The following is a 120,278-nucleotide window of genomic DNA, read 5'->3' as shown; positions in this document are numbered from 1 at the left end:
TAGCAGGGAAAAACAAAAACCAAAAAATGACGGCTCTGAATTTTCCTGGGGACTTAGCAGGGGGGTAGTGTGACGATGGTCTTTGGGGCTTAGCAGAGGTGTCTCAAGTGGGGACATAGACTTGGGGAATTCCAGGAAAGGGAGTGACAGACTCCTGGAAAAGAGTGTGGAGTAGGAAGCGTGGGGGCTGTGGATCACAAGGGTTAAAGCAGGCGGAAAGAAGGAAAGAGAAGAGGAGACCAAGGAGGGCCTGTTATCACCAAGTAACTACAGAGGGAAAGAGCAACTCCAGAAGGAAATGGTTAATCGTGTCAAGTGCCACAGAAGAGGCCAAATACAGAGTGAACATTGTCGTTAGGAGTAATCCATGCTTTCTGCAGCTCCAGGATTGAAGGTAGTGACATGGGCAGATACCTGATTCATTCTCTTTCATAAGAATAAGCATGTTCTGAAGAAGCAGAAGCGACCAAAATAAGCAACTCTTTAGAGGACCTGGGGGTAGGTGTCAGCGAAGTGCTCCTTTTAACGAATTGGCTTTTAATACAGGGGAATGGGCGTCTGGGTGGCTCGGTCAGTTAAGCGTCCACCTCGGGCTCAGGTCATGATCTCACGGTTCGTGGGTTCGAGTCCCGCATTGGGCTCTGTGCTGACAGCTCAGAGCCTGGAGCCTGCTTCGGATTTGGTGTCTCCCTCTCTCTCTCTCTGCCCTTCCCCTGCTCATGCTCTGTCTCCCTCTGTCTCAAAAATAAATATAAACAGTTAAAAAATTAAAAAAACAAAAAACACAGGGGAAAAAATAAGCATGTCTCTTCTCCACCACTCTGATTTTCTTGGGTAGCCTAAATCTACTCTCCTGGCTTTAACTATTATGCATGTGTTAATGACCTGAAGTCTTTATATTCAGCCCTGACTTCTTTCCTGAACTTCAGATTTATATCCCCTCGGAGGCCCCCCAATCTCAGCATGTTCACACTCATTGTTCACACTCAGCATGTGTCACTCACTGGCTTCTCCCTTATTGGCAATTCTCCTGTTGCACCTTCTGTATTTTGGTTTTTTAAAAACAAAACAAAAACAAAAACAAAAGATCTCACATATTTATTACTGAACCAACCTACTTGTCCAGAAGCATAGCAAGAGAGGAAAATCATTTCCCCGATAAAACATGTCTATTGTTCAGGTGGTGGCGGTGTTTACAGTGTGATAGGGTACGAGCATGAGCCCTCCTGCGGTATGAATACATGTGCCATCTCCTGTGTGATCCCTCACAGACCCAGCTTGGTTCTTCTCCATCCAGGGCTTCCTCCTGGAGTTGCACCTGATTTCATTACCACTTTTCATCCAAATCCCCTGGGGAATGGGACCATTCTGCTTTTGTTTCTTGGCCAGGAATTGCTTGATCCTCAAAGTCCTGTGAGAAGACACGACCAGGAACAATCAACCGCACATACCATGATGGCAGAGAAAAGTGTGCCTTCTGTATTTTGGATCGTAATCACTTAGAACTGGGGATTTAGAGGCACCTGGGTGGCTCAGTCTGTTGAGTGTCCGACGCTTGATCTCGGCTCAGGTCATGATCTCACAGTTTGTGGGATGGAGCCTTGCGTCAGGCTCTGTGCTGACACTGTGGAGCCTGCTTGGGATTCTCTCTCTCTCTCTCTCTCTCTGCCCCTCTCTCTCTGCCAAAATAAATACACAATTTTTAAAAAGAACCAGGAATCTACCCTAGATCCCCCTTCTCTCCCATCCCTCTTTCTCTTAGCACCTCATCCAGTCAATCATCAAGTCTTATCAATTTTATCTCCAAGAGACTATTACTAGATACGTTTCGCTCTGTGCCTACAACCACTGCTTCGGGTGAGGTCCTGAGGATTTCTCACTTGAACTATCTCAGTGGCTTCCTGATGGGTTTCCGTTTCTCCAACTTAACCCCCTAGGTCAATTAATGTCCATCCGGGAAGAAAAGAAAAGAGTAGCTCTTGGCTTTTAAGCAGAGATGATGTGACAGGGCAAAGGGAAAAGCTGAGACAGGAAATGATGGATGATGAAGAACCTGGAGATGAGCAAAGGCAGAAGCAGGGCTCCTAGGACCGGAGGTGGTACTGTCCGAACTGAGAAACCAAGGATTGGCAGCAGGAGACAGAGCCGTGGCAGTGCAGGTTGGAGAGAGTCGGAGCCTGGACGATGTACAGCTGCCTCAACAAATCCCACAACAGGCAACAGTGGGGGTAGGGATACATGAATGCCCTGACTTCTCTTCTCCAGACTTCCAATCTCTACCTCTCCCTTCCATTGACCAAACCTACCTGGAACTCATGATGCATGGAAGCCTGCGGAATGTGGTTACCTGCATAAAGAGTAGAGCAGGTGAAGGGGAAGCCTAAGTGATTTACATAAAATGTAAATCCAACCTCGCTACCCCTTCTTAAATTTTTTTTCCATCACACGCAAAAACAAACAAACAAACAAAAAGCAGTTAAGGGCCCCCCGAGCCTTGTCCTCACCAAATCCCCATGACCTCATCTCTGGAAACCCAAACTACTTATATATCTTTGCACACACCATGCTGCGTCATGCCTTTCTGCTTTTGCTGATACTGTTTCCTCAGCAAGTCAACATGTGTCAACATACCTATCACACACACACACACACACACACACCTGTGCATGGGATTTTTATTGGGATTATAACTGAATCTACTAGTCAATTTTTAGAGAATTGACATCTTCTTAATTTTTTTTTATTATTTATTTTTGAGAGAGAGAGAGAGCAAGAGAGAGCAAGCACAAGCTGGGGAGAGGCAGAGAGAAGGAGACACAGAAGCCGAAGCAGGCTCCAGGCTCTGAGATGTCAGCACAGAACTCGGGGACTCGAACCCACGAACTGTGAGATCATAACTGAGCCAAATTCGGACGCTTAACCGACTGAGCCACCCCAGTGCCCCTTGACGTCTTCTTAATATTCAACTTTTCCGATGATGAACAAGATGTAGCCCTTCATTCATTAAGACCTTTCACTAATATTTTATAGTTTTCCATGTAGAACTCTTGTACGTTATTTATTGGCACCCAGTGTGGGCCATGATCCAATTGAGTAGGGCTGAGGGAAGCAATGTAAAAACTGAAATATTAGGGAACTGAGATTAATTGGAATTGAAATACTAAAGTTTATATGGGAGCTGGAACACCACCTTTCCATGGCCAGAGGCATATCCAGGCTCCTCATCGTGTAGGAATGGCCTTCGAAGTGAAGTGTGTTTGTCTAGCTCCTAATGTAGGCAATAGAGCTGGAGAGAGGGCAGTGACTCAGCTGTGTTTGAGTCACCACAACATAAACAGTGGAGTTAGGTGCAGCAAGATGGCTTTGCAGAGCAGTAAAATTCCTAATGTCCTTGGCTTCCCGAGGCTCTTTCCCACTGCTTCCCCTGTCAACTGCAACTCTAAATGGGTATCAGCACCCCGAGGATTTGCTCCAGCAGAAGATGACAATATGGCTACGCCAAAGAGCAGTGAACAAACATGAGCAGTCTAGAGCCCCGGGCAAAGAAAGGCTGATGGAGGCGTCCACGCCAGCCTGTACTTTGCTGTGCCCGCCCACTGACCCTAGTGAAGGGGTCCTTATGCTGCTCAACGGTCCATGCTCTTCATCTACCAGTCTGCTTTCAGTTCATGGGCCCCGTTGAGGCTCATTCTTACTCACTAACTATTATGGATGGAACACTCTTTGGACTCCGAGACTCTGAGTGTGGGCAAGTGGAAGAGGTTGTATCTGCCGGAGAAATGAAATAGTGATTAATAGCATTTGTCATAGTCCTATGAGATTAATCCTCATTAATTTAAAGAGCCTCATTTATAACTATGAGCAAAAAGTAAAAAATTTTAAATTACCAAAATAATTAAAGATTCAAAAGCTAACCACTCTAAGAAAATGGCCCCCATGAAAATAGGGCACCTGAAGAAAATAATAATAAGAGGTCCTTAAACATTAGAATTCATATTCTCCATGAGATTCGAGGGAATATTGCATCGATTAAAAACAAAATAACAAGACATTATGAAAGAGGAGAAATTGGAAAGGAGAAGAGAATTTTGGCTATTAACAGAGCTTGTGATTATCATATACAAACATTTTCAGAAAAGAGAGAAGGAAGAATGCTTATGAACTCATTCTATGGGGCAAGTATTTCCCTGATTCCAAAACAGATGAAGACATGACAAGAAAAGAAAACCTCAGAATATTCGTTATTCCTCTATAACAAAAACAAAATCCTCAACAAAATATTGGCATTCTAAATCCAGTAACATATTAAAAAAATATTAGATACCATAATTCTGTAGGATTCTTCCCAGGAATTCAAGGATGGTTTAACATCCCAAAATCAAGCATTTGAGGGTGACCTTAATCTGTGTGTTGCAGGGCACCACAAATGTCTACCACACTCTTGGGTACGCATTCTCAGAGTTACCAGAAAATGTGCTTCACTAAAATGAGTGACTATACTAGGGCAGAGAAAGTTATGGAACATGGGAACAAACTATGGAAAAAAGAAAAGGAAAATAAAGAAGAATTACTGTCTACAAGCTCACAAAACAGCATGCCTAGAGAATAACCCATCCAGACGAAGAATTAAGATGTATTTTGAATACAATGCCGGTGACAATTTTAGGTCTATTTGAATATTTCACTTCTTTTGACTTGTTGGTAAATCGAATTTTGAAAAAGTTTGTCCATCTCGTCTAAATTTTCTACTTTGTCAGCATAAAGTTGTTAATACCATGCTCTTGTGATTTTTAAGAGCTGGCATAAACACACAATGATGGGTGCCTTTTCATTCCCGAAATCCATTATTTGTGCCTCCTGTCTCCTTCATGGTCACTCATCAGGGATTGATCAAATTAACCAGAACAAACATTTGACTGTGTTCATCTTCTCTATAAAATTTTTGCTATTTTGTTATTTTACGTTGTCAATTTGTTTTCCTGGCTTTTATTGTATTTGAGCGTAATTTGTTCTTTTTCTAATGTCTTGAGGTAGATGCTTGGCTCATTTGTTTCTTTGCCACAGCTCCTAATATATTGTTGAAACTATGTAGTTACATACAGCTAAACCTATACAGTTAAACCTATAAATTTTCCCCTAACCATTGTATTAGTTGCACTCTACAAAAGTGTGTGTGTGTGTGTGTGTGGTATATATAATATATATATATTTGCTATATATATATTTTGTATATATATTCATTATATATATATTTGTTATATATATTTTCTTGGGCATATATATGGACATATATATTGTATATACATATTATTGTTCAGTTCAAAATATTTTCTAGTTTCCATTGGGACTCCCATAACCCATGGGTTATTTAGAAATATACTGCTTTAGGGGCGCCTGGGTGGCGCAGTCGGTTAAGCGTCCGACTTCAGCCAGGTCACGATCTCGCGGTCCGTGAGTTCGAGCCCCGCGTCGGGCTCTGGGCTGATGGCTTGGAGCCTGGAGCCTGTTTCCGATTCTGTGTCTCCCTCTCTCTCTGACCCTCCCCCGTTCATGCTCTGTCTCTCTCTGTCCCAAAAAATAAATGAAAAACGTTGAAAAAAAAAAAAATTAAAAAAAAGAAATATACTGCTTTAGAGATATGTAGGTATACATATATATGAGAAATTTTATAATAATTCATGATTTCCCATTTAATTCCAGAGAACATACTCTAAATGATTTCAATTGTTTGTTGAGACTTGATTTATGACAAAGTATATAGTCAGTTTGGTAAATCATTGTGTGTGCTTTAAAAGAATGATTTATAGGGGTGCCTAGGTGGCTCAGTCTGTTGAGCGTCCAACGTGGGCTCAGGTCATGATCTCATGGTTCACGGGTTCAAGCCCCGCGACCGGCTCCGTGCTGACAGCTCAGAGCCTGGAGACTGCTTCGGATTCTGTGTCTCCTCTCTCTGACCCCTCCCCTGCTTGCACTCTGTCCCTCTCTCTGTCTCTCAAAAATAAATAAATGTTAAAAAATAATAACAAATAAATAAATAATTGATATGCACATTTAAGATTCGGTGTTCTATAAATGTCCAGTGATTAAATCTGATAATCATGGAGTAGGTTTTATTCTATTGTGAAGAAAGTTGAGGAAAAGGAGTTGGGGGGAGGAAGGATAAGAAGGAAAAAAAAAGAAAAGAAAAAGCAGAGCAGCTCTTACTTCTTTGTAGCACTAGGTGGCGCTAGAACACTGCTGCCAATACCGTAAAATACAGTACACTGCCATTATTCTAAAAAGACAAAGACTTTTTTTTTTTTTTTTTTTAATTTTGAGAGAGAGAGAGAGAGAATGAGCTTGGGAGGGGAAGACAGAGAGGGAAACAGAGAATCCCCAGCAGGCTCCATGCTATTAGCACAGAGCCCAATGTGGGGCTTGAACTCAGGAACCGTGGGATCATGACCTGAGCTGAAGTCAGATGCTTAACCGACTGAGCCATCCAGGCGCCCCTAAAGAGGCAAAGACTTTAAACAAAAGGTGGATTCAGTAATCCAGAAATCCACCAAAATTACAGTTCTACTTTTCAACCTGTTTAGTTCGTTCATGTCTTGTGAAAGTCAGTGCGTACTGTGCGTGTGTTTTGTGAGTGAATATGACATATTTATTAAACTATTTTTTCTTGAACTTCTGTGCAAATTAGTGGCCCCGACGAACAGAAGAGAAACACTGAAACTCAAGGTGTACTCTCAATTACTTAAAGACATTTTCAGAGATAAAGGAGGATTTTTCTTGGACATTAAAATGACACATCAGGCCCCTACCCCAAAATGACCAAGAACAAAAAACCTGACATTAACAGGGATCTTAAGGCAGTCGACATCTGCATTCCCAGAGTAAGGACTTTGGTCAACTCACTCTCCCACAAAACTGATGAAAATAGAGGCACAAGCAACATCAATCATTTCAGAACCCTGGAAATTAACCAAAGCCATGGACTGAACAGCAAATCCTCTGTCCACGAGAAACTATTGAACTTAGGTAAGACAGTGGGGTCTGTGACATTTTAACAGAGGCCCTTGCCATCCTTCCTGCATCCCAGGCCCAGTGACCTGCAGGTATAAACAAGAGTGTCTTTTAGGCTGACGTGAGAGGACACCAGACAATAACTCGAATCCACACAGAAAAATAAAGGACGCCAGCAAAACTAACTACACAGATAAATATAAAAACATTATAAACATGCTTTTGTTTATAATTTCTTCACGCTCACATCTATTTTCAAAGGCAACTATATAAAGCAAGAATTACCGGGGCGCCTGGGTGGCTCAGTCGGTTAAGCAACCGACTTCAGCTCAGGTCACGATCTCACGGCCCGTGAGTTCGAGCCCCACGTCGGGTTCTGTGCTGACTGCTCAGAGCCTGGAGCCTGTTTCAGATTCTGTGTCTCCCTCTCTCTCTGCCCCTCCCCCGTTCGTGTTCTCTCTCTCTCTGTCTCAAAAATAAATAAACGTTAAAAAAAAATAAAGCAAGAATTACAAAACTGTGATGCAGAGCTTATCATACTATAAAGATGAAATGTGCATGAAAAGAACAGCATAAAAGAAGTGGGAGGGAACAGAGTTATATGGGAGCCAAGGTCTTAAATAATATTGTAATGAAATTAATATTCATCGGACTTAAATTGTTTTAAGTGGTGATTTTAATCTCTACTATAACCACTAAGAAACTAAAATTTAAAGTTACAGTAAAAGAAAGTATAAGGGAATTAAAACGGCATACTAGAAAATATCTACTTAGCAATAAAGGAGGCAGTAATGGAGGAATAGAGACACAAAAAAGACAGAACATATAAAAACAAATAACAAAATGGCAGATGTAAGTCCTACCTTCTCAGTGATTACACTAAACACAAATCAATTAAGCCTGAAATCAAAAGGCAGATTGGCAGAATGGATTAAAAAGAATTAATCAAATGATATGTTGTTACGGAACACACCCCTGATTCAAAGATACAAATAGGTGGTGGGGCGCCTGAGTGACTCAGTTGGTTAATTGTCCAACTCTTGGTTTCAGCTCAGGTCATGATCTCACAGTCCGTGATATGGAGACCCATTAACAGTGCAGAGCCTGCTTGGGATTTTCTCTGTCCCTCTCTGTCTGCCTCTTTCCCATCATGCTTGCACTCTCTCTTTCTCTCTCTCTCTCTCTCTCTCTCAAAATAAATAAATAAACTTTTAAAAAAAGGTACAGGGGCACCTGGGTGGCTCAGGTGGTTAAGCATCTGATTTCAGCTCAGGTCACAATCCCACAGTTCATGAGTTTGAGCCCTGCATCGAGCTCTGTACTGACAGCTCAGAGCCTGAAGCCTGCTTCAGATTCTGTGTCTGCCTCTCTCTCTCTCTTTACCCCTCCCCCACGCTCTGTCTGTCTGTCTCTCTCTCTCAAAAATAAATAAACATAAAAAAATTTTTTTAAGGTACAAATAGGTGTAAAATAAGAACTGAAAAAGACACAAATGCAAACAAAGAGAGTCTGAGTGACCATACTAATATCAAACAAAATAGACTTTGAGACAACAGCTGTTACTAAGAAAAAGAACATTTATAATGATAAAGGATTAATTTATTAAGATTTAACAAATATGAACATATATGCACCTAACAAGAGAGCCGCATAACAGGAAATAAAGACTGACAGAATTAAAGAGAGAAATAGGCAATTCAATAAGTACAGTAATGTACTTTCAGTAATGGAAAGAATAACTACACAGAAGATCAACAAGTAAACATAAGTCTTGACTTCTGGATATGTTGTGGATATATCCAGTGGCGACTTCCATCCAGAATTTGCTTTGGATGTCCAGATTCATGATACCTCACAAACACCAAGAAGGTATGAAAATTTTATTACTTCTCTAATTAGGCTTTCTGCAGAAAACCTTAGGTCTCCCCAAGCAAATCTGTAAAGGGCTCAAGAGAGTGGAGAAAGGAGGGGTGCCTAGGTGACTAGTTGGTTAAGTGTCCAACTCTAGATTTCAGCTCACGACCTCACAGTTTGTAAGTTCGAGCTCCACATCGAGCTCTGCCCTGGCAGTGTGGTGCCTACTTGGGATTCTCTCTCTCTCTCTCTCTCTCTCTCTCTCTCTCTGCCCCTCCCCTGCTTGCTCTCTCTCTCTCTCTCTCTCTCTCTAAGTAAATAAATTAAAAAGAGAGAGTGGAGAAAGGAGATTGCTTTTGGGTTTTTTGTGAGGAAGGAGTGGGACCAGGGTGAGAGGCCCCACATATAGGCACAGGTTTGCATGGTTTGAATCTCCTACTGGTTCCAAAGAAAGGATGCCTAGCCTTTCTTTACAGATTACCTGAATGTAGGAAAAAGAGACAGTGAAGGTAAAGCCCAAAGGCTGTGAGCAGTCAGTAACAACTGCTGGTGAGGACGTGGAGGAATTGTAGCACTCATACTCTCCTGGCGGGAATTCAAAATGGTGCAGCTGCTTTGGAAAACAGTCTGGCAATTCCTCAGTATTAAACATTAAATACCATACAACCCATCTCTTCCACTCCTAGGCTTATACTGAAGATGAATGAAAACATATATCCACGTAAAAACTTGTACATGAATGTTCACAGCAGGATTATTCCTAATAACCAACAAAATGGAAACAAACCAAATGCTGACTAACAGATGAATGGATAGACTCAATGTGATATGTCCACACAATATTATTTGGCAATAAAAAAGAATGAAGTACTGATACATGTCACAACATTGATGAACTTTGACACAGTGTTGTTATACAAAGTGAAAGAAGCCGATCACCGCATGTTGTACGAGCCCAGATCCAATGATACGAAATGTGCTGAATGAGCACATCTATATAGAGACAGTGAATTAGTGGTTGCTGGGGGCTGTGGGTATGAGATCAGGTAATGGGAACTGAACGTTAATAGGTACAGGGTTTCTTTTCAGGGAGACTAAATGTTCTAAAATTAGATAGTGGTGTTATTTGCACAACTTGTGAACATAGTAAACACCTCTGAACTGTGCACTTTCAATGGGTGAACAGAATGGTATGTGAGTTACACTCAACAAACAGATTATTTATTTTTTATTTTTTTAACCTTTTATTTATTTTTGAGAGACAGAGAGAACATGAGCAGGGGAGGGCCAGAGAGAGAGGAAGACACAGAATCCAAAGCAGGCTCCAGGCTCTGAGTAGTCAGCATAGAGCCTGACGCAGGGCTCAAACCCACAATGACCTGGGCTGAAGTCAGACGCTTAACCAACTGAGCCACCCAAGTGCCCCTATACTCAATAAAGCAGAATAAAAAGAAACACATAAAACCAAACCAAAATATATGCCACCTTTACACTATAGTGAAGGGTTAGTTTAGATTCTGAGGATTCATTTTCCTTTGGGGTGTTTACCAATGCTGGCAAAAGTTAACTTGCACTGAGGACGCTGTGATGGTAAAGGGCACCCAGAGGGCTTCTGGGATGTGGAAATGTTCTGTATCTTTAACTGGGTCATGACTGCAAGGGTGTTTGCTTTACAGTAATTCATTAGGCTGTGTATATATGTTTTATGAATTGCTCTCTCTGAGTGCTCTATCTTAAAATAGTAATCTTTAAAAAGAGATAGGTTCTAGTAAAGTTATAAACTTCAAAGATGAGGAATCTTTGGGTAACCTAACCAAAAAAAAAAAACCAAAAACTCAAAACAAAACAACAACAAAAAAAAGTCACCTATTAAGGGAAAATATTAGATTAGCCTCAGATTTTTCTTCAGAATCATATAATGTGAAAAGTTGATGACATCATGGTTACAAAGTTCTTTGGAAAAGATCAGTGTAAGTTTTTGCTACTATTATGGTAGAGCTCAGAATTTTATAACAGATAGTAATGGTTTCCACTCAATAGTCTCCTTGGGCCAGGCACTATTATTAGCATTTTATATGCATTAATTCATTTAGTCTACAAAATAACTCTTCAAGGTAGAAGCTACAATTATTCGCCCTTTTATAAATGAGAAAATAGGGGCATCTGGGTGGCTCAGTAGGTTAAGCATCCGACTTCAGCTCAGGTCATGATCTCACAGTCCGTGAGTTCAAGCCCCGTGTCAGGCTCTGTGCTGACAGGTCGGAGCCTGGAGCCTGTTTCAGATTCTGTGTCTCCCTCTCTCTCTGCCCCTCCCCTGCTCATGTTCTGTCTCTCTCTGTCTCAAAAAAAAAAAAAAAAAATTATAAGTGAGAAAATAAGCATAAATAGCATAACTGATACTTATCAACCATGTACCCCATTTATATAGAATATATCATCATTTCAGACATTCACAGGGCATTTACAAAATCTGGTCATATATTCATAAAAGAAAATATCAATAAGAAGAGGAACAATACAAATAATATTTTCTGATCAGAATTTAATAAAAGTAGAAACTAACAACCCATCTAGGAAAAAAAAAAAAAAAAACAAAACACAACCCCTATCATCTAGAAATTCCAAAAGTGATTTCTTAAAATCCTGTTGGTTCAAAAAAAGAGGTAAAGGTCACCACAATAGAATACCTAGAAAATAATAAAAACATGGCCTATCAGGACCAACAGTTACAAAAACAGGTAGGGTTGGGGGCGCTTGGGTGGCTCAGTCGGTTGAATGTCTGTCTGACTCTTGATTTTGGCTCAGGTCATGATCCCCGGGTCGTGGGATCGAGCCCCGCATCAGGCTCTGTGCTGAGCACAGAGCCTGCTTAAGATTCTCTCTGTCTCTTCCTCTGCCCCCTCTCCCTCTCACGTGTGTGTGCGCGCTCTCTCTCTCTCTCAAAAAGTAAAAAATAAAAAAAGTACTATTCAAAGAAAATTTTACAGCTCTAAATAATTATGCTACTAAAAGTGTTTACAGGAGCCCCACTGGTAGCCTATGATCAATGGCTACTGTCCTCCTTCTGAAACAGTCAATGTTACACATAGATTAATTCTTACTGAATTAATTTATAATTCTCACTTCATATTTAAGACACAAAGATAAGTCATTTAACATACACAGACCCCCTAAAAATCAACACCAAAAGGCCAACCAGAAATGGGTAAAGAAAAAAGAACTCATAGTTCACAGAAAGGGTAATTCAAATGACTCAAACATCTGAAAAGATGTTCAGTCTCAATCACAATAAGAAATACAGTTAAAAACCATGGAAAACAAATGGTCCCCATCAGCTTCCCTTGCTTTTGGCAAAGAGCAAAGTTCCATTTTGCACTGCGTTGAGGAGGGTGTGGGGAACCCCATTGCTGGTGGCAATGCAAGGGGGTACAATCTCTAGGAAGGACCATTTAGCCAAATCTATCAAAACAGCTAGTGAACACCCTTTTGTTCAGCGAGCCACTCCTGGAAACTTATCTTATTTGTATGCTGGCACTCCTGCGAATGGCAAATGTACAAGGATAGTCCCTGCAGCACTTTTCGTGACAATAGAAAATTGGAAGCCACCTAAATTTCCATCAAAGGACATCATTAAGGTACAGTATACAGTGAGGACTATGTAGCCGTTAGGGAGAACGAAGCAACTTTCAAAGTTCTGCTACGACATGATCTCTAAGATATATTAAGTGCAGGGGTGCTTGGGTGTCTCAGCCAGTTTAGCATCCGACTTGGGCTCAGGTCACGATCTCCCGGTTTGTGAGTTCAAGCTCCATATCTGGCTCTGTGTTGACAGCTCAGAACCTGGAGCCTGTTTCAGATTCTGTGTCTCCCTTCCTCTCTGCCTCTCCCCTATTCACGCTGTCTCTCCTCTCTCTCTCTCAAAAATAAATAAACATTAAAAAAATTTTAAGATATATTAAGTGAAAATAGATATAAAATAGTGCATAAATAAATGTATATGTGTATGAATCTATCCCTGGAGAGGTACAAATTTAACCCTTAGGCAAAGAAATGGATGGCTAGGGGTTGGAGGGCATGTAGGAGAGAAATTTTGCTTTTCAAAGTATCCTTTCATGTACATGATTTTTAAAAAACACATATGCAGAGCACCTGGGTGGTTCAGTCGGTTAAGCGTCCAACATCAGCTCAGGTCATGATCTCAGGGTTCATGAGTTCGAGGCCCCCTAGGGCTCTGTGGTGACAGCTTGGAGCCTCCTTCGGGTTCTATGTCTCCCTCTCTCTCTGCCCCTCCCTGCTCACGTTCTGTCCCCCTCTCTCAAAAATAAGTAAACATTAAAAAACTTTTAAAAATTAAAAATAAAAAAATATGTATGCAAAAAATAATTAGAACACACACAGAAGATTTCTAGGATCCTAAATATGGAAAATGTGAAAAGATAGAGGTGTCTAATCAAAAGAACAATAAACTGCTAAAAGGATATTAATGTCACTTGAAAAACCAGGCTTGGAATCCATCTAAGAAGGGGAAAAAAACAAAAAACAAAAAAACAAGGTTTCTCATACAAAGGTTAATATTAGGGAGAACCAGTATCCAGGACAAGTAGAAGCTGAGACTCAGATTTTACCTGTTGAATAATAGCATAATTTGTCAGTATTTTTTCAAGACGCTTAATTTCAAATGTTTGAAAGGCTGAGGTTTCTTTTCTTTTCTTTTCTTTTTTTTTTTTTTTTAAGGGCATTCTTACTGTTATTCTAGAAAACCAGTTTGCCCAAGAGCATGATCAGATAAGAAAACACCCTTGAAAGAGACACTTACTGGAAGTATTCCCTCACTGAACCCTCAACTAGAAGAGATTAGAAAGACTTCAAATAATCCGGTGATTAAGTAGCAACCACAAAACAATACTTTGCATTGATCTGGCACAAGACCGTCTTCAAAGTCTTTTATATTCATCAGGTCCTTCAGGCTAACAGCACCAACCCAGTAAGGTAACACTAACGCCCTTAAAATCAGGAAGTCCACATCATGACGCAGATGCTGTGGCTTTAGGCCCTGGAAATTTTTGCAGACAATAAAACTAACATTGAGGCATGAGAAAGAGCAGCAACAAGAAGGGATTAAACCGGAGTAGTTACAACTGGTAGGTTCCACACTTGCGTTTACAGCAAGGGAAGGTCAGCTGGGTTAATATAAGAGTTCTGAAGAAATTTCTGCAGAGATTTTTTTTTTTTAATGTTTTTATTTATTTTTGAGATGGAGAGAGCCAGAGCATGAGCAGGGGAGGGGCAGAGAGAGAGACACACACAGAATCCGAAGCAGGCTCCAGGCTCTGGGCTGTCAGCACAGAGCCCGACACAGGGCTCGAACTCGCAGACCGTGAGACCATGACCTGAGCTGAACATGACCTGAGCTGAAGTCCGACGCTTAACCGACTAAGCCACCCAGGCGCCCCTGCAGAGGTTTTAAAAGACTGAGAGTAAGTCTTCACTTCATGAGAGGAATCTAAACTACATAGTTCAGTACTGAATTAGGCTATGCTTAAGCATTAATTAGAAAGAAACGCTTGGATTTATTTAGTGTTTTTCTTCGAAGAATTTCAAAAGAGTTGCTTAGTTTAGTTACTCCATTAATTCTCATGGTATTCATCAAACTTTTTTTTTTCTAATTTTTTAACGCTTATTTATTTTTGAGAGGCGGCTGGGGTGGCAGGAGAGGGGGAGACAATCCAAAGCAGGCTCCAAGCTCTGAGCTGTCAGCACAGAGCCCCATGTGGGGCTTGAAGTCACAAAGGGTGAGATCGTGACCTGAGCCGGGGTCGGAGGCTTAACCGACTGACCCACCCAGGCGTCCCTATATTCATCAAACTCTTAACAGTCTTCTGATTTTATATATAGATTTTAAAAATTGGCGAGTGCAAAAGCAGCTCAAGGTCACTACCAGGATCAGTAGTGTCTGTAGGCTTTTGTTGTGTATCCCAAGCTGGTTTAGGTAGTTTACACACCAAAAGTAGATCTGATAAGCAGGAAACCATCATTTTCAAAATGAGTAAGATAAAAGAGGCTAAGTTTGTTCAGAGTAGAAAAGTCAACTCACAAAAGCAGACCCATGAGTCCAAGAATCAGACATTCTGATCAAGAACATGAACTTACTGTATGTTCTGTAATGTATGTACATAACAAGCTGCTGGCACATAATAAAAAGTAAACAGCAAAAATAAACCTATTATTCTATGGTTTTTTTCACTAGGATCTTTCACTTAGATCTTAGTGAAAGATCTTTTTCTAAAAAAATCATCTCTGTTCTTTGTGTCCCCTGTTTAATATTTCTAGCAGGTTATGAAGAATCAGCCATTATATTTGAAAAGAGTCCAGTAAACCACAAATGAGACGAATTTTGGTGGGACAAAATGTACAAAAATGGTTACTCAGGCTGGAATGGAAACCTTCCTATCTCAGGCCCAAGGTCACGAGCTTTGTAGCTTTACCTCAGAAGAGATATCTCTGAGGGTTTAAAAAAGACCTTGGCTGTGTGAAACGACTCGGATTTTTACATTGTTGTATTACTCAGTGAAGTCGTTCATTGTCCATTTGAACAGCCCCAACCGTAATCTGTAACTTTAAGCACGGACAGGCAAGGCTCCAGTCTTGTCCAGTGATTAAAGTGCCAGAAATTCTAAGACATCACGATTACTCTAAAGCTGAAAGCCTGCTGAAACTTTGAGAATGTTTAGGAACCTGACACACAGACTGAAAGCTTCAGTCCAAAGCTTCAACACTGACCATACAGGCCAATAAATGTTACCTCGTTATGGTTTGCTGTGTCATCATCATCACCAAATTGCTATTATTACTCGTTTAACCCCGCATCTTTAAACTCACGGACAGGAAGCCAGAGAGCCAGATGCGAGAGAAAAATGCTAATTTACCATCTCAGCACATTCACAAAGTACTTCATGCTCCTTTTTACTCACACTACATTCATTTGTGGTTGCTCAATGACAATTTTGAAGCCATGAACTGGGCCTTCATGAGAGCGTGAAAGTCAAAGTGTACTGTGAACTCCCTTGTAGTATATGTTCAACTGATCTGTCTTCAGATAATTGGTGTCCAACTCCTTGATCCCTTCCAAGTTTTGTTCGATCTCACCTTCTCAACAACAAGGCCACCCTGACCTCCCTACTGAATACAGCATGCACCTACTCATTGTGGCTTTGCCCCATTCCCGATCCATATTTTCCTGTGCTCTTTTTTTATGTTATACTGGAGTTATCAAATCCTAATAGACTATGTAATTTATTTATTCTATTTCCCGTCTACTGATGCTAAAATATAAGCTTCATCATGACAGAGAACTTTGTCCTGTTCATTTTTATATCCCAAGTACCTTGATTACTTCCTGACACTCAAAAAAAAAAAAAACAAAAATAGGTATTGAACGATGAGGCTATTCACTCTCTGTATTCTCTCCTGTCTTTAGCTGCAACTTATTTGTACCGTTACTTGGTTTAACTGTAGCATAATTCATGATAGATGAATAAGAAATCTGACGATACCAGAATAAAATTACAATAATTTGTCACATACATGCATAATTTGGTTTGCTCAAAAAGCCCTATGTTTTGAGATGTGACAGGCCCAAGAGCCTTGGCAATGACCATTCCAAATTTTAACTCCGACCACCTTGTGCAAAACGTTTATCTTTTGTTGGCAGATGAAATTGATTTTTGGCATAGGAAAATAAACCAGATGCACACTGGTGAAACACCACACAAAAGATCTCCGAAATGTAATCCACGTAAGTCACAACAGCTGGCATTGGCAAAATTCCAGGATATCAATCAAAACGCTTTCTGTCTTAAAAAGACTGGCGCACTACCAGATACGAGCAATTAAACTGCACTGTTAATCGTCTTCCTAATGTTCTTTATTTCACATCTAGAAGTAGAAAGTTCTGAGAAAAGAGAACCAAAAATGCTGGGAGACTTTTTTTTAATCCCAAATATTTTTCCATTTTTAAAAGAATTCACACACATAGTTCTTGAGGGAACATATTTTCCTTACCCCTCTTTCCCACCTCTCCAGGGTGTCTCACCTCTGGTCATGCGCAGACACCACGGCCCATCTTTAACGTTTTTTCTAATCTGTCTTCCTTTCGCTGCTCTTCCCAAGAAAACACCCTTTCCTGTGTCTGGAAACCTGGGAGAGCTGGTCACCTTGCAAACAACCTCGCCTCTCACTGATCCCCACCATCTTTCAACTGTTCTGCCACACCATACATTCCACAGATTTGGCCCTCTCTCAATATGGCTGTTTCCTCGTATCTGTTAGCCTTGACTCTAAGATCCTCGATGGCAAAAGGGCCTCTAAATGTACTTTCACCACCATCCTTCTTCAGCCTTCAAGGTTTTCAGCACAGACTACATCTCAGATCTACTGAAGCTGAATTTTAAATGTCAGCAACCTTCTCTACATCGATTCCTCTTGGGTCATGGCTACCAAGTGGGTAGATTAGGCACCCCCCTCCCAAGAAAGGGATGATATTTTCTGCTATTTGCTACTGAAGTTCCTTCAAATGGGAAACTGGAAGTCAAAGCAGATAGGAGAGTCAACATTACTCTCTCTGCTTTTTGTCTTCAAGTCTAAGTCAAAGCCCATGAGAAAAAGCCAGATTTTCTGGTTTAATGTGAGGGTTTTCTGTTTGTTTGTTTGTTCCGTTTTGTAGACTTATTGACTTTACTGCCATGTTGCTGAAATGTCCTAGCTTCATCTGTACCAGCCAGCACTATACCAGGATATCGAGCAAAGGGTCTTATGCCCCTATTTGAATAAAAGCCTAATCAGCAGAACTGATTTTTTAAAAAAAATCCTCCCATTAATTTAGGACAATTCTAAACTTTTCAAATCTCAGGACCCCTTTACATGCTTACAAGTTATGAAGACCTCAAAGAGGTTCTTTGTATCTTTCTGTATATATTTGGTGTATTTGTGTTCTAACTGTCAGTAATGTCTATAGTGGAATTAAAACTAAGAAAATTGTAAAATATGCATTTATAGCTTTATTTTAAAATAACAACATGAAACCCATCACAGGGTAACATGTAACATATTTTTATGAAAAAAAAATATTAATGTTTTTCCCCAAACTAAAACGTATAAATAAGTTGACTGGCATTGTTTCAGGTTTTTGTAGATCTTTTTTCTACCTGGCTAAATAGGAGATCGCCAAATTCTCTTATGTGCTTCTTCATTCAGCTTGTTGCAAAATATTGTGCTGGTTGAAACATATGCAGAAATTCCAGTCTCATACAGATGAGTGATTGGAAGAAACAGAAGTATTTTTTTAACTTTTGATTTTGAGATAATTATAGATTTGCACACAATTGTAAGAAATAATATGGAGAAAGCCTGTGTGCCTCTCTCCCAATTTCCCTAGCATAACTATAGTATATCACAACAAGGACATCAACACTGATACATTCCAGCGAACTTATTTGGGTCTCAGGTTTTACATGCATTCATCTGTGTGTGTGTGTGTGTGTGTGTGTGTGTGTGTGTGTGTGTGTGTGTAGTTCTGTGCCATTTTTTCACATGTGCACAATTGTGTGACCAGCATCCCAGTTCAGATACGCAATAGTTCCATCACACAGGTCTCCCACACTAATCTCTCTCTCCATCTCCCTAACTCCTAAACACTGCTAATCTTTCCTGAGACAGAAGTATTTTTCATAGCCTTTACAGGGAAATCATGGACATTCTCTAATACTATCCCCAAACTGGACAAGTGGTGGTCTTTTAAAGACAAGTTACAATGTGGAATCTGAAATCATTATGGAATGCTCTTTTTTCCATTTATGGTTTTGTGATATCAAAAAGATATTGGTCTTTGGGAAAATACTGGCTCACTGAGCTAAGCAGGTCTTTCAAATGATGGCTTATTTCATTGTACAATACCAAGAAATCACATTTCTTAATATTACTACCAACCCTATCAGAAAACGCTTTACGTGTCTGGGAAGTTATGGAGCTAAGGAAAACAGCTACAAGTTTTGCAAAATCCTGATTTTTCTTGCAAGCTCCAATTTTATCATTGGCAACACATCCCTTCAGTGGTTTTTCCATGAGATAATAGTCCTGCTGTGTTCCTTTTCTAGAAAATGTCTTCCAAATATTCAAATCTGAATAACTACAATTTGTTTATCACTCATTCTTTCAAATAAAAATGGTATCGATGAAAAAAAGTGATCAAAGGATCACTGAAGTGCTTTTTCTTAAACGGTCATCATATTTGGGTATGCAGCACAATTATTTATATATATTTCCCATTATGTCACAGAGAATGTTAAAGACCTATACTCAAAAGTGAAGATTTAATACAATTACTAGTTTTTACTGTTTTATCAAGGGCATTTCAAAGTGAACCTGGCATTTTTTTTTTCTTTTACTACAAGTGTGTGTCATTGAAGAACACAGTCACTACTTGTGCAATTTGGTGTCACTGCCTTGATTCGCTGCACTAACCATCAGTGCAAATGTCAACACAGTGAAAAAGGCAAATATTTTGGTATAATCATGAAAATAATTTTGACCTTGTGGACCCCCTGAAACAGTCTCAGGGATCTCTTGGGGCCCACAGACCACACTTTGAGAACAGCTGACCTAAGATAAAAGGGGTAGTGATAATTAATTAGAGGAAGATTCTCCAAAGAGAAGATGATTCTTGAGGGTTGATTCTCCTTCCCAAATCAACCGCAGACTAATACAACTTTTCAAGAGAACAATTCCATAAAGCCATTCTCTGGTTTCCCTAACACTAATGTGTTGCCCTCTTTGTCTGATTCCTTTTAATTTTTTCCCTTGGTTCTTCTTTTTATCAGCTTCCATTTACATGTATTTGTCACCAAAGTTCTGTCTTAGCACTCTGCTCTTGAGTTATGATGGTCTTCCTGGTAGAATGTGCTGGGCTAGACAGAGCGGGGGATGGTTATAGCACACATCTCTAGGTAGTGCTATTTCCCCAACTAAAGATTTGGGGGGGGGGGGCAGTAAGAAAAAAGACACAAAAGTAACAAGTGATGAATTTTAGGATCAGCCAGTCCAGGCAGACACCATCAGGACAGTTTGCTGCTCAGAGGTCCGAGATGGGGAAAAGATCCCAGGGGATCACATGGCTGGTGGTTCAAGGAGGTCTACAGGAAGACTCTGGATTGTGGTATTGAGACTTATAATCACTCAGTACTCCTGTTAGTATCAAGTGTGTGAGTCAAGAGAGATCTCCAGTTTAGCCAAGTTAGAAGGCTTCACAGACTGATCCGTCTGGAACTGGAGAGGAGGGGGGAGTCCTGGCAGGTAGCAGAGTCCCTGAAGGTTACGAGGAGCCTGCCAGGGTAAATGAAACTGTCACACTGCTCCGACAGGCACACACGGGGTCCCCCTGCTCCCTACATGGCCTAGAATAGTTCCCTACAGTGTGAGACATCACCTTAGAGAATTACTTCCAAAATTCAATTCCGTGCACCTCTGATCTCCTTTCTGAGTTTCTCATTCTCTGACATTCCAGCTGTAAAACTCAGTACCCCCAAACCATCCCAAATTTAAGAAGTCAAAGAATAACCATCTCCTAAAACCATTTCCTAGGTCATTTGACATCATTACCTTTCACCTACTTCCTTAAGTTAGAAACCTGGGTGGAGTTATCTTGAACACTTCCCACAAGCCCTCATCCACAATTCTAAAATCTGAGAAGCTCCAAAAACCAAAACCAACTTTGTCAGGAGGCATTAGAAGTCATTTGGCAACAAAACTTGACATGAAATGACATGAGGCTCTTTTGGGCTTTATTTATCTCACTTGGTGAGTTTTTTGTTTTTTGTTTTTTACATTTTGGGGCAGAAATATCCATGTGTTTGATTTTGCAGTGCTGTCCCATCCCGAATTGAAAGAGTTAGTATTCAAATATGTACTATATTGTTAAGATTCTAAACCCTGGCACTAAAATTCTAAATCCCCAAATTCTAAATCCTGGCACTTTTCTGGACCCCTGAGTTTGGGATGAGGTCCTGGGGGCCTGTAATTGGTGATGAAGCACTTTTGATTCTTCTCTGCATATTGTGTCTGGCACTGGGCTGTTTCTTTCCTGATGCCAGGGCCGTGGGTTCCAGCCCCCCCTGCCCAATTCTCCCTTTTCCTGTCTCAGTGGTCTCTCTCTTTGTTCTCTTGCTTCTCACCTCGCCCTAGTCACACCTATTGCTTCCATGTTTGCTAATCTCATCTTTACACAGTTTCAATATAATCACATCACGGCTCTGTCCTGAAACATCAGGGCTCCCCAGCACCCCCAGCCATGTATTCCCAACCTCGGTCATTCCAGTACAACTTTCTTGATATCTGCTATATCCATGTGCCAACTGTACTATTTTAATTATGTTTCCTTTTGAGTTGACTTTTTATGTGTGTGTGCTTAATTTGTTTGGGTGAGAATCTTAATTTCAGTGCTGCAAATGGAAAACCCATGATGCTAGTCGTATATAGAAGACAATCATAAATGTGAGTACTCAAAAACCAAAACGATTAGAAACTATGTTTGTCAAAGGGACCAGAGACTGGCTTGCTCTCTTTTTTTAAAAAGGGATATTAGGGGCACCTGGATGGCTCAGTCGGTTAAGCGTCCGACTTCGGCTCAGGTCACGATCTCGCAGTCCGTGAGTTCGAGCCCCGCGTCGGGCTCTGGGCTGATGGCTCAGAGCCTGGAGCCTGCTTCCGATTCTGTGTCTCCCTCTCTCTCTGTCCCTCCCCCGTTCATGCTCTGTCTCTCTCTGTCTCAAAAATAAATAAAATGTTAAAAAAGAAATTAAAAAAAAATAAATAAAAAGGGCTATTAATAATAAGAGGACTATTACTATTATTGGGCACTTACTATGTGCTAAGCACCTTCCACACCTTTACATCCATTATCTCCTTCAGTCTCCCCAACCATCCTATGAGGTAGGAACTATTTGTTATTATTCTCATTTTACAGATAAGGAAACTGAGCTGCAGAGAAGTAAAGTGACTGTGTTCAAAGTCACACAGCCAGTAACAGTATAATTGAAAAGACCATGACTTTCTCATTATATATATAGCGATATTATGCCCTATCCTCCTAAAACCCAAATCGTCTCTTCATTTGCTGGTGGTAAAGGACGCAGACTTCAGGCTGGCCTACAACAGGACCCTCTCGTTCCTTTAGAATTTTTATAATTGGGCTTTCTTCTTTCTAGTCTCATCGCTTGCCATAGTAACCTCTTGACCTCTAGCAGCGCCCTGAGCGTAGTATTTATTTGTTCTCTCTTGTTTATGTGGACATGGCCTGAGATGTCCTTGTTCCTCTTTGCTATTAATCCCAGCCATAGTCGGCTCAAATAACACACCACAAGGCATTCCCCAGTGACTCCAGGCAACAGGAAGTGCTTCTTCACCTTGAGCCCAGGACAACTGGTTTATTCTTCTCTTGTGGAGCTTTCTTTATTCCCTTATCATTCTCTAGAGAAGGGGCTTTGTAACTTCCAATCTTTAGCATAGGGCCTTAGACAGAGTAAGTGCTCGTTAATCATTAAATGAGAAATATTGACACCTGGAAGGTTTCTTCCCACATCTCCATCAATAGGGACAGGAGACCCACGTCTGTCTAGGCCTGTCACCATCAGGACAGAAACTGTAAAAGGGGGGTAGAACAGGGGTGGGGTGGGGTGCGAGGGTAATGGGGCAGAGAAGGGAGTCTGTGAGTCTGGGCAGGGAGAGAAGGCGGGCTATGTCTCACAGTGGCAGACCATTTCATGAGAACTCGTCATTTTATTCCTTTCCACAGCCCTTCTGACCCAGTAAACTCTCGAAGATGATTTTCTTAAATAATGAAAAAATTACAGAGAAAAAAGTATGTTCATACAGGAAAATCTCAAAGTTCCTCCTTATCGCTAGCCTTGACATGCTCCCTGCCCTCAGACATAAAAGCTTCACTTTCCATCTCTTATGAGCTTATCCTTCCCTGCACAGAGCGAACGGATAAGGGTGGAGGCCCTGCTTCCCAGAACGTTTCTGTACAGAGTTCGTCCCGAGCGAAGCGCCAGTAAACACCTGTGAATGAACAGTCAGCACAGCAGTGAAGGCTGGAGCTCTGGGCACAGACTCCCTCGCTCTATTCGCCTTTTCTGGGAATATGTCTGGCCAACGCTTCCTAAACCCGAAACTGTGGGTTCACAGGGGACAGGGGGTTCTTTCCCACTCGAGGGACCAGTAAAGAAAGGCAAACGCGGGATTGATTATCTGTCAAGAAGAATGAGCTTCGGGGCCTCTACAACCTGCAGCTCACTGCGCGGGGGATCCGTAATCTGGTTAGTTCTGGGCTGGGCGGTGGATTTCCAATGCTCGCAGTCCGGGAACTGATATGGAAAGGCTGATACGGATTTGTTCTGCGACCTGTTCTGAGATGCACCGACTCTCCCAGAACTGCGACCTAGTCCCTCGCGTCACGCCCCAGCGCCCCGGATCCTCCTCAGCCGCTGCACTGCTTTTTGGAGAATTGTGGCCCCCCCGAAGCCTTACCCTTGGCTTGACTTTTCTGGAAAACCTCGTGCACCCACTGCCGGCTCCGCCTCCCGGGCCAAGTGGGCGCGGCGCACCCAAGCCCCTGAGCGTCAGCGGCGGGGGCGGCCCCGGACCCGGGGTCTGGGCGGGCCGCGAGGGGGCGTGGCGGGCCAGCGCGGTGGGCGGGTCCCGGCGGGGCGGGGCGGGGCGGGCCCGGAGGGGCGGGCCCAGGCCGCGGCTAGGCCCAGCCTGCCACAGGCCCGCCGCAGGCCCAGCGCGCCACCATGGTGCGACAGCGCCCGCCACCGCGGGGACCGCTGCAGCAGCACAGGCGACCCAGGCGGGACGGGGACCGACGCCGGGGCCTACGGGTGGTGGGCCCGTGAACCCCCGCGTCCCGACACCCCCTCCTTGCCGGACCATGCGCGCCCCCAGCCGCCCCGGAGGCTGAGCCCGTCGCCCCGCTCCGCCGTCGCCCTGCCGGCCGCCCCCCATGGCCTTGCCGGGCTCCGAGGGCGCGGCTGACAGGCCGGTGTCCCCGGCCCGGGGCGCCCCCGCCGGCTCCGCGTCGTCGTCGTCCGCCTCCTCCGGCGGCTCGGCCTCCGCCCCGGCCGCGGCGGGAGCGGGGCTGTGGGCCGCTCTGTACGACTACGAGGCGCGCGGCGAGGACGAGCTGAGCCTGCGGCGCGGCCAGCTGGTGGAGGTGCTGTCCCAGGACGCCTCCGTGTCGGGCGACGAGGGCTGGTGGGCCGGCCAGGTGCAGCGGCGCCTGGGCATCTTCCCCGCCAACTACGTGGCGCCGTGCCGCCCGGCCGCCAGCTCCGCGCCGCCGCCGCCGCCGCCGCGGCCCGGCTCGCCGGTGCACATCGACTTCGAGCGGCTGGAGCTCAAGGAGCTCATCGGCGCCGGCGGCTTCGGGCAGGTGTACCGCGCCACCTGGCAGGGCCAGGAGGTGGCGGTGAAGGCGGCGCGGCGCGACCCGGAGCAGGACGCGGCGGCGGCGGCCGAGAGCGTGCGGCGGGAGGCGAGGCTCTTCGCCATGCTGCGGCACCCCAACATCATCGAGCTGCGCGGCGTGTGCCTGCAGCAGCCGCACCTCTGCCTGGTGCTCGAGTTCGCCCGCGGCGGAGCGCTCAACCGCGCGCTGGCCGCCGCCAACGCCGCCCCGGACCCGCGCGCGCCTGGTGCGCGCCGCGCGCGCCGCATCCCCCCGCACGTGCTGGTCAACTGGGCTGTGCAGATCGCGCGGGGCATGCTCTACCTGCACGAGGAGGCCGTCGTGTCCATCCTGCACCGGGACCTCAAGTCCAGCAACAGTAAGTGGGCCGGGGAGGTGGTGGGCGGGGAGGGGGGCGGGAGACGCAGCCTGGCTCCGCGGAGCCCACCGCGCGTGCCAGCCCTGGGCGGGCCCCCGGGCGTAGAACCAGGTGGAAGGAGGCTCCAGCAGCACCTCTTGAGCAGGCCTTTCGGGGCCCAGAGATCCCGCTAGACCTTGGTTACTTGCTTTGGGGCAGGTGACGCACTCACCTTGACTTCGTTTTGTTGCTTTTGGATGCCTTTTTTAAAAAGGCAGCTCTGTCTTGCTTGATGACTAAACAGTTGTTAAATAGCTGGATCTCCTGGAAACCCCACGGTGCCGTTTGGCCTTGAGGTACAATAAGTGGCTCATTTTATGGAACTGCAAACCGGGGCCTCATAACCTGGGGAACCCATGGCCCTCCTTGTCGGCTTCATCAAACTCCTCCTTTCCTTCCGCTTTACGAGTGCTGAATTGAAGTCGCTCTTTACTACTTTGAATATGGCTTCGTGTCCTTTGACAATTTCCAAAGAGTTTCATTCAGACGTCTCTGCACAGAAAGTGGGATTTTATCATTGGTTTGGTAGCTTGAGTGTTGATGACAGGTCTCCAGAAAATAAACACCGGTTTGTGCCATCATGCACGTTTAGGCTACCAGCAAGCGCGTTGTCCTTGCACACGTACTTGAAATCTTGGAAGACCTGGCCTGTGTCCTTTACTTTGTTTATAAATCAAGATGGATTTTTCTAGCTGTCCATAGAGAACTGACAAATGGGCTAACCCCGAATCCTGTGAAATTTCACCTTATAAAACTGGGAATGGGATCGCTGTTGAAACTTGGTTCTTCAGCATTGAAGATCCCTTCATATTCTTAGGATGGGATGAAATCTTGTGAAAGATTAAAGATGCAGCCAGAACTGGCATTGGCCTACCGCAGCCGCCTGTCTTTCAACCTGGTAAAACCTGCTGGGACAGGCGCTAACCCAAACGGAAACATTGTCCTTCCCCAAGTGTGCAGAAAAAAGAGTGACGGCAAGAAATGATGTATTTGTTTCATGTGTGTGTGGATTCTTTTTCCTATTCAGAATTCTTCCGCACTGAAAGTTATTTGAAAATGACGAATATCCGACTTTCATTATGGGAATCAGACTATTTAAAGTGTTGGTACCTGCAGGCAAGCATTGGATAGTTTGTTTTAGTTTTTTTTTTTTTTTTTTTTTTAGGACTCCTGCCAACCCCTGATACAAATTATAGTCTTATAGTTTGCAACTACTCAAGTGTCAGAAGCAAATTCAAACAAGATATGGCATAGAAAAATGGCAGTGGTCTTGTGTTCTGAGTTTGGACAGAGGTCACATGGAGGACCTAGGATTATTTACTTTTGGACTACATGTTACAGTAAAGACAGCACAATTTTCAATGTACTTACTTTTGTAAATGCTTCAAACCTGACAGCGTTCACTACCAGTTGGTGCTTATTTCCTGGAATATGCTTTCCTTGAAGGATAGATAGGTCTAACCTGCTGCCACAGAACAAGGTGTGTGTGCACAGTCTGTGGGTTCCATAAGTTCTCTCCTCGGTGATGTCCTGCAAGTCCTTATCTGCTGGTTATTTTCTGCAAAACCTGGTGTTTTAAGGACAGCAAAAAAGAACATCATTGCTTGCTCTGCCTGGGCATTTGCTGCAGTTCTGTGATACACGTGGAACCTGCCATTCTACAGGCTTACTTACCCTGTTGAAGGGCGTCAGTTACCAACGCAGGCAAACAGTTTGGGTTAGGTTGATCCTTAGATCAAAAAAGTAAAGGGCCAGTAACTATTACTTTGCATTATGCTTAGTTTGTCTTGTCTTGTTGGATGGTGATAATGCTTGAGGTCTTCATGAATCTGTTCGTAAAGGTAGAGTACATTTGCTAGTATTTGTCAAAGCATAGATGGGGAGAATAATCCATGTTTTTATATGAATTAAAATCTTTCATAGAGCTAATACTATTCAGTAGTAAAAAGAAATAGCATGACCCTGGAATAATAACATGGTTAAGTGGTTTTTAATGACAGCAGGAAACTTGAACAGCGGCACATAGACTCCTGCACAGGAGTGGATGTGTCATTTGGACGTGGTTATATGCTGCAACTTAGTTTTTGAAAGCGTTTTCACTCTCAGAATAAATTGCCAAACTTCCTGGAGCATTTTAATTTCTGTAACTGTCAGGCAAGGCTGTCTTTGCTTTAAATTGTTGTACTTTGAAAAAGATGTGATTGGCTTGGTCGTTAGCCTAGCCAAGTACTTGTTACAGTAGGACCATTGCTATAGTTTTTAAATTACTATAATGTGGATATTTTTAATAGGTCCCAAAATGTGCAAATCACAGTGCCTAGCACATTGCCTTATCCTCACTTTCTGGTCTTATTTATTCAATGAATAAATGCAGATACTTTGGGAATTCTCTTGTGATCTGTGAAGCCATAACTTTTTTTTTTTTTTTAAGTTTATTTACTTTGAAAGAGAAAGAGAGAGCATGAGCACAAGCAGGGTAGGGGAAGAGAGAGAGAGAGAGAGAGAAAGAGAGAGAGAGAGAATCCCAAGTAGGCTCTGCACTATCAGCATGGAGCCCAGTGCGGGGCTCGAACTCACAAATCACGAGATCATGACTTGAGCCAAAACCAAGAGTTTAACTGACTGAGCCACCCAGGCACCCCTGAAGCCATAACTTCTTGTTCAGACGTTTGAGTGTTCTCAAACGTGAAATTCTATTACAGTGTGTTTTGTTTGAATTTATTGGTTATTTGCTAATGGTGGTAGTGAGTTAATGATAATGTAAACAAGGTTTTAAAAATCAATATTGAATTTTATCTTCATTCTGGAGCCTACAAAGAGCCAGTGTAAAACTACCTGGAACCAAGTTAGTTGAAATTATTGTTTAAAACAAATGTTTAAATTTGTCATAGGAAGATATGGCTTTTGTTTGGTATTTTTTCTTTCCTCTTTTCTCATTGGTCTTTTTAAGTTTTATCATATATTTGAGGTGGGGTTTATGTTGAAATCATAGCTGTGTTGTGTTAGAATCAACTACTTTGTTCCTTTTCTAACAGCCAAAGATTGAAAGTTGAGCCAAATTTAGCACGTTTTAAGCATCATTTATGTTGTTAAAACGTACTAGGCCCTGTCACTCCTGGGGTGCAAAGCGTGTAGAAAATGCCTTGCCAAGTCTGTATGCAACAACTAGAGAACAGTATGAGGCAACATGGGGTTCCTATGAACTTGGCCAGTTTTCCACCCATGCAGAGAAGGGAGAAAAATCATTGAGCGTTTATTCAGTAAACCTTGAGCCCTCCCCCTCCCCTTCCCCAGTCACTACTGGGCCCTAGGGACACAGTGGCAAACCCGATGACAATATCCCTGCTGGCACAGGACGCAGCCTAGCGAGAAAGAAAGACGGTAGCCATGCAGTGGCAAATGTGAGTGAGTACGGTCAAGAGGATTAAGCATGGTGATAGCAGGCAGTGATGGGGCGGAGGGGGAGGGTGTCACTCAGACAGGTGGTCCAGGGAAGCCACTCTGAGGAGTGACACAGACGTGGGTGAGGAGGAAGCATGAGTCAAGCAAAGATCCAGGCAAAGGGAGATTGAAGCAGCCCTGAGCCTCCCTTCCCAGGGAGAGGGGGGAAGACCAGAAGGCTGAGGCCGAGGGTCGAGCAGGGGGAGGCACGGTGGGGCTTGTGGCTGTGACCCATTGGGGGGGGTCCGCTCTGAGTGCTGATTGTCTGGAGCCTGGAAGCATTCTGTGCAGAGGAATGGTGGGATCGGATGGTGTGTTTACAGGATGACTCTCGCTGCTGTGGAGAACGGACTTGAAATTGGCCTACGCGGAGGCTGTGGAGGTTGCTCCTGCCAAAGAAGGCATTGGTTTCACCCAATGGAAGTCGTTTTCAGGGAAGTTACCAAGGAGGAGTGGAGACAAACTAGTACAGTACGCGAATTACTGAGGATTGCTTGAATTATTGGGATTGAGTCTGTGTTTTGTTTATTCTGGCGTGATTCAGGATCGAAGACAAGATTACGTGGCATAATTTATGTCTGTCGGTTCGTTTTTTAATACTGCTTACCGAGTTGTGGTGGTGGTGCTCTTAGCAGAAAACAAATATCTCGTGAGAAACTGAGCCACAGATTTTGGTAGCTACTTGCTTTTATACTTTTCATTTCAGCGATTTTTTTTATCCTGATCTTTTTTTTTTTTTTTTTTTTTTTTGCCTTCTGGGGAATCATTATTACATATATTATCTACAGTGGCATTTACAATCAATAAGTGGACATACTTAGATTTATTACCAAGTGCAACTTAGAGCTCTCCCTAAAACAAACTACAAAAGGAATTTTTTTCTTTTCTTTCTTTTTTTTTTAGTTTTTCTTAGTATGGTGTAAATAAAGGAACTATTTGAGAAAATTATAGGAACTGTCATCTCCAGGTAAGGTGCTTAAATAGCTCATCAGAGTGATTTGGAGGAGCTATTAATTACGCTATTATCAGTTAAAAGACACGCATCTTCTTCCTTCTCTCGTCTGTTCTTTTATTCCAGGCGTGTAGCTTCATGCCACAGCCTCCTTCTACTCCAAGGGGCGCAGGAAGATGAGTACAGATACCCCAATGGTGGCAAGGGCTAATCTCATTCTGAAACAAACAAAAAAAAACCAGGTAAAGGATATATTTTTAGAACAATAGCAATGATGAAGGGTCCCCACATCTTCCCCTACCATTTTCACACTTGCGTATTAAAAATAACTAGGCCATGGGGCGCCTGGGTGGCTCAGTCGGTTGAGCATCCGACTCCGGCTCACGTCATGATCTCACAATTCGTGAGTTCGAGCCCCATGTCTCTGTGCTGTCAGCAACGAGCCTGGAGCCTGCTTTTGGATTCTGTGTCTCCCTCTCTCTGCCCCTTCCCCGCTCATGCTGTCTTTCTTTGTCTCTCAAAAATGAATAAACGTTAAAAAAAATTTTTTTTTTAATAAAAAAAATAACTAGGCCAGCACTCATTTTTTTATAGCTGTTAGGGTTGGGGGGGGGGGGGCTGTCAGGTATTTGGTTCTGGATCATGCAGGCTGACTCCACTCTATGCATCTGATCAGATCATGCTTGTAGTCGTTGTCAAGTGGATCAAAGCCTAGTGAAGGAAAGAAGAGAAGGGAAGACCACTCCATCCATTTCAGAAGGTGTCTGAAAGCCCTGTTTGCACTCAAGGGTTGAACTTCTCCAGGACAGCGTAGCTACTGGCGGGAGCATTGCCTTCCACCTCTGTCAGACCTGGGTTCGATTATCAGTGTTGTCATTTAGGAGCCGTGTGACCTTGGGCAAGTTGTATAACCTCATTGAGCCTGAATTTCTAGATTTCTGATACGGTCTGCTGAATTCCTCTCTTGGATGCAGACAGAGTCCTGGAGAGGAAATCTGTTTGATGTTTCTTTTACTCATCAAAGGCGTTTGTGGAAAAACTGGCATGAAAACAAAGGACGTTTTTAGGGAACCAAGGGTAGTCAGGTGCAGCTAGAATGAAGGGCAGTCAAGGAGTTTCGTGGGAAGGAAACAGGCATTCAGCACGTGGCCAGCAGTGAGTGAGGGCCTTGAACGCCATACTAACATGTATAGACTAACAAGAGGCAGCCATTAAAGGTTTTCAGGAAGAACGTGGTCTGGTCGGCTGAAAGGTTAACATTTGTACGGAAAAAAGAAACACGAGCCTGGGATAATTTGCTTTATGACTGTCCTATCCTAGCTTATCAGCAGGGCAGTAAAAATTAAAATACTTAGACACTGGTTTGACGTAAATTGTTTATCATTTATGACGAGCCTGGTTTTTATAATCACTGTTTATTTGGTGAGTTAGTTGAGAGCATTTTCTGTCTCTGATTCACTAGAGTTAGGAAATAGTGACCAGATTTACCATGCCAGGCTGATGATTTTCATTCCAAGTGTCAGTGACTGTCCCCAAACCCTCCCCAGCCTTGAGGAGCTCCCAAAAGGTGAAACACCTCAGTAAGGAATGTCAGGGGGCAGAGCAAGGGTTCTTACACAGGCTGGCAAAACTGTGCTGGTTTTATTTGGGAGCCTGAAGCAGATTTTTACAGTTGACCTCCAATCAGTATGAATTTAGTTATTTTTAAAAATTCATCTTGGGGTGCCTGGGTGGCTCAGTCATTTGGGTGTCTGACTTCAGCTCAAGTCATGATCTCGCGGTCAGTGAGACTGTGCTAACAGCTCAGAGCCTGGAGCCTGCTTCAGATTCTGCGTCTCCCTCTGTCTCTCTGCTCCTCCCCCACTCGTGCTGTCTCTCTCTGTCTCTCAAAAATGAATAAATGTTAAAAAAAAATTTTTTTTTAAATTCATCTCTCTTGGGGCGCCTGGGTGGCTTAGTCAGTTAAGCGTCCGACTTCAGCTCAGGTCATGATCTCCTGATCCGTGGGTTCGAGCCCCACATCAGGCTCTGTGCTGCAGCCTGGAGCCTGCTTCAGATTCTGTGTCTTCCTTCCTCTCTGCCCTTCTCCCACTTATGCTCTCTCAAAAATGAATAAATGTTAAAAAATTTTTAAATCATCTCTCTCAAATGCTGCTTCATCTCAAGTGCTTTAACTAAGCAATGGCCCTGGGGCATCTCAGTGGCTCAGTTGGTTAGGCGTCTGACTTCAGCTCAAGTCGTGATCTCAGAGTTCGTGAGTTTGAGCCCCACGTCGGGCTCTGTGCTGAAGCTCAGAGCCTAGAGCCTGCTTCAGATTCTGTGTCTCCCTGTCTCTCTGCCCCTCCCCCGCTGATTCTCTCCCTCTCTCTCTCTCTCTCTCTGTCAAAAATGAATAAACGTTAAAAAAAAACAAAACAAAAAAACCACCTAAGCAATGGCCGTAATAGGAACGATGGCTCACACTTATCTAATGCATCCAAAGCACTGGCACTGCCCAAACCTGATTCTCATTTATGCCTCACAGCAACCTTTTGACTGTCCCCATTTTACAGATGAAGAAACTGAAGCCAGGGTTTACTTGCCTTTGTCAAGGTCCCTTGTTGAATCCAGAGCCTCTGATCCCAGAACTTGAGCATTTATCTTCTCCATCTACTGCCTGGATGAACAGTTCTCAAATGTTTATCATCAGGACCCCAAAGAGCTGTTGTTTACGTGGGTTGTAGCTACTGATATTTACCAAGTTAGAAACCTGAAATGATACACTTAAAAATATTTAATAATAGGGGCGCTTGGGTGGCTCAGTCGGTTAGGTGTCCAACTCCGGCTCAGGTCATGATCTCATGGCTCGCGAGTTCGGGTCCCATGTTGGGCTCCGTGCTGACAGCTCGGAGCCTGCAGCCTGCTTTGGATTCTGTGTCTCCCTCTGCTTCTGCCTCTCCCTCTCCCCTGCTTGTGTTCTGTCTCTCTGTCTCTCAAAAATAAACATTAAATTTAAAAAAAATATTTAATAATAGAAGAATAGCAGACCCATTACATTTTAATAAAGCATTTTTAATGCGGGGGAGGGACCTCTTATTTTCCAAGACAAACTGAGAAAGGAGAGAGCGGCATTGTTTTACGCTTTGGAAGCCACTTTGTGGCTTCTGCAATCTCTTGCCACCGTGAGGATGCCCAGGGACCCCTGGGCCATACTTTGAGACCCTCTAGGCCAGACGATCGGTTCTGTTGGTAACGAATGGCACTCTGGAGCAGCTGTTCGTACGCCAAATGTGGTATCGGAAGCTCCTCGTGAGCTTTTAAAAAGTAAAATCCCTGGTCTCGTTTTTGGATATTCTGATTTAGTTGACTGTAGTCGGGAACAAGCAATGAATTTTCTTCTACCATTTTATTTCAAACATCTTGAAATACGCAATTGAAGGAACTTTAAGCGAGCATTTATACACTTTCCTGCTATTAATGTTTTACTAACTTGCTTTAACACAAATTTAACTCTGTCCATTCATTAATCAATCTGGGCTTTCGATGCAGCAATATGTTTTTTAAAAGGCTTCCGGATGATTTCAATGCAGCACCAAGTTCGGAAATTGTTCAAAGGGACAGATTTGTGGGTTCCTTCTTGGTGGTTTTCTGGGTTGATCTATAAATTCTTCCATGAATACACACTACATCTCAAATCCAGTTCACTGTCTGATGAAATTGGATGGTTGGTCATAGAGGACACCGGGTGAGAGTCTGGGTGGCTTCTTCTGGGCTTGTGTCTCTGGGGAAAGGAATATCTTTAAGCATTTGGCCTTTGACGTTGGGTGACAAATAGTGTCCCTGTGGTGTCGGAGGTCTGCACCCTGACTCCACAGCTCACCAACTGTGGGCTCACGGGCACTGACTTCCTGAATAGGGTGATGTGAGGATAAAGCGAGATAGTGTACTCCTGGGGTCGGCGCCCTTTTCCTGTGAAGCCCCAGACAGTAAATATTTAAGGTCTCTGTTGCAGTTGGTCAACTCTGCTGTTGTAGCTGAAAGCATCCACAGACAGTATGTAAACAAATGAGTGTGGCTGTGTTCCAATAAAACTTTATTTACAAAGTAGACATTGGGCTGTCTACATGGGCTGGACTTGGCCCATGGGGTGTAGTTTGCTGACTCCTGGCATGTGTCAAAGCGTTGAGGAAGTAAGCTGTAAGACACAGTCTAAGTGTAAGCTGGCGAGGAGACTCGTTTTTGTATGTTACTTAGAAATACTTTGAGTGCTTTAAATACTTCCCAAAGTTGTTGTGCGTGAACTCCTTGATGCCTAAAAGTTTTCTACAACCTTAACATCATTATTAGTCATTCTGCGGTGTAGAGTATCGTGTAGTCATGTATTTATTCATCTTGGTTGGGGGGAGGGTCTTTTTGATTTGGCTAATTTGCTTGATTGGGACGAGCCAGCAGCAGGAGGACACAGTCTGGAGCTTTGTTCTCTGTACAGGTGCTGCCATGTGCGTGCTGTGGCAGCTCTGCTTGCAACTTGGGTTGATAAGTTGAGGGTCAAGGAAGAGGCACGAAGAACTGTGTTGCTATTGTAACCGTTTCACCACCGGGTTTCATTCCTAGTCCAGTTCTCTAAGCTATTGGCCAAAGACCAAATCACGTGCCATCTGGGGGAGAGTCTTGACCGCACGTAGGAATGTTTGAGTTCTTCCTGGCGTAAGGTGATTTGAAGGAGCGCATTGGGTTTCTGCTTTTCTGCAAACGTTGAATCCAATAGTATGAGATATGTGACTTTCTGTTCACTAATATGTCAGTGTAGCATATGGTGGAAGAATTCCTCCCTCCGTTTGCTTTGTCACCTACTTTGTGAAAAGACCAAGGTGACACAAATACTGAGCTCGATTTTCACACGATGAAATGTAGGAAGTTTTCTCATTCAAACTGAGTATCGTATGTGTCCAGGAAAGGGGCTGTACGGTGGCTTTTGGATTGGGCGCCAGAGCAATGAGAAACTCTATTTTCGCTGACCACATCTGCATCTTCTTTATAGAAGTCCATCTTGTATTCAGTAAGCTAATGCACTCTTTTATGCAGCAGTTATTTATTGGTTGTGGACTCTATGCCAGGAACTTTCCGAGAGGCTCTTGGTGTTCAATAGTGAGCAAAGCAGGAACGCATTCCTCCACTCCTGGAACTTCCATTCCAGTAAAACAACGCAGATGTTAAATAATAAATCATAAAAGATGTAGCATGCTGGAGAGTTGATAAACCTCAGTTTGAAGAGGGTGAATCTGTTGAGGTGAGAGGTTGAAGTTTTAGGTTGGATGGGTAAGGAAGGCCTTCCAGAAAAGGTGGGTTATCGGGAAAACCTGAAAAAGTGAGGAAACGGGCCATCTGGAAAAGAATACTCTCACAGAGGGAACAGAGCCTGCAAAATCCCTAAAGCAGGAGGCCAGTGTGGCAGGAGAGGACTGGAGCAGAACAGTAGGTCGTGAGGGGGTGGAGACAGGGTCGTGTAGGTCTCCCAAGACCTTTGACTTTACTATGACCCTGGAGGGTTTCTAACTGAGAACTGGGATCTGACTCACCTTGTAACAGGACCTCACTGGCTGCAGCTTTGAGAACAGATCGAAGGGAAACCAGGGCAGAGGTAAATACTTGGGAGTCATCTGCATGGAAATGGTATTTAAAGCCCTGAGGTGGGCTGAAATTATCTGGGGAGTGAGTAGATAGAAGGACCACAGATCCAAGACCCTAGTCCTGGAGGTCTGCGGTAATTAGAGATCGGGGAGATGAGCAGGAACCAGAAAAAGGAGCGGCTGGCAAAGAAAGGGAGCCCCAGGGAGCGGGGGATGCGCCGGAGGTCAGCGAAGAACACGTTTCAGAGGAGGACGATCAACCGTGTCAAATGCTGCAGACGGATAGGAATTCAAATAACCGTCCTGTTGTAATTCTCTGTAGAACAGTCTTCCTTTCCTAACACTGTTCCAGGAGTGTGGAGGTTGACTTGGTTTTCTGCGGTAGCAGCTGACCTCACGTGAGAAAGCTTGTAACAGTTCATCTCCCTCACATTCATTTTCCCCCCTTACACTAGGTAGCCGTTCATTTAACAAATACCTACCGAGCATATAAAAATGCCAGTTGCTGTGTGTGCAGCATAAGTAAGTAAGTAAGTAAGTAAATAAATAAATAAATAAATAAGGTGAACCAGGTGTAAATCCTACTCTCCAGTCACTTATAATATCATCAGAGAGAGGAGAGGGACAAGTACGAGAAGACCTTAAGTGTAACGAGAGCGGCACTAGAAAGTAGAAACTTCTAGCTGAGGTCTTGCAGGAAGAACCCAAAGGCCGTTATTTACTGACTCCTGTGCGATCTGAGCAGGAGAGTGAGGGAGTTGTGCTTTTTTTTTTCTTTCTTTTTTTTTAGAGAAGGGAATTGGAGATTCCAAAAGGGTTATAGACTTGGAAGTGGTCTGCCAGTGGAAGGCAGTGCTGGTGCCCTGATGCTTATGCAAAAAGTGGGGTGCCTGCCCCGTGTGGTTTTTATGGAGGGGAGGAGGGGAGGGCATTCCGTACAGCAGGTGCTAGGGTGCTGTGCTGTGTTTTCCAGAGGTGGGCACCAGTGCCCAGAATTGTTAGGATGCGGGGTTCATTTTAGAGGGCACCAGAAGAACTGGAAAGGTCATTTCGGATGAGGTCCAGAGGGGGCTTGAAGGCCAGGGGGAGATTTTAGATTTGCCTCAGCAGATCTAGGAGTGGCCGAGTGGTGTGTGTGTTGGGGGACGCGACAAGGTGCCAGTGGGGGAATAGATGGAAAGAAATGTGTGCAGATGTGGTCCTACTTGGTAAGCTTAGAAAGTCATCACTTAATCCCTCATAGACGGTTGGTTTCGGACTTGAGATTCTCAGTCACCTTCCCTAGGCTGACAGAAACAACGTGTATTAATGCTATATTCTTTCACGCTTTGCTTTTGTCAACCTGTTCTCTTTCTTAGGACTTTTGTTTTGATTCTACATTTCTAGTTAAAGATTAATTGAGACTACCCCATTTGGCTCAAATGGAATTTGGACACAGCAATCCCATAAGTGGTGAGAGAACAGAATGGATACAGTGTAATTGCTTTTAAAAAAATATACATTATATGCGATAATTCCGAAAATAGCAATGTGAAACTTCAAAGGAGCCGGAAAAAATCAAGTGCCTCATGGTCGAATAAGTAGAGTAAGTACAAGGTTGTAAAGGCTGATTGTTCACGAACAGGGCTAACAAGGGTCAAAAATCTTCACTCAAGTCTCACAAAAGGGGGCTCAAACGCTCGTCGCTAGGTTACTAACAAGAATTTGCCATTTCTGGGGCCAAAATGTATTCGCCTGGTCCGTACATTCTTCTGGTGGCTGGCTGGTGTGCTCCAGACCCTTCCCGGGGCATGGCAGGAAGCAGAAGCTGGCCGCCGACCTTGAGGCCTTAGGCTGAAACCTGGCCAGGTGCCCGAGTCCACCTGTCGGGACACTGGCTATTTTTGGTTTCGGTCACTTTGCCCAAAAGATAAGGAATTTCAGGAATTCTGCTGCACACCTCTGAAACAGAATCCAGAACAATGGGCCTTTCATGGAAGTCTAAACGTTTGACATTCAGAATGTTATTTTAACTTGTTTTCTGTTCAGAGTGTGGAGGCACTTAGCTCCCGTGGAGACTTTGGACTGGAGGGCGGGTGGGGGGAGGTGCCCTCAAACCTTCACTACAGAGGCTGCTCAGGGCACATTCAGCCCTGACATTTACTTAGAACGCAATCAGTTTTAAATTCTTACTTTTTTTGACATTTTATTTAATTTTGAGAGAGAGAGACAGACAGAGCACAACTCGGGGAGGGGCAGAGAGAGAGGGAGACAGAGAATCCGAAGCAGGCTCCAGGCTCCGAGCTGTCAGCACAGAGCCCGACAAGGGGCTCGAACCCACGAACCACGAGATCATGACCTGAGTGGAAGTTGGAAGCTTAACTGACTGAGCCACCCAGTGGCCCCTAAATATTTTGTTTTTGGTTCTCACTGTTCTGTTTTCAGTTATTCTCAAGGGTTGCCAAGCCTTCCCTGGGGTCTGGGAAGGTACAATCATCTTTATGCCCGTTTTCATCAGTGCTCCCTTGTGCCTTCCAATGTGGATGTTTGTAAAAGTGAAGACGTGTGTGAAAATGTCTTAGAAGCCAATGTTTTATAGAACTGCAAGCCATTTTGATTATTAATTTGGGGTCTTTTTGGTGCTAAGAATAACCATTGTTTAAAAGTGAAATTAGTGGTATTAGAAGCAGAAAAATGAAATACTGCTGATAAAGTAACTGACTAACTTGGTTTTTGGTTTGTTTCTGTGGTTGAAGTATTTAGGGTTTTAAGGGATCCGATATTTATTTTTCTTGATATTCGTGGGGAATAAGGACTGAGAAGGAAATATACCCTAAGCTGATGTGGGAGGAAGGAAAATTAAAAAACCCATCTCTAAAGCAGTCTACAAAATGAAATTTCTGGTTGTTTTGCCCCCTTCTTACAACCGGTAGCTTTCTCAGTAGAAGCTTTTGCAGAAGACTGGGGAAGTAGCCCACAGACAGAACCTGAGATCTGGCCCTGTGTTGTAGGCGCGTGCTCTTGGATAACATTTCTAGACTGTACACTCGGGATAATGATTCCCACTCCCTAGAATAGTGTAGAGATGAACTGACTCTACATAGGAGAGGCTCTGTAAATGGTAGGCAATTGTCTTCGTATTTGCACTGGTGATAATTATCATTAATATCAGCTAGTCCATTGAGCATTCAATGTAGAGGGTACTTTGTTAGGTGACATTGGGGGATACAAGGGAAATCTATAAAATTCATTTCCTAGGATTAAGTAGCTTTGCACGTAAGTTAGGGCCATAAGTCTCAGGTGAAAAGATAATGGACAGAAGAACATGATATGTGGATAATGGATGATTGGAAAGATGAAATAGTCATTATCTTGTAGGATGCTCTAGAAGGTTTTCCTCCGGAAGCTGGACCTTGAGAATAGGTACAGTCTAGATGGACAGAAGGAATAAGAGGCTATTCCAAACAGAAGGGAGTCTCTCCCCCACCCTTCCATCCTTCACTATATAGTACAACATCGAATTTAAAAGTAGGGAAAATGGTAGAATTTTGGTCTTGCTGCTCACCGTCAGGTCATGATCTCATGATTCATGAGTTAGAGCCCCGCACCGGGCTCTCTGCTGTCAGCGCGGAGCCCACTTGGGATCCTCTGTTCCCCCCCCCCCCCCCGCCCCCCAGCCCCGCCCCGCCCCTCCCCCCTCACACCTGCGCGTGCGCGCTCTCTCTCTCTCTCTCTCTCTCTCTCTCCCCCCTCCTCTCTCTCAAAAATAAAAGCCCTTAAAAAAAAATAAATCTAGTGTTGGCTCTCTCCATTTGCATGAACTCTTTGACTTTTAGGACTGTTTAATTTTGTAAACATTTGATGATATGCAGATAAAATGCAAATCCACTGCAAAGTGAAATTTCAAGTCTTGAAAAAGAGTCGAGGTTCCCTGAAGTCCATGAAGGTGATTTTACTAAAAACATTTTCAAACCCATTGATAAAGGCTGTGTGTGTGTGTGTGTGTGTGTGTGTGTGTGTGTGTGTGTGTGATCTTTACAATATGTTCCAGTGGTCTTAGCATCTGACGTTCTCATCTCTTGCTTATTGCGACCTTATGGTGTACCTACTGCCCCCATTCCCATGACAGGCAAAGAAACAAAAGTGCAGAATCCAAAGCAAGCAGTCTGGTCCTAGAGTGTGCACGTTCTTCCTCGCTGCGCCAGACCGCCTCCACCGAGATCAGTTGATAATTAGCCACTGATAGGAAATCAGAAAGAAAAGAATGGTCACCTGAATGGAGAGAGATTTCTAAAGGATAAAGGAAGCTCTTGTGAAAAATTGATAAAAGCTGTCATCTGAGCTATGTGGTTAGTAGTCAGGAGTGTGTTTCCCTGGGTCAGACTGCTGGAGCTTTGCTGCTCCTTTAGCCACCTGACAGATTACCCAACACCTGTGTCTCAGCCTCCTTATCTATAAAGTACGGATAATAAATAGATTCTACCCATTGCACTGCGGGTGTGGATTTTATGATTAAAATACCTGTTGGGGCGCCTGGGTGGCGCAGTCGGTTAAGCGTCCGACTTCAGCCAGGTCACGATCTCGCGGTCTGTGAGTTCGAGCCCCGCGTCGGGCTCTGGGCTGATGGCTCGGAGCCTGGAGCCTGTTTCCAATTCTGTGTGTCTCCCTCTCTCTCTGCCCCTCCCCCGTTCATGCTCTGTCTCTCTCTGTCCCAAAAATAAATAAAAAAATGTTGAAAAAAAAAAAAAAAAAAAAATTAAAAAAAAAAAAAAATAAAATACCTGTAAATGAATCTGACGAATAGAAGGTACTTGGTAGACGTTCGTTGTTCTTGTAACTGTTTGGGAAAATGGTCCTCTTTATGATCATGTTCTACAAATCAAAAAAGAAGAATGTCTTATGCTGGTCTCCGGTGTTGTTTGGATAGTTGATTCTAAAAGACCTCCATACATACTTTATGGATAAAGGGATATCCCTTTATCCCTTTAAGAGTTAGCACATGGTTGCAACAATGTTACACAAATGTCCTTTTTAAAAAAAAAAAAAGATGAAATGGAATTATTTTCATTTTGGTTTTCAAGGTAAAACCTGAGTAACAATCCCCCCCCCCACCATGCCCTGTTTACTCTGAAATTTGATTACTGTTTAAATGGATTCGTTCTGTTGCTTTGTTGTTGTTTTTTTTTTTTAACACTAATTATCCTCTGATAAGGCCCATCTCTTGGGATTTTTGTGAGGCTTGAATGAAGTAATGGATGTGTGCAAGCTGTATGGGAAAACTCAGCACTTGTTAGGGACTCTCTTATTTGTTGTTACTTCTGTTAGGTGGGAAGGGCACCTGCAAAGGGCAACTATAACAATGTGCGTGTTTTGTTCATCTGTAAACGTGAAGCACCTGCCTTGAAGAAGACCAGACGCGGTGTAGATAACATGAGTATGAATGTGAATTCATTCACAGACAGAGCTCACAGACAGAGCGTGTCTGTCCCCCTCTTCCTCTTCTCCCTCCCAACTTTCTCTCTGTCTCTCACTCCCTCTCTTTTCTTTCACTCCCTAAGTCACACACTCACTCTCTCAGAGCTAGTAGTCTAAGTGGAGAAGTCAGAGGTGGAAACAAATATTTCTAGTACCCTGTGTTTTATAAGGGCCGTAATAGAAACACAAGGTTCGTGTGAGTAAGGGTGGGGGAGTAATTTTCTTTTGCTTAGAGGTATTTGGAAGGTTCCGCCAAGAGGACACTGTGGGGGCTGGATGAGGAGTGTAAGTGGAGGAAACACATACAGAGGAAGATGATGTCGTCTGAAAGGTAGGTTGCTGTGCAGAGGTGGAGCTCTGGTGGCCCACATGTTGGAGTGTGGACATTATCTCTGAGGCATCGGGAATCACGGGAGTTGGTTTTTGGTTTTTGCTTTTTGTGTAATGCAGGTTTACCACCCTGTAACTTACATACAGTAAAACTCACCCTCTGAAGGAGTTCAGTTTGCTGAGTTTTGACAAATGTGTGTAATCCTGTAACAACGACCACCCCCACCACCAAGATTGAGAATTGGCATGACCCCAAAAAGTTCTCTTGTGGAGCTTAGCAGTGAAGCCTATGCCATCAGCCTCCGCAGGCACGGATCTGATTTCTGTCCCTTTTCCAGAATACGAATGGAATCATAGTATGTCACCTTTCATGTCCAACTGCTTTCACTTGGTGTGACGGTTTTGAGATTCATCCACGTTGTTGCCTATATTGGGAGTTTGTGTGCAGAAGGTTTAAAAATAAAGGAATGCTATAACACTTTAGGAAGGTGAATCTGCTGGTAGATGCATTATCCTGGCCAGGTAGGACGATTGTAATTCTGTGGCAGGGGAATTGGAGAAGGTGGGGGGTGGAGGGGGTGCTTTGGAAAAAGACCAGTGGAGCTACAAGGCAGATTGCAGGTTTTTAAGGAATGAGATAAGTTAGCAAAAACAGTAGGTTTAAACTCTTCCCCTTGTAGCAGATGGGAAGGAGGAACCGGGTAAGCAGCTACATTAGTGTCGCGTGGAAAACCTCAGGAACGTTTCTGCATGGGTATAGGCAGAGGGAAATCAAGCAGGGGGAGAGAAGAAGCCCAGGTTCTTCAAAGGGCAGGGTGTGCGGGGTGCAGGTGGGGAGAGACTGAGCAGCATGTTTGTTTCAGCTACTGTTACAGGAGAGCTCAGGGGCCGACTCTGGCAGTGACCTCAGCTCCTGGAAGTTGCTCTGTACATTCTGTATGTTGACAGGAGGCTGAGGGCTAGGAAAAGCAGCATCTGCATAATATTTACCTCAAGCTTTTACTTTTTGCTCTATTTTGAGCTTCAGTAAAGCAACACAGTTCATCAAGTATCTTTAGGAGTTAAAAACCTGTAAGCATTTTGCAAATTTACTATAAGATAGTGTTTGCTAGTAACGATTTAGGGTGACAGTCCATCTGTTTGCTGTGTTTTTTAATACATTCAGTAGATGGGGCACCTGGGTGGCTCAGTCAGTTGAGCGTCCGACTTCGGCTTATGTCATGATCTCGCAGTCCGTGAGTTTGAAACCCGGCTCAGGCTCTGTGCTGACAGCTCGGAGCCTGGAGCCTGCTTCAAATTCTGTGTCTCCCTCTCTCTCTGCCATCCCCCCCCCCCCCCCCCGACTCATGCTGTGTGTCAAAAATAAATAAAAACATTAAAAAAATTTTTAAAACATTCAGTAGAGGCTCTGCCTTTAGATCAGGACCTACCTTCTAGGAAGAAAACAGTGTATTCTTTTCTTAAGGGGGGTGGTTGGGGGGGGGGCGGAACTCTCACAGACTTCTGATCCTGTGATACCTCAGTAAATGTTTCTTGCCCCTAGAAATCATTTACTTTCTCATAAAAGGAAACATTCATAAAGAGTGCTAAGCTGTGTTGTGCCTGTGGATTAAAAAAATAAACAACTTGTCACTGCAGGCACTAATGAGCCAGTAAAGGTTATGACATAGGTGATGGAAGTAAGGCAAGGTGGCAAAATACAAGCCCATTTCTCACTTATCTTCCGACTGCGGTGAAGGTTGTATCTTCAATACCAAAGAAACATTGGGATCAGAAAATTAGAAGAATGTGAAAATACTCCACCTTTGATTCTTTTGATTCTTTTTTTTTTTTTCTTTTTTTTTAAGTTTTGCTGCTCGAGAAGATAGAGCATGACAACATCTGCAATAAAACGTTGAAGATCACAGACTTCGGGTTAGCGAGAGAATGGCACAGGACTACCAAAATGAGCGCCGCGGGCACTTACGCTTGGATGGCCCCGGAAGTCATCAAGTCCTCCTTGTTTTCTAAGGGAAGTGACATCTGGAGGTGAGCACCAGGTCTTGCGCGATCGCAGACGTCTGCAGAAACTGGTTGGTATGCTTCCTTTAAATGAGTCCCAAAGTATTCGGCACCTGAGCATAACAGAGAACACAGGCCTTTTTTGAAGATTTCATGGTTTGGGTCAAGATGTACAACAGAACAGGTAACTTGAGGTTTTTTATCGTCATGACTTCATAACTTGGTAGGAGAACCTTCTCGTTAAATCCGAGGTTTGATTAAAACTGATTATAACTTGAACTAATAGTAATGCCTAGATTTTGTAAGGCTCGTCAGTAAAGAATAGTATATTGTTACTTTTTTTTTAAGTAAAATTTTGATTTCTCATGATTTACAGACAAGAGTAGCATGGAAGGAGTTTGAGAAAATAATCGAGATCTGCTCCTTCATTTTATAGATTGCATCATCTAAAGATTAAAGCTTCAGTTTGAGGATGGAGGGCTGGACCAGATAGGATCCCAGGTTAGTTAGATTCTCCATTCAGCTATGTCTGATTGGGGCATGAAGACATTATCAGTAATAGAACAACAAAGAAAAATCAGTATGTTTAATAGCTACGATGCCCAAGAGCTAACTTGCCTTTATTTAAAGGGCATCTTCTGTAGCTAGCATTAAAATTCTAGATTTTTTACTGTTTTGTAGCGGTTGTTTTAGATATAATTTGCATGTCACACAGTCTGCCCATTTAAACTGTACAGTTCAGTGGCTTTTAGTATATTAATAGAATTGTATATCCATCACCACAGTCAATTTTGAGAACATTTTCATAATCCGAAAAAGAAATCCTACGCAGCGCAACCATCACTCCCCACACCCATCCCTCCCAGCCCCAGGCAACTGCTATTCTACGTTTTGTAGCTTCAGATTTGCATATTCTGGGTATTTCCTATAGGTGCAGTCATACAACCCGTGGTCCTTTGTGACTGGCTTTTTTGGTTAGCCTCATGTTTTCAAGGTTCAAGTTGGAGAATGAGTCAGGATATCCTTCTTTATTGCCAAGTAATGTTCCATTGGGCGGATTGCCACATTTCATTTGTCCGTTAATCAGTTGATGGGCTTGAGTTGTTTCCGCTCTTTGGCGATTCCAAATAAGGCTGCTATAAACATTTGAGTTGTTTCCGCTCTTTGGCGATTCTGAATAAGGCTGCTATGAACATTCATGGACAAGTTGTTGTGAGGACATAGGTTTTCAATTCTCTTGGGTCTGTACCTAGGCAGGAAGCCGCTGCACCATGTGGTAATTCCGTGTGTGGTCATCATTCGAGGAGCTCCCAGACCACTTCCCAAACCACCTATTTGCACCCACGATCAGTGTATCCGGCTCTCGACAGCCCCACATCCTCACCAACACTTGTTGCGCTCGGACTTTTTGACTCCAGCCATCCTTGTAGTTTGCAAAGTGACTAAAACTCCAGTTTTTTTACACAAGAAAAAACTCAGGCCGAGAGAAGGGTCACTTGCTAAGAGTTTGTATCTGTTTGGTAGCAAGACCGCGAGTAGAACTCAGATCCGACTTCCAAATTGGGGATCAACAAGAGTTGTTTTCCCCCTGTCATCACTGGATGCTGCAGAAATTCCTCTCTCTGATTCACACATCCGTTAGTGGCAGAGCGTCTGTTGGTAGAAGTTCCAAGAAAATTTCTTTCAAGCTTATCCTCTGCATTTTCAGTATGACCTAACTGTTCTACTTATGGCCTTTCAGAAATTTATCAACTGCATTGGGGTTCCAGAGTGTCTTAGGACCGTTTTTGGAAAACACAAGTGTTTGAGTCTCATCCCTTACTTAAGAAATTAGACTCTCTGCTGGTGGAGTCTGAGCAGACGTTTCCCTACAAAACATTAAATGTGCTTTTCTTGATTGACCCACGGTAGTTTTTTGGCCATACGATAATACCAAAATACTTCAGGGAAACAGGTGATTCTTGTGGGAGATTGTACTTCAAGACTCTAGAAACTGATACATACACCAAGGACCAATTTTATATTCAAAGTAACATTACTTAAGACTATAACCCTTCCATTTTGTGTGCTTCTTTTACAAACTGTGTGATTACAAGCTGTATAAATGCTGGACTATCTGTATAAATGCTTTATAGCAACTTTTCACCTATTGTAAACAGAGAAGAATCAAGAGATAAGCAAAAGAAAAGGAAAAAAATCTAAAGCTAGCCAAAATAGGGCTCCTTGAGCCCATATACTTCTTGGACACATCTTCTCTCAAAATCTGCTTATATCTAACTCTGTTTTACATGTTCAATGATCTGATTTTCAATAAAAGCAGCTAGCTAGAAGGGGGAGAGGGATGCTAAGCTGGTAAAAGTTGGCAGCTGAAAACAAAGTAGGTGATAGGAAGAAAAACATGAAGTGCTACGGAAAGGACTAGAAACTGCTGACCTCTAGAGCCACCTAGTTGTGGAACCAAACATCCCCACACACCTGCAGAACGCATTAATACATCAAGCATACTCTGAGTCCTTGGATGTCAGGATGCTGAGGGGTGGGAAGGCCCCCTCTCTGAATTTCGCATTCCTTTGCCTTAGAATCTCCTTTTATAATATTCCCGTAAAAATAATTTCATTCAGGGGTGCCTGGGTGGCTCTGTCGGTTAGGCGTCCGACTTCGGCTCAGGTCATGATCTCATGGTCCGGTCCATGAGTTTGAGCCCCACATCCGGCTCTGTGCTGACGGCCCGGAGCCTGGAGCCTGCTTCAGACTCTGTGTCTCCCTCTCTCTCTGCACCTCCCCCACTCGTACTTTGTCTCTCTCTCTCTCTGTCTCTCAAAAATAAATAAATACTAAAAAAAAATTTTAAAAATGATTTCATTCAAGAGACATGACTTAACTCTGTGCAGTAGACTAGCATTCTAGCATATTGATGTGTACGTTAACTAGTGAGTGGATTGATCATCTCTCGCTGTCCTTCCCCCTTACTGGCTATTACACCGGAAAGTAACTTAGACAGACGTTGTCATTGAATTTTCACAATATCTTCTGCGATCACTGCACTTCCACAGAATAGGTAACCAAGACACTGAGATGTTAAGAAATCTCCTCAAGGTTGTAAAGCTGGTAAGTAGTAGTATACTCACATCCCAGGCCTGGGAGCCAGACTCCTGCTACCATCACTCTGGCTCATCAAGCCATTGAACTCTCAGGAGACAGCCTTATTTATACTGTCTCCTACCCATTTGCAGCGGACAGAAGCATATGCATTACATTCTAAAGATAGTCCCATTGAAATAGTTCCATTTCTTGACATCAATTCTTAACATAAGCCCTCTGCTCTCCAGAAAAAGGACCTGTCTTGAATTACTCCTTTGCGGAAACTCCCAAGAAGCAAAGTTATATTGTTGTTCTTGTTTGTTTTAGTTTTCTTATGTGCTAATGAGAATAGCAAGACGTGGCTTTGAATTTAGACAGTTTCCAGTTATTTTAAGGTTTTTGTTTTTGTCTCCTGCTCTGACTTGATTTTTGTTGATTGGTCTATAAATTAAACTTACTTCTTGGAATTAAAGTATCTCTGCTAATACACCATAATGTAGATAATTTTTAAGGCACCAAACAGGTCATTACCTTTGGAAAATACTGGTTTCCACTTAATTGCTAATAGTTATGGCATTATATAATTTACAAGTACTGCATTATATATTCCCCTTTTTTCAATATAAAACAGTATATATATACAGTATGTATATGTAAAACAGTATATATATACAGTATGTATATGTAAAACAGTATATATATATATATACACAATATATAAAACAGCTTTGGGATGGCAGAACAGATATCACTATTATTTTATAGATCAGCTAATTCACAATCAGCTGTTAAGGGCTTTGTGAGTGGAGACACAGCTAGTAAGCAGTGATACTCCCGAAACTCAGACTCCAGTCTGCTGAGTCAGGATCCAATTGTCTTTCACGGGTGCCCTGTTCCTCGGCCTCAGGGAGCCCTGGACTCAGGGGCCTCGGGACTCAAACATCTTTACTTAGAGCTGGTAGAACGTCAGCTGGAGGATGCCCAAGGCCCCATTGATTGGGCACATTCCGCCATGGCTACGTTCTTATTCTGAACGTTTTCGGTATAGTGTCTAGAGTCCAATAGACACTAACAGAGAAGTGTGTAAATGAGAGGTTATTGTATCCGGGATGATCTGAGCCTGGAGTCCAGAGAGTTTCCAGCTTTTTGCAGACCACGCCTTCATGAAGGGCTTGTTCTATTATATTTGTGATGCTCTGAGTCCCCCGCATCTCTTTAGATCAGAAAATAATCTAATGAGACTCAGAAAGCAAGTCCAAAGCCAAAGTTAAATGCTTTTTTGGTGCTGTTCTGAGCTGTGTGGTCTTTTCTTTAGGCATGTTTTTCTACCTTCTGTCTGCTGTCTTTAAAACTATGTCTACACATTATATATAAGCAACAAACATAAGAAATGAGAATCAAGTTACCACTCTAAATTTCAAATGGTTTTTTTAAAACGTAAAGGTAATGATTTTTTCAAAGATTAGAAAAGTAAATAGGACCGTACTTGTTATGTCAGTAGAATTAAAAAAAAAACAAAAAAACATGACCATCCCTTACCTGCCTGTGTGTTTCGATTTAAAATCAAATGGGATGTCTGGAGTGGCTGATATTTCATGTATTAACAAAAGCTAATTTGTACTTCATGTTTTGCAGACTATAAAGGGAAACTAAGGTACTAATGGATACAGAGTTACAAAAAAGAGATGTTTTGTCCCACTAGTGGGCACAGGGAGGCCCATGCTGATTTTTTTTTTGGTTTTTTTGTCCATTACTTTTAAGCAATATGGTAGAAATATTAGGAACACAAGTCTTAAGATATAAAGAGAGAGGCAGAAAGATGAACAATTTCAAAACAACCATTTAAAAATAGTCAACATGGTTCTATCTAAGTCCTATGGTGCATAACATGAGATTTCTGTGGGGCTAATGTCTTCAGTGACCTGACAATCCTCAAGAGGTTTAATCCCGGTGTGGAAAAATGAGATAGAAGGAGAAACGTCAAAACACCACATCAAAGTGTGGCCTGGTTCTGGATCCGTTTAGTTCAGTTATGTACTGCTTCTATGCTTCCTATTCATTATATAGTTTTAATTCCTGTAATTAATGCATAACTGATTTCTGGGAAGGTGTGTACTTGTGTGTGTTTAAACGGGGTTCAGTGGAAGACCCCACCTCGCACCTTGGAATACGTGCCACTAAAGGGTCTGTTGGAAGAGAAGGGTCTTTTTTTTTTTTTTTAGAGAGAGAGTGCATGAGGGAGGGTGGGGGCAGAGAGAGAGGGAGAGAGAGAATCTCAAGCAGGATCCATAGCCAGCGTGGAGCTCCACATGGGGCTCGAACCCACAAACCATGAGATCATGACCTGAACCAAAATCAAGAGTCTGACACTAGGGGTACCTGGGTGGCTCAGTCCGTTAAGCATCCGAGTCTCGATTTTCACTCAGGTCATAAACTCACAGTTCGTGGGTTCGAGCCCCACATTGAGCTGTGTGCTGACAGTGCAGAGCCTGCTTGGGATTCTCTCTCTCTCTCTCTCTGTCTCTCTCTCTCAAAATAAATAACAACTTAAATAAAATGGGAGATCAGTTTTTAATAAATAAATAAATAAATAAATAAATAAATAAATAAATAAATAAATAAGGGAGTCTAACGCTCTACTGACTGAGCCACCCAGACGTCCCAGAAGGGAAGATTTTTAGTCGGGGCTGAATGAGGGCTCACATGCATTTATCCCACCCCTTGTGTTTGGAAGAAAAAGACACCCTTTGACCCATTTAACTCCATGGCAATTTTGCTTTCCAGCTATGGAGTCCTGCTGTGGGAGCTGCTCACGGGAGAAGTCCCCTACCGTGGCATCGATGGGCTTGCCGTGGCTTACGGAGTAGCCGTCAATAAGCTCACTTTGCCCATTCCTTCCACCTGCCCTGAGCCGTTTGCCAAGCTCATGAAAGGTATCTGTGCCCCCCCCCCCCCCCCCCCCCCCCCGTTTCGGTGGGTCTGTGGAGGCAAGGGGAACCGCTCAGGAGAACATCTGTGTATTTTGTATCCAAAAGGGTACTTTTGGATACTTTGGGTACAGCAGTAATTCTAATTTTCAGATGCTTTTAAGCAACTGTACCATTTTATGAATCCGAAACCTTGTCTTCAATCTGAGACATCAGGTAAAGCATTGATGGATTAAGTCACTTTTTAAAAAACAATCCGGTTTTATCAGTGACTCATTTATGTACAAAATCCAACCGAATGGTAATAAAGTTTTCACCAAGTACAGCACTAAAGTTCAAAGACAGAATTTAGTTGGCTCCATTCTGCTATTTTAAATTCCACCTAATGATCAAAAATGTTTTACGATCTTAACCGGCATGGTTTTGCCATGACCTTATCTATTTGATGTTTAGCTTTTAAAAATTAACTGACTCCTTTTGTAGGCAGCTAGTTACCTTCCTTCATTACGAGGCCATTTCTTAGAACCTCTCATGTGATTATAACATTTTGGAGATTTCGGGTTTCTTGGGCCAAGTTCTAGAACTCCGTACCTGTAAATCACCGGCCGGGCAGCTTAGGCCCCTGATACACACAGTTCATGATGAAGCATGGAGCACACACATCCAGTATTCATGTCGTATAAGAGAAACCACAAGAGCCTTACCTAACAGCGAATATTGTATACGTGCCACTGGCCTGGATGCTGTGTAAAATAAAATTTTCAAAATCGTCATCAGTTGATTTTTCAGATCTTCAGTAGACACTATCAGCATGGGCTGAAAATCTGGGCTGTGCTAAGAAATGGAATTAATGTGGTTCTTGTTTATTTTAGAGTGCTGGCAACAAGACCCTCACATTCGTCCATCATTTCCCTTAATCCTTGAACAACTGACTGCTATTGAAAAGGCAGTTATGACTGACCTGCCTCAGGAATCTTTTCATTCCATGCAAGATGACTGGAAGCTAGAAATTCAGCAAATGTTTGATGAACTGAGAACAAAGGAAAAGGTGAGAGAGATATAGTCATTGCAGAAGATACCCACATTTGCGAGGATTATGGAAAACATGAGTCAAGAACACGGTTAGCACTATTGCAAAAGATTTTCAGACATGAATAGTTACTGACTCTTACCTTCCAGCTAAAACGAAGCAAAACAGAAGTGTCCTCAAAATGTATCTTTGGAAAAGAAACAATCTTTTGTTAGGGAAATTTTCAAAAGTAAAAAAAAAAAAAAAAAAAAAAAAATTAGAAGAAGAGAGAACAGCATACTGAGTCCTTGGTATAAATTAACCAGCTTTAGTAATTGTCAGTTTTTTGTCATTTTGTACATCTCTTAGTCCCATTATCATCTTTCTTTTAAAAAAAAAATGGAATACTTTAAATCCTCAATTCATGTCCTTTTACCCTTAAATCTTAAAACAGGCATCTCTAACTGGTAAGAATTTTAGAAATAACTTTCTTGCCATTATTATCTCAAAAAGTAACAGTAATTCCTTGATGTCATGTAATACTCTATAAATGTCACAGTTTGTCACAAAGGTGTCTTTTTAAAGTTTTTGACTGTATCTTTTAAAGCCTTTCTTATGCTAGACACCCCCCCATACACACACACACACACACACACACCCTTTTATCTCCAAAGCAGTGCTTTGCTGGAGAAACTGGGAAAGTATAATTTTTGAACCTTTTAGTATGATGAGTTAAGTTCCGGTTGGTTTGTTTATTTTAAGAAGCACTAAATAAACATCTATGTGAAACATACCTGAGGCTGCATTTATGCCACCACATACACAGTGAACTAGGAGAAGTAAAGGTATACCCAATTGGAAGGCAGACTGGTTGGGAAGTGAATGCAATTAGCATGGTCTCCTTTGGTGACACAGTGACTTCACGGCCCCTAAGAACCCCAACTTTACAGCACGGTTCTGTGCTATAGGTTCAGCACTAATTTTTTGAAGACCCTTTTGTAGTACTTGAGCATTTTGATGAATCAAGCCTTATTCTGCCCGTCCAAAGTGTATAATTATCCGAGAGGTTAAGTTCTGTTTGTATGTGCAAGAAATGTCTGGGCTAAAGTACAACATCGCAAGTTTTTGATAACCTTTACAAAGCCATGCAGTTGTCCAGGAAGGAATTTTTATACCTCATACATTTGTGATTCTAAAATAGTAGAATTCTTTTTTAAGAGGGCAGTAATGCTTTACTAAATAAAGAGCCCACTTGCTGATTCAAATTTATAACATTAAAACAAGGCCGAGAATCATTCCCTCATGCTAGAGTAACTTGGACTGAGGCAGAGAGGCTCTGTATTACATGTCTAGACTTTTATATTGACTGTAATACTAAAGGTCTATGGTCAACCCAAGTGCAAAGAGGGAATAACAAGCTGTGGTTTGAATATATGTGCATAAACATTTCTTTTTTTTTTTTAACGTTTATTTATTTTTGAGACAGAGAGAGACAGAGCATGAACGGGGCAGGGTCAGAGAGAGAGGGAAACACAGAATCTGAAACAGGCTCCAGGCTCTGAGCTGTCAGCACAGAGCCCAACGCGGGGCTCGAACTCACGGACCGCGAGATCATGACCTGAGCCGAAGTCAGACGCTTAACCGACTGAGCCACCCAGGCGCCCCATGCATAAACATTTCTTGACCTGGTTTTTATAATACTGTGCGTGACACCAAGACGTCGCATGCCCAGATTCTGTCTTTGAGAAGCTTAGGTCTACTGTTGTCTTACTGAATTGGGAATCACTCCCAGGCATGTCACAGGGTCTCCCCAACGTGTAAATTGTTTTCTAAAAAATACATACAACTTAAAACCGTGTCCATGGGGAAACTGTTGTGAGTTTCAAGGTTATGTTCTGTTTTGTGTTTTCCCAGCAAACATGTACTGACTATGTACTGTGTGCTGGGAGCAGTATTAGAGTCCTGGGATACAAAGATAATTACGATAGTCTCTTTTCTTGAGGTCCTTAGAATGGCAGGCTAGGGGTCTGGGATCTTGTGGACAAGTTTTTCAAAGGGGCTAGACGTGGATCTTGGCACCATTTCCAGCCAAACACCGAAGTCAGAACCCACCCCTCACCCCCACCCAATCTTCCTTCATTCTGCTTGCTTCTTTCTGTGACGGACAGATTACTGTTTTCATTGGTACCCGGCCTCCAAGGGCTTTGAAGATGTTTCTGGTGGTCTCCTGTGTGACAGAGACCATCAGTGGGAATCCCTCCCCTAATCCCTGTTGTCCTCGCTTTACCACCTGCGTCACTGCGACAGCATCCCACCTGGTTGCCCTGTGTCCAGTCTTGCTCCCCCAATTGGTCCCCTCACCTCCAGTGGCCCTTCTACAATGCAAATCTGAGCATCCTTCTTCAGTGGCCAATTTCTTTCTCTTATTAATTTCCTTTGTCCTTCCATATGTAGCCTCACTGTGTCCCAACCATCCTGAATTCCATTCGGTTCCTCTGATGCCACCACATTCTTGACCTTCGGGCTCCAGATACATGCTCTTGTGGGTCCAGAATACTGTCCCCTCCTTAGCTTCTCGCCCCACCTCACAGTTGCTGGCTCCTTGGCTGTGAGTCCTTTGTAGCTCCCTCCCCTCACCCAGATGCACCAGATAAGCTGTGTGTCACAGCATCCCACACTCAGCTGGCGCTGAGTCTGACTTCAGTATTAGCTTGCGTACTTATTCTTGGTTTGCCATTTCTGCTAGATAATATATTAGTCAGCTACACTATCTTATTCTTGGTCGTTTTCATCCACGGCATTGAACAGAGTACTCAGCACATGGTAGATAGTGAATAAATACGTTACATTAACCTACGCAAAGTTTCTTAATATCCTGAATGTATTCTAACCTGAAATGTATTCTAGTAGGTGAGTGATACTAGCGATTATCATTACCTCCATTATTACTCAAGGGAAACAGGGAATTTAGATGTATGTATTGGAAATCTATTCTGAATCTTATGCCATCGAAGAGGTTTACAACTCAGCTGTTTAACTTCTACTTATATATTCTTGAGGGACGCCCACATGTGTGCCCGGGGAAGTTTTGGTTGTTCACTGAAGTGTGGTTTGTGATAGTGAAAACCTGGGATTGGCCTCAGTATCCATAACAGGGAACAGATGCCCAAACTGCTGTGTATTGATCCAGTATATTCAGTATTGATTCGGACTGGAAATCTTCAAACCAGTCGAAATGAATGAATTCTAGCTACATGTTGCAACGAGGATAAATCTCAAATGTAAAATTGAGTGGAAAAAGTGAGTTGCAGAAGGATAGTTACGCTAGATACCATTTATGGAAATTGGTAAAACACATAAACCAGTGCCATTCAGATGTACCGAAAGTCTGAAGGTCTGGATGAGGGAGGGTTACGGGGCAACCAAGGAACCGCAGACAAGAAGAGGGAGAGGAGAGAGTTTAGAGCGTGTGCTGCATATGAGACTTTAGCAGATCTGAAACGGATGAGGTAAAACCTTAGCATCTGTTAAATATTGACAGTGAGTGTGTGGGTATTTGCTGTTCTCTCTGATTGTAGTGTATTTTAAATATTTCCTAATTTTAAGTGATTAAAATAAAGGTTAGAGAGAAATATGTAAACTGCTGAAGTCACTTATTTTTTTCCTTAAGTCATTTTTTTTTTCAAGTAGTAGACTTAGGTAATTCAGCCCCTTCTTAGATTTTTCAGTATTTTGTAAGGTGGAAAATACAAAACCGGCAGATGCAGCCTTAGACAGTGGGTTTGACTGTTGGCATCAGGTTTTAAAGAGCCTCCCAAGGAAGATGGCCTGGAAGGCAGAAGGAGGACCTGGAAATCAAGTCTGGACAAAGAACAGAAGGGGTGCAGAAGGGAATGGTAATTGCAGGGGCTACCCTGGAATACTGGAAGAACTCAGAGGGTTCATGTTGCAGAGTTTGGAAGTAGGGCCTCTTGGGTCAAAGCTCCAGGGATTAAAATGTGGTCTGGTGGGGCGCCTGGGTGGCTCAGTTGGTTGAGTGACCAACTTCGGCTCAGGTCATGATCTCGCAGTTTGTGAGTTCAAGCCCTGCATCAGGCTCTGTGCTGACAGCTCAGAGCCTGGAGTCTGCTTTGGATTCTGTATCTCCCCTTCTCTCTGCCCCTCCCCTGCTCATGCTCTGTGTGTGTGTTTCTCTCTCTCTCAATAATAAATAAATGTTAAAAAGAATTTTTTTAAATAATAAAATGTGGTCTGGAGAAACAGGAACCCTCTTGCGCTGTTGGTGAGAATGCAAACTGGTGCAGCTGCTCTGGAAAACAGTGTGGAGGTTCCTCAAAAAATTAAAAATAGATCTACCCTATGACCCAGCAATAGCACTACTAGGAATTTACCCAAGGGATACAGGAGTGCTAATGTATAGGGGCACTTACTTGTACCCCAATGTTTATAGCAGTACCTTCAACAATAGACAAATTATGGAAAGAGCCCAAATGTCCATCAACTGACGAATGGATAAAGAAGATGTGGTTTATATATACAATGGAATACTACTTGGCAATGAGAAAATTGAAAATTTGGAAGAATGAAATCTGGCCATTTGCAGCAGTGTGGATGGAGCTGGAGGGTATTATGCTAAGTGAAATAAGTCAGGCAGAGCAAGACAGATACTACATGTTTTCACTCATATGTGGATCTTGAGAAACTTAACAGAGGACCATGGGGGAGGGGAAGGGGAAAAATGACAGAGAGGGAGAGAGGCAAACCATAAGAGACTCTTAAATACTGAGAACAAACTGAGGGTTGATGGGGGGTGGGGGAGAGGGGAAAGTGGGTGATGGGCACTGAAGAGGGCACCTGTTGGGATAAGCACTGGGTTTTACAAGGAAACCAATTTGACAATAAATTATATTTAATATAAGCAAATGTGGTCTGGGAATCAACAACTTTCTGACGCTTCGAGCAGACGGTGGCTCAGTAGACTGCATTCAGCTTCCTTCCCTCGAGGGAGCCACACAGATGAAAGGGGATATCGAAATGGGATTCTAAAAACAACGATAGACCCCTTCCCCCTCCCTTTTTTTAATACAAGTTTTTAGCAGAGTGCCAAAATCCATAGCAGTCTAGCGAAGCGGTTACGACTGGAGCCAGACAGCTGGCTGGACCCGGGGCTCTTCCCTCCCTGCTCACCTCCTCCCCCTTAAAGGTCACAGTCACGCTGCCGGCTCCCTGGGGTGGTGTGGGGCTTAACCCGGTGGTGTGTGCACAGGGCTCAGAGCAGTGCCCATTACTTGGCAAGTGCCAAAGAAAGCGGTGGCTTTGATTGGAACCAGAGCAGCTTCTAACAGCCGCTGCCAATCCCTGGCCCAGTCGTTCGGGAAACTGGGCTCCTCTGAGCAGGAAAATGCTTGAAAGTGACCGGCCAGATTAGCTTTTAAATCTTGTGTTTCATCGAAGGATTACTTTCCGCGATATTATTAATAGTTTCTTGGAAACTTTAATACATTTTCGTTCACTTAACATGGTAGAGAAAAATACTCATTTTTTTTGTTTTGTTTTGTTTTCACACTTCCCCAAATTGTTTTCAGGAATTCTAAGATTAGACGTTTAATAGCAAAAATTAAAAAAAAAAAAAAGATTTTGGGGAATGGGAGTGAACTTAGAGGAAAAATAAAAGAAGTCACAGGATTTAAAATTTAGAGGTGATGTTATTAATAACGATGATTTTTATCTAATTTACTTATTTTAAATTATTGATAATTATTCATGACACTGCCAGATAGAAGGATATCCAGTGAATTAATTCTTTTTTTTTTTTTTTTAATTTTTTGTTTTTTAACGTTTATTTATTTTTGAGACAGAGAGAGACAGAGCATGAACGGGGGAGGGTCAGAGAGAGAGGGAGACACAGAATCGGAAGCAGGCTCCAGGCTCCGAGCCATCAGCCCAGAGCCCGACGCGGGGCTCGAACTCACGGACCATGAGATCGTGACCTGAGCTGAAGTCGGAGGCTCAACCGACTGAGCCACCCAGGCGCCCCTCCAGTGAATTAATTCTTACTTTACATTGTATAAAAGTCAAAAAGCATCCTTCAAGAATGCGTGTCTTCCCTTTCTCCATGTGGGGGTTTACAGTAGTTTCTTTATTATTCTTTGGAATCATTTTTGAGCTGTCCTCTCATGGCGTCCTTGCTTTCTCTTTCTATGTGATATCTGTGCAGTGCTCCTTGAAATACCACATTTATGGTATCTTACGAGCCTTTGACTCAAAATTGAAGAGAATCTATAATGCTTTTTGGGGGTTTTTTGTTCTTGGATTTTGCTCAAAGATTTCTTCTACTTGTGTCTTTCTCGACAGAGTCGAGAGCAGGGTGTACGTGCACTATCTCCCTTTCTCGTTCACTGATTGCTTAAGGTAGGAGGCGTCAGACTTGGAATTAATGGTCAGTAACTTGGCTGTGCTCTGCGTTACTCAGTAAACTGTAGCCTCCACGGATATCGGTTCCTCCCTAAATTCCTGGCTGCTTATCTTTGTGTGTCTGTCTTTGTGCACTGGGTCCATGCACCTGTTTTTGAACCACTATTGGAAGACATGCCGCCATTAATGATTAACATCTGCCAGGAATCTGGATTTGCCATTACTAGACTGGCCTGTGCCAAGCAATTAAACAAATATTACTGCTTAGAAATCTCAGCAACCAAAAGAATTTTTGTGTATGCTTCATAATTTCAAAGTATTCGAAGGGGTTCTAATACTCCAGCCTTTTTTTTTCTTTTACTTTTGAATGTTTTAAAATGCATTCAGAAAGAAGAGTACTTTGGCTGTTTTCTCTTTGATCTTATTTTTTTTCTCTTAAGTCTCGGGCAAGTGTTTGTTTGTTTTTAACTTATAAAGCCATGGCCAGGGGATCCACATTTTCGCCCGGGACCCGGAATTAAAAATCGTTTCTTCTTCGATTATTGTAGTAGTAACACACAAAAAGCCTAATTGAATTTGCTGGCCTTATCTGTACCTTATGCCATTTCATTCCATAATAGCTAATTGGATTGATATCAACACCACTGAAAAGTAATATCTTAACAAAAGGGCAGACAGTAATGAGTTAGACATTGAAAGTTGACTAGAAAGTATCTTTTGTCCCCAAATACACGATGGTAAGGTCTTCAGTTTGGACAAACTGGTTGGAAAAAGCCATCAGTTATATAACAGATTTCAGAATTTTTTCTAATATGTAGCATTTTCTTCGTTTTCTTTTCCTTTCATGTAGTATATAGTAATTTACATCCAGCATAATGTAACGAAGAAATACTGATCTGCTTATAAATAAGAATCAGCTGGTACATATTAGCAGAAGTGACTTGAATATCAACCGGTGTTAAGTAAATCTTTTGCAATTTTGTGAGCTTTGTTTAGAAAAAGCAAATTTTAAGAATGTTTCAAAGGTGAATTTCAGCCCACTTTGCAAATTAACAATAAATTCAGAATTTGTTTGATCTGAATAAATAATTTTTGTTGTTTTTTTTAGAACTCCTCAGTCTCTTCTTGATATTATTATTTACGGAATGAGGGTCTTCTGTTTTTCCTCTGTGATAATTGTACTGACAGCCTCCATGTATTCATTGAGCCCTTCTATAACAAGTCCAAGGGATTAGCAGACTTGAGTTGACATTTTAATCCCATGCCTCAGCTCTGGTTTCTTCCATGAGCCTCTATTTTAGAGTGTTTTTTTGTTTTGTTTTGTTTTTTTCTGTATCAGTATTCTTGACATGGGCTGTATCAAGTGTGGCTGCTTATATAAAGTGTGATATGTTTGCCCAGTCCTCGGAGCTCTCACAGCTCCTAGCTCAAAGCTGCATCTGAGATGGCATCTATAGTTTCTAACAAAGCTTCTGGTGTTGGGACAGTCTAAGATTAAATTTTCTGGAGCAGTGTAAATGAAAGTTTGCAAATGCCTTGATTTCAGTATGACTGCTTGATTTAGTAGCAGGGTAATCAAGAAGAGAAAGAAGTTCAGCACTAAAAGGAACATTTATGTCTCTGGTAAAGAAGAGAGCATTTTAGGGGCGCCTGGGTGGCTCAGTCGGTAGGCAGCCGACTTCGGCTCTGGCCGTGATCTCATCGCTCGTGAGTTCGAGCCCCGCGTCGGACTCTGTGCTGACCGCTCAGAGCCTGGAGCCTGCTTCCGATTCTCTGTCTCCCTCTCTCTCTGCTCCTCTCCCGCTCACACTCTGTCTCTCTCTCAAAAATAAGTAAACATTAAAAAAAAAAAGACACAACATTTTATAGAAATGAAATAAGAGTGGAAGTGTGATTTTAAAACTTGGTAGAGTTCTTGGTTTTACTGTTGAGTACTTTTTTCCTAATAGGAACAGTCAATCTTTGAACAACGCAGGTTTAAACTATGTGGGTCCACTTATATGTGGCTTTTTTCAATAAATACAGTACAGGACTGTAAATATATCTTCTCTCCATTATTATTAAACATTTTCTTTTCTATAGCTTCGTTTATTGTAAGAATACACTCTGTAATACATGTAACATACAAAATACGTGTTAATTGACTATGTGGTTGGTAAGACTTCTCAGCAACAGTAGGCTATTATTAGTGGTTATGTTTTGAAGGCTCAAAAGTTATATATGGATTTTCCATGGCAAGGTGGGGGTGGGGAGGGTCAATGCTCCCAACTCAGTGTTCTTCAAGGATTAACTGTATTCTTTAATTCATGGGCTTTCTATGAAGCTAAATAATTCTGAAACCAAAGCCAAGTTTTGGAAGTTAGACTTTAATTGTGACAGAGCGGCCTTCATGAGCTAATTCATGCGATCTGTGTCAGAAGTGATACTTCTCATTCATCCATGGGGTCCTGAAAAATTCATTTTCCAGGGGCTTACAATTTTAGGGATGCTCATTTTCATTTCTCTTGGGCCTTCCGCTGCCTTCTGACCCATTAGCTTTGTTGTTCCTGGAATCTCTCCACCAGGATGTTTTAACCCCTAAGCAAATCCTTAAATAACCCAACGAAGTTCTTCCCAGGTAGAGAAATCTGAACTGTGGTCTTTCATGAGTAGAATGATTCTCCTTTAATCAGTCAAGTCTTACCGTTTGGCTTTATTTGGGAAATGAGTCGATCACCTCTGTCCTCTGTTGCTCTATGTTACTGAACACTTTCCGTGTCAGGTGATCATGAGGGCCAGCGATGAGGAGGGAGAAGTGTTAAAATCGGGTTCGAAAAATTGGTGACACCTTTTGGGGACCCTGAGACTCAGGACGCAGAGGGCAGGCGGATTGCTTGTAGTCTGAGTCAGTGCTGGGCCGGGGAGGTCTTAGCTCCTGCAGTCCTGATTGCCAAGGCTGCTGCCCCGAGAGGACCAGCGCGGTGGGGGGCTGAGCTTTGGAAGAGCCACCCCCACTTGCTTCTTGCTTACACCGCGTGCTCTGTGCCCCAGGAGCTGCGGTCCCGCGAGGAGGAGCTGACCCGGGCCGCCCTCCAGCAGAAGTCCCAGGAGGCGCTGCTCAAGCGGCGGGAGCAGCAGCTGGCCGAGCGGGAGATCGACGTGCTGGAGCGGGAGCTCAACATTTTGATCTTCCAGTTAAACCAGGAGAAGCCCAACGTCAAGAAGAGGAAGGGAAAGTTCAGGCGGAGTCGGTTAAAGCTCAAAGACGGACATCGCATCAGCTTACCTTCAGGTATGCGCTCGTCTGCGTGTGTCGCAAGAGTTTTGAATGTCATCTGTGTGATGGGCTTCTTTGTTGTCTCCAGCCCGGGAAGAGACGGAAGGATGAGATTTTTTTTTTTTTAACACTTACTTATTTTTGAGACGGAGAGAGACAGAGCATGAACGGGGGAGGGGCAGAGAGAGAGGGAGACACAGAATCTGAAGCAGGCTCCAGGCTCCGAGCTGTCAGCACAGAGCCCCACACGGGGCTCGAACTCCTGAACCGCGAGATCATGACCTGAGCTGAAGCCAGACGCTTAACCGACTGAGCCACCGGGTACCCCAACAACACTTTTCTTTTATATAGAGTATGTATACATTGTCTCATAAAATTACTTATCACAAACTACTGGAAGCCTCCCAACATAATGTGACTTTTTGGATTATTGCCAATGCCCTCAGTCAGAAAATCGCTGATATGTGGCCATGGTGAGTACACAGTATACGTTATTGATTATTTGGTTTGATATAGTGGGAGCAGGCTGTGTGTGGTCCTTCCTGCCTTTACCTTTGACCTCTCTGGAGGAAAAAAAGATCTTTTTTCAGGATCTCTTCGGATGTTTGCTTTTTAGCCAAAGTGTAACTTGGGGGACCACTGACTGTGCTGTCTTGTGGGTCCCACATAATTTAAAAGAAACTGTTTTATTTATGATGAGGCTTCTGCTTTCATGTGTAGATGATAGAAAAATTCAGAATTTCTCCAGGTCTTGGCTCTATCAACCTTCTATCTGTGTTGCGACTAGGTTATGCTAATTAATATTCACCGATTCCCTGGGAGACTTGGGAGGGGCATGGCTAATGAGAAACTGATGGAAAATAAACTTGGAAGAAAAAAATTAAATCGTTCCAGTGATTCTTTACTCTTCAGTGGTAAAGTGATTAAAGCAAACGTCTCAGGATTCCCGAGGTCACTTTCACTCCTGCTTTTCTTCTCAAATCGTGTTTCCGCAATATCTTGTCTTCACTTGTAGCAGACCAAATATGAATTCGATTATTTTTGCTAGATTTATATTGTTCCTGGATTACATTCTCTCTTTCTGAGAATTTGTTCTACATTTATTTGCCTTACGGCATTCAATAAAAGATTTCCCATTAAAACATACCCCCAAAATCTGCTATAGTCCTAATCCATTTTCAAAGAATGAAATTGTTTCTTTAATTTAGCATGGGGTTTACCTCTTCTGGCCACAAGGTGTTGCTACATTGTTGTCAGATTGTTACTGCTCTGGAAACTGATTCTCTTTAGATTCCCCCAACATCCCCCCCCCCAACACACACACATATACACAGGTACACACACACACAATTTACTTGCATAGTGTCCCAAAGTAGGATACATATCCAAAGAGAAAAATAACTGTAACAATAGTGCCTTATTTCCTCCAGAAATTTTGCTTAGTATAGAAGAGAAAGCAATTATTTGCACCTCCAATGAACTTATTGCCTTCTAGAAAATTCTTTGAGTTACCAAATGTTAGTACTGTTTAGCGGTACACTATTAAGGAAGAAACATCTGCTAGACAGCAGCTCGAATGGCGGTGGTAGTTTCTTTTCAGCGTACAAATCGCTTGAACCCCTTTTGCAGGAAATTTTCCCTATGTGTAACTAGCTTAAAAATTTTCTCAGAAGCATATTGGAGACTCCTACAAACTGACCTTTAATATTTGTGCCTCTCCCTCTTCCAAAAACTTGTTATTAAATGTGAAAAATTAGCTCATCGTAATTTTGTCCTTCAGAATCACTGAGGGTAACTTTTAATCTTACGACTATTTATAGCTGTGATGACTTAACCACTAGAAAACTCCAACGTAATCCTTCTGCTGGCAGTCCTTTATGGGCAGTCCCCAAACAAGGGTGGATGCTTATAAAATGAGACGATATAATCTACAAAAGTGTAGACGATATCATCTACATAAAGTATAAATTGTACTTTGTGAATTCTTGGAACTTGTTGGAATCTCAGAGTGATCACGGTAGATGTATTTCTATGGTGACCACTTTGTACCACGTGCTCTGCCTTATGTTTATCTCAGGCCAAAGTTGTATGTTTAGAACCTATAAAATAAGGCAAAGAAGGTTTGAAGCCTTCAAATTTGGTATCTTTCAAAAGCAGTGGGATCCTGATTTTAACCACTTTGGAAATGCCAAAAGCCAGCCACAGTCATCTTCCTTCACATGTGCACATGTGAGAGAGTGTGTGTGTGTGTGTGTGTGTGTGTGCGCAAATGCTACTATTTGCAGGGTCAAATGATTATTCCCACTGATACTGTCATGAAACATCAATATTGCCAATAAAAACACAAGTATAGTTTTACGTGAAAGTCTGGGGACCTCATGGAGAATCTGCCATGAGAAAATTATTCTCTCAAGTAGGATGAAAAACTGAACATCAGCCAGTTTTCCTAAATGTAGAACTGGGACAAAGTCAACCTTTCCTCAACTCACAGGGACAAGGGTATTTATAATAATATTTGGGGGGCCCTTGAGTAGCTGAGTCAGTTGAATGTCCGACTTTTGATTTTGGCTCAGGTCGTGATCTCACCGTAGTGAGATCGAGCCCAGAGTGGGGCTCCATGCTGAATGTGGAGCCTGCTTGGGTTCTCTCCCACCCCCTGCCCCTCCCCATGTGTGCGGTCTCTCTCTCTCTCTCTTTCTGTCTCCTCTCTCCACTCCTCTCTCTCAAACAAACAAACAAAAAGAATATTTTCTTTATGTTTAAGACATAAAGAGTCCAGGGGTGCCTGGGTGGCTCAGTCAGTTAAGTGTCTGGCTTCGGCTCAGGTCATGATCTCCTGGTTCGTGGGTTCGAGCCCTGCGTCAGGCTCTGTGCTGACCGCTCAGAGCCTGGAGCCTGCTTTGGCTTCTGTGTCTCCCTCTCTCTATGCCCCTCCCCGCTTGCTTTCTCTCTCTCTCTCTCTCTCTCTCTCTTTCAAAAATGAATAAACATTAAAAAAATTTTTTTTAAACTTAGAGTCCTTTTTTTGTGATAGAGAAATTATTTAGACTTTTCCAGGAGGTCACAAGCACTCTGAATCTTAGGTATTGTTAAAATCCAGTTTGGTACTTGTGCTACTCCTCCTTGGCCTTACAGATGTTCTCTGCTGGTCACCCGGCCATCCCTTGTTCCACCTGGTTTATCGTTTCCATGCTGTGGTCTGGTTCCGGCTTCTAGTTCTGAGGGCTACAAGAACACAGCCGCCTTCTGCTCTACTCTGGGCTGGTGGCTCCTCCTTCCGCAGAACTCATGGGGAATTTGCTTCCAGTGTTATGACAAATCATGGGGCTAGCTGAACCTTTATAAAGCACTTCAATCTAAAATAAACTCTTTCATACCTACGGGTAAGACTGTTACTCTTAACCTTCCCCCCCCCCCCCCCCCCCCCCCCCCCCGCCGCCAATCAGTCCAATCACCTGCTGAACTGTTCTCTCACATCCGATCTTTGTTCAGACTGCTCTCTGCCCGGTCAGATCTTGGTAGATGGAGGAAGCCTCCCATCTGCTACTTCGTTTCCACTTGTTTTGTCTTCCAAACCACCCTACATCCGGCTGTGTATTTTTCAGCAATTGACTGTAAGTGAGCACCAGTCGGATTCTGTCGTAAGACCTTACACCATTTTCGCCTTCAACAAATACTTGAGGATTTACCGTGATCAAGTAATAGGGATTGCGAAAAAATAAACATGATCTCTGCCCTTACATTACTTATAAACGTAAACAGATAAAATATTGATTCAGCAGAGATTTACTGAGTATCTTTCATGGGCGAGGCATTTCGCCAGCCTGCGCTGGGGTCGTACTGTGATGGAGTCTATATGGCCCCTGCCAGCGTAGAGCTGACACTGTATTGGGAGGGGAGCGAACCTTAAGCTAATAATTAAATACTTATTTACTTGATAAAATTATTAACTGCTATGAGGGAAAAGTCATATGACAGTGAGTAGTGGAAAGGTGTCACCTGCTTTACGAAGATCAAGAGAGTTGTCCTAAAGAAGTAACATTTAAGTTGAGATTTGGGGGCACCTGGGTGTGTCAGTTGGTTAAATGTCCAGCTCTTAATTTCGCCTCAGGTCACAATCCCAGGGTTGTGAGATCGAGCCCCTCGTATGGAGCCTGCTTGAGGTTCTCTCTCTTCCTCTCTCTCTGGCCCTCTTCTGCTCCAGGTGTTCTCTCTCTCTCTCTCTAAAAAAAAATGAAAATAAAATAAAAGGATTCACAAAAATTTTTATTTTTTTTAATGTTTATTTTTGAGAAAGACAGAGCGTGTCTGACAGCTCTCCCTCTCCACTTTCGTGAGTGGGGGAGGCGCAGAGAGAGAGGGAGACACAGAATCCGAAGCAGGCTCCAGGCTCTGAGCTGTCAGCACAGAGCCCAACACAGGGCTCGAACTCACCAACCACGAGATCATGACCTGAGCTGAAGTCAGATACTTAACCGACTGAGCCACGCAGGTGCCCTGGCAAAAATTTTAAATTGAGACTTGAAATAAGACTTGACTGAATACAGAGGGAGAAGGAAGAGAGCACATGCAAACAAGGCTTGGTTCCTGCCAGGAACTGAGAAAGACCCGTGTGGTTTGTCCCGGGCTCAGCAAACTGCACACTGTGGGCCAAATCTACCCTACCACACCTGTTCTGTGCAGCCCACGAGCTAAGAGTGGCTCATGCACTTTTAAATACTTGAAAAGAATAAGAAGAACAATATTTCATGGTACGTGAACATTACATGAAATTTAAATTACCATTTCCATAAGAAAGTTGTATTGGAACACATTTATGTCTATTGTATGATTGATTTCTTGCTAAATTAGCAGAAATGAGTAATTGTGACAGAGGCCATGCATTTCCTATGTGGCACTTTACAGAAAAAGTTTGCCGACCCCTGGTTCAAACCATAGCAAGTGACGGGAGAACAGGGCAGGATGAGGCTAGAGGCACAAAGAACCCCGAGTGTGTTAGCATTTTGATCTCTGTAACTTAAGAACTTAAGTAACTTAAGGGTGTCTGGGCGGCTCAGCCCCTTAAGCGCTGACTCCATCTCAGGTCATGATCTCATGGCTGGTGAGTTTGATCCTGGCATCAGGCTCTGTGCTGACAGTGCAGGGCCTGCTTTGGATTCTGTGACTCCCCCTCTCTCTCTGCCCTTCTTCCCGCTCATGCTCTCTCTCTCAAAAAAAAAAAAAAAAAAAAAAAAAAAGCAAAGCCTTTGAAGGGTTTTCAGCAAAGGAATGGCATGGTCTGGCATACGTTTTTAAAATGCATCTGACTGCTGTGAGCTAGATGAGAGGGGCCCAGGGGAGAGGTGCAGGAAGATCAAGAGAAAATGTGGCAGGTTCGGCGTGGAATGATGGATGCCGTAGAGACGGAGAGAACAAAACGAATCACTAACCTGTATCTACTGAACAGGTATTATGCCAGGAGCCCCGAGCTAAATATTTTCTGTACTTCTTTGTACTTAATTTCTCATAGCTGTCCTACAAAGTAGGAATCATTATTTATTATCCAGTTTTGTATATGGAGACATCGAGACCCCAGGAGGTTAAGTCACCTCCCGAAAATCCACGTGGCTGGGAAGTGGTAAGCTGGGATTCTGATGTGGAGTTGGCTGCTTCCAGAAGCAAGAATATAAATTTCTCAACGATAGCTCTGACATGAATCTGTAACCCCAAATTTACAAGCTATTTTGTGTTTAATTGGATATGGAGGGTGGGGGAGGAGACGGTATTAAAAATTTGCAGGCGTCTAACATGAATGATTGGATGGATGTCTGGGCTACCAAATTCCAGCTTCCCCTCATTCCAAACACTGGGTGGTTCTTTAAAGTTCTTTAAAGCAGAAAGTATAGGGGCGCCTGGATGGCTCAGTTGGTTAAGCATCCGACTTGGGCTCGGGTCATGATCTCACGGCTCGTGAGTTCGAGCCCCGCGTGCAGCTCTGTGCTGACAGCTCAGAGCCTGGAGCCTGCTTCGGATTCTGTATCTCCCTCTCTCTCTGTCCCTCCCCTGCACTCTCTCTCTCTCTCTCTCTCTCTCTCTCAAAAATAAACATTAAAAAAATTTTTTTTAAATAAAGCATAAAGTATAGTTTTCAGAAAGGAAAATTATAGCTCTCTTTCAAATGTGAAATGGACACGTGTCCAAGATTTTTATTCAACTCGTTAATAACCAGAGAACCAGTTACAATTGGTTTCATTGAGAATTTGAGGAGCTAAGTATGTACGGACAATTTAATAAGGGGACGTTAGGGTTAGATTGCTAGGTTAAATACAAATCTGGTTAGTGCCCAGGATGGCAGTAACCAGAACCTTGGGGATTGTCTTTCACACCAGACAGAAATTGTTGGTATTGCCACCAGATAGAATCTACAAGTTAACCTCTGCCCTGACAGAGTTGTAAAAATTAGCCCTGTCAAGAGAAAGTCAAAGGTTAAGCTCAGCCGTGCACTCTGAAAGAACACCCAATAACTTCCTTTACCTGGGTCTAAGGTTTTGATAACTTTCTTACAGTTGACAGAGTTTTCCCAGACTCCCTCCACTTCCCTCTGGTCACATTACCCCTTCTGTATATTCCCATATTGTCAACATACTCTTCCGTGGCAGCTGCCCATATTAAGGTTGGGTCAGATTAACTGTGATTTGTAGGGTATGTTGACCACAAAATGCTTTTAACTGATACAGAGTTGGGGAGTTTTCCTTGACCCTCTTAGGGTCCTTGTCTGGGTCTGAAAATCAGACTGTCAAGGACAGATTAACAGGGGGAAAAAAAGCAAAGCAATTATTTAACGTGCATTTTATACAAGGAAATGAAGACCCCTAAGGAAATGAAGACCCCGTAAAAACAGAGCAGAGTATTTTTATGTTAGATTTGATGAAGAGTGGACAGTCGTGAAGAAATGTGATAGGTTAAGAGGGAGTATTGGGGGGAGTTTTTTGTCCTGAAACCACCCCCCCCCCCCCCCCCGCCGCCTTAGCGTTAACTGCATTTTCTGTTTTAATCACCACAGCAATCTGTGCAATGTTGGTTGTTTCTGTCTAACAGTTGAGGAGACCAGTTCAGAGAGGTCTGAGGTCCAGACTGGTTTGAGGTCCAGAGTTTGCTAGTGACAGAACCAAGGCTCATTTAAGTCCAAGGCGTCTCCTCTTCTAATTTTGTTTATAACCATATCAGGCTACACAAAGGTAACTCTTCCCAGAAGATGGTTCGATTCTGCAAGTACTCAGTGTCTCATTGTTCTGCATGTGTCTGACCGTACCTAACGTATCGTAGGCTCTGAGTCATTTATTGACTTGAACCCTGAATGGAAGAGAAGAAGGAAACCAAGCAACAGAGCCAGAGATACCTGCCTTCTTACCCTTGGGCAGTTTTTGCTTTTGTTGCTTTGTGCTGATGAAAGTGGCCATGAATGGAACTTAAAAACTACGAAACCTTAATTCTTCCTTGTTTCCATGTCCAACAGATTTCCAGCATAAAATCACCGTGCAGGCCTCTCCCAACTTGGACAAACGGAGGAGCTTGAACAGCAATGGTTCCAGTCCGCCTAGTAGCCCCACGGTGATTCCTCGGCTTCGGGCGATACAGCGTAAGCTTTCTCCCCCAGCCCAGGGGCTCCTGGGGGGATTTCCGTCGTGAACCGACTTGGATTCCATCCAGCCCGAGGTGTATTAAAGGTCCTTGTAACGAACACGTGACATTCATAGATGTCACAACCATTCAGAAAACAAAATTTGGTCTGACATTTCTTAGTCTAATTTTCTTTTTCTTTTTTGAATTGAGATGTAACTGATACGTAACATTATATTAGTTCCAGGTATACGACGTAAGTATTCAATATTTGTATATACAGTTGCTCCTTAAACAACATGAGGGTTAGGGCCACTGAACACCCACCCACCACACAGTGCAGTTGAAAATCCACATATAACTTTTGGCTCCCCAGAAACTTAACGGATAATAGTCTACTGTTGACTAGAAGTCTTACTGATCACATCAAGAGTCAATGAACAAATATTTTGCATGTTACATGTATCATATATGGTATTCTTATAATAAAGTAAGCTACAGAAAAATATTATTAAGAAAATCAGGCGCCTGGGTGGCGCAGTTGGTTAAGCGTCCGACTTCAGCCAGGTCACGATCTCGCGGTCCGTGAGTTTGAGCCCCGCGTCAGGCTCTGGGCTGATGGCTCGGAGCCTGGAGCCTGTTTCCGATTCTGTGTCTCCCTCTCTCTCTGCCCCTCCCCCGTTCATGCTCTGTCTCTCTCTGTCCCAAAAATATTTGAAAAAAAAATTAAGAAAAAAAAAAAAAAAAAAAGAAAATCATACATATACCAGACTGTACTGTATTAAAAAAAAAAAAATCAGCATGTGAGTAGACCTACACAGTTCAAACCCATTTGAAGGGTCACATGTTTTGCAAAATGATCACCACGATAAATCTGGCTAACATCGGTCACCATACATAGTTACAAAATTTATTTTTATTTTTCATATGATGAGAACTCTTAAAATCGACTCTCTTGGCAACTTTCAAATAATGTAATACCTTATTAACTATAGTGCCCATGCTCTACATGACACCCCCAGGACTTACTTATTTTGTACCTGCAAGTTTGTGCCTTGTGACCCCCTTTACCCATTTCATCCACCCCCTGCCTCTGGCAACCACCAATCTGTTCTTTGTATTTATGAGTTCTTTTTTCTTTTTTTAATTTGATTCCACATATAAATAAGATCATACAGTATTTATCTGTCTAACTTATCTCCCTTAGCACAACACCCTCATGACCCATCCATGTTATTGCAAATGGCAAGATTTCATTCTTTTTTCTGGCTGAATAATATCCCCCTGGATAGATATACCTCATCTTCCTTATCCATTCGTCTGTTGATGGACACTTAGGTTGTTTTCACGTCCTGGCTATTGTAAATAATGCCGCCATGAACATAGGGGCACATGTGTATTTTCAAGTTAGTATTTTTGTTTTCTTCAGCTAAATACCCAGAAGTGCAATTGCTGGATCATATGATAGTTCTATTTTTTTTCCAGTTTTACTGAGGAATAATTGACACACATCACTGTATAAGTTTAAGGCATACAGCATGGTGGTTTGACTTCCATATATTGCGAACTGATTACCTCAATAGGTTTCCTGCACATCTTTCTTCTCCGATAGGTAACAATAAAAAGAAAAGAAAGACTAAAAAAGGTAAAAAATGTTTCTCCTCGTGATGAGAACTATTAGGATTGACTCTCTTAACAGCTTTTCTTTACATCATATGGCAATGGTAGCTATAGTCATCATGCACATTACCTCCTTAGTACTTATTTATCTTTTAATTCAAAGTTTATGCCTTTTGACCACCTGCCTCCAATTCCCCCCTTCCTCCACCCTCCACCTCTGGTTACAAGTCTGATCTCTTTTTCTATGATTTTTTTTTTTTTTTTTAGATTCCACATATAAGTGAGATCAGATAGTATTTCTAGGTCCATCCATGTTGTTGCAAATGGCAAGATCTCCTTTTCTGTGGCTGAGTAACCTTCCATTGTATATACACACCGCGTCTTCTTTATCCATTCATCTGTCGATGGGCCCTTGGGTTGTTTCCATGTTTAGGCTGTTGTAAATAATGCTGCTATGAACATCGGGGTGCAGGTATCTTTTCAGTGTTTTCATTTCCTTTGGATAAATTCCCATAAGTGGGATTACTGGATAAAATGGCGATTCTATTTTTAATATTTTGAGGAACCTCCATACTTTTTCCACAGTGGCTGCACCAATTTGCAGCCCTACCAGCAGTCCACATCCCTGCCAGTCTTTGTTCTCTCATGTCTTTTTAAGGGTGGCCATTCTAAAAGGTGTGAGGCGATATCTCATTGTGGTTTTGATTTGCATTTCCCTAACGATTGGTAACGTTGAGCATCATTTCATGTGCCTGTTGGCCATTCATATGTCTTCTTTGGAAAATGTCTGTTTAAGACATTTGCCGATTTTTTAAATCTGGTTACTTGATTTTTTGCTATTGAGTTTTATGGGTTTGTTAATATACTTTGATGACTAGCCCCTTCTCAGATGTATGGTTTGCAAATTTGTTTTCCTATTCCGTAAGTTGTCTTTCCACTAGGTTGTTTATGGTTTCTTTTGCTGTGCAGACATTTTTTAATTTGATTATGTTTTGTTGCTTGTGCCTATGGTGTCATAGCCAAAAAATCATTACTAAGACCCATGTCAAGAAGCTTTATTCTTATATTTTCTTCTAGGGGTTGCATGGTTTCAGGTCTCATATTTAACTCTTTAATCTACTTTGAGTTAATTTTTATGAATGGTATAAGATATGGTTTCAGCTTTATATTTTTGCAGGTGAATATCCAATTATCCCAGAACCATCTATTGAAGAGTCTTTTCTCCATTGAGTATTCTTGGCTCCCTTCTCAAGTATTAGTTGACAATATGTAGTTTGGTTTATTTCTGGGCTCTATTCTGTTGGTCTATTTGTCTGTTTTTATGCCAGTACCATATTGTTTTCATGACTATAACTTAATAGCATAGCGTGAAATCAGGGAATGTGGTACCTCCTGCTTTCTCAGGATTTCTTTGGCTATTTAGGGTCTTTTGTGATTCCATATACATTTTAGGAGGGGTTTTTCTACTTCTGTAAAAAAGGCCATCGGAATCTTGATAGGATTGCATTGAATCCATAGGTGGCTTTTGGTAGTATTGCTATTTTAACAATATTAGTTCTTACAATCCATCAACACAGGATATTTCCATTCATTTGTGTCTTCTCTGATTTCTTTCATCAATATCTTATAGTTTTCAGAATAGAGATCTTTCACCTCCTTTGTTAGTTTTATTCGTAGGTATTTTATAGTTTTTTATGCCATTGTAAATGGGATTTCTATATTTCCTTTTCAGAAAACGTGTTGTTAGTGTATAGAAACTCTACTGGTTTTTGTATGTTAATTTTGTATCTTGAAACTTTACTGAATTCATTAATCAGGTCTAACAGGTGTTTTCTTTCAATCTGTAGGATTTTCTATATATAATTTCATCTCATCTGCAAATAGAATTTTACTTCTTCCTTTCCAATTTTTATACCTTTTATTTCTTTTTCTTGCCTATTACTCTAGCTAGGACTCCACCACTATGTTGAATAGGAGTGGTGATAGTGGGCACCTTGTTCCTGATCTTAGAGGAAAAGCTTTAAACCTTTCATCATATAGTATGATGTTAAGGGTAGGCTCATCATACATGGTCTTTGTTGTGTTGAGATACATTCCTTCTATTCCTAATTTGTTAAGACTTTTTGGCATGAATGGATATTGAATTTTGTCAAATGCTTTTTCAGTGTCTATTGGGATGACTATATGATTCTTTTCTTTCATTCTATTAATGTGATGTATCACATTGATTGATTTGCGTATGTTGAACTATCCTTGCATCCCAAGGATAAATCCCACTTGATCATGATGTGCTGCTGAATTTTGTTTGCTGGTATTTTATTAAGAACTTATGTGTCTATATTGATCAGGGATATTGGCACATAATTTTCTTTTCTAGTAATGTCCTTTTCTGGTTTTGGTATCAGAGTAAAGATTGCCTAATAAAATGAGTTTGGAAGTGATCCATTCTCTTTGATTTTTTGGAAGAATTTGAGAACGACTGGTGTTAATTTTCCTTAATGGTTTGGTAAAATTCACAAGTGAAGCCATCTGGTCCTGGACTTTTCTTCTTTGGGATATTTTTGATGATTAATTCAGTCTCTTTACTAATAATTGGTCTATTCAGATATTTATTTCTTCCTGATTCAGTCTTGGCAAGTTGTAAGTTTAAGAATTTTTCCATCTCTTGGGCTTGGGTGGCTCAGTCGGTTAAGTGTTCGACTTCAGCTCAGGTCATGATCTCACAGTCTGTGAGTTCGAGCCCCGCATCGAGCTCTGTGCTGACAGCTCAGAGCCTGGAACCTGCTTTGGATTCTGTGTCTCCCTCACTCTCTGCCCCTCCCCTGATCATGCTCTGTCTCTTTCTCACAAAAATAAATAAATATTAAAAAAATTTTTTTTAAGAATTTTTCCATTTCTTCTAGGTTGTCCATTTTGTTGACACATAGTTCTTCCTGGTACCTCTTATGATCCTTAGAATTTCTGCGGTATCAGTTTTAATGTCTCCTTTTTCATTTATAACTTTGTTGGTTTGGGTTCTTTCTCTTTTTCTCTTGGTTAGTTTAGCTAAGGTTGTGTTCATTTTATTTATCTTTTCAAAGAACCAACTCTTAGTGTGGTTCATCTTTTCCATTGTGTTTTTGTTGTTGTTGTTCTCTATTTCATTTATTTCTGCTCTAATCTTCATTATTTCCTTTCTTCTACTAACTTTTGGATCACTGGTTTTTTTGTTTGTTTTGTTTTGTTTTGTTTTTCTAGTTCCTTAGGGTGTAGAGTTAGGTTGTTTATTTAGGATATTCTTTTTTTAATAATATAATAATCTGGTTAGTGCCCAGGATGGCACTGAATCCCAACTCTGGCTCTACTCCACTGTGGTTTTGGACAAGTTTCTTAAACTCATCGTGCTTCAGATTCTTTTTCTGTAAACTGGGGACGATAGTTGTTTAAAAAGGTCAAGTATATACACATGGTAAGAGCTCTGTGTGTACTGGCAGTTGTTTTGATAATTATTTTTATTATTATTCTTATCTAAGCTCTTAGTGGCCTTCGAGCCTCTCACTGTGGTCTGCCTTTTATAGCATTAGCAATTATTCATTGCGAGGATTTTCCCTTTGGGTGGATCAAGTATGTCGATCTGCCCACCTGATTCAGAGGAATGGGCTTCCTTTCACTGTGAGAGTTAGAGATGTCATCTGGCATGTTTCCTCTGGACCAGAGATGGGGAAATGTGAGTAAACCTGAGAAAAATGTGTTGTGAAAGCATTGTAAGAAGAAAAGCCCAAAACTTCTGAAACTGAAGGGAAGAATAATTATAGGTATTGAGGGAGATGAGAATCATTTCACTGAAACTGAACATAAAAGAGATTACCCCCAAATTGTGTAAAGACTACCAAAGTAAATACCCAAATAAAAATACACTATGTAAATTTGACTTTGGATAAAACCATGAGTATGTCACCATCATGCAGTGAATCCCTTTCTGCTAAAGAGAACACCATCTAATATTTGCAGAAAATATTTTCTTACTGTAACTTCCTCTGGCTTACTCTAATGACTGGTATTGTTACACGATACCGTATGTCAGACACACTTCTCTCTGGGAATAAGGGAGAAAATTCACTAATCCTCTGCAAATGTAAGTTTCGGGGTATATCTTAAAGCAAGAGTAAAACACATCTTTTCCGTGTTGTCAAATAGAATCAAATGATGGAACAGTCCACCACATAGCTTCCTGTGTCCCAGTAATCTGCTGCCATTGTACATCCTTGGCATGTTTTTCCGTAACTGAATATAATAATAGTAAAATTAGTGCACTATTTTTCCAAAGAGATGGTTGATACAAGTGGAAAATGTCAGTAACCCTCCCTCATTCCACCATGTCCTACTTACCAATCCGCTTAACAAAAACCAAGAAAGTTCTGCTAGCTGAATCTAGGATTGGCTAGTCTATGAGGGGTTATTGAGGCAGAAATAGCATACCATAAACTCCGTATGGGCAGAGACCCTGGGACCCAGCACCTAACACGACTGTATTAACAGTTAACCTCTACTGGGCATTTGCTCTGCCCAGCACCATTCTGAGCTGTCTCTGTGTGTAAACCCATTGAATTCTCAAAGCAGCCTCGTTAAGTAGACACTATTGTGATTCCCCCAGTGAGGCACAGGATGCTTATGAAACTTGACTTAACTCAATGGCCATGAAGCTGTGCCACTGAATTCAGTCTCCAAGAGCATGGACTTTTCACCATACCCTTTCCAGCCTCTTAGGACAGTAAATGTTCAGTTAATGTCGAAACAGAAGAGACAACAGAAGAGCAAATCAAGACAAGGAGGAGGAAGATGAGGGAACTTAAGCCTTAAGGTTGTTGCTAATGCTGGGGCCACAGGCTGGGGAACTGTACAGGTGACAGCGAGTCCCGGGTAGCAATCTGGTAACCACAGTCCTGCTCCACCTGGCTGCTCTTGTGGCCGGCAGGAGCGCCCCCCCACTCCTCAGACTTTGCTGGGAGACCCTTCATGAGAAGAGTGAACAACTTGTTCAACATTGCCACATACACACATACACACAAACACCTCTGTATGCATAGATATGTAAGTTTTTAAATGTGGAAAATATTGAAACACACAAAACAAATCAAACATCTCCCATAATGCTGCCAATTTAAAAAAAAATGATTCTCAAAAACTTAAATTTCCCTCTTTCCATAAGCAGTCATCTCCCTCAAAGGTAAACACTTCAATAAAAGTTTGATATCTAGAGGCACTTAGTTAAGTGTCTGATTCTTGATCTCAGCCCAGGTCTTCATCTCAGGATTGTGAGTTCAAGCCCCATGTTGGGTTCTATGCTGCATGAAGCCTACTTAAAAAAATCATACATGTATATATATATATGTATATATATATATATATATATATATATATATATATGTACGTATATACACACACACACACCTATATATTTGTATATTTATATACCTAGATATTTATAGAGAGCATAAAATGAAAGTTTGATACCTATGTTTATTAATTTCTCTGTATAATGTGTGTTTATATGCACATATGCATAAATACTTTTTAATAAAATCGGTTCTGGGGCGCCTGGGTGGCTCAGTCAGTTAAGCGTCCGACTTCGGCTCAGGTCACAATCTCATGGTTCATGAGTTCGAGCCCTGCGTCAGGCTCTGTGCTGACAGCTTGGAGCCTGGACCCTGCTTCTGATTCTGTCTCTCCCTCTCTCTCTGCCCCTCCCCTGCTCATGCTGTCTCTCTCTCTCACAAATAAATAAATGTAAAAAAAATTTAAAAAATAAAAATAAAAAAATGTAATAGGTTCTATATATTTAATACAGACATTATAATTAATTTTATCTGAACCTCATTTTTTTACACAGAGAGAGTGCAAGTAGGGGAGAGGGGCAGAAGAGGAGAGAGAGAGAATCTTAAGCAGGCTTCAAGCTCATCCCAGAGCCCAACATGGGGTTTGACCCCACGAACCTGGGATCATGACCTGAGCCAAAAGCAAGAGTTCAAAGCTCAACCAACTGAGCCACCCAGGTGCCCCTGAACCTCATCTTTTTTTTTTTTTATGGTCGTAGAGTATTCCACTCTGTAGACAGGTCCTAATGCTTTAAAACGTCTTTTGTGCTTTCAAACGTCTACTTACAGAATTGTTTTCCCAAGTGTGCAGTCACAGCAACCATTTCCCCCAGTGGTTTCCAAGTCAGTTGCAAGTGCACTTCAAGGCTAGAGGGATAGCATGGAAGTGTGTCAGCAAAATGTGGATATTAAATGTGGCCACGGACCTCCCTGTGAGGCCATGAAAAAAAGCAAGACGGGGCAACTGTTAAACAATCTGAGATTTTGGGGTGCCTGTGTGGTTCAGTCGGTTAAGCGTCCAACTTCGGCTTAGGTCATGATCTCGTGGTTCGGGAGTTCCAGCCCCACATCAGGCTCTGTGCTGTGACAGCTCAGAGCCTGGAGCCTGTTTCAGATTCTCTCTCTCCCTCTCTCTGCCCCTCCCCTGCTCATGCTCTGTCTCTCCCTCAAAAATGAATAAACATTAAAAAAAATTTTTTTTTAATTTAAAAACCAGTCTGAGGTTTATTTATTTATTTATTTATTTTAATATATGAAATTTACTGTCAAATTGGTTTCCATACTGTTGATGGAGCATCCCAGTGCTCATCCCAAAAGGTGCCCTCCTCAATACCCATCACCCACCCTCCCCTCCCTCCCACCCCCCATCAACCCTCAGTTTGTTCTCAGTTTTTAACAGTCTCTTATGCTTTGGCTCTCTCCCACTCTAACCTCTTTTTTTTTTTTTTTCCTTCCCCTCCCCCATGGGTTTCTGTTACGTTTCTCAGGATCCACATAAGAGTGAAACCATATGGTATCTGTCTTTCTCTGTATGGCTTATTTCACTTAGCATCACACTCTCCAGTTCCATCCACGTTGCTACAAAAGGCCATATTTCATTCTTTCTCATTGCCACGTAGTATTCCATTGTGTATATAAACCACAATTTCTTTATCCTTTCATCAGTTGATGGACATTTAGGCTCTTTCCATAATTTGGCTATTGTTGAGAGTGCTGCTATAAACATTGGGGTACAAGTGCCCCTATGCATCAGTACTCCTGTATCCCTTGGGTAAATTCCTAGCAGTGCTATTGCTGGGTCATAGGGTAGGTCTATTTTTGATTTTCTGAGGAACCTCCACACTGCTTTCCAGAGCGGCTGCACCAATTTGCATTCCCACCAACAGTGCAAGAGGGTTCCTGTTTCTCCACATCCTCTCCAGCATCTATAGTCTCCTGATTTCTTCATTTTGGCCACTCTGACTGGCGTGAGGTGGTATCTGAGTGTGGTCAGTCTGAGGTTTAAAAGGCAACTGTAGCCAAGCTGTCGTGATGGCCGGAGTAAAGCAGCAATGACTTATGAAAATGGGATTAAATTGCAATTTAAAAATATATACTTTCTTTCCTTAAGTTCAGCCTGTCTTTTCTTTAACTCATTTCACTTTTTTTCCCCCTAATTTTATGGTAAGAGAAGGAAGTTTGCTGTCAATGGGCTGAAAGAAATAATTTTTATCATTTTCATGTTTCTCCACTGCCAACATGCTTTGCGTAAGGTAGCTGTACAACTGGTTTGATTGGCTTAAGTTTTTTTTAATTGGTAAACGAGTGATGCTCTCTGCCTAGTGACTTCGGATGAAAGCAACAAAACTTGGGGAAGGAATACTGTCTGTCGACAAGAAGAGTTTGAAGATGTGAAAAGGAGTTTCAAGAAAAAAGGTTGTACCTGGGGACCAAATTCAATTCAAATGAAAGAAAGAACTGAGTGCAAAGAAAGGTATGTGTGTGATATCGTGGTGGGGGCGAGGGGAGGGAGTACTTCAGCATTTACCGTGACAGATACAGTGCCTTTTGTAACACCACTTTGGCCAGACTTCACTTTCAAAAAGCAGTTGGAAAAATACAGAGCTACCCAATACTAATTTAATTTCCTGGATGAGTTTATCCTACTAAATTAGTTACTGTATAGTTATGCAGTTAAAAAAAAATTTCCGATGTACTTTGTCCCATTTCAAGGTTTTATTCGTACGTTGTTAGCCCTTCAAAACACTACAAATGTGCTGTTTCCTACTTAAAAATTTTGTCAGCGTATATCTATCAAAACCTAATTTTGTTTCTGTTACATTCTCCTTTAGAATAAGACCTCTCTCAGACGGCAACAGTCCTTGGTCAACTCTCTTACTAAAGAATCAGAAAACCATGCCGTTGGCTTCGTTATTTGTGGACCAGCCAGGTAATTGTGCTTCAGGAAATGGAATTTGTTTGAGGTAGACTTCCCATCTGAATGTTCTAGAAGCTCTGCTTTAATAGTTCCGTGTGGTCGTTCAAGTAGCATAGGGAAAGTTAGCAAGTAGTAGCATTGCTTATGTAAACCTTTACTTAAACTCATAACTTATTTTCTGTCCTGGAAGTCTTTTTGGTGAAAAGTAATGAGGCGCCACATTGTTTATTGGGAATTTGTAACTCCTGTTGTTTGCCAGAAAAAAGTGGTATCCTAATTAATTCTGTAGACTCAAATTAATTTTGTATAGGATATAGTAAATATGAAAATATAGACATGCTGAAATTCTGCTGAGATTAAGGGGTGATCTCCTGCCTCCTGCCTGTATCTCCACCTCTTGACATGATGAAATCTTACCAAGCAGGTTATCTGTGGAAAAGTACTGCTTAGAGAGAATTGCATTGCAATCTCTATTTAACTAAAGTGAATCATGATTATTTTCAGTATGCCTATTCAAAATTCAGATATTAAAAAGTTTAAGAGAGGGGCACCTGGGGGGGCTCAGTTGGTTAAGCGCCGACTTGGTCTCAGGGCATGATCTCGCGGTTCATGGGCTTGAGTCCCCACATCGGGCTCTGTGCTGACAGCTTGGGGCCTGGAGCCTGCTTCAGATTCTGTGTCTCCTTCTCTCTCTGCCCCTCCCCCATTTGTGCTCTGTCTCTCAAAAATAAATAAATGTAAAAAAAATTTTTTTTTAAATAAAAAAAATAACCCTTCACGTGAACTTCAAGAGGTAGCTTAACAAAGAGACTGAGTGGAGTCAGCCAAATATATCCTTGTATTTTCTCCACCAGTCCTTTGGAGGACTTATTAAGAGGGTCAAAACATTCCATAGATAAATAAGTAAATAAATAAATAAATACATAAATAAATAAGTAAGTAAGTAAGTAGGTAAATAAAAGAATTAAGAAAAAAAGGGAAGACTTCTCTAATCTATTTAGTCACAAATAATGAAAAATATACTATAGGAATAACAGTTTTATTACAATTAATTGTTCTTCCTTGGTCCTCAAACTGTATTTGACAATAAGTCATAATGTGTAATAAGAGGAGAACCTGTTGCCCCTACAGCAAGAGTCAGAATACAATCATGAACCTGACTAGGAAGCATTTATGCAGGAATGACAGAACACTTGTCCTGCATATACCCAAAAATACTTGTGCAGATATTTATACCAAAACCACATCCTCATGACAGTGCAGAAGAGGAAGATTGAACATGGGCGGTGAGTGATAAGTTGCTTATAAAATTAAGCACAGCACGGATAATAAATTCAAGAAATATACCACCGTGTTCTCCTGAAACAGCTTTAACTTGCTTATAGCATCAAAAGGCTGTCTTAGATTGTCAGGTAGAAAGACCAATTTTCTTTTCTTTAGTGATAGGCTCTCTGACAATTTTCCTACCTCTGAAACTTTTTAAAAAATTTTTTTCAATGTTTATTTATTTTTGAAAGACAGAGACAAAGTGTGAGTGGGGGAGGGGCAGAGAGAGAGGGAGACACAGAATCTGAAGCAGGCTCCAGGCTCCGAGCTGTCAGCACAGAGTCCAATGCGGGGCTCGAACCCACAAACTGCGAGATCATGACCTGAGCTGAAGTCGGATGCTCAACCGACCGAGCCACCCAGAGCACCCCTCACATGAAGGGTTATTGAACAGAAGGCTTACAGTTGTCTGTCCTATCTGTGCCCCCCCCGCACCACCCCTCTGTGTGGTCCTGTCCTTCTGAGCATTTGTGTCTCAGCTCAGATGTTTCCTGAAAGCTTTTGCTTCCAGCTGCGCTGAAATAGCATCTCACCCCATCCTGGTGTCTCATTACCCATTCTTATTTATCCATAGCTCTTATCTGAAATTCTTACTTGTCTACATTTGATGCCCACAATTTTTCTGTTCTGTTTCACTCCCAAACTGGAATGTCACTGAATTCATCAGTTTTGTTCACCACTCCCAGTGCCTGGAACACACCAAGCATTCACCATCTATCCAGTGCCTAAATGAACCCTAAAAGGACATTTTGATCTTAGGTAGATATTTACCTTGGTTTGGGGACTACAGATACTTGTCATCAGTCATGAGAAGGGAAGATTACGATGGACCGGTATAAGTTCATGACCACTTCAGGGGAAAGTATGTTTTACTTATCAGGAAAGGTACACATGAACACACATTAGGAAATTCTCAATATACTTTCTTTTTAATGTTTTATTTCATTTTTGAGAGCGTGTGTGTGCGTGCGAGAGAGAGAGAGAAAGAGACAGAGCGTGATCAGGGGAGGATCAGAGGGAGAGGAATACACAGAATCCGAAGCAGGCTCCAGGCTCCAAGCTATCAGCACAGAGCCTGATGCAGGTCTCAAACCCACGAACTGCAAGATCATGACCTGAGTTAAAGGCGGACGCTTAACCAACTGAGCCACCCAGGCGCCCCGCTCAGTATAGTTTTAAATCTATGAATTTCACTTGTCAGTATCATCCCCCACTCTTGTTTTGTAAACTGTGGGTTGATCATTTGCTATCCGTTACATGTACTGTGCATATATGTAATACATATTCGTTTCGCCGAAATGCATTTCGTGCCTCCTTGATGAAGGTACTATTCAGGGAAGACTCCTCCAAATTTAAAAAGACATGGTCAGAAGCTTACCAGCTTGCATGCACATTAGATTGTGATCTAAAAGTACAGAAACTGAAAGATGTGGGGTGGGGGAGCTTTGGAGGGAGCCGAGACTGAACGTTGGGGGGGCATGGGCCGTGTCAGGCTGCATTAGCATCAGGTGGTACTTTGAGAGAGGGCTTTCTGAGGTGAGAGGGAACTTGGGGCCAGTGGTAGAATGTGGAAGGAAGCCAGACGGAGGAAGAAGAGGGCTGTCTGAAGGCAAGGCAGTGATAGAGCACCACCGGATCACTGGAAGAAGCTAGCCTCTTGACTTGTCTGGACTAATATAGAGCACGTTGCACGAATAATAGGACATAATATTGGAAAAGTCACTGGAGCCTCTTTGTGGATTGCTCTGAATGTGGATTAAGGAGTTTGTCGCTTGGCTGATTCATTGTTAAGCACCCAAGTAATAACAATTACCGCTTCCTCTTCAGCTGATACAATTTGTTACCCTGTGGGACCTCTTCGGAGAATCTTCCTTTGTTCCAGTGGCTCCCAAACTTGAGTAAAGGCGTGTTAAAACACAGACCCCTGGGTGTCAGCCTTAGAATTTCTGGTTCCTGAGTCTGGAGTGGGTCAGAGTTCACATTTCTGCAGGTTTCCAGTTTCCACACTGATCTGTGGCCTAGTGGTTCTTGTACACACAGACGAGTCATGGATGACGGGGCCGGACACATTCAGAGGAGGCAAAGGGCACGCTGTGTCTGATACATTACAGTGCCCACGTATATGTGTGTGCATTTCTGTATCTTGATGACTTTTTTCTATACTAATTTTATTTTCCGTGCCAACAAAGAGCCATTTCCTGAAGGATAAGGAACAGCAGGTGATGTGCTTGCTGGGGAACCTTGAGTTCTGTGTCCCCGGCTCCCTTTCCTTAGGGTCCTTCTGGATGAACTGTTTGCTCAACGGAAAAGATTCCATGTGCTTGGACTTAGAATATTTATTAGATTTTAGCTTTATTTTATAGTATCGTTTAAATAATTTTTACTGTAAATTGTACTTATCCTGTATATTTATTTACATCTTTATTCAGGTGTTTCTGAAGAGCCAAAACTTTCCCTGGACGGATCAGAACACAGAAAACCAAAGCAAATAAAATCACCTAGTCAAGGCTATGTGGATCTACCTCTTTGGAAAGATGGCCAGAGAGAGAATCCAGTGGAACCTGGAAGCTGGGAGGAGGGATTCTCCACGAACCCTGCTGCTGTCACTCCTCAGGTGACCCCTACGAATAGCCTGAGCAGATCCCCCCAGAGAAAGAAGACAGAGTCTGCCCTGTATGGCTGCACCATGCTGCTGGCATCCGTGGCTCTGGGGCTGGATATCAGAGAGCTCAATAAAACACAGGCTGCTGAGGAACCGTTGCCCAAAGAAGAAAGGAAGAAACGCGAGGGAATCTTCCAGCGGGCTCCCAAGTCCCGAGGCAGTGCAAGTCCTTCTACAAGGCCACCGTCTACAGGCGAGGGGGCCGGCAACCCACCCGTCTTCCCTCCAACAAGTGCCCTGAGCCTTCTGTCCATGCCCTCTCTCTCCACAAAGTGCTTGCTCCAGACCGACGGTGAAGATGCATCTGAGAGCAGCACCCACATCACCTGTGACCCTGAGATGCCCACTCCAGATTTCTGCCCTACCGTTGGGGGAGGGAGTCACAGACTGCCCTCCACGCCAAGACTCGAGACTGATCAGAGGATGTGGAAAAACCTGCCTCCTCCTTTCTTGGAGCCGACATTTGGGAATGTGCCTTATTACCCTTCTTCGAAAGAACAAGCATCGCATCACAGACGCACCCTGTCTGATGGAAACGCTTCTCAGACCCCAGGTAGGTTGCGTTAGCTGGGTCAAAGTACAGAACACCGCTGTTGAGATTAGAATGTCAGATCGCTTGGATATCTGATTGTATATCTTCCAAGTGTCTACACTTACAAGTTTGTTTGCACAGTGAATACAGATCTTTGAATTTTACCCTCCTCTTTTGTTTGACTTTATCATTTGAATTCTAGGAAAAGCATGATTGGATTTCAGCAACGTATGTATATAATAGCAAATTAAAACTGAGCAAACATGTAGAGAATAACTGCCCCAGCTCCTCACAGTATGGAGGACAGGTCATTTGCCCAGATCTGAACCAGTAATTAGTGGGAGAGCTGGAACCCCATAACTGATCACCCAGCCTCCCCTGTGATACGTGTTCTTCTGCGTCCCCCGGCTTCACTGCTCAGTTGACGACCAGGTTGAATTTAGCAAGGGTAAGAGTCAAACGGTGCACAGCATGCTGTGCTTCTTTTGTATGTAAAGATAATTACAAACATATGCCTTGAGTACTAAGCGAGGTCATGTGTATGAAAAATGCCCTTTAGGTTGTAAAAAGTTAGTTTTTACTAACTAATAACTAACTAACTAATGGTTAGTTATAAAGTATATTAAAACTGAAATGGTTTTCATTCTTTTTCTTTTCCTCTGCTCTTTTAAGGACTATACCCCCGACATGATTTTTTTTCCAGCTTATTGTCCATTGTCTTTAGATACATTTATTGCCCTTCTGTAATGCAGTAGAGTATTAGTAGTTTGTAATTGCACAAGGAGAAATTCTAGGACAATAATCCCATGAGAAAGCATTCTTTTTCTTTTAATTATAAGCCAATAATTATTTGCTGGAGTGGTAATGAGTCAGTTGTGCAGAACAAGAAAGAGAAGGGCCAGCATGTAGGACCTAACTGCCTCCCAGTTGTCATCCATTTTTTCAGATCATAATCTGAAAGTGAAAGTTCATCATATTAACCATAATTTAAAAAACACACACACAAAAAAACAAACCTCTATTCTAGTCTTATCCATCTTGAAGCCTCTCCTGTTTATGAAACAGTTGCAATGATTGACCGCAGTGCTGTGACAGTGATGTGGCTGTGTTTATGGGTCGAGTTTCCTTGGTAGAAACACTCTTTACAATCTGGCAGGGCTTTTTCATAAACAAACAAACATTGTATCCCAGTCCTTCTAAAAGGTTTATTTATGTCCAGGGTTTTTTGTTACTGCTCACTTGAAAGTGATTACCGAATCCATGTGCCCTCCTGGTTATTGGGCTGGATGTTGCTTGTTTTAGAAGTCACTGTCCCTCTAATTGTGCACTGTCTCTGCTTTCTCAAGCAGCTGGGACAACTCTACCAGCCCCTGGAGTCTCTTACCTGCCACCTGAGCGGGTTCTGGGGATCCCCCACCTCTCACATGGGCCTCACGGTAACCTGCCAAAGGAGGCCCCGCCCGAAAAACAAAGAGCAGTCAGCATCATGCCTCTGCCTCGCCCTCCCTCCTCCAGGAGCCGAACAGAGTCTCAGCCCACATGGGCCGACTCTGCCATGTGTGGTCCGGGACCCACTGCTAACTGTTCCCTCGGTGCCCAGGAGAGAACTAAACCCCATGTGCCTTCCCTACTGGACGCAGATGCCGAAGGCCAAAGCAGGGACTGCACGGTGCCTTTGTGCAGGATGAAGAGCAGAACTAGCCGACCATCCATATATCAACTGGAGAAAGAATTTCTGTCTTAAGTGCCTTACTTTGTTTGAGCCTTTTTTTTTTTTTAAGGTGAACAAATTAAAACAATGTGTCTACCTTTGAACTGTTTCATGCTGCTGTGTTTTCAAAAGCTGTGGCCATGTTACTAAAAGTAGTAATGGATGTCAACCTTTGCAGAAAAATATATGTGATTGCTCTTAGTGGTCTGTATCATTTTTTCCCCACTGGATTCTTACCTAGTAACCTGAAACACACACACACACACACACACACACACACACAAATAAAACAAGAAATGTGCAACAATGTAAAACTATGCTGGGCAGAGTTACCTTGAGCATAATTTTAATGCTTTCTCTGTCCTCATTTATATCCTTGTCTATAACACCCAAATTGTAATGAAGTGTACCCTTTTTGTCCCTTCCCCTTCATTTTCTTCCTGTTTGCCTTCTCTTTTTGCTCTTTTTCAACTCTTTCTTGTTATTTGTGCAACAAAACAACAGGAATAATGTGATATTAGTAAGTAAAGGTATCTACTTAAAGAGATATATTGAAGACTGGAATAGACAGAGGGTCCCAATGAAATCCCCTGAACTCAACATAGGCTTGTAATGTATAGATCTGCCCAGATCTCACATAAATTATGCAGTATTTCTCTCTTTGAGGAAACTTAACTGAATGTAACTTGCAAACATTGTACAGAATGTAACTTTAAAAAATTTCTTATCCGTTAGAACCCCAAGACAGATTTTTAAAAGGTCAGTCATTGGCATTTGGCTAGGACCACATGATGTCCACATGAGCGAGGCCAAGCTGTAGGCTCTTATGGTAGAAAAGTTTCTTCTTCCATCAGTCACCATACAGTTGGTGTCCAGAGTGTAAAGCTTTTCCATTTTGTAGTAGGATTTTTAAAAATTAAGTGGTGACTTGTATATCACGTGTCAGAAACAGTCATGTCACTTAATTTTATTTTTCTGTTTAAATATGTGATTATTCTGATAACCCCCAGTATAGTCAGAAGAACCACCAAATCAAGAAGCAGCAAGCAGCATTGTTAGAATTTAAGTATTGCATAGTTATCTCATGTTTCAGTAGTTGTGGATAAATGGTAGATAGACATCAAAAGATAAGCTGATAATGGTACAAATGACAAATACAGATTATTTTCAGATAGGGGTTTTTAAATGGATTTGGGGTAGCAGATCAGGATTTTAAATGGAGTCACTTTTATAAAATACTACATCTATGATACAAATAGACTGTTGAGTTATTAAACTACAGAAATGAGTATCCAGGAGCTTGTATATTTGTCTGGGTTTCTTTTAGTACATTCATTATGCTTCCCTTCCATCACTAGAATGTGACTATTTGGGATGACAATAAATACTTAAAATTTTGCATACAATGAAACACTAAATTGCAAATATCACTTGACATTTCATTTAAAATTTTACCTGGGTCAGGGTTTACCCAGTAACTGTAATGACAGCAGTTTAAATCAGCTGTGATAAAATATCCACCTAGAGCAGAAAAAAAGAAAATGGTATTTGGCCATTTGGGAACATCATAGTCACTTGGCAGGTATGCCCCAGCAGATGGTCAACAGAGCATGAAAGGATTACAATAATTTAAGTGCATTTAACCCCAAGGAAAACATTCTTGTGTTTAAAATTCTTGCAGCAAAATCTCAGGTGTTTATCCACATTTTGTTGTATTATGGTCCATTCTATGATTTGGCTTCACTTTTGGGAGGTGGTTGAAATACGTAATCAAAATCGGGTTTCCTCAAGACTTTATCACATTTGAAACTGTGGTTGGCTGCTTTGTAGTCAGTCATTTGGGGGCATGTAATTTCCAGCTAAAAGTGAAGGAAATACATGCCTGAAATAGTACATGAAAAAAAGCATAGAAACTCTGTTCTCAGTTTTGCTTCTGCCAAAACATTATGTGTGTGCACACGTTTGTGTGTGTGTGTGTTTGTGTGTGTGAGTAAGGGGTGGAGGGCAGTGGCAGGTGTCCTGTCTTTTCCTTCTGCTCTGTTCCTTCTCCCATCTAGCTTCATTGCAGTCAACTTTACATCACGATGAATTTAGAAGTGAAGATACGTTAAAGAGATAATTGCGATACGAGGATTTAATGTCACGTTACTGCAAAGAGTTGGTTTTTGCTGAGATCTGTTGTATATTTATGATTTTCTATATGTGTCTTTGTTATACTTAGCAGAATCTGGTTATTTATTTTCATATAAACTTAATAGCTCATTGAAAGAGAAATTAAGCTGATTACTATTAGTCAACATTTAAGGTGCTCCCACTGCAGAAATTTAAGGCCTGAGCCTGAAATGCTGTATTATGAAGCCTTGTGACTGAAAAAGATGTTTACATATGTTGTCTATTTTTTTAATAAACTTTTTTTTTATAGCTAGTCTACTTGCTCAGTGGCTTTGATCTGATAATTTTGACTATAGTTTGTAATGGCTTATTTTGTATTTAATAAGGAAAACTACATTAATAAGGCTCATCAATGTTTAATAAAGCCAGGTATAGGGGCGCCTGGGTGGCGCAGTCGGTTAAGCATCTGACTTTGGCCAGGTCACGATCTCACGGTCCGTGAGTTCGAGCCCCGCGTCAGGCTCTGGGCTGATGGCTCAGAGCCTGGAGCCTGTTTCCGATTCTGTGTCTCCCTCTCTCTCTGTCCCTCCCCCGTTCATGCTCTGTCTCTCTCTGTCCCAAAAATAAATAAACGTTGAAAAAAAAAATTAAAAAAAAAAAAAAAAGCCAGGTATTAACCTGCTAAATTCACTGATCTGAAGATCACTAAGTGAGTCATGGGATTAAATACTTTTTAAAAAGTATAGTGAAATATTCTACTTAAAATATGTTAGGTTTACACATGCATTGAAGAGTTGCGTTTCATCGTGAGAACTTGCAACTCCAGCTTTTCAGAAGGCATGCCTCCGCAACGTGGAATTAGTGTATGAACTGAATCTCCGTTGATGCTGCAGGATTGTGGTTAATGAGACATATTCATTACTAACATGCTTAAATCAGAAAAATTTGAAGAACCATGAAGCATCTGGTAATTCTCACTAAGCAATGAGAGCTTGGGTGGAGTATGAAGCAGATAACATCTCATACAGATCCAAGCATCGCCCTGCCACACCAGAGGGACAGAAACTTGGCATCCATGGCCTATGTAAGTGGTGAGGACCCTCCTAGGTGCCTATGTGAGACACCTCCTGTAATTACCTTTAATACAATTGGTAAGGCAAGTCGTAGTATCCCTATTAGGAATAAAATAGACCCAGAGAAGTTTAGTAGATTTCCAAAGACCCAACCTGTATCTAGTCCCTGTTCACACCTATTGTAACCATACGTATAGTGCAGAGTAGACATCTGAAGTGTGAGCTTTGTAAATGGAATCCAAAGCTATAGTAATGTTTCGTCAAAAAGTTCAGAAGCCTAGAAATGTATGTGTACCTGAAAGCAAAGTAAGATCAAAACAAAGAGACAAACCATAAGAGACTCTTAAACGCGAAGAACAAACTGAGGGTTGCTGGAAGGAAAGTGGGTGGAGGGATGGACTAAATGGGGGATGGGCATTAAGAAGGACACTTGCTGGGATGAACACTGGGTGTCAGAGGTAAGAGATGAATCACTGGGTTTTACTGAAACCAATACTACACTGTATGTTAACTAACTTGAATTTAAATAAATAAATTTTTTTAAAAAGCCAACGGTTAACGCAATGGGAAACTTTTTAGGTAAACATGAAAGGGAACCACAAGTATCAAAACATGCATACCTAATAGGTCAACTCAGAAAAAAATGGCATATTCTGTTCAGTGGGCCTATAAATATAGAATTACTTAACTGCAATATAAATGTATAGTAATTAGGCATAAGCTGTCTATACTCTTTTGAAAAGGCCAACATGCTAAACAACAGTGAAAGATGAAGCTTTTATAAATGAAAAAAAAATTAATAGTTACCATACAGTGGAGGAAACATTAGCTATGTTTTTACATCCTAACAAAGCAGGTTAAGATGAATTGAGTTTCCTTAGGCTGACAGCCTCATTGAGTGGCTACTGAGGTAGGCTCTGGGAAAGACTGAAAGGATTTAGTGGTGAACAAGAGAGACACCACATGTGGACCTTGCCTTCATGGTTCTTCAGATCTAGCAAGAAAGACGTTCAATGAGAAACTAACCAGGACCAGCTTCATGGGCGAGCGAATTGTGCCACTCAGGGCTCAGTGCCCAGAAGTTCCTGAGCTTCACGGTAATGCTCTGTTACCATCTTGAATTCCTTAACAAGTTTAAAACAGGGGTCCCTCATGTTTGCACTGGGCTCCACAGACTATGTGGCCAACCCTGAGTACAAGTGAAATGAGTTGTAAAAGGTGAAGTAGTTGGTGCTTTGTTAGCACTGGAAGAGCCAATCTGAGGGATTCAGGGAAGGAGGAAGGAAGCCTCCCCACAGTCATTAGCTTATGGGAGGCCAATGAGTCATTTTTCTCTTGCTGCTTTCCAGATTTCTCCTTGTTATTGGCTTTCAGCATTTTTATCATGATGTAGATCTTTTTCTAGACCGTGTATCCAACTAGGAGTCTGTTTAATTACTTGGATGTGTAGGTTAATGCGTTCAGCAAATTTGGGGTTTTCAGCTATAATTGCTTCAAGTAATTTTGGGGCTCCTTTTCCTCTCTCCTTCTGGTACTCCCATTACACATATGTTGGTATACATAATGGTGTCCCACATTTCTCTGAGGTTTTTCATTCCATCTATATTCTCTATCTCTCTTTTTTTCCAGATTACATAATCTATATAGATCTCTCTTCAAATTCTCTCATTCTTCTGTTCATATCTACTACCAAGCTCCTCTGGTGATTTTTCGTTTTAGTTACTGCATTTTCAACTCCATAGTTTCCATTTGATTCCTTTTTTTATAATTGTATGTCTTTATTTATACTCTTTTTGATAAGAATCATCATACCTTCCTTTATTTTAAAACGTGCTTCCCCTTAGTCCATTGCACATATTTAAAAGGACAGCTGTGAAGTCTTTGTTCAGTCTGTAATCTGGGACCTTTCAGAGGCCATTTCTGTTGCTTCCTTTGTCCCCAGTAGATAGATCACACGTTCCTGTGTCTTTGTATGTCTCATATTTGTTGTTGTTGTTGTTGTTGTTGTTGTTGTTGTTGTTAAAAATGACATTTTAGGGAATACATTGTAGCAAACGTGGAAAATGATTTCCCTCACCCCCATCCAGGTCTTTTTGTTGTTTTTGTTTGTGTGTTTGTTTAAGGATTTGGATAGACTATTTTAATAATGTCTCTTTTCCCCTACAGTGCAAAGCCTTTGGTGTCACTCCTCAGAAGGTATAGCTTTAGTGCACACACAGCTACCCTGCAATAACACAGTTTTAGCATGCTTCCCTTTGACCATCGCTTCCACTGGTCTCTGTTAAGCTCTGTGCTTCATTTGGTATTACACCCGGTTGTTAGTCTCCAGTGATTGCTGACTGGTTGCTCAATTATTTTTTTATTATGCCTGGGGCATAAATTTCTCCACCGTCTATTCCAATTAATTTCAGACAGGGATAATTTGTGGGCCAGTCTTTAAAGTGTGTTCTGATCCCAGGCGGGATCTTATTAGATGCCTTTTTGCCTGATTCTCTCTGGTAAAACAGCTGGCCTATGATTTAGCTTGTTGCTCTTAATTAAGAGGAGCCATAGTTTTTGAAAATGCTCTTATGCTTGAACTTCCCCCACACTCTTAAATAAAATTAGTCCCTTTGGTGAAAGATTTGCAGTTTTGTTCTTGTGTAATACCTCCCGACCTGAGCAAAATATCTGAGCCATATTCGGGGCGCTGGGTGGAGTAGTAACTTGCAATCTTCTTTGCTTGGTTCTCCCAGAGAGAATGACTGCTCTCCGGGTGAACTTGTGGGGTGAAAGCACTTTGGAATCCAGTGTTTTCACTGGGGTAGAGCCTCATCCTGTGAGTGGGAACTGGGTGGAAGAAGGGAAGCCTTCACCTCTCACTTACACTCAGTAGGAATTTAGCCTCTTAAATGCAGAGTTGGAGAAGATGTGAAATGCTGATGTCCTGTGCCTCTGATTGAAATATACACTGCTTTGATTGGGAGCTGACTGGGAGGGAGTCCTGTCTCTTGGGCCAAATCTGATGGGAATGGAGCTTCTGTCAAGCTGAGCTGGGCGGGGGTGAGGTGAGGCAGAGGTTGTAGGCCATAGCTCAGATGTCACAGACTCTCACTGTTCTTACCAAGATTTAGTATAGTCTTCTTGAATAAATACTTCTTTATTTGTTGTATGCCCTTAAGACAATTTCCAGAGCCTTTAAGTCTTTTTTAAGGTAGTTGTCACCAGTATGCTCCCTATACAGCCATCCTATAAGTGGAACCTCTGGTTATATTTCACAAAGCAGGTCACTAACTCTTCTGGAAGCATTTTCTCCTGTTGGCTCATGTAACACCACACATCTAAAGCTATGTTTTTTTTATCCTATGGCCCTAAATGCATTTCAAGGCACTTCACGCTCCATTTTCTGTCTCCAGCCTTGTCCTAATCTTAGAGCTCCATTTAATATATATTCTGCTGCTTACTTCTCATCTCCTCTCGGATGTCTCAGGGGCATCTCAACCAGGATGTGGCCCAAATAACATTCTTGATCTACTGCCTTTCCTAAGTCTGCTTTTCCCTCAACCTTCTTCTCAGTAAACAGCACCAGCACCTAGGAGTTAGAGAACTCGCCTTAACAGCCATTCTACAATAGTAATGTCATGAATGTACCTACGTCACCTACAGTTGTTCAATAACTCTTTGTAGAATAATTGGATGGATGATTCCCATTTTATAGATGAAGAAACTGAAGCTTAGGGAGATCAAGGAAATTGTTGGATTTGAATCCAGTCTGAGTCTAGTCTGTGCTCCTAAAACACAGGAAAAAAAGCTTGTTATCTGTTAAATAGTTGGTTTTCAATAAATGTTATGGTTAACATGTTGATGAAAGGATAGTTGAAAGAAAGTAGTATAAACTATAGTTGGAATGCAACTTTGGGGCATTATTGTGGAGGACTTTGACTACTAGTCTAAGGATTTGGCAGTGTATTCTGCATTATAAAGGCACAATGATAGGTTTTATTTATTTTTCTTAATTTAAATCTAAGTTAACATATGCTGTAATAATGATTTCAGGAATAGAATTTGGTGATGCATCACTTACTTATAACACCCAGGGCTCATCCCAACAAGTGTCTACCTTAATACCCCTTGTTCATTTAGCTCATCCCCCCCACCTCTCTCCACCAACCCTCAGTTTGTTCTCTATATTTAAGAGCCTCTTATGTTTGTCCCCCTCCTTGTTTTTATGTTATTTTTGCTTCCCTTCCCTTATGTTCATCTGTTTTGTATCTTAATTTCCACATATGAGTGAAGTCATATGATATTTGTCTTTTTCCAACTGACTTATTTCATTGGGCATAATACATTCTAGCTCCATCCATGTCATTGCAAATGGCAAGATTTCATTTTTTTGATAGCTGAGTAATATTCCATTGTATGTATGTGTGTGTGTGTGTGTGTGTGTGTGTGTGTACACACACACACACACACACACTTCCAACACTATGTTGAATAACAATGGTGATTGTGTTTACCATTGTGTATACATATATATATATATATATACATATATACATATATATGTATATATATATATATATATATATACATATACATACATACACACAAACACACACAATGTATATACATATACCACATCTTTAACCATTTAAGAGTTGATAGACATTTGGACTCTCTCCATAGTTTGGCTATTGTTGATAATGCTGTTATAGACATTGGGATACGTGTACCCCTTTGAATCTGTATTCTTGTATCCTTTAGGTAAATAACTAATAGTGCAATTGCTGGATCGTAGGATAGTTCTATTTTTAACTTTTTGAGGAACCTCCATACTGTTTTCCAGAGTGGTTGCGCCACTTTGCCTTCCCACCAGCAATGCAAAGATTCCCTCTTTCTACACATCCTTGCCAACATCTGTTGTTGCCTGATTTGTTAAGTTTAGCCATTCTGACAGGTGTGAAGTGGTATCTCATTGTGGTTTTGATATGTATTTTCCTGATGATGAGTGATGTTGAGCATCTTCTCATGTGTCTGTTAGCCATCTGGATGTCTTCTTTTGAAAAGTGACTATTCATGTCTTTTGCCCATTTTCTTCACTGGATTATTTGTTTCTTGGGTGTTAAGTTTGATAAGTTCTTGATAGATTTTGGATACTAACACTTTATCTGATATGTCATTTTCAAATATCTTCTCCCATTCCATCTGTTGCCTTTTAGTTTTGCTGATTGTTTCCTTCACTGTGCAGAAGTTTTTGTCTTGATGAAGTCCTAATAGTTCATTTTTGCTTTTGTTTCCCTTGCTTCCGGAGACATGCCAAGTTGCTGGGGCCAAGGTCCAAGAGGCTGCTGCCTGTTTTCTCCTCGAGGATTTTGATGGCTTCCTGTCTTATGTTTAGGTCTTCCATACATTTTGAGTTTATTTTTGTGTATGGTGCAAGAAAGTGGTCCAGGTTCATTCTTCCATATGTCACTGTCCAGTTTTCCCAACGCCATTTACTGAAGAGACTGTCATTTTCCCACTGAATATTCTTTCCTGCTTTGTCAAAGATTAGTTGGCCATACGTTTGTGGGTCCATTTCTGGGTTATCTATTCTGTTCCACTGAGCTCTGTGTCTGTTTTTCTGTCAGTACCATACTGTCTTGATCACAGCTTTGTAATACAGCTTGAAGTTCAGAATTGTGATTCCTCCAGCTTTGGTTTTCTTTTTCAGGATTGCTTTGGCTATTCAGGATCTTTTCTGGTTCCATACAAATGTTAGGATTTCTAGCTCTGTGAAGAATGCTGGTGTTATTTTGATTGTGATTGCATTGAATATGTAGATTTCTTTGGGTAGTATCAACATTTTAATGATATTTGTGCTTCCAATTCATGAGCATGGAATATTTTTCTATTTTTTTGGTGTGTATAGATTTTTCACCTCTTTGGTTATATTTATTCCTCAGTATTTTGTGTTTTTTGGTGAAATTGTAAATGAGATCAATTCCTTGATTTTTCTTTCTGCTCCTTAATTATTGGTGTACAGAAATGTAACTGATTTCTGTACATTGATTTTATATCCTGCAATTTTGTTGAATTCATGTATCAGTTCTAGCAGTTTTTTGGGGGGGTCTTTTGGGTTTTCCACATAGAGCATCATGTTGTCTTCAAAGAATGAAATTTGACTTCCTCCTTGCCAATTTGGATGCTTTTTGTTTCTCTGTGTTGTCTGATTGCTGAGGCTAAGACTTCCAACACTATGGTGAATAACAATGGTGAGAGTGGACATTGTTGTCATGTTCCTGACCTTAGGGGAAAAGCTCTCAGTTTTCCCCATTGAGGATGACATTAGTGGTAGGTCTTTCATATATGGCTTTTATGATCTTGAAGTATGATCCTTCTATCCCAATTTTCTTGAGGGTTTTTATCAAGAAAGGATGCTGTATTTTGTCAAATGCTTTTCCTGTATCTATTGAGAGGATCATGTGGTTCTTATCATTTCTTTTGTTAATGTGATGTATCACTTTAATTGATTTGTGGATATTGAATCAACCCTGCATCCCAGGAACAAATCCCACTTGATCATAGTGAATAATTCTTTTAATGTATTGTTGTATCTGGTTTGCTAGTATCTTGTTGAGAATTTTTGCATCCCTGTGCATCAGGGAAATTGGTCTGTAGTTCTTTTTAGTGGGGTCTTTCTCTGGTTTTGGAATCAAGGTAATGCTGGCCTCGTAGAGTTTGGAAGTTTTCCTTCCATTTCTGTTTTTTGAAACAGCTTCAAAAGAATAGTGTTAACTCTTCTTTAAATGTTTGGCAGAATTCTCCTGGAAAGCTATCCAGCCCTGGACTCCTGTTTGTTGGGAGATTTTTAATTATTAATTCAATTTCTTTCCTGGTTATGTGTCTGTTCAAATTTTCTATTTCCTCCTGTTTCAGTTTTGCTAGTTGTATGTTTCTGGGAATTTGTCCATTTCTTCCAGATTGCACAATTTGTTGGCACAAAATTGCTCATAATATTCTCCTATTATTGTTTGTGTTTCTGTGGTGTTGGTTATGATCTCTCCTCTTATATCTGGCTAGGGGTTTATCAGTTTTGTTAATTCTTCCAAAGAACCAGCTCCTGGTTTCATTAATCTGTTCTACTGTTTTTTGGGTTTTTTTTTCCCCGATCCCATCAATTTCTGCTCTAATCTTTATTATTTCCCTTCTCTGTTGGTTTTGGGCTTTATTTGCTGTTCTTTTTCCAGCTCTTTTAGGTTTAAGGTTAGGTTGTGTATTTGAGACCTTTCTTCCTTCTTTGGGAAGGCATGGATTGCTATTTACTTCCCTCTTATGACCTCCTTTGCTGCATCCCAAAGGTTTTGGGCTGTCGTGTTTTCCTTTTCATTGGCTTCCATGTACTTTTAAATTTCCTCTTTAATTTCTTGATTAACCCATTTATTCTTCAGTAGGATGTTCTTGAATCTCCAAGTATTCATGGTCTTTCCAAATTCTTTCTTGTGGTTGATTTCGAGTTTCATAGTGTTGTGGTCTGAAAATATTCATGGTATGATCTCGATTTTTTTGTACTTGTTGAGGGTTGATTTGTGTCCCAGTATGTGACCTATTCTGGAGAATATACATGTGCATTCGAGAAGAATGCGTATTTTGCTGCTTTAGAGTGAAATTTTCTGAATATATCTGTTAAGTCCATCCAGTCCAGCGTATTACTCAAAGCCATTGTTTCCTTCTTGATTTTATGCTTAGATGTTCTGTCTATTGTTGTAAATGTGGTTTTGAAATCCCCTACTATTGTGGTATTATTATCAATGAGTTTCTTTACATTTGTGATTAGTTGATTTATATATTTGGTTGTTCCACGTTGGAGACATAAATATTTATAATTGTTAGATCTTCCTGGTGGATAGTTCCCATAATTATGATATAAAGTCCTTCTTCATCTCTTGTTACAGTCTTTATTTTAAAATCTAGATTGTCTGATATAAGTATGGCTACTCCAGCTTTCTTTTGAGGACCATTAGCATACTAGATGGTTCTCCATTCCCTTAGTTTCAATCTGAAGACACCTTTGGGTCTAAAATGGGTCTCTTGTAAGCAGCATATTCAATGGATCTTGTTTTCTCATCCATCCTGATACCCTATGTCTTTTGATTGGAGAGTTTAGTCCATTTACATTTAGAGTGAGTACCATAAGATATGAATTTAGTGCCATTGTGTTGCCTGTAGAGTTGGTGTTGTTCTCTCGTCCTTTCTAGTCTTTGTTACTTTTGGTATTTTTTGTTTTGTTTCCTCATTTCTCCATTCAAAGAACCCCCTTAAGATTTCTTGCAGGGCTGATTTGATGGTCACAAGCTCCTTTAATTTTTGTTTGTCTAGGAAGGTCTTTATCTCTCGTGTTTTGAATGACAGCCTTGCTGGATAAAGAATTCTTGGCTGCATATTTTTCTAATTCAGTATGTTGAATATAACCTGCCATTCCTTTCTGGCCTGACAAGTTTCTGGGGATAGGTCTGCTGCAAACCTGATCTGTCTTTCCTTATAGGTTAAGGACTTTTTTCCCTGTCTGCTTTCATAATTCTTTCCTTGTCTGTGTATTTTGTGAACTTGACTATGATATGCCTTGGTGTTGGTCAGTTTTTGTTGAATCTAATGGGAGTTCTCTATGCTTCTTGGATTTTGATGTCTGTGTCCTTCCCCAGATTAGGAAAGCTTTCTGCTATAATTTGCTCACATAAACTTTCTACCCCTTTTTCTCTCTTTTCATCTTCTGGGATGCCTATGATTCAGATATTACTCTTTTTGAATAAGTCACTGAGTTCTCTAAGCCTTGTATCATGCTCTTTTGCCTTTGTTTCCCTCTTTTTTTCCTACTTCACTATTCTCCACAATTTTGTCTTCTATATCACTGATTCACTGCTCTTCTTTGTCCATTTTGCTGGCACGGCATCCATTTGAGATTGCATCTCTGTTATTTTTAATTTCATAATTTCATAACTAGATTTTACTTCTTTTATATGTCCACAGAAAGGGGCTGCATGCTTTTTCCAACCCCAAATAGTATTCTTATTGTTACTAGTTCTAAATTCTAGTTCAGACATTTTATTTATATCTGTGTTGATTAAGGCCCTGGCTGTCATTTCTTCCTGTTCTTTCTTTTGTAGTGAATTCCTTTGTTTTGTCATTTTTAAGGAAGAAAAAATTACATCCAACTTCTGTGGATCAAGTTATGCAGAATGCTGTATTAATCCTCAGGTCAATTTCCTAGGTGTGCAACATGATTGGTGCTGATCTAGCTGCATTTCGGGGACAAGACAAGCTGAGGGTCCCCATGCTGCTCCACCATCCTGATCATCACCACAATGATAAGTTTTAATTTGGAATGTGTATTAGGGTTCTCCAGACAACCAGAACTAATACACATACACACATACACACACACACACATACACAACACACACACACAAACACATGAGATTTATTTTAAGGAATTAACTCACATGATTTGGGGCTGGGGAGTTTGAATTCTGCAAGACAGGCTGTCAGGCTAGAGACCCAGGGAAGAGTTGATGCTGTAGCTTGAGTATAGTCTATATGGAGGCAGAATTCTGAGATCAAGTTGTTGGCAGTGTTGGTTTCTTCTGAGGCTTCCACTTTGTTTGTAGATCTTCCTGTGTCTTCATATGGTCTTCCCTTTGTAGATGTCTGTGACTCAATTTCCTCTTTTAGTAAGGACCAATCATATTGGATTAGGGCCCACTCTAATGACTCCTTTTGATCTGATAACCTCTGCAAAGACCCTATCTCCGAATACAGTCACATTCAGAGATACTGGGTGTTAAGGTTTCAACATAAGAATTTGTGGAGACACAATTCATTCCGTAACGGACTGGAACACGTTTTGAAATATTGAATAAGACAGTTGTGTGTAAAATAGAGGGCATAGCTAGAGTCACAGAGAAGATTTTATCAGATATACTAGCAAGAGCAAAGAGTAAAAGGAGCATGTGAGAGCAAGTTTCCAATCTCCACATTGGAGACTACCATTTGCAGAGGTCAACAAAGAGCAAGCAGTCAGGTGAGGCAGAGCAGTTAGCCACATGGGAGGTTGCAGGACATCCACAGAACTGAGGCACAGAGAGGAGAATTGGCACTTAGAAACATTGACAGTGATTTTTGGACATGCACAGTTTGCGGTTCTGAGTGGCAGAAAACTCTAGAGACATCCAAATGGGAGGTGGAGCTGGAGCTGGAATTTGACACAGAGGCTGGAGCCGGAGAGAAATTCCAGAGTCATCTGAATTTTAGTTATAGTGGAAGGTGCTAAGTGGCTCGATGAAGCATGTGAAGAGAAGCAAGCTGGAGAAAGCTTTCTGGAAAGAGAGCAAAGAGGCCAAACAACTCATGTGTTAAAAAGACCTGGACAGTAGAAAGCAGAGGAAGGTCATGTCACAGCTTCTCAAATATCTTCCCTAACCCATAAGAAAACTTTCTAGGTTAGTATTATCTGAGAATAGGCCCATTCCTGGGAGCCATCAGCACGATTACCACTCTTAACTGGAAGAGGACGCTCATCCATTGTACTGGAAGAAACAGCCCTGTTGGGTTCTGTCTACGTACAAAATCCCAAAGGGGCTCCAACAGAGAAATACAGTACCATGACCCAAAGCCCACTGCCATCTGTTACTTTTTCTCCTTTCTGTTCTTTCCTAGAATGCAAAGATATGGCATAATGGCACAAACTACATATAAAAGTTCTCTTTCCCGAGAACTGTAGAATAGGGAACTAATACTATTTTTACTCGATGGCCATTCTGCCTCTTGCCACTCCCTACAAAGAGCCGATGGATCTCTGTGGATTGTGGTCTTCCTCCTGGTGATGGTCCAGCCTAGCATTGTTTGTTTCGTAGCAGGAGATACCACTAGGACACATCTGTAGAGATTGCCGAAAATACGCTACTGACAAGGATCCAGGAGGTACAATTTTCTCACTCTGAATTTTGAAAAGTCAGAACACATTCTTGTATCTCTCTAAAAAAATTTAAGTCTATTAAGGAATGGTTTCTGCAGGAAATACGTATCTAATTTTATTTCATAAGTCTATAGGAAAATATTTATTCAAAAAAAGATTCTGCTACAAGAGCAAAAGATATTTTTTAAATGTGTTTGATCATGTGAGTTATAGTGACCCATGGTTGAATGTAAGCTCTAACTAAAAACTGGAAAAATCTCTATGTCTTATGGTTTGTCTTTACTGACATCTTCAATAAGCCAAGTCTTTTTCTCTGAAACAGGTAGTTGTTTATAAGAGACGCAAATGTGACTCAAATGAATCAAAATTCAAGAAAATTTGGTAATTTTTCCTGCAAACTCTGTATCACCCAGAGTCAAAGAGCCTGTTTCAAAAATTAAAGAATCCTGTTTGAATTATTTGCATTGGATTTTCTGCTTTCTGCACACTAGATGGCACTATATTCATAATATTTCACAGACAAGGAAAATCAACATAGCTTGATTCTTTGAAAAATTGTAACCAAATTTATACACTTAGAAGAAAAAGGAAAAATAATGGATGTGATTTGGGAAAGTACTGGCAAGATTAAGGGATCTAAGGAAATAGATTTTTTAGTGATGGTTGAGCAAGAACAAGAAGATGATCTTTATAAAGTGATCTTTAAAAAAATGTTTTTAATGTTTATTTATTTTTGAGACAGAGACAGAGCATGAATGGGGATGGGCAGAGAGAGAGGGTGACACAGAATCCAAAGTAGGTTCCAGGCTCTGAACTGTCAGCACAGAGCCCAACGTGGGGCTTGAACTCACAGACCACGAGATCATGACCTGAGCCGAAGTCGGACACTTAACCGACTGAGCCACCCAGGCGCCCCATAAAGTGATCTTTTTAAATATGTCTTTTCCATGTAGGGAGACAAGGAAGTTTTACAGCTGCAGAGTACATCAAATCTCCAAATTTTAAAGGGGCCCAGGCAGAATTGAACCAAAATGTCTCAAGTAGGTGTCCCACAATCATTAGACACTGGCTAAAAACAGAATTCCCCTCTGCTCAAACCCATCTAAAACTCATCAAAAATACCTTCTTAAAACCCATCTAAAAATATCTATTTAAGAAATGTTCCCTATTGAATACCTGAAACTAATATAACACTGTATGTTAATTATATTTCAATTATTGAAAAATACCCTAATACTCATTTAATTAATACAAACTAACCACATACTGTGTCCTCTGTAATGGGCACTGTAGGAGCACACAACACACACACACACACACACACACACACACACACATGCACATTTAAGTATATACAACACACAATATACTTATACACACAACATGTACACACTTACACACCTGGGACACACAACATACAACATACACACAATACATACTACATACAACACAGTTGGCATTCACAACACACACTTATAACACTTAAATACAAACTCAACACACAAATACAAAACTCATACAACATATACACACAACACACACTTAAATACATAATGCATACTCACACATAAATACAACACACACTTATACTTACAGAACACACATTTATAGACACACTCACAACACATACACACTCATACACACACACACACACAAAACACATACACTAATACACACACACACACACACACACATAAACTCATACACCCAACACCACAGTCATTTAGCTTAGCAAAATGATTCACCTTCAAAGGAAGGTAGCACCCAAAACAAAAGAAGGGACAGAGGGGGCCCCCTAGACAACAACTTGCCTTGGACTCTGCTCATTGTCTCGTGCTTATATGAAACAGAAAGAGTGATTTGAAAAACCTTTAATTTTAACATTTTTCTCACTAACAGAGTGATAGTAAAAATAAAGAATACCCTAATACTTCACACGGTTTAAAGACTCTAATCCCTTTTAAGCATCATAAAAATATGAAGGAGATCATGGCAGAAATCTCTCTCAGTTGGCTTCAGTCATGGCACTGTGTTTATAATACTCTTCGATGCATTAAATTATTGCAAATGATCCTGAAATGTTCTGGGCAGAGGTAGTTCCTTTCTCTGTGGAAGTTAAATTTTTTTAGAAGCATGTCCAGGGTTAAAGCCTATTAAAGTTGGTGTCCAAGGGTGTTTTAATTGGTGGCATCACCATTTTTTTAGGCCAACATCTCATGTCCTATGGATCTGAATCTGACCTTATATAAACTCTTTTAATCCCATTATGTGTTCTGCAGAATTTTATCACTATTAAATGTAAAGTCAACAAATACATTTCTTTTTTTGTTGTAATGTTTAGTTATTCTTGAGAGATAGAGGGTGAGTGAGCAGAGGAAGGGGAGAGAGAGAGAGAGGAGTACAGCATCCGAAGCAGGCTCCAGGCTCTGAGCTTTCAGCACAGAGCCTGATGTGAGGCTCGACCTCACAAACCGTGAGATCATGACCTGAGCCAAAGTCAGACACTCAACCAACTGAGTCCCCCAAGCACCCCAAATACATTTCTTCTTTTAAAGATAAATATTGGCTTATATGTGTTAATCATACTCACTTTCCTGTGTTGGACATCACATATTAAAGGTCTATGCCCATACTCTTTCTCTAAACCCAGAAGTTTTGGGTAGTGGCAGAGTTGCATAAGCCACACTTTAAATGTGCCATTTTGTACACACTCATCCCAACTGTCCACCGAGATGGAGGAATTTGTGAAGTAACACTGTTGGTGTGTGCTATGACTTGACTGGCAATCTAAAGCCCAAGTGCTTAATAAGCTCTTCATAATTACAAAAGAAATACATGTTTAACCGAGAAAACATGGAACTCATGGTAAAACAGAAGGAAAATAATTCACAGTCATGTCACCCAGAGATAATCTACCAGTAAGTCTGAATTTTCCAGTTTTCTTTCCACTTATGTATAGGTACACGAACAGGTATATAAATACAAAACATACTATAATTGGTTTTTCAGGCAACCTTCCAACAAGAACATTTCCATTGTCAATAAATGGTTTCCTACAACATGAGTTTCATTTTTTTTAACTCATTAATTTTGAGAGAAAGAGAGAGTACAAGCAGTGGAAGAGCAGGAGAGAGAGGGAGAGAGAGAATCCCAAGCAGGCTCCGCACTGTCAGTGCAGAGTTTCATGAGTCGTGAGATCATGACCTGAACCGAAATCAAGAGCTGGATGCTCAAATGACTGAGCCACACAGGCGCCCCCAACATGAGTTTTAATAGCTGTATAGTATTTTCTACTATGGCTGTATCATAATTTGCCAATTATCATCATTACATAAGACAATCTGATGAGCATCCTTTTTTAGCATCGTGTGATTGTTTAAAGTCCAGTTGTAAAATGGTGCTGGGAGAACTGGACAGCAACATGCAGAAGGTTGAAACTAGACCACTTTCTCACACCATTCACAAAAATAAACTCAAAATGGATAAAGGACCTGAATGTGAGACAGGAAACCATCAAAACCCTAGAGGAGAAAGCAGGAAAAGACCTCTCTGACCTCAGCCGTAGCAATCTCTTACTCGACACATCCCCAAAGGCAAGGGAATTAAAAGCAAAAATGAATTACTGGGACCTTATGAAGATAAAAAGCTTCTGAACAGCAAAGGAAACAACCAACAAAACTAAAAGGCAACTAACGGAATGGGAAAAGATATTTGCAAATGACATATCGGAAAAAGGGCTAGTATCCAAAATTTATAAAGAGCTCACCAAACTCCACACCCGAAAAACAAATAACCCAGTGAAGAAATGGGCAGAAAACATGAATAGACGCTTCTCTAAAGAAGACATCCGGATGGCCAACAGGCACATGAAAAGATGCTCAACGTCGCTCCTCATCAGGGAAATACAAATCAAAACCACACTCGGATATCACCTCACGCCAGTCAGACTGGCCAAAATGAACAAATCAGGAGACTATAGATGCTGGCGAGGATGTGGAGAAATGGGAACCCTCTTGCACTGTTGGTGGGAATTCAAACTGGTGCAGCCACTCTGGAAAGCAGTGTGGAGGTTCCTCAGAAAATTAAAAATAGACCTACCCTATGACCCAGCAATAGCACTGCTAGGAATTTACCCAAGGGATACAGGAGTACTGATGCATAGGGGCACTTGTACCCCAATGTTTAGAGCAGCACTCTCAACAATAGCCAAATTATGGAAAGAGCCTAAATGTCCATCAACTGATGAATGGATAAAGAAATTGTGGTGTATATACACAACGGAGTACTACATGGCAATGAGAAAGAACGAAATATGGCCCTTTGTAGCAACGTGGATGGAACTGGAGAGTGTGATGCTAAGTGAAATAAGCCATACAGAGAAAGACAGATACCATGTTTTCACTCTTATGTGGATCCTGAGAAACTTAACAGAAACCCATGGAGGAGGGGAAGGAAAAAAAAAAAAAGAGGTTAGAGTGGGAGAGAGCCAAAGCATAAGAGACTGTTAAAAACTGAGAACAAACTGAGGGTTGATGGGGGGTGGGAGGGAGGGGAGGGTGGGTGATGGGTATTGAGGAGGGCATCTTTTGGGATGAGCACTGGGTGTTGTATGGAAACCAGTTTGACAATAAATTTCATATATTGAAAAAAAAAGAATAAAAGAATGAAAAAAAAAAGGAAAAAAATAAACTACATTTACTCCTTCCTAAAAAATAAATAAATAAATAAATAAATAAATAAATAAATAAATAAATAAATAAAGTCCAGTTGTAAAATCAAATTGCCTGGCTTCACATCTTCATAATACTACACACTAACTAAATGGGTGCCCTCGGGTGAGTTTCATGAACTCCAAAACCTTGTCTTCCTAGTCTGTAAAATGATATCTAACAATAGCCGTACCTAGCTTATACAGTTCAGTGAGGATTAAATGAGATAACGCATGCAAATGTGTATCACAGTAGCTGGCACAGAGTGAACTGTCAATAAATGTTAACCGTTATTATTATTAAACATCCTTTTGCATACATGGAATGCTTGCCTTTGGATAGATTGGTAGGGATGGGAATTACTAGGTCATAGGTATGCACAGTTTATAATTCTCGATACCTATTTGAAAGCTATCTCTTTAATGTTAAAAAGTGAATGACACCTAACATTCAGGGGCACTGCCTTCTCTGAGTATCTGATGGAATCCATGGGCCCTTTCCCCCAGAAAAAGTATACATATACACAGTATTTTGATAAAATTGGGGAAACTCCGATGTCCATTTATGGATCATCAGCTATTTCTTAGATCTCATATAAGGATATATTGATTATAATGTATAATCAGTGTATCTTTTCTGATCTGTAATATATTTCATTTTTTAAAGATTTTTAACGTTTATTTATTTTTTGAGAGACAAAGAGAGACAGAACATTAGCGGGGTAGGGGCAGAGAGAGAGGGAGACACAGATTCCGAAGCAAGCCCCAGGCTTTGAGTGGTCAGCACAGAGCTCGACATGGGGCTTGAACTCACAAACCACGAGATGATGACCTGAGGCGAAGTAGGAAGCTTAACCAATTGAGCTACGTGGGGTTCCAACTCATGAACCATGAGATCATGACCTGAGCTGAAGTCAGACACTTAACTGACTGAGCCATCCAAGCGCCCCTGTAATATATTTCTATGGAATTATCTATCTTTATTGTCTGAAGGCATTTACGTGACATCAGCACAGTTGCTTTTAGTAACTCTGAACCATCAATGCTATTTTTCTCCTAATTTCAGCTGAGCGTTTCGTGATAACAAAAAATGAGATCCGTAGAGGTACATTACAGTTGATCCTTGAGCAACATGGATGTGAGCTGCGTGCATCCACTTAGATGCAGATTTTTAACAGTACAGTACTGTAAATGTATTTTCTCTCATTTATGGTTTTCTTAATATTTCCTTTTCTCTGGCTTAATTTATTGTCAGAATACAGCACACAGTACCTATAATATACACAATATGTGTCAATTGACTCTGTTATCGATAAGGCTTCTGGTCAACAGTAGGCTATTAGTAGTTAAGTTTTTAGCTAGTCAAAAGTTAAATGCAGATTTCTGAAATTAGAGATTTCTAAGAAAATAAACTGAGGTTCCATATTTTCTTTTTTTCTTTCTTTCTTTTATTTTAGAAAGAGGGAAAATGTGCCAACAGGGGAGATGGAGAGAGAGAGAGAGAGAGAGAGAATCTTAAGCAGGCTCTATGCTTAAGACAGAATCTGACGTGGGGCTCGATCCCACAACCCTGGGATCATGCCCTGAGCCGAAATCAAGAGTTGGGCACTCAACTGACTGAGCCACCCAGGTGTCCCAAGTTTCCATATTTTGTAACTTTTTTGTTTCAGCAATGAGACCTTTTATGAAATGAAATCTTATTTAGAACTTTGATAATACAGATTAAAAATTTTTTTATCAGTAAAAATATTAGATATGTAAAATTACAATATTTATTTGTTATAAAACCAATGGACAAGAACTGTAACTCCTCCTTAAAGAACACAAAATTTTAAGCTGGAGTTTTAATGTCAGTCACTATTTTTATTAGTAATAGTATATAATTTATCTCAATAGTTTATTTTGGTTGAACAGAAATTGAGAAAATTTTCATTCACACATAGGTGGCAGCAAATGGAAATATTTTGCCAAAAGTAAGCCTTGCAATCTCAGAATACATTTTTTATTTTAATTCTTTTTAATTTTTCAACATTTATTTATTTTTGAGAGAGACAGACAGTGCAAGCAGGGGAGGGGCAAAGAGAGAGGGAGACACAGAATCAGAAGCAGACTCCAGGCTCTGAGCTATCAGTACAGAGCCCAATGTGGGGCTTGAACCCACGAACCATGAGATCATGACCTAAGCTGACGTCGGCGCTTAACCGACTGAGCCACCCAGGCGCCCCTCAGAATACATTTTAATTAACCTAGCCACCTAAGAAAGGAATAATAGAAATTATTTTACTTTAAATTGGCTTACTAATATCTACTAATTGCAGATATTTCATATGATAAATAAAAAAGATAGGCCCAAAAGAAACTCCAGAACTTACAGGAAGTGCTGAAGCTATACTTTGGATACTTTTACATTGATCAGCTGACTTTTCACTTTAATGAGAACAAGAGCTGTGTAGATACTCACTTTTCTCAAGCAACGGTTTAAGCATAAAGCACATGTGCCATAATAATAACCCGCTTATGCAATTTTATATCAGAAGATATGCCAAAATTGACTTTAAAAATATATAGTACATGGTCATAATCCTCCCAAATAGTATAACAATTAAGAGAAATTCAAGTATAGTTGCACTGATGTCAGCAGTTTATTCCCAAGCACAAAATAAGCTAATTTACATGTAGACTCCAAACTCCTCTTGAGTTTTTGGTTAAATTTCAAAGTTTGCACACTCATAGAATAAAGCTCTATGAGGTCAGACTAAAAACAACTTCTGGGAAAACAGCAATTGCTGGGGAGCTGTAAGCCTAATCATCCCCAGGGCACACAGAGAACTAAGGCTAGGAATCAATTATTTTCCCACCATCTACAATGGAGAGACCTTATAGAAAACAAAGACATTCAGTAGAGATGGAGGAAGGGCCATCCTTTAACTAAGGAGCTGAACTAGCTAAAGGTAAAGGCTACTGTAGAGCCACCCTAACCATGTTTAAAAACAAGTCTCCAAAGGACCAAAGTGATCTGCACATGAAGACCTGCCAGGACAAAGCTCCAAACTCTAGAAATACAACAAAATTCAGGGTTTAGCAATATAAAATCCACAATGTCCACAATCCAACAAAAGGAAACAAATTAACACACATGCTAAGAAACAGGAGAACACAGCCCATCACCGGGAGAAAAAATAATCAATAGAAACAGATGCATAAATGACAGAGATGATTGAGTTAGCAGATAGGGATGTTAAAAAGATTTTATAAATATAAATATGCTCAGTGACTTAAAGGAAAACATGGGCATTATAAAACTATAAATAAAAGATATAAAAAATACACAATGGGGGTGACTGGGTGGCTCAGTCAGTTAAGCATCTGACTCTTGGTTTCAGCTCAGGTCATAATCTCACATCAGGCTCTGCACTGAGAGCACGAAGCCTGCTTGGGATTTTCTCTCTCCGCCTCTCTCTACCCCTCCACTGCTCATGCTCTCTCGCTCTCTCTCAAAATAAATAAATAAACTTAAAAAATACATAATAGACACTATCAACAGAGTGAAAAAGCAACCCACATAATAGGGGAAAATATTTGCAAATCATATATCTGATAAGGGGTTAATATCCAGAATATATAAAGAACTCCTACAACACAACAGCGGCAAAAAAAAAAAAAAAAAAAAAAAAAAAAGTTTAAAAAAAGGATACAAATCTTGAAGAGATGTTTCTCCAAAGGAGATAAACAAATGACCAATAAGTTCATGAAAAGATGTCATTAGGGAAATATAAAACCAAACCAGAGTGAGATTTCACTTTATATCAATTAGGATAACTAGTATGAAGAAGAAGCAGGGGGGAGGAGGAGGATAGGGAGGAACAGCAGGAGAAGAAGGAGAAGGAGGGAGAGGAGGAGGAGGGGGAGGCTAGAAAAGAAGAAAAGAAGCGTTTGTGCAAATGTGAAGAAACTGGAAGCCTTGCATACGACTGGGAGGAATGTAAGGTGGTGCAGTTGTTATGGAAAACTATATGGTGGTTCCTAAAAAAATAACAAGTGGAATTACCATATGATCCACCAATTCCACCTCTGGGTATTATCCAAGAGAATTGAGAGCAGCTGGGGCGCCGGGGTGGCTCAGGTGGTTAAGCATCTGACTTCAGATTAGGTCATGATCTCACGGCTTGTGAGTTCAAGCCTCGTGTCAGGCTCTACGCTGACAGCTCAGAGCCTGGAGCCTGCTTCAGATTCTGTGTTTCCCTCTCTCTCTGCCTCTCCCCCACTCATGCTCTGTCTCTGTCTCTCTCTCTCTCTCTCAAAAATAAATAAACATAAAAATTAAAAAAAAAAAAAGAATTGTGGACAGGGACTGGAACAGATATCACACATCCATACTCATGACAGCATTATTCACAATAGTCAAAGTGTGGAAATCAATGAAATAGAAAAAGATAACATATGGAAAATCAATAAAACTAAAGCTAATTTTTGAAAACAAAAAATAAATAAAATTAATGAATCTTTTGAAAAGTGAGATGAGAAAATTACCGATATCATGAGTGACCTAGGAGATTATAGATCTGAGATATTAAAACAATAATAGGAAAATATTATGGATTACTGTATGGGAATAAATTCAACAGGCTAAATGAAATGGACAAATTCTTTGAAAGTCACAATTACCAAAACTGACTCAAGAAGAAATAGAAAACCTGACCTATATCAGTTAAATAAATCTAATTCGTGATTAAAATCTTCCCATACATAACCTCTAGATTCAGATATCTTTATCGGTGAGTTTATCAAATATTTTAGGAAATATTTTTTAAAAACACTGAGCAGTAGAGAATATTTTTCAATTCATTTTGTATAAAAGATGTGCATTCTGTCATGCAAAAATCAAAGACTTTACAAGAAAATTGCACACTGATATTCCTCATTAAAAGCAGCACAAAAATCTTTAACAAAGTACAGTAAAACCTTGGATTGTGAGTAACTTGTTCTGCAAGTGTTCCACAAGACAAGAAAACATTTCTAATAAATTTTAACTTGATACACAAGCAATGTCTTGTAATATGAATAGTACATGATGCTAAATGTCACATGATCACAACTGAACCAATACAACTGAGCTCTGAGAGACAGAACCAACTCTGTCTCTCTCTCAATGCAGGATTGTGGGTAATCACCTCCCATGCTCAGATGCTTGGTCTCAGGCCATGGTATTTGGCAGAAATCAGTGACTTTTCAGAACATTGGAAGGTGCCCACAACTGGGACTAGTGTACTTTTTGTCACTTCAAAGCACCTATGGACAGTCCTTTGCTTTTCCAGACAAGAGTAAGCTTAGGAATGCTTTGCTTCCTTCTAGGTCAGGCTGTCTGCAGATATAGACCCTTTCCTCTGCTGCCTTATTGACAGTTACGTGAAATACAGTATATGAAAAGAGTTTATTAATTCCGTACTATAGTCAATATCCGTGTGAGTATACAATGGCCCCAATGCAGGAAAAAGGTTGAAAAGAAAGGCAGTAAGAAGAAGGAGATGATTATGGTGGAAGTTAAGAAGGAATCATTGAGAAGTATGAACAAATGACTGAAACTGCAAGATTTTTAAAGAAGTCTACATCTACATCTCATCTACAGAGGAGGAGGAGAAAAAGGTAGAGGAATCCTTCACTTCAAATGAGATTAGGGAGATGTAGACAATGTGGGAAATAGTGCAAAATTTTATAGAAAAGCACCATCAAATAAGGCTGTAGCAGTGTGAGTGATGAATCTATTTAATAACAATGCAATGTCATATTTCCACAAAATCCTTAAAAGGAAGCAAAAGCAAGTGTCATTGGAGAGGTTTCTTGTTAAAATTGCGCAAAAAGAAAAAGATTCCATTGAGCCAATAGATAGCAGTGATTCCGTTAGTGATAGTGAAAATCATCCTACACAATAACCCCCCTCTGTTTAGTCTCCCTTGCACCAGCCACAAAGGTTTTCAAAGGTAAGTGTAGGTTAATTTCTTTATTTCTCTTTATATTTTATATTTTCTTTATTATTTTTTACTATATTACAGTATTATAATCATTTTTATAGGAATACTTTTGGGTTGTGGAATGAATCATCTGAATTTCTGCTATTTCTTATGGGGAAATATTTGATGTACAATTTCCAGGATGAATTATGCTCACAAACCAAGCTTTTACTGTATTAGCAAATCAAATCCAGCAAAATAACAATAAGATAATATGTCAAATAGGGATTTATCCTAGAATTGCAAACATAGGTTATTTTGAATAACCAATTCAAACGTTGGTTTGAACGTTGGTTTAACGTTCAAACATTGATGACTGTAATTTACCATATTAATAGAATTACAGTCTGTACACCCCATATGATCATCTCAATAGATATATAAAAAGCATTTGACAAAGTTCATCACTTATTCATAGTGAAAGCTCTAAGCAAAGGAGGAAGAGAATGCCTCCATCTGATGGTGGCTGTCTATGCAAAATCCACAGCTAACATCGCAGTTAATGGTGACAGCCTGAGATCAGCAAAAATGCAAATATGTTCACTCTGGACACTTCTATTTGGTATTACCTAAGAGATCTCAGTTTGTGCAGTATGACAAAGAAAGGAGGTAAGAACCTTACCTGCTGGAAAGGAAGAGATAAAATGTCTTTTTTTTTAGCAATAACATATGTTGAAAGGAAGAAAACAGGAAGAGAAAGGTCTAGACTCCAAACTCTAGACCAGAGGTGGCAAGTCAGGTTCCCTGTTCCTCAAGCTGGTGTGGGGTTGGACTGAGAAGCAGCACAAAGTGACAGAAAATGTTCTGCATCTTTATTTTGGTGGTGGATACATGGATGTGTCCATTTGGCCAAATTCATGGAAAGTGGGTGTACTTAAGGTGGGCACATTTTACCGAGTGTAAATGACATCTCTGTCCGGATCTGCCCTCCAGCCAAAGACCAGGATCACACCTGTAGTTGACCAAGCTGGGGTTGTGACTCATGGCTGGGAGAGAGAAGGCCTCCCAGGAGGAACTGTGGGGGGTTAGAAAGGTTTGATGGCATCTGGTCTGGTGATGGGGAGGGTTTGAGGAAGCAGAGCTTTGTTCTGGAGCGCATGCTGACAGGCCACGGGAGGAGTTCTATTTCTGTGGCTTGAACAATGTGCCTGTTTGTGTGTGATTACGGAATAGTCTTCTTTAAGTCACAATCCATCACGGTCACAGATTGGCCTTGTCTGATGTTGCTGTTCTGGGAAGATCTTTAACCAAGACGGAGCCCAGAGCGTGGGCCAGCTGGCAACACGTCCTAGGCCAGAGCCAGAGGACCAGGCAGGCCTGTGTTGGTGGTGGTGGTGGCAGGAGCAGGGGTTCCTCCCTCTAAAATACGCAGAGCCCTCAAAGCTTCCTCAGACTACAACCTGAAGCCATGTGCTAAGCCTCTGTCACTTGTTTTATTGACTGGGTTATATATACTGTGCAGACTCACACAATTACCTTTTCTAATATTGGAGTCTGAGTTCCTGATGCTACTTAGCAACTATCAGGTTGAAACTGCTTGGCTATGATGAGTATTTTTCTTTTATAAACGCACACAGGGGCACCTGGGTGGCTCAGTAGGTTGAGCGTCTGACTTCGGCTCAGGTCATGATCTCACAGCTGGTGAGTTCCAGCCCTGCTTCGGGCTCTGTATTGACAGCTCAGAGGCTGGAGCCTGCTTCAGATTCTGTCTCCCTCTCAGTCTCTGTCTCTCCCCCACTCATGCTCTTTCTCTCTCTCTCTCTCTCAAAAATAAATAAACATTAAAATAATAAAATTGGGGCGCCTGGGTGGCTCAGTCGGTTGAGCGTCCGACTTTAGCTCAGGTCATGATCTCGCGGTCTGTGAGTTCGACAGCTCGGAGCCTGGAACCTGCTTCAGATTCTGTGTCTCCCTCTCTCTCTGCCCCTCCCCCACTCATGCTCTGTCTCTCTCTCTCTCTCTCTCTCTGTCAAAAATAAATACACATTAAAAAATTAAAAATAATAACAAAATAAATGCACACACAGTGGGTAACTCATCCTTTGTCTAGTTTTTGCCTGTAACATAACTCCTGGAAGTTTTTGAAGGCCAAAATGTATTTAATTTCATTTCTCAGACCCTTAAGGGGAAATATTGTTTTCTGGCATGCAATTTATATTCTTTTTACAGAAGGAATCTTTGAGAGTTCATGCAACCATAAGTTTCCTGATGAATAGCTAAATGTGTATGTAAGAGTCTGCAGATATCTGGGATGTTGTTCTTTGAAATTTCACTACACTGGGTTCCGAATACTTTGATTTTAGCTAATTGCTAGAATTCTCATTCTTTAGATGAAATATTTAAAATCCTCCCATTGTCATGTATGGATAGAGTCTTGTCCACATTTTTTTAAATGGAAGTCAGGGTCTTGAACATTTTGTTCATTTACCTGGGGGAAAACATGGTAATTGGTAATAGGTTTCAGGAAAAAAAATTTATTTGAAAGTCTGTATCAGTTTCCATTTCAAAGCTGATATGAAAATAATTTTTAATATCATGTCTAATCTGTAGTTTCAGAGAGTTTAGTAAATAATATGTGAACTTTTGTCTTAAAAATGTTTCTTTTAATTGTTTAGAAGCAAAAGATAAATTTCTTTGAGGGGACAGAATTTGATAATACACAATGTAGTGGAAAATATAAGCTATGTGGGGCAGCTCTTTCTGCCCATGGGTTCTGTCCCCGTGCTTTAATAAAATCACCTTTATGCAGCAAAAAAAAATGTATATATATATATATATATATATATACACACACACATATATATATGTATGTATACACACACACATACATACATAAGCAAGTTATTTTCAATAGATCATGCATTTTTGGATGCTTCCATTACTTTTGTTGAAATCTTATGAATATTCTTATTATTAGCATATTCCTCACTTGAAACTCAAATAAAGATAATTCTAGTGTATTAGTAACCAGAGTGTAAGTAGGAAGCAACTTCATTCTTTCTTAGAGTTTACCATTTCAGCCTCCTCTGTCAACTCATTTTTCCAGCCCTCAGTGGGATCTCATGCCTATCATATGCATATGCCATTATTTTTTAAGTATTAAAATGTCTTTCTGAAATTTCTCACCAATTACCTGTTTTGCCCTTCCCCCGGATCAGCACCGCGCCAGGCGGGAGATATGCATGGCTTCCTCCTCTTGCCCCAACCTTGCTTACTTCTCCCACTCTATTCCCTGCTGGCCCCACAGGACTGGCAAGTGGGGAGGGAGGAGACAGTTTCCTCCATAGGCACATTTGTAATTAGCGCTGGTTGTCTGGTTAGAATAGCAGTATTTAAAGCTGACATTCTCATCATAGGAGTCTCTTGTGGCTTCCTCTGAGATGACCCTGCTGGACCTTTGATGGCATTTAGCTGGCACCAGAGAAGCTTCCTTTGACTGACCACTGCTGCCTATCCCTGGTTTCCAGCTATGGACTCCCAACTCTCCAAGAATCCATTTGGAGAGTCTCTTTCAAGATGGCTCCAGAAGGTTTCATTTATAGGTTTCATATCTGGTTCATGGAACATGAAACTTTGTCTCCTGTAGCCAGGCACAGTGCTCCAGCCAGGTTCCCATTATTTGGTGTTTAGATAAGTACTATTTCCCACAGTCCCCAAACTTCAAGGATGCATGTCAAGCTGCATACATCTTTGAACGCCCCCTCATTTAAAATGGGGAGAATCCCCATTCCGATCTCAACAGAAGACAGGCAAAAAAGATGAAGAGGATACCCTCAACTCTTTCCAAGGAAGCCTCACCCCATAAACTCTTCACCTCAACCATCTCCAGGCTTCTCCTTATATACCCTTAAAGTATGGAATGGGGTCACCACTCACAGGCTCTTTTAGGGGGTCATCTTTTGGCAATTGATGGACCAATAATCTGCCAGTAATTTGCCTTTGGGCCCCAGCCAAGCCTGAGACAAGAAGAAAAGTCCATTTAACTTTCAGGAATGTATTTTGAAGTCAAGGTAGCTTGAGACCCAAGAGATGAGCAGATCTGGTCATTCTCTCATACCTCTCTAGTGCCCCATTTAAGAAACTTGGGGAATGAGGCATGAGAGGAGCATCTTGATTTCTGTATCTCTTCTACTCCTCACCAGTCACAGTGTGCTTCACATTTCTCTGGTTGCTCTTGGCCTGGTTTGGTGAATTTTCATCCCAAACATGCATATCTTAGTATTCAGCAAAGATTCAAGTGATTTGGGAGCTCTTTTATTATTTTTTTGCACAGCCCCCTCCTCTTTAGCTTAATGCCCTCCAACTTCCTGCCACCTCAGCCTCCATGAACTCCTTTCTTCACCTCTGAAACTCAAAAAGATTACTATGTCGTGATAGGGATCTACCTTTGTGCTCTACAGTCTTGGGTGTACCTCCAGGCAAAATCCAAAGGGATCACAGACTTCTTTAATTTGTTTCCCTTCTGTCAGGGGTCACAGACCAATACCACTTATTGGTCAATGTCTACAAACAGGAGTTTCATATTTGAGGAAATTTCAAGTGCATGTCGGGAGGGTAAATTAGGTTCCTGTTGTCCCATCATGGTTGGAAGCACAGCAATGTGAGTGTGTGTGTGTGTGTGTGTGTGTAATTTTTTTTTTTTACATAACTGTATTTTCCAAATATTTTAGATATTAAAGGCCTTCTCATTCTTTTGTGGTCTCACAATATTTTCCAATATTTCAAAGCATCTCATTCTTTCGAGATTCCTGTTTTTGAAGCTTGCTGCCTTTGACTTCAACTTCATTTTAATAAAAGCTGAATCAAAGACATTTTAGGCTTATGCCTTCTGAATCTACATGTATAGCACCTGTATTATTTTCACATATTCATTATTGGTCCCCCCGTTTTTAATCTCCTTTCTTCTTCAATGCCAAACTTTAAGGCCAGCCGTTCTTTATATGCAGCTTTAATGTGCAGATAAATCACCGGAGATCTTATTAAAATGCAAATTTCAATTCAGTAGGTCTGTGGTGGATTCTGGGATTCTGCATGTTAACTAGCTCCCAGGTGAAGCCAATGCTGCTGTTCTGGGAACCAGACTGTGAGTAACAAGATCTGGGTCATTCTCTAATTGCCTATGAAATTACTCTTTAAATATATAAGAAACTTACCCAAAGAGTGAAAGTCCCATTTTCCACCCTGTTAATATGGTGAGGTTTGGAGGAAATAAAACTCAAGATACAAGAAGTTTTTAATTTTTAAATTTACTTACAAAATATTATTTCAGAATCTGTCTCAGCGATTAAGCTCACTACCAGTTCCCAACTTTATCCACTATACTTCCCATGTTGTACCAACAACGTATTTTATTTACTCACTGAACAAATATTTATTGAGCAACACACATTATTGAGGACAGAACAATAATATCTTTCCAGTCATTACTCATTGTACATATGAATGTCAATGAAATAAAAGATCCACAAGGATCTTCAAACAATAGCATCCCAAACAAATACAGCTGACCCTTGAACAAGACGGTTTTGAACTGTACTGGATTCAGTTACACGTGGATTTTTTTTATATGAATACAGTACTATACTGTAAATGTATTTTATCTTCCTTATGATTTTCTTAATAACATTTTCTTTTTCCTAGCTCACTTTATTGTAAGAATACAGCATGTAATACATACCACAGACAAAATATGTGTTAAGCAACTGTTTAGGTTATCAGGAAGACTTCCAGTCAACAGTAGGCTATTAGTAGTTAAGTTTTGGGGAGACCAAAAGTTATACATGGATTTTCCACTGTATGGAGGGGGTCAGTTCAGCATTCCTAACCCACACATTGTTCAAGGTTTAACTGTGTTATTTAATTTGAAGTGAAAGCAAATTGCTTTGTTGAAGACACTTCATCCTAACTACTATGACATACTACTTGGATCCTTAACCTAATCAAAAGGACTTTTCACTAAAAAAGTTTCTACTTAATCTCACTTATTTACCCTTAAATAATAATATTCCTATATAGAAGCACACAGCACATGTTTTTATCAGTTAGTATGTAGCCATTCTGAAATAATGCTTGAGAGAAACTAGTGATTAGAACAGACCCATTCACAACAACTGCTCTAAATGGCATTTCCCTCATATAAAAACGTGTGTGTGCAGGTGTGTATGTGTATTATAATGAAAAGTTACCAAGAAAAATTCACTCCTGGGTGTTTCCTTTCTAGTATTTTTCATACTATCAACTACTGCTTGTTTAAAACTCTTGGGGGATTTATCAGGCAATTAAAAGCCCAAAAGTGAGTCAATATTGGGAGGAGTTAAGATAGTGGAGCCGCATAGAGACCCTGAGTTTGTCTCATCCCTGAAATCCAGCTATATCAGCAACAAACCATCTTGAACACCTAGGAAATTGATCTGAGGATTAACACAACAATCTGCATAACTTGAGCCACAGAACTCAGCAGGTACATGGTGCAGAGAGGTGGACTGGGGGAGAGAAAAGATGCGGAGGGTAGGGAGCCATTTTTGCAGAGAGGACGGGGTAGGGGGAGACTGTGGCACATTGGGATCATGCAAGAAAAGCATTCCCCCTGAAAGTAGCAGAGAGAAAGAGCAAGAGTGAAAACACTCGCAGGGGACTGAACAAAATATCTGTTACCCCAAACTATTGATGGGGAGAAAGGAGAGGGTTCCAATACCACCAGGACTCTATAAACAGTGGAGTACAGTTTGAAGTTCTGGAGCTCAGTGCCTGGTGGTGCTCCAGTGAGGATATAGGGAGAATCCCCAGGAGCAGGCAGCAGGGTCTGAGGGGTCCATGTGCCACACAGGGAGAAGCGGTTCCTCTGCTGGGAGTGCAGAGACCATAATCCTCCGCACAAGCAGAGGTTCCAGTGGACCCTGGAGAGCAGCCATGTTTGCTGGTATTGGGACAATACCAGAGTACAATGAAACATGGTGCTGGCTGTGTGTTGTGATTTGCCATAATCTCAAACCACTGCCACTGTGTGATCAAATGAATATTTTCTGGGGCAAGCCAGCACCGGGCCATTGCTCAGCAGGAGCCTCCACCAGAGAGTTGGCACAGGTCCAAGACATGGGGGTCTCTGAAGTGTGGGGTTTTGAAACGTAACCCCATCTGAGATAACACTGAAGGGAGGTACCACCTGACAGGCGGACAGCTTGGACATGGACAGGGAAGAGGTGGGGAGTGGATGGAGGCTTCAGACAAAGGAGGTGTGCTTGATCACGGGTCTATGGGAGAAGGTAGTTCCTGCGCCAGAGACTAGTGTGAAGCCATTTTCACCTCTCCCACGTGTGCGCCACATGAGCATGCGCACCACCCCAATAAGCTAAGCAGCGCCACCTAGTGGAGAGTAGAGCTGTTATACCAAGTTCCACGCAACTGCTCCCTCCAGGCACATCTGCCAGAATACCAGCACGAATCACTCCACCTGCTTAGTGTCCGGACTAGACAAGCTTTCATAGTTTCACTTCTAGGGTAAACTGGGTGTAAGTTCATTTGGGTTTCATTCTGTTTTCTGGTCCATTTATTTGTTTTCTTTGCTTCTGTTTTTGCTTAAATTATTTTCTCTTTCTTTCTTATCTTTCTCTTGGATACAGAAAGAGAAAATTTTATTTTTCTTAGTTTATTTTTTATTTTTTTAAATTTTTGTTATATTTCATTTTCTTTATTCTATTCTATATATATATATATATTTTTTAATTTTAATTTCTTACCTTTTTTTCTTTCCTTTCCCTTTTTTCTCTTGTCTATCAAGCTTCTTTCAACCAGCAGACTGAAACACACCGAGGATGTGCTTTCTTTATTTGATTTTTTGTTTGGTTTATAATTTTTTAATTTTAATTTTTTATTTTATTAATTTTTTTTCTTCCTCCAAAATGACAAAATGAAGGAATTCACCCCAGAAGAAAGTACGGAAAGAAATGACACCAGGGATTTAATCAACACAGATATAAATAAGATGTCTGAACTAGAATTTAGAACCATGATAATAAAAATAACTAGCTGAAGTTGAACAAAGCATAGAAGACACCAGAGAATCCCTTTCTGTGGAGATAATCCCTTTCTGTGGCCTGTAGTCAAGCCAAAATTTAAAATGCTATGACACAGATGCAATCTCAAATGGTTGCCACAATGGCAAGGATGGATGAAGCAGTGCACCAGCGATATAGAAGATAAAATTATGGAGAATAATGAAGCAGAGAAAAAAAGGGAAACAAAGGCAAAAGAGCATGATATAAGACTTACACAACTCAGTGACTTATTAAAAAGGAATAACATCTGAATCATAGGAGTACCAGAAGATGAAGAGAGAGAAAAAGGGGCAGAAGTTTTATGTGAGCAAATTATAGCAGAAAACTTTCCTAATCTGGGGAAGGACACAGACATCAAAATTCAAGAAGCACAGAGAACTCCCATTAGATTCAACAAAAACTGACCATCACCAAGGCATATCATAGCCAAGTTCACAAAATACACAGACAAGGAAAGAATTATGAAAGCAGCAAGGGGAAAAAAAACCCTTAACCTATAAAGACAGACAGATCAGATTTGCAACAGGCCTATCCACAGAAACATGGCAGACTGGAAAGGAGTTTCAGGATATATTCAACGTGCTGAATTGAAAAATATGCAGCCAAGAATTCTTTATCAGTGAGACTGTTATTCAAAAAAGAAGGAAAGATAAAGAGTTTCCCAGACAAACAAAAACTAAACCAACCCTGCAAGAAATCTTAAGGGGGACACTTTTAGTAGAGAAAAGACAAAATAGAACAAAAGCAACAAAGACTAGAAAGGACCAGAGAACATCACCAGAAACCCCAACTCTACAGGCAACACAGTGGTATTAAATTCCTATCTTTCAGTGCTCGCTCTAAATGTAAATGAACTAAATGCTCCAATCATAAGACATAGGGTATTAGAATGGATAAGAAAACAAGACCCATCTATGTACTACTTACAAGAGACACATTTTAGACCTAAAGACAACTGCAGACTGAAAGTAAAAGGATAGAGAACCATCTATCATGTTAATGGTCTTCAAGAGAGCAGGAATAGCCATACTTCAGATAAACTAGATTTTAAAATAAAGACTGTAAGAAGAGATGAAGGACATTATATCATAATTAAGGAGTCTATCCACCATGAAGATCTAACAATTATAAATATTTATGCCTCCAATGTGAAATATCCAAATATATAAATCAATTAATCACAAACATAAAGAAACTCATCTATAATAATACCACAGTAGTAGGGGATTTGAACACCCCCTTACAGCAATGGACAGATCATGTAAGCAGAAAATCAATAAGGAAACAATGACTTTAAATGACACACTGGACTGGATGGACTTAACAGATATATTCCAAAAATTTCATCCTAAAGCAGCAAAATACACATTCCTCTTAGTGCACATAGAACGTTATCCAGAATAGATCACATACTGAGACACAAATCAACCCTCAACAAATACAAAAAGATCAAGATAATGCCTTGCATATTTCCAGACCACAACGCTATGAAACTTGAAATCAACCACAAGAAAAAATTTGGAAAGACCATGAATACTTGGAGATTCAAGAACATCCTACTGAAGAATTAATGGGTAACCCAAGAAATTAAAGAGGAAATTTAAAAGTACATGAAAGTCAATGAAAATGAAAACACGACAGCCAAAAACCTCTGAGATGCAGCAAAGGCAGCCATAAGAGGGAAGTAAATAGCAATCCATGCCTTCCTAAAGAAGGAATAAAGGTCTCAATTACACAACCTAACTTTACAACTAAAAGAGCTGGAAAAAGAACAGCAAATAAAGCCCCAAGCCAGAAGAATATGGGAAATAATAAAGATTAGGGAAGAAATCAATGATATTAAAATAAAATAAAAACAAACAGAACAGATTAATGACACCAGGAGCTGGTTCTTTGAAAGAATTAACAGAATTGATAACGCCCTGCCAGATTGATCAAAAAGAAAAGGAAAGGGCCCAAATAGATAAAATCATGAATGAAAGAGTAAAGATCACAACCAACACCACAGAAACACAAACAGAAAGAGAATATTATGAGCAATTATATGCCAACAAATTGCACAGTCTGGAAGAAATGGACATATTCCTAGAAACATATAAAGTGCCAAAACTGAAACAGGAAGAAATAGAAAATTTGAACAGACCCATAACCAGAAAAGAAATTAAAATAGTAATAAAAATCTCCCAACAAACAAGAGTCTAGGGCCAGTTGACTTTCCAGGGGAATTCTACCAAACATTTAAAGAAGAATTAACACCTATTCTTTTGAAGCTGCTTCAAAAAACAGAAATGGAAGGAAAACTTCCAAACTCATTCTACAAGGCCAGAATTACCTTGATTCCGAAACCAGACAAAGACCCAACTAAAAAGGCGAATGACAGACCAATTTCCCTGATAAACATGGATACAAAAATTCTAAACAAGATACTAGCAAATCAGATCCAACAATACATTAAAAAATTTTTCACCATGATCAAGTGGGATTTATTCCTGGGATGCAGGTCTGGTTCAATATCCACTAATCAATCAATGTGATACATCACATTAATAAAAGATAGGATAAGAACCACATCATCTTCTCAATAGATGCAGAGACAGCATTTAACAAAATACAGCATCCTTTCTTGATAAAAACCCTCAAGAAAGTAGAGATAGAAGGATCATACCTCAAGATCATAAAGGCCATATATGAAAGTCCCACTGCTAATGTCATCCTCAGTGGGAAAAACTGAGAGCTTTCCCCCTAAGTTCAGGAATAAAACAGGGATTCCCACTCTCACCATTGTTATTCAACATAGTGTTGGAAGTCCTAGCCTCAGCAATCAGACAACACAAAGAAATAAAAGTCATCCAAATCAGCAAGGAGGAAGTCAAACTTTCACTCTTCACAGACGATATGATACTTTTTATGGAAAACCCAAAAGACTCCACAAAAAACCTTCTAGAACTGATCCATGAATTCAGCAAAGTCCCAGGATATAAAATAAATGTACAGAAATCGGTTGCATTTCTATACACCAATAATGAAGCAGCAGAAAGAGAAATCAAGGAATTGATCCCATTTATAATTGAACCAAAACACACAAAATACCTAGGAATAAACTTAACCCAGGAGGTGGAAAATCTATATACTGAAGACTTTAGAAAACTTATGAAAGAAATAGAAGAAAATACCAAAAAATGGAAAAATATTCCATGCTCGTGGATTAGAAGAACAAGTATCATTAAAATATTGATACTACCCAAAGCAATCTACATATTCAATGCAATCCCTGTTAAAATAACACCAGCATTCTTCACAAAGCTAGAACAAACAATCCTAAAATTTGTATGGAACCAGAAAAGACCCTGAATAGCCAAAGAAATCCTGAAAAAGAAAACCAAAGCTAGAGACATCACATTTCCAGACTTCCAGGCTGTATTGCAAAGCTGTGCTCATCATGACAATATGGTACTGGCAGAAAAACAGACACAGAGATCAATGGAACAGAATAGAGGACCCAGAAATGGACCCACAAACATATGGCCAACTATCTTTTTTTTAAATATTTTTTTAATGTTTATTTATTTCTGAGAGAGACAGAGTGTGAACAGGGGAGGGACAGAGGGAGAGGGAGACACACAATTTGAAGCAGGCTCCAGGCTCTGAGTTGTCAACACAGAGCCTGATGTGGGGCTCAAACCCATGAACCACAAGATCATGACCTGAGCTGAAGTTGGATGCTTAACTGACTGAGCCACTCAGGCGCCCCTATCTTTCACAAAATAGGAAAGAATATCCAATGGAAAAAAGACAGTCTCTTCAGCAAATAGTGTTGGGAAAACTGGACTGCCACCTGCAGAAGACTGAACCTGGACCACTTTCTTACATCCTACACAAAAATAAACTCAAAATGGATGAAAGACTTAAACATAAGACAGGAAGCCATCAAAATCCTAGAGGAGAAAAGAGGCAACAATCTCTTCGACCTCAGCCACAGCAACTTCCTACTTGACATGTCTCCAGAGGCAAGGGAAACAAAGGCAAAAATGAACTATTGGGACCTCATCAAAATAAAAAGCTTCTGCACAGTGAAGGAATCAATCATCAAAACTAAAAGGCAACTGACAGAATGGGAGAGGATATTTGCAAATAACATATCAGATAAAGTGTTAGTATCCAAAATCTATAAAGAACTTATCAGACTCAACACCCAAAAAAACAAGTAATCCAGGGAAGAATAGGGCAAAAGACATGAATAGACACTTTTCCAAAGACATCCAGATGGCTAACTGACACATGAAAAGGTACTCAACATCACTCATCATCAGGGAAATGCAAACCAAAACAACAATGCGATACCACCTCACACCTGTCAGAATGGCTAAAAGCAACAACTCAGGCAACAACAGATGTTGGCAAGGATGCAGAGAAACAGGATCTCTT

The 120,278-nt window shown here is 41.2% G+C and overlaps 1 protein-coding gene across 2 annotated transcripts; it reads left to right on the top strand.

Moving 5' to 3' along the window:
• The first annotated feature begins 23,911 nt into the window (after nucleotides 1-23,911).
• Nucleotides 23,912-85,398, top strand: MAP3K21 (mitogen-activated protein kinase kinase kinase 21). 2 transcript variants are annotated; one of them, XM_042908569.1, is made up of 10 exons: nucleotides 23,912-24,734; nucleotides 42,407-42,587; nucleotides 48,426-48,574; nucleotides 49,441-49,616; nucleotides 59,022-59,262; nucleotides 66,743-66,865; nucleotides 76,143-76,293; nucleotides 76,652-76,749; nucleotides 80,493-81,278; nucleotides 82,607-85,398. In XM_042908569.1, the coding sequence occupies exons 1-10, from the start codon at nucleotides 23,912-23,914 to the stop codon at nucleotides 82,999-83,001; spliced, it is 3,123 nt and encodes a 1,040-aa protein (XP_042764503.1). In that variant the 3' UTR covers nucleotides 83,002-85,398. The 2 variants fall into 2 exon arrangements, with proteins under 2 accessions (XP_042764503.1, XP_042764502.1); XM_042908568.1 differs by having other exon boundaries at nucleotides 82,604-85,398.
• The last annotated feature ends 34,880 nt before the right edge of the window (nucleotides 85,399-120,278 follow it).

Source organism: Panthera leo, chromosome D2 (genome assembly GCF_018350215.1).
Source record: "Panthera leo isolate Ple1 chromosome D2, P.leo_Ple1_pat1.1, whole genome shotgun sequence".
NCBI lineage: Eukaryota > Metazoa > Chordata > Mammalia > Carnivora > Felidae > Panthera > Panthera leo.
The sequence above is the reverse complement of the archived record's forward strand: the minus strand, read 5'-3'. Positions and strand labels throughout refer to the sequence as shown.

What these genes read in the sequence shown, in the direction of transcription:
- MAP3K21 (XM_042908568.1), top strand. Translation starts at nt 23,912, where the DNA reads ATGGCCTTGCCGGGCTCCGAGGGCGCGGCTGACAGGCCGGTGTCCCCG. An exon ending in AGAACTGAGTGCAAAGAAAG is followed by an intron (nt 76,294 to 76,651) that starts GTATGTGTGTGA and finishes ATTCTCCTTTAG; the next exon opens with AATAAGACCTCTCTCAGACG. An exon ending in AAACGCTTCTCAGACCCCAG is followed by an intron (nt 81,279 to 82,603) that starts GTAGGTTGCGTT and finishes TGCTTTCTCAAG; the next exon opens with CAGCTGGGACAACTCTACCA.